General features: G+C 45.7%; 4 protein-coding genes across 4 annotated transcripts; 3 read left to right on the plus strand and 1 right to left on the minus strand.

Annotated features, from left to right (window-relative positions):
• Window positions 1-20,777: 20,777 nt before the first annotated feature.
• Window positions 20,778-32,937, minus strand: LOC144102300 (endothelin-converting enzyme 1-like). Its single transcript, XM_077635604.1, has 7 exons — window positions 32,652-32,937; window positions 32,120-32,301; window positions 30,578-30,771; window positions 25,843-26,167; window positions 23,508-23,894; window positions 21,528-22,236; window positions 20,778-21,158 (listed from the first exon to the last, which is right to left on the minus strand). The coding sequence occupies exons 1-7, from the start codon at window positions 32,874-32,876 to the stop codon at window positions 20,778-20,780; spliced, it is 2,403 nt and encodes an 800-aa protein (XP_077491730.1). The 5' UTR covers window positions 32,877-32,937.
• A 2,461-nt stretch (window positions 32,938-35,398) lies between these two features.
• LOC144102302 (uncharacterized) lies at window positions 35,399-88,232 on the plus strand. The gene is made up of 15 exons (XM_077635605.1): window positions 35,399-35,519; window positions 40,626-40,689; window positions 44,771-44,839; window positions 48,954-49,084; window positions 51,466-51,529; window positions 54,476-54,603; window positions 59,300-59,433; window positions 60,955-61,124; window positions 64,145-64,494; window positions 68,785-68,936; window positions 74,843-74,903; window positions 79,303-79,398; window positions 81,121-81,242; window positions 85,029-85,098; window positions 88,198-88,232. Exons 2-15 carry the CDS (start codon window positions 40,634-40,636, stop codon window positions 88,230-88,232), a joined length of 1,638 nt encoding a protein of 545 aa, XP_077491731.1. The 5' UTR covers window positions 35,399-35,519; window positions 40,626-40,633.
• A 316-nt stretch (window positions 88,233-88,548) lies between these two features.
• On the plus strand, window positions 88,549-97,670 carry LOC144101321 (uncharacterized). The gene is made up of 5 exons (XM_077634423.1): window positions 88,549-88,858; window positions 91,402-91,507; window positions 92,558-92,604; window positions 93,791-93,934; window positions 96,376-97,670. The coding sequence occupies exons 1-5, from the start codon at window positions 88,780-88,782 to the stop codon at window positions 96,498-96,500; spliced, it is 501 nt and encodes a 166-aa protein (XP_077490549.1). The 5' UTR covers window positions 88,549-88,779; the 3' UTR covers window positions 96,501-97,670.
• An 8,469-nt stretch (window positions 97,671-106,139) lies between these two features.
• On the plus strand, window positions 106,140-115,377 carry LOC144101323 (uncharacterized). The gene is made up of 5 exons (XM_077634425.1): window positions 106,140-106,339; window positions 107,794-107,871; window positions 109,041-109,090; window positions 109,158-109,321; window positions 115,289-115,377. Exons 1-4 carry the CDS (start codon window positions 106,221-106,223, stop codon window positions 109,316-109,318), a joined length of 408 nt encoding a protein of 135 aa, XP_077490551.1. The 5' UTR covers window positions 106,140-106,220; the 3' UTR covers window positions 109,319-109,321; window positions 115,289-115,377.
• The last annotated feature ends 13,135 nt before the right edge of the window (window positions 115,378-128,512 follow it).

A 128,512-nucleotide genomic window follows, 5' to 3' on the forward strand; every position in this document is an offset into this window, starting at 1 on the left:
GTTTGACAGCTTTCTCAGAGACATGGCAGTTGGTGTAAAATCTGTTTTGGTCCAGGAATCAAACCCATCAGCACTGCCTATCTTGGGCAGTCACTGTACCCAACTAAGCTAAAAATAAATTATGGTCGATTTGTGTAGTTAGGCCAAGTGCAAGTTAGGTGTGTCAGCAGTTCGGTTTCCACTTCTGTTCCGGTGTTCAGATCCAGTGTTCACGGATGGCAGTTGTTCGGATAGAGATAATGGGTTAATGTCCATACATGCGTAATCGGTCATTCCCTCAGATCAATAGGACTCTTCCTACCGCTCGTGGCGCAGAGGTGCAGCGGTGAAGTTAAGATGCGCCAGTGCTCATCTATGCCAGGCGCTGCCATAGGTGGGACCTGGGTTGCTTGGGTTTGGGTTGCGACCCGGTTTTCTCTTCCCGAGCAACCTGCACGATTAAATGAGCTGCCGCCTGACACGTTGAGCAGGTGTGTATATATTTATATGTTCATCAGGTGGGCAGGTGAGCAGCCTGGCACAAAGTCGGCTTAAGACAAACAGACAACGCCTAAATGCGAGGAATGCCTACTATTAGTGCTATCGCACTAAAAAGCTGTCAGCAGATGGCGGGACGAGGCCAAATTGCCGAATATCTTGAAGTGGAACGGTGTTAGCCCAATTAGAATAGAAAAGTCCCGCAGAGTGGAGTAAATTTATGCGTCAGAAAGTACTAAGTGCTAACCAGAATCCACAGCAGCTCGGCCGTATGGCTCCAAAGTATGCTATAAAGGTTTCTGAAAATTTTCGCAGTTGCAGAAAAATTAGTCCTGTTCCTGAGACTCAACACGGGACGACGGCTTGTCCAATAGTAGTGTCACTTGGGTGGCTTTCGTGGATGCTAATGGCTTCGGTGCCTTGGGTGGAGGAAAAAAAACATACTGTTACTGTATAAATTGAAGCCTTGCAAAACAAGCTGAATGGTATGTTCGAATTCTCCTGGTGCCATAGTCGCCCATGATGCCTGCCCCGGCCACTGCAGAAAATCACGAGTTGGTTCAGTAGTTAAGGCGCTCGTCTACTGGTCCGGAGCACCCGTGTTCAAACCTGACCGCGGCGGCCGCGCTTCGATGGAGGCGAAACGCTAAGGTGCCCGTGTGCTGTGAGATGTCAGTGCGCGTTAACAGATAAAAATAATAATAATTGGTTTTTGGAGAAAGGAAATGGTGCAGTATCTGTCTCATGTATCGTTGGACACCTGAACCGCGCCTTAAGGGAAGGGATAAAGAAGGGAGTGAAACAAGAAAGGAAGAGAGAGGTGCCGTAGTGGAGGGCCCCGGAATTATAATTTCAACCACCTGGGAATTTTCAACGTGCACTGGCATCGCACAGCACATGGGCGCCTTAGCGTTTCGCCTCCATCGAAGCGCGGCCGCCGCGGTCGGGTTCGAACCTGGGAACTCCGGATCAGTAGTCGAGCGCCCTAACCACTGAGCCACCGCGGCGGGTATTAAAAGATCCCCAGGTGGGTCGAAATTATTCCGGAGCCCTCCACTACGGCACCTCTTCCTTTCTTATTTCAGTTCCTCCTTTATCCCTTTCCTTACGGCGCGGTGCGGGTGTCAGCCAAGATATGCGAGACAGTTACTGCGTCATTTCCTTTCCTCAAAAACTAATTTTGATTTTACCTTTTTGATACTTCAGCAAGTTGGTGCATTTTAAACTTGAAAAACGCTGTGCAAACGAACGAGGACACAAAATTAATACGCAATGAGACAACACTGCAACATTGGGCACTTTTCGTCTGCGCACTTTTTTCCTTCCGCGCCAATTTTCGCTACAGTTTTCTGCATACAACTCGTGTAAACATCTTCCGAGCTGTACAAGACTGCACAGCTTAACTACTGAATAACCCGCCGCGGTGGCTCAGTGGTTAGGGCGCTCTACTACTGATCCGGAGTTCCCGGGTTCGAACCCGACCGCGGCGGCTGCGTCTTTATGGAGGAAAAACGCTAAGGCGCCCGTGTGCTGTGCGATGTCAGTGCACGTCAAAGATCCCCAGCTGGTCGAAATTATTCCGGAGCCCTCCACTACGGCACCTCTTTGTTCCTTTCTTCTTTCACTCCCTCCTTTACCCATTCCCTTACGGCGCGGTTCAGGTGTCCAACGATATATGAGACAGATACTGCGCCATTTCCTTTCCCCAAAAACCAATTATTATTATTATTAACTACTGAAAACACTGCACGGAGATCTTCAATGGCCGCACATATCAAAGAGAACATTACCATTTCAACGTTCGGGGATGAACTTCATTGATCGAGATTACGACAGCGAAAAAAAGCACCCCAATTATGCCGTTTCAGTAAAAATACAGTGGCCAAAAATAAGTCTCAGGCCGCTTTGCTAAAAGCCGTAGCCGTTTTCGCTTCTACACAGCGCTCATTTGAGCGGACCTGGTGGGCTCTCACTTTCAGTTGTTTGTTTTTTGTTTTAATTCGCAGTGGCCGACGTTGCCTGACGACATTAAGGATAAAGTGGTGAGGAGTGTTTGTTTTCCCTTTGCAGAGACATTTCTTTGTCAACATATCTTGTCAAATTCATTTACATACACAGCTGCGTTATTATTTCGTATCATCTGGCTAATACTGAAGCCTTCTATCTAGGACTTTGTAGATATAGCCATAGAATTCACTTAGGTTAAAATAATGCGGCCACAGAAAGGCTAGGTGAAAGCGGGCGCAAATGCGAGTGCTGACAGTGCTTTATTGCTTGGCTTTGAATAGTTGCTATGAGTCGCCACATACGGGGTGGTTTTTTTCCCTCTGCAGATTTTTGTTCTTTAAAACTGTCAGAGATATATACGTTGGTGTCGTCATTTGAAACTGATTGTGCAGAAAGTCGAACATTATGTACTTCATATCGATCAATAATTAGACAATTGGTTAACTTGAGTTATCTAATAAACTTTCTATTCTTTAGTTTAGGGGCAAATTTATGTTGCGGAATTTATTGTCACCCACATCCAAGGTTAGCCCTGTTTTGAAGCGAAAAGCTTCACTACGCTAGGTAAAGCAGTCGTCGCGTAGTCCGGAGAGTGACCTTTAACGACCTTCAGCCCAACCACGTTAACCGTGTATGACCAACTGTGGTACAGTTGTGGTGTCGAACCCTTGACCCCTGGCCTTGACCAGAGACCTTTAGTTGACCTTTGACATTGTGTGACCTTTGGGTTGAACTTTGACCTTAAGAATATTCGACGGGGTGATGTGAAGACGCATGATGACGCATTATAGCCGCGTGGCCGTGTGGGCGTATACAGAACGGCTGTCGCGAGCGTGTAGCAGAGATATCATGGGCGAGCCTCAGAGGCTTAGCAAGCGTCCCTGCTTTTCGCTGAATTCCAGGGTTAGCTAAATCAAGCCACTGCCAATTTTTTTTTATATTATCGTAACCGGCAGTGTGATTCGAAATTTCGAACGTCAAAAATACGCATTTGAAAGCTTGTTGAAGTTTGAAGCTTATTTTCCTTAGAACACAAAGAGGGAGCTGAGATAAAAGGCCATTCGGCCTGACAAGGTTCCGGCACCCATAACAAGAACAGCGGTCCACAAAAGCTGCAGACATTTTTGATGGGGATGATCAGATTATTCACCGAAAAGCAAGGACAAGCACTGCAACATACACATTGAGAACACAACACACGCAAAAGTATAAAGAAGTGACGACAACATTTATTGGAAACAATTAGCATGTATTGTAGTTGAAGCTCTAAACAAATATTGTGTAATCAGCTAGCGTCCAGAAATGTAACTTCACAGATGTAAAACAAGGTAAAACAGCAATACTGAATAAATGTACGCTAAAGGACGACAAAACGTTAAGAAGTGGTCGTGGTAGATGAGTGTCAGTATCAATCAAATACCTCTTAATTTTTTTTATTAAAACCATTCACAGAGAGGCTATATTAAGTTTCAAAACCGAATACATTCAGAGTGACTGGTACCTGCTACTTCTAACTCTGTTTACCGTAGTTTATGAGAATTCTTGGAACTGGCTTCTTCGTTTTGCGGAAGAGGCATCTCAGTGTCGGGGTGTCTTTGAGGCTGTCATATAATTGATTTTTTTTTTGTATTTACTGCAATATGCGAAGGTTGTAAATCTACTTGGCTTTTAGCAAACTGTTTTCTGAAAAGCGGTAGGGTTAGCAGTGTTCCATAATATCCTTCAACTGAGTGCCATTTCTTTTCAAGGAAGTGATGTTATTAAGCCACTTGTTGCGGTACCCTAGACTAGAATGCAGTAGGAAAGCTTTGAATAGAAATGAGCTTAATACTTAACAAGTTTTAACGGTGCAATATTATACAGGCATCCAACAGTTTCACATAATCTGTAGGTAGCTTGAAGACATTAACTTTCCATGAGCGGTTGTTGAACAAGACGCCAAAAAAAATTCAATTACTAACCCAACTTATTCTTGTATTTTCATACCATAGACTGACAGATTCAGATAAAGATGCATTAATGGGTCTGAAGATAATGTAGTTTGTTTTCGTCAAGTTTTGAACTGCAGTTATTTTGAAGCCGCGTGTAGTTTCCTTAGATACGAGTTTACACTTGTTTGTAACCCCAACATGAACCAGGCACTAAAGAAAATATTTGTGTCATCCACATACATAATATAATATTGAGATTATAAGTGGAGAAATCTGTTGAGTTGGTGTTCCCGCATTCTTTAAATATAAAATGCCGTCGCTGCGCGGGCTATTGTCGCCGAAATGCATTTAACTTGTTCTACATCATCAAATGCACCAACTTCGACTGTATTTGATGCATACGAAGTGCGAAAGACGCCTCTTTATAAATATGCAATTCTGAAGAGCCAGCTCAAAGAGCTTAATTTAAAATGCGCATTTTTGACGTTTGATATTGCGAAACACACTGCCCGTTAAGAAAATTTAAAAACACAGCTCACCTTCGATGTTTACGGCTACAATTTCACAATATAATTTTGCCCCCTAAAGTAAAAAACAAAAATAGTTATTAGTTACATTAAGTTCATTCGTCCTGTGATTATTGACACATAAGAAGTACATAATGTGCACTTTGTTGTGCAATCCAGCACATGCAGCAGATCGCGCCGACGCATCTCTCACGGTGTCTACAATAAAAATAAGTGTTAAAAAAGTCACCCTGTATATTCAAACTGTTGACATTAAGCAGTCGGCCGCAGCGGGGTGTATAGTGGTTTGAGCATCCACCTCGCATGCAGTAGGTGCAGGGTTCGATCCCCAGTGCCGCTGGGTACCCACCAGTGATATAATTCCCCTGCCTGGTGATCGGCTTCTTTAGGGTGAAATGTTTGGGAAATGGGTCGTTGACCTCACCTTGAGTAAAAGAATCAACCTTGAGCCATGGCGCTCTTTGGCCACAGATGCCCTTGCACCATAAAAATTATTCGTCATCATCATCAAGCAATCTCTTCCATAAGGTCACTAAAAAATTCCAAAATTTTTGCTCTCCTTGGAGCAAAAAAGTGAAATCAATAGCTAGGCAGACATCTTGTCCAACCTAACTGCACTTCAAGGCCCACGTTTATATGAATATGAGTGGCAGCGAATAAATAGCGCCAGCTTATCTACCCACGTGTTTCCTACGGCTCGGAGTTGGCCACGTATTAACCGAACATAATCCGAAATCGCTTAGGACGTTCTCGTACAACTACATCTATAAAAATCAGGCAGCTTGGTGTAACTGTTGTTTTCCGAGTGTAACTAGGTTGCGGCGACAGTCGCCTTATAATACAACTGGGCACACTGAATTCTATGCCTTGCAGCATGCTCTGTTAAATCACGTATCCATGCAATGGAACGCTTTCCCCGCCCCATATAAATGGCACAGGTGTGGTTTTTTAAAAAATCCGTGAATGTTTATAACATCAAAAGTGCTTTTGCCAAAGCACGTCTCAGAGTTCTCATAATCATACTTCGGTTTCTGACGCTAGGGGCAAATAATGGTTTGTGTGGCGCGGCATGCGTCGGAAAATTCTTGCTCTACTCGATTCCATGGAAGTTATCTACTTTCTGCACATGAATGGCTTTATTCGGAGAAATAGCATCGCGTCGTATTGTGCCGTCACCAAAAACTCCCTCCTTCGCTAGCTTCCTGAAGAGACGGCTGCGCAGGTACCCGCGAGCCACAAGAACTTGTGGGCGCTATCGAAACCATTGCAGGTCCGCTTGAGCCTAAAAGCAGGAAGAGTTAAAAGAAGAAAGGGGTGCAGTTGAGTTCCCACACACACTAAACAAATTCTCACCCTTAAGGGTGCAAATCAGCTGTCCCCAGACGAACACCGTTTTGGATGCTAAAAAGAGTGCAAAGATCAGCACCCTTCAGGAAGGTTGCAAAGCATGAAAGTTTCGATGGCGCGCATCAATCCAAGGATTTCGCTTCATGGGTGAATCAATGTGGAGCACCCTTCCAACATGCATTCGTAGAGGTGTTATGGAAAAATAGAACCCTTTATTGAGGGTGCAACCATTGCATCCTCTAAAGTATCACTAAATGCACCCTTCATTAAGGGTGCTGATCTCTCCACCCTTTTTTAGCACCGAACAATTGGAAAAGGGTGTTCGTCTGGGGACAGCTGATTTTCACCCTAAAGGGTGAGAAATTGTTTAGTGTGCACACTCTTCTTTTCTCCAATGGCGGGGAAAAGTCTCGGTGACTTTTTTTTTATTAGGTCCATTAGGGAGTCGCCGCGAGATTCTATTTGTTGACGTATATTACTGGAGTGCGAGGAGGCGCTTTAGATGCCAGCGCTTGAAAGGAATTCGGCCATGTTATTGAAGGAAGAATGTTCTATTCGTTAAACAATTTGCTCAAGATTACCAGATCATTTTCTTCACAAAAAAACTCAGTGAATAGACACTGAGCATAACCAGGGTCACTTTTGGTGTAGCGTATTTGTGATAAGCTCAGCCGTTTTCCGGCAGTGATATGTCTTTACCCTCTTAAACCGTGAACTATCAATGTATGCAAAACATTTCTTTTCGGGCGTGCGCAACCATTTTCACTTTGTTAAAACTGACTAGCCTTGGAGCCTATGTGAATGTTATATGTGAATGTACCTGAAGAAGCACAGTGTATTGTGCTTCTTCAGGTAACGTTCACCTAAAGGAACTTTTCCTGAACCATCAACTATGGAATCTTTTTTCTAGTATATACAGCAATTATAGTTGTTTGAGAAGTTGCCTCCAGAGGTACATTGTTCACAGGCCTTGCCTAGTTCTCTAAGTGGGCACAGAAAGTACTGTACTTTATGAAATAAAAATTATGCGGGCGATTGTAAACCGCATCTTGTTTCTCTGCGCATATTTATTTAATTCAGTCTCCGCGAAGTATTTGCTTTATTTCTTAGGAGTCGCAATGACCGCAATTTTTTTAATAATTGTTGACACTCGGGTTAGCCGCTCCTTGTGTGCTGACATTAGTTTTATTCACAGGACGGCATGAAGGATGCGATCTTCAGCTGTGCTCGACAGTCACTACAGGTAAAAGCTTGAGCTGTGACGCTGAATGTTCTGTTCACCCATAAAATAAAATGTTGCCAAAAAGGTTTCTCAGTACCTCTCTTTTTTTTCCTGAAACCGGAACCCACAGCTCAATTCACGCAACATTTTGGGTTTCTGGAACCTAGAACATATGAATGAAACAGACGATCCAAAAATATGAGCTTAAATATGCCAGACGCATTAACTAGCGCAAAAAAGGACATACAGTAAGTATGCAGCAGGAAACGCTAGACTTACAACTGATTGTTGCTACGCAATCGGAATATTTATACACTCATTTGCTTGTTCTTGGTCTTGTGTCTAGTATATAAATATTCCCATCTCGTATTAACAATTCGTTGCAAGTCTAACGTATGTCCTGTCACATCTCTACTGTCCGTTTCTTTTGCATAGTTGATAGGCATCTTTAGCACACCGTGTACCGTATTACCGTTACCGTAGTACCGGGAGTCCACGCGCAGTCACTGTGCACGCGCTGATTGGTCCCGATGCGGCAGGCGCGCGCGCAGCTACCCGGTACTTGGCGCCATCTGGCGTCGTTAAGGCGATTTGCGCATGCGCGTTGGCTGCACGCGGACTCCCGGTACTCCGGTAACGGTTACACGGTACACGGTATGCTATAGGTGTCTAATAGTCCTGGATCCAGCGGCCAACTCGCCAATTAAGAGACTTACTCACAAAATGCATATCCCTTAAATAAGGAAATCACGCACCTCGAAGAAAATTTGATGTCTTTAGCATTACATCAGCATTCACTTTTTTCTTAAACCCGCGAATTATATATCATTCACTGATGATTCTTCACTTCATATCAAGTGATCTGAGACGTAACTTATTACGAGCAAGTGAAATAGTTCAAATATTTCAGACGCCCGGGGAAGTTACGTACGCTGAACCACATGTGTAAGTAAAGCATGCCTTACGAGCGTTCCTTCTCCTGTCCCTGCCTTAGGCACCGCAGCAGAGAGGCCTTATGCAAAAACTTTTCGTTGACATGGCTAAGTTACTGCGCATCATTGAATGTACCTAAACATCTGTGGCACCTTTTTCCTCGAGCGGGTGGACGTTGGCATTAAAGGGAAATGAACAAATACCTGCGCATCCCTGAATTACTCCATCTCGTCAACTGAAAACTCTGTCACTGGAACCAAAAAAAAAAAAAGATTAGAGACCAAGCTACCCTAGATAACATGTTATGAGACTGTCCGGGGAATCCCCCTCCTTCGGATCTCACGGCTTCTCCCTCACTCAAAGCATAGGAAGATGTGGTGCTCAGCTCGGACCCGACCAGGCAAGTCAAGTCTACCGAGCGAGCCGAAAAAGTCGCCACCAGCCGTCAACCCACCCATTCCATTCTTTTTGCCGATGAATAAATGTTTTTCACACACTCACTTAGGTGAAGTTATCCTCAGAAATTAACTCTGCTCAATCAGCAAAACAACTAATTACTCTGTAGTCGTAAAAAGCTCTTAGTTGAGCAGTACACCCCATGATGTTCTATATGTCCTTATTAATATTGTCGCGAATCTGTGTACTGTTTGTTTATTCATGCCTGAAAGCTGCCGGCACGCTGCTTTATCACTTTGTTCGGGATGCAAGACGCGTCCAGAGTTATCTAGATTGACCGCATCCAGGCGGAGCTGATTCTACTTTGTTCCAGAATGTTCTGGTAACTTTGCACGCCGTATCTAGAAAGTTCGCTATCAGCTTTAAATTGAGAACGGCCGAGAGCGGCATTCTGTTCGACGACCGCCGGGCATGTTTGTTGCCACGCCGCCGCCGAGTCATTCAGTTCTTTGTGGGCGCAGGTCAGCCTAATACAGTTTCGTTTGAATACCCTTTTCGTTCTCTTCCTGTACGCCAGACTGCCGCCGCTACTACGCGACATCTGGCGGAGGTGAGGGGTTCGTCCATGTACCGGACACCTCCTGCAAGCCGTGACGTCAGACCTCTGCGCTTCGCTCAAACGAGGCTTACGAACAAATTCCACACTGCACCTGAGCGAAACCGAATTAGTCGTAAAAAATGAACATAAATTTCTAGGCTTAACAGAAAACTCATTTTCCTGCCTCACATAAACGCGTTGAAAAAGAAAGTCTCTCGATCCCTGAACATACTCAAAGTGCTGTCGCGAAAGCATTGTGTGTGTGTGTGTGTGGGGGGGGGGGCGATAGCACACGCCTCTTACAAATTTACCGCTCTGTAGTACTCTCTACCCTGGATTACGGATGTATAGTGTATGGGTTAGCGAAACCATCGTACCTTAAGCGACTGGACCCGGTTCATAATTTAAGTTTGTGTCTTTCCACTGGTGCCCCTATTGAAAATGTGTACAGGTTTGAATAGGTCGACAAATAGGGTTATGGCACATTTCGCTTAACATTATAGGATTAAGCTTGTAAAGCAATTCAGCCTTTGAGAGACTCCTTAGTGGAGGGCTCCGAATAACTTCGATTACCCGTGGTTAATTACCGTGCACTTTCATCACACAGTGCATGCAAGTCGTGGGTTCGAACCCGCCCGCTACGGTAGCACTTCGATGGAGGAAAAATGTGAAAGGTCCGTGTATTGTGCATTGTTAGGGCTCGTTGAGAACCACAGGTAGTCGAAGTTATCCGGAGTCCTCCACCACGGCGTCCCTCATAAACTGAGCTGCTTTGGGACGTCCATCCTATAAAGCCAAACCAAATGTACCATAATCCTATTTGCTGACCCATACAAACCTGTATACATATTTCAGTTCGTTAGTTTCTATATAAAGGCTGTTTATGGGTGACAAGCAAATCACTAATGTAAATGTACCATTTAAAAACTGCATTAACTTAGTTCATCGTAACATAAGATAGAAATGGCATCCTGTATGCGCATACAGGATGTCGCCCATAAACAGCCTTTATATAGAAACTAACGAACCATCACTTACAGACAGAAGAACAGAGCTCACGTGTGCATACATTCGAAATACCTGTTCACTGCCTAAACACATCTGTCACCAAATATTCATGAAGTGCCCATCTAGAACCCTATTTAACAACAAACCGCATACTACTAGGCCACTGCTCTTGCGTCTTGAAGAAATGCGCCAAAAACTCGGTGCACCTGACACTTTACCTGGCATTGCTCGAAGACGAGATCCACTGCCGCCACGGTATAATTTATCTGAAATATGTGATTTCACTCTTGCACAGTTCCTTAAAAAGCAAACTCCACAACAACATACGATGCAAAAACTTCTCGCACTCGAGAAAAAAATGCATTGCTTTCAAAGATTCTTATACAGATGGCTCAAACACAGATATTTACGTTGCAAGTGCAGTGGTGCAAAAGAATTGCTGTCAGATAGTAAGGCTTCTACAGTGTGCATCAATCTTCACTGCCGAATGTTACGCCGTCTGTGTAGCCATTGAACAAATAGTAAACGAGAACTTCACAAACAGTGTTATATACACATACTCTACAAGTTTACTTACATCTCTCCACTGTAGAAATGCAATCACTCCTATACTTGGCGATATCTTACACAACATAGTAAGAGCCACAGCTCAATGACAAAACATAAAACTTCGGAATGAAAGGCAATGAGAGAGCAGACTTCTGCGCTGCTCAAGCTCATGACAAGCAAATCACTAATGTAAATGTACCGTTTAAAGACTGCATTAACTTAGTTCATCGTAACATAAGATAGAAATGGCAGCCCGCGTGGATCAAAGAAGTAAATAACAAACTGCACATTGTAAAACCAGTTTTAGGTGAGTGGATGTCCTGCGCCTACCAGGAAAGTTTCAAGGAAGTGAATATCTGCCGTCTTCGTATAGGACACACACACCTCACACAAAATTTCGTACTGACAAAACACGATATTCCTGTCAGCGAGGGATGCGGAGTTGAAGTTAAAAAGAACCACATTTTATTCTCTTGTGCGAAACTGAAAAAAAACAAGGAAAAAGTACTTTATTCAATTTTATGACGAATACATTCATTTTCATCCTACACTGCTTTTGGGTCATAATGCAATTGTTGATATATCGTGCGTTTTTAACTTTTTTAGAGAGACGGGATTTCTCAAGAGACTCTAAATTTTTTACCCATTGGTCTGTTCGAATTTTAATACACCTCGGCCACTTTCTCACCCCTGAGAAGAAGGCTGAGGTCTCTAATCGGTTCGTTGGAAACCTCGAGATCCTTGCCCAGCCAAAGATAGCTGCTGAGGTTGCCCAACCCTCTTTAAAGCTTTTACTAGCAGCCATTTCTAAAATTTCCTTATCTGTTCACTAGGTAGTACTAACGTTTGAGGCCGTCTACACCAAGGATGATTTGTCACATTTTTATAAAATTCAGCAAAAAAACTTTCCCTATACCTTGTGCTTGGCGCATGATCGCCTTATGGTGAATTCCAATCGCAGGCCCTGAGAGGTCTGCACGCTCTGTGACAGAGCGCCTGAATCCGGCGCAGAGCGCGCGACCTGAAATTGCGATTGGAGTACACTTGCTCTGGCCAGAGCATGTAGGGCGCCGCTATCGCCGCTGAATAAGAACGTCACGCAAACTTCCGGTCGGATCCGCCGATTTCGGCGGAGCAGTCGCGACTGCTCCACGGAGCAATCTCGGCTCGCCAACCGCTCTCTGTCTACGATTGGAAGACTCGATCCGTGGCTCAGATCTGCGTTTGGTATACAGTTGCTCCGAAAAGAGCAGAAATCGTTGCTCCCGATGTGCTCCAACTCTGCGATTGGAAGTCACCATTAGCTGCCTAGGCGCCATAAAACACAACACACATTTGGTAGAGCGACTGCTCCGGTGAAGGGTTGGTCCCGGGTTCGAACTCCAGAGCAGGAGAATTTTTTCTTCGACTACGAAGGTTCGAAGTTCACCCAGGACGAATTTCTCTTTTCCTGCGAAGTTTCTGAGAAAGCTGCATAGCTTTCTTTTGTACCCGCATGACAGCGCTCGGGAGGATGCCAGTGAGTAATTGCTCCATTGTGGTTATTACTATCGCCCAGTGTTTCTCGAGTGACGTTTAAGTCTGCTATTTTTATACCATTTTCTTAAACGACTTGAACTTAATCAGATGGAGCAGCGCTTAGCCTTTCTAGCAACTCCTCCAGGTGTGATTAACGGTGAATTCTTACCTCATTTGGCTTCCTTGTTTATGATGGATCCAGCTGAGAAGCCTGTTGCCGGCTGCGTTGTTTTTTCAGGGACCAAAAACGTTTTTCAGTTCCTTTTGACAACACCTGGGGAAAACCGCAGCAGGCTTTCCAGAGTAAACTAGAGCGTACGCATTGCGCCAGTGTTGTCGCAGTCATCCCATATACGTTCCACATTTCTGTGCTGCTTTCTATCAGCAGTTGTTAATCGTGCACAATACACTGCCTATTGTGTCCACACACTCTTCATATTTCAGCACAGTTTCATTGGTATTTCGCTTCGTGAACGTCAAAATAGGAGGTGCATGAATTAAGTACAAGGACCCCGACGCTTTTCAATTACTTTGTAACTTTGAAATCCTTCAGAAGTCATTTATACGCCTCTTTTTTTAATTACTATAAATTAAATTTTAGAATTACAAAAAAAAAATTAGTATTTTTCACGTTAGGTTCTTAGTATTTTTCGAGAAGAGTTTTTTTATCAGGAAAAGCTCTTACTCCTGTTTAGTATTGTCAACGCTTGTGTGGATCAATGAATCTAAGGCGTGCTGCCTAGCCGGTTGGTTGATGTCTGTAAACTTTTTATCGTTTTTAATCACAAGTTGAACGCGCTATTCAAATCCGTCAAAATATTCAGGTTTCGTTCACGCTTCGGGGTAAAATTGAGTAAAAAATTTTCAGTAGTAAAAATAAGATCAAAATTAGACTGGGGGAATAAATTTTTCATCCGGCGCGACTCGCCTTAAAAATAAAAGAAATTGATTTATTTACAGTGGGGTTGAAACAAATATATTGCAGACAAGTGAGAAGAATGATCATACGTGATAATATTTGATAAAAAGTGCAAACTTTTGTAAGCAACTTGCTAGGAGACTAGCAAGCCGTCGACATACAACTTCTAAAAGCACTGTTAATAACTAGTTGCAATAATGCTTAGTTTATAATAACAAACTATTGAAAGCGGCATATATATCAGCGACAAACAGAAAACGAAAAAATGCAGAAAATTTATTAATTAAACAGTAAGTTGAAATGCGATATTTAAGAATAAGATACGAAGTGACACACCCTGTAAAGAAAAATACAAGACCACATAATGAGGAACACATATTATGACAAAGCAATATAAGCAGTGTAGAGAAAGTGAACATGTGATCGTCTCATTGCAGAAATAGCACGCAAAAAAAAAGGTACTAAAGCACTCAGAAAACGTAATCAAAGAGAATAAGAGCGGATAAAGCTTTTCGAAAAAGGGCATAGCCATTGACGGATGCGATTTCACCAGGGAGGTGGTTCCAGTCTCTGCATGATCGCGGTAAGGTGGACAAAAAGAACGTGTTCGTGTTACACAGAATGTATCCAACCTTACTTTTGTGGTCACACTGGCAATGAGCGATATGCGGGGTCTAAAATGAGCTGACTTCTTAGAATTAAATGATGGTAGACTTTCTTTCAGATACATAAATGAAAGAAAATTTTGCGCAGAGACAAACAAGGAAATGACAAACTGTTTTTCATCGTTGTTACACTAGTTGCGCCAACATAGAATGAAACAGGACGCTTTATCGGGGACAAGCTCAAGTGAATGACAAAAGTTAACTCGGCACTAAAAATTATGTTCGCATTCCCACACAGCAGAGGGCAGATAACGTCCAACCTGACTTTTCTACGGCTTGCTTGCTTGCTTGGCACTAGCTTCCGGACTTGGCCCGCGTATCTCATCTCGTGACTTCGTTGTGTACAGCATCGCCTTTTTGCAGCATTAGTTTCAAGTTGCAGGACACTTCTCGTGCTCCTGCTAACATAGAGAAAGAAATTTCATAAAAGAGCGGACAATAGGAAAAAACTAGCCCCAGGAAATGCGTCATGGCTTAGTTTATCCGCCCTCCGTTTAGTGGCGCCACCAGCGTAGGCGCACACGCGGGCAGCCGAGGGGAGAGCGAAGCCTAAGGGCGGTCTTCTGCGTGAGTGAGCGTGCGTCGTCTTCCGTTAGTGCGGGCCACGTAGGTAGACTGTGTAGGAGTGGAAACTCCGCTGTTTGCAGCGACCAGAAAAGGTCACAAGCCCACGGCGCCACTATCATGCTGGCGGCGCCTGGCGGCCTGGAAAGAAACTACTGAAATACAACGTCACGGCGTGCCCGCTGAAGCAAACACCCGTGTCGTCTGCTTGTCGTCTGCTTTGAGCGCGCGTCGGAGCCGCCTGCCCTGACGCTGCATTTTTTTTCCCTGCGGCTTCTACGAGGTGCCGCATGGCGCCGCCACTGCATGCGACATCGTTGGCGCATACAATTGTGACTTTATCTGGTCACCTGCGCTCGCTCGCGCTGACGGGAGTTTCACCTCCTATATAGTCTTGCTCCGTGGTGCGGGAAGACTGCGTGTTTTAAGGCGAAAGCCTTTATAGGCCCAAGACTCGCCAGCAGGGATGTTGGCAGAAGAGTGTCACACTGTAGCTGTCAATCAAACGTGGTTGAGGGGTCCCCCGAGATTTCGAGATCTGAGAACTACTGCGTCGGGCCGTATATTACCTCTCCCCCTATCCTCTCTTCCTGTCCCCTCACCTCTTTCATTTCTCCATTCTGCCTGCTATCCTTTATTTCCGCTGGCCCAGCTCAGGTGGTTCAGTATCGATGGCAGACGCCGGGGCTGGCAAAAATCTTATCCTTCCTTTTTATTACTATTTTAATAAACCACTACACACACACTACTGCGTCGTTTCCTCAAAACATGCTTTCGCACTCCTCCACGTAAGCAGACAAGTGTTCTCACAGTTTGTACCTAAATTGTGACTAGTTAATTGATACATCGTTAGTTAATTGATAATTGATACTTGGTTGATTATTAATTTGTAATTAGTTAACTACTAATACTAGTGGTTGGTGTAGTATGTCCTAACTGGGAACCCAGTATACGATAATGCACTGCGCTGGCGCAAAGCGACAGCAGACGTACACTGCACCTGCGCTTGTGCCTACTGCGCATGCGTGTGACGTCATTGAGTGGCGCCACCATCGTTCAAGAGGAGCGCTCCCCAGGCAATCTTGCCAGACGCCTCCTGAACGCCGATTTGGTAGGATGCCGTCTAAACGCCTCTCCTGTGTCTGCAGCAACCAAGCGTGCGCGCGCTAACGAACGTCAGCGAAAGTGTCGTGAAGCGTACAGTTTGGTAGTCTTAAATCAACATCAGCGACACAAGCACCAAAACCGCGCTAAAGGCTTTCGCCTCACCGCACTTTAGGTCAACAAAGTGCCCCTTAATGAATTGAAACTCCGGCGGTTTCTGATAACGGTAAGAAATGTTTTCCCGCCAAACTACGCTGCATTTCCAAATCCACTTTATTTAATAATAATAATTGGTTTTTGGGGAAAGGAAATGGCGCAGTATCTGTCTCTTATATCGTTGGACACCTGAACCGCGCCGTAAGGGAAGGGATAAAGGAGGGAGTGAGAGAAGAAAGGAAGAAGAGGTGCCGTAGTGGAGGGCTCCGGAATAATTTCGACCACCTGGGGATCTTTAACGTGCACTGACATCGCACAGCACACGGGCGCCATAGCGTTTTTCCTCCATAAAAACGCAGCCGCCGCGGCCGGGTTTCCAACCTACAAGTTGGGGGTCCTACAAGCAGTTTATGCTGGCCGCGCCAGCCAGTGTCTTTAATTGCACATTACGTGAATAATAATAATAATAATAATAATAATAATAATAATAATAATAATAATAATAATTGTTTTTTTGTGGGGGAAAGGAAATGGCGCAGTATCTGTCTCATATATCGTTGGACACCCGAACCGCGCCGTAAGGGAAAGGATAAAGGAGGGAGTACAAGAAGAAAGGAAGAAAGAGGTGCCGTAGTGGAGGGCTCCGGGATAATTTCGACCAATTTGGGGCCTCTAAAGTGCACTGACATCGCACAGCACACGGGCGCCTTAGCATTCTTCCTCCATAAAAACTCCGCCGCCGCGGTCGGGTTCGAACCCGGGAACTCCGGATCAGTAGTCGAGCGCCCTAACCATTTCGTGAAGAGGCGTTCACGCTTTCAGAACTGCAGGCTGTTTTGGAGCGGTTCATGGCACTCCTGCGGTTTCTGCAGGTTCCAAGGTAAGTTTTTTTTTTCCCAAACTGCGCTGCTTTTAAAGCACTTAAGCTCAGCGTGCCGGCCGGTGTCGCGAACTGCGCAGTTAGCTACGCGGCCAACCGGCAGCTGTGATGAAGCGGTTTCGCATTGACTCTTTAAAATTGACGCGACAATTTTTGAAGCGAAAAGCTTCACTACGCCAGGTAAAGCAGTCGTCGCGTAGTTATTGCGCAGTTTGGGTACAACGTTGACTAGAATGACACCTGCTCGTAATACACATTTTTCAGCTGACGGTGCCCGGAGGGAGCGACCACTGGTGTCGTCACGCCGTAACAATGGACGTGCAGGAAGGTCGGAACAAGCTTAGTAATGTGCAAAATGGCGACGCTGCTGTATCAGTTTTTGTTTATATGGAACACTATAAATGTTCACGTCACAAGTGGTGCCTTTCCTGGAATGCCGCTGTTTGACAAATGCTGTGGAGGAGCTGCGTTGATGGCCAGCCAAGAGCACTCGAAATCTTTTCATTTTTCTAGACCGAAAATAAAGTGTTGGTGTTCATCCTGGAAGCCGATTGTTCTTTTTAAGTATTGCAAAGAATAACTTCACTAATGAACCTTTAATATCTGCCAAGTAGCTGCACTTTACCAGAACCTGCAGGAAACGTGGGCGCCTTGGCATTTGTATGTTGTATTCGAACAGCGACCAAAATCAATGACTGAAAACACAGGCGAAATGTGACCACCGACGATGACTTCGAACTAGCATCTTTATAGCAGGTGCACGCATTTACTCTCGCCAAAGCAAGTGGTAGGATTTTGGCGTAGTTAAGCCTAGTAGACGTGCGAAAGGATGTGTTCAACCTGGTTGTCTCATGGTTTTGCTTTGGTGGGTGGTCAGCACGCCTGGCGACACATTAGTTTCATAGTAGTATTAGTTGCAGACAACTATGTTCAACGCACGGTGCGAGAGTGTGTTGCAGTTTAACACAAATCGTGACCAGCTGATGACCCGCCGCGGTGGCTCAGTGGTTAGGGCGCTCGGCTACTGATCCGGAGTTCCCCGGTTCGAACCCGACCGCGGCGGCTGCGTATTTATGGAGGGAAAACGCTAAGGCGCCCGTGTGCTGTGCGATGTCAGTGCACGTTAAAAATCCCCAGGTGGTCGAAATTATTCCGGAGCCCTCCACTATGGCACCTCATTCTTCCTTTCTTCTTTCAGTCCCTCCTTTATCCCTTCCGTTACGGCGCGGTTCAGATGTCCAACGATATATGAGACAGATACTGCGCCATTTCCTTTCCTCAAAAACCAATTATTAATTATTATGGGACCAGACAACTATGTGCAACGCACGGTGCGAGAGTGTGTTGCAGTGACCAGCTCCAACGATAGCATTGTGCTCTCGTGCAGTGGCCAGCGAAGCTGATCTGTTCGCATGGTTGCGGGTCCGAATCCCGGTCGCAGGCCAAGCTTCACACAAACTTGGTGAATCGGCCTCGCTTCGTGAAGTACTACTTTCGCACAAAAAGGCAAAATTAGGAATCAGTCCTTTTAAAGACGCGAAATCCAGGAAATATCGGTGAACAAGTCATTTGTGCAATATTTCAAGATTAATTTACGACATACTGTCGATCCCAATTAAAGGCGGCGTTACAGGAGTGTGCTGGAAGAGGTGAGTAATTTAAGGAACTTTATATGTGGCTCTTACTTTGTAGTCAATGCGAAAATATGGGGCACACAATACAAATGCTAATTTACAATCATGATCAACAATGCATGAAAGAATGAAATGCTTTCTCGACAAGTGCTAGAAATTTTGCGAAAGTTGGCTGCGTGGTAACACATGCATGGTTTAGAGCATTCCATTCGGTACAGTCTGCGAAAAATAAGAATGCCAAAATGGGTTAATGCAGGAGAATCCCTTTAGCTTATTTAAGCACACATGACTCGTTTCTTATGTGCGTTTCCTATTTATAATTTAGGCTTCGATGAGTTGTGAATTAGTAGGTGCACAGATTTTAAACGTTGCTGCTTTGCTCGACTGGCCAACTTGTGAAGGCGTGCGTGGTGTAAAATTTTCGTTGGTGGGTGAGGGGGATTGTATCGGTAATAAAGAAAACATGCCACCTTTCTTTGGATCATTTCGATCATGTATGTCGTGTGGGGAGGTAAGGTCGATGGAATAAATGTAACGTAGGCAAGGCCTTTTATCTCAAGAGTCGACTATCACAGAACTCTTTTTAAAAAGAACAACTTCTGCATTGCTGTGTTGGTTACTTTCTGCACTTGCACTCCCCGGGTCAGGTCAGAGGATATAAATACTGCCAGATATTGGCGTTTAGCAACACTACGTATGGGGAACTTGCTTGAAGTTTGCGGTGCCGATTGCAGCGCCATAACACACTGCCTATCGAGAAGAGCAAGCACTTTTGGGTAGTGGTTTTATTAAAAATAATAATAAAAAGGAAGGAAAGGATTTTTGCTGGGCCCGGCATCTGCCATCGATACTGAAGCACCTGAGCTGGGGCAGCGGAAATAAAGGATAGCAGGCAGAATGGAGAAATGAAATTAAAGAGGTGAGGGGACAGGAAGAGAGGATAGGGGGAGAAGTAATATGTACAAGCTATCTACACAATAAGAAATGTGTCCAGGTATGAGTAAGAATGCAAACATAAGAAAATGCATAAGAAAATGAGAGCAATACAGCAAGCAGGAGATCAAGCAGCAGGCAAACAAGCAGTGCATGTAGCAAACTGAAAAATAAACCTGACATGAAACACTGAATAGAAATGGCCATGTACTCTTAGTACTTTTCCGCGCTACCTTCAGGCGCTTATTGGCGTGAGCCTCCGCGCTCTGTCGAAGGCGCACGGGCCGTGCGTCAGCTATCTGGGCTACGCCGAGAGAAGCTAGGCAATGAATTCTGTCAGCCAAACGCGGGTATATAATCGCGCAGAATGTGTTCTCGTGTTTGCAGCGGCCCAAGCGGCTGTCAAAAGAACTTTTGAGTCACCGAATGGAACAACTGCAGTGCCACCTTGGCAGCGCAGGTTCCTCATTGCGCTGTTATTGAGCGTGTATAAAATTTCTAAATCCTTTATTCTTTCTAACACACAATGAAGCCGTTTCTTCTGGATTGATTAGTATCTGCCAGTTATCACATCAATGCGCTACTTTCTTCAGAGCATTACTGAGTATAACATGATCGTTAATGTCATTGACCTTGTGGTAAAGCACACAGACAACTGCAATTAACCGGATTTTAACGTCGACTTCATTTGCTATGTCATTTATAAATAGCAAAATGAGGAGCCGAGCTAATTAATACAGCGCATGAAGCACAGCGGAAAGAACTTGAACTACAGCGGAAGTACAGTCACCAAGCTGGACAAACCACCTATCCAACTGGCGATCAATCCATTTCCGAGTGTGCGAGTAAGCTAAAAGAGCAGTTTTGCGTGTGGAACCCAATCGAATGCTTTTGATAGGTCAAGAAAGATCATTTCAATTTGGGAGTGGTTGTTAAGAGCATGTGCAACGTCTTGGGTAATTTCAGCTTGAAAGTGGAAAATCCGCGGTGAAAGCCATGTTGGTTTCCCTGGATGTATGGTTAGGTTCAAGAAATCAGTAATCAAATTTAAGAGTATATTATGATCAAGCATTTTAAAAAAATTACAAGTCAAGGATATCGGTCGGTAATTTGCCAAGGAAGAAGTGCCGGCAGATTTAAGAACCGGGTTGATTTTAGCTAATTTCCACTCATCCGGGAGTCCGCTGTCGTGTAATGATCGCGTAATGTGCATTTGTCTGTACAGTTTACTGAATGAATGCTGTTATCTATTCACTGAAAGCTTAATTTCCACCCCTGCTGCGGTCTCGTACTATATACAGGTGGTCGTATGTATAGATAAATAAATATACAAGCCCTAATGGTAAAACATGCACGCCCTCTATCAACGCTGTTCCCGCCAAAGAGAAATTCCCCGCGCTTTTCGTGTTTCACGTCCGGAAGAAGGTGCACCTCCCGCCGCCTTTCGCGGGTCGGCTCGGGGGACAGGAGAATGCCCGTCTGAAGGCATCCGAGTTTCTCAGGACCGTAGCGCAGGTGTCGCCCAGGCCGCACACGCTCCGGCAGAGGGACACAAAGAAGAGCATGTCCGGGGTGAACTTGGCGTGCGCGCCTCGGCTCGGCACTGTGTAGCTGCCCTCGGCCGGTCCGCGGTGGGCCCGGTAGGCCTCGTACGTGATCTGGGAGGCCGCGATGTACATGAGGGCGTCGCCCCAGCTTCCTGTGCAGGTGGTCATGTTGTAGAGCACCCTTCGCGCTGCCCTGGGCATCCAGCTCCTGACCTTCCTCTGCCTGTCCAGGAACGAGCCCCTCTGCAGTGTCGGTGCAAAAAGCCAAAGGAAAACAATTGGTCTGGCTGTATCTCCAAGTAGAAGGAAGAACGTCTGAGTATAGTTCCAGTTGCTAAATATCGCGTGCAACCTCAAACACATCGTAAAAGCCACCGGTACAAGGCACGTCATTATCATCAGCCTGCATTCGTCCCTTGTCGGACGAAAGCCTCGGCCATTGATCCCCCTTTTTTGGAATCCGATGTACAAATCTAAAGAACCATCGGCTGTCGTCCCTTCGCATTAGCTACATACCCTGCCATGCCCACTTCCTGTTCTAGGTTTCTTTAGCTTTTTTTGTCTTAACATCAAAAGGCAGCCCTCGAGCACCAAGTCCGCTCAGCGTCTTACCGTGGCGTCCAAGCCTCTGACCAGCTGCCTGGCGATGGCCGCACCGATGCCGGCGTAGTTGATCGACGCGGGCGCATCGGCGTAGAACATGGGCGCACCTGCCGCCGCCAGGTGCACGTACACCGAGTTCCACCAGTAGTCGTACTGCACCAGGAACGGGTACTGGTCGTGGCGGTGCAGCATTGAATCGTCCCGGGGCCATCCGGGAAAGCGGAGCTTGTGGATCTTGGCGCTTTCTATCCAGAAGCTTAACGGCGAGGCGACGCTCCGCGGGAAGCTACTCATGTAGTCCTTGAACACAGTACGCGCTATGAATGTCCCAGACCCCGCGGGACCAAACAGAGACCGCCAGGGCTCGAACTTGGTTTGTCGCACGATGGCCGCGGCCTCTTCGCGCGCTTCCTGCCCCAGCCAGGGCGAAGCTGAAGGGGACAGGAGCAGGCGCTCGGTGGTGTTGCGCACGTCCTCGAAGATGGCCTCGACGGCGTCGACGACCTGTCGCTCCTGAGGTCCCGCGGAGGAGGCACGCTCGAGGAACAACGCGCGCTGGAAGCGGGTCTCGGCGAGGACGTAGCAGCTTCTGGGCTTGAACTCGTCCACGGCGTCCTCGTTACCGAAGATGACCAGCGCCGCCTGGTGCGAGTTGGCGAACGAGTAGCCTTCGATGAACTGCCATGCGACCAGCTCCAGGATTTCGTCGTTGGAGAACCTGGTGAGTCGAAGAGGCAGGCTTGTTTTTCGCAAGGTGTGTAATTCGTCGTCAGCACCATCATCATAAACCTAAATACATCCACTGCAGGGCAAAAGTCTTTACCACTGACCAGCTGCCGCCACATAGTCCCTGTAAGGTCCTTAGCCTCCTACCTTTGTCTTATCAGCTTCCTTCTACTTTTGCATTCCCTTAGAATGGAGTTCGATACCGTGAGGTACTGTTTGCTATCTTCTTTTTGCACTGTATACCCTTCCCAAGTCCATTTCTTCTTCATTGCAGAAAAGATTAAAGTTGCAACTATCATCCTGATTTATCTCGATTGATCGTGGTGTGGACCAGACTTATCTCGATTGATCGTGCCCCCCCCCCCCCCAAGTGCTTCAATATCTTTCCAGATTGTTGTAGTTTTAGGTTCCTTACTTCGTTCCTTGCCAGCTTTGAATTGTGCGCGGCCAAGAACTGCACGCATTCTGTTCGACGACCGCCGAGCACGCTTGATGCTTTCGACGACCGCCGAGTCATTAAACTCTGTGTGGGTGCAGGTGCGGCGAATAAAGTTTCCTTTGGAAGCCTTTGCGCTGTCTTGTTGCTCGCCGGACACCCATCATCAGTACATTAATATACCTTGTCCAATGAACACGCACTTGAAAAGAAATTTCCAGGCAAGACAAAGTGAAAAATATAATACAACTATAAACAGCATGCAGTTTGCTGAGAAGACCGTCTTTACATGCAAATCAAATATAAAAAATAACGTCCTACAAATAGGAATGAACTCTAGATAACAAACAATGTCGCACTGTCTTATATAGCAATACGCGGTTGAACAAGATATCTTTACGCCCATTACCCAGAAGAGGGTTAACTTATAACACGGGAGGTTAAAACGGTATACGTCAGAACAGAAACGCTATTGAGAGTGTAATGTGGCTGAAGAATTGAAAAATGCTTTTTCCCGCCACTTTTGTCGGTGCTTTTCCACCGGTAGCACAGACGGAGAGCGACTCATCGTCGCATCGTCATCACCAGGCCGCCGCGGTGGCTGAGCGGTTACGGCGTTCGGCTGCTGAGCCGAAGGACGCGGGTTCGATCCCGGAAGCGGCGGTCGAATTGCGATGGAGGCGAAATTCTGGAGGCCCGTGCACTGTGCGATGTCAAAGCACGTTAAGGAACCCTGAGTGGTCGAAATTCCCGGAACCCTTCACTACGGCGTCCCTCAAAGCCTGAGTCGCTTTGGGACGTTAAACAACCATAAACATCGCCATCACCTCTGGAAGAGCCTGTTGGTGGCGTCAGCGACGATCTTGTCGACGACGAGGAGCTTGTCGCTCGGCAGCACGCGGTGTGGACTGAGGTGCTCGTTGAGGTAGGCAAGCCAGCGTTCGCTGCTCACGTTGGGAGTCAGCCGGCCCAGGTCGGCAAACCTCAGCTGCATGACGACGCGGTTGGAAGTCGCGATGGCCTTCGAGATGACACTGCTCCATGCCTCCTCGTTGGCTACAAGGTTCTGCAGCTGGGAAACCGGCGTGTCCCCGGCTTCGTACAGCCGGTACATGGCCTGCACGAACTTCAACCGCTTGCCGTGGGACTTTGAGTAGTTGACCCAGCGGGCCCGGCGGAGGCTCTCCTCGCTGTAGGCTAAGAAGAGGCTGTACCTGTGATCGCAACAAAAAGGGTCGAGAGCGCTTATCGGTTGGGCCGAAAAACGTTTCTCGGATTCATGCACACGCAGTCGACTCGGGCCTCGGAATCGGGTCGGGTCGAGTCGGCTTGACAGCCGGAGGTGGCTTGACTTTCGAACCACCTCTGCAAATTACACTTAATCTGCTGTCATGCCAGAGAGTTTGATTGTATGCAGGGAAGCGGAGCCGGTTTTCCTCCTCACTTCTTGCATGCGACTCGAGTGCTTACTGGCTGCTATCGAGTCGACGTGAACGCCTACTCGTCGAGCCGCGGAGACCTTGTCCAGCCCGACCACTGACTCAGCAACCTCCTTTCGGGTTCATTCGAACGTAGCTGACCGGAAAAGTATATTTCGAAGTATACTTGGCTCTGAGAGTGACAGGCGATATGTTGCATATCACTAGGAAACATTATCTACCGAAATCGTAGTCTGTGTTCTTAGCATGGCTTAGACGACAACAAAGAGCAGCTGCAGCTTTTGTAAAGATTGATTTTTAAGTTTATTCTATCTATATTCTTATTTTGGGCCCTTCTTCAAGGTGCTTTTTTGTTCGCAATCCAAAAGTAAAAAAAAGCAGCTGGACAATATTTTTGGTCTTTACATTTGAGTGAAAATCCCGTTATTCAACAAAGATTTCTATAAATAATTTTCCGGGTTAATTTCTTCAAAAAATTAAGTGATTATTCGAGCACGTTCTTGCTAGGAACAGAAAAGTGTCTATTTCCGCCTTCCGGATCTCCCCGATGGTTTCCGTAGTGACCAACCTCCGGTTACGCCTTCCGACTCTATCGCTACACCATCCTCCATCCAGGGTAACTGTCCTCTGGCTGGGTCCCGGGACAACCATCCTCCGCTTGTGCATTTAAGCTCCCGCCTTGTCTCTCTCCTTCCCCAGCAAACATCCTCTGTTTTGGGATACCCTCCTCCTTCCACAGTAACCAGCTTCCGGAAAATTCCGATAGTAACCATCCACCTGTTACGCCGACAACTACGACATACCACTGCTACTACTACTACGACCACGACGCGAAACCCAGGAGCGCACGCTTAAAAACGCTAGCTTTAAAAGTGCAAACCAAGAATTTAAACTGACAAATTTATCTCAAAAGGTAAGGAGTCATTGGAAGGAAAAATATCGAGGCCAACAAAGTAAAGAACGCTGGGCGGGCATTTTTTATGGCAGGTGTAGGTCCAGATTGTTATCACTGGCCATTTTTGGTTTCCGAATGCAATATCTGTGCCCTGTTATTTCTTATGTGGCCGTGGTGCGATGTCTCGCCAGAACGCCCTGGTGTATAACGGATAGTGTGTTGCGACAAAAAAAAACCAGTTGTAGTCGGTGCCCCTCTCATCCTGGTCATTCCTGAATTCCTTTGTACCATGTTCTTCCGCGCCTCTTCAACTTCGATCATGAGCCAACTGGCCCGCCAAAGAATACCAACTCAGAACTCCGCTCTAGACAAGTCAACAACATGCACTGGTTAGTAGCTTCCGCGCTGTGCCTTCAGTTTTGTAAACTGAAAACCCACATTTTATTTAAGGGATGTTCTAACTTTGGAATGGATTTGAATGGAATGTGCATCACGGCTTGAAATTCATTGACTTGAAATTCAAGTAATGTGTACTTTAATTTATTCTTATTTATATTTCTCACTTTAACTTGAGGCACCACAGCCGAATTTGAACCTTTGACAACGCACGAATACCTCCAGCCATATGTGCCCACAGATCGAAAGATGTGCCCTCCTCAAACACAGGCCTTATCGAGTTCGTTAACGGGGGCAAAGACATCATCATGAAGAGGAAACCAAGCGGTACTGCTTCTTCAGCTGCATTGCATTACAGGTCTGTGTAAACATGCGGTGTAGTTCAAGACAGGTCTCATGCGAAGCACTTCCAACGTATCTCGGGCAGCTTACAGAACATTTAGATCGGGTAGTAGTATACGGCCCAGCTCTATAGCGAACGTGTTCCGCAGGGGGTCAACAACAGCGGAGCAGGCACTGCGTGCGAGGTTGAAGACGTGCCTGGTGTCCCCCGGCAGGCGGCTGAGGCTGATTTCAAACCAGAAGTGGACGCCCCAGTTGATGAGCAGGTCCAGGATGACGTAGAGGGCGTGCCTCGAGGCGTGTGTCCTGCGGGGCCAATGAAGTCCGCGCTGACGAAGGAACGACAGCACTTCTCTGAGACGCTCGACCGTGTTGGTCTCCTGGGACAGACACGCCTCGTATAACGCCGACGCGGCTGCGGACAGAACGGGACGAAACGAATGACAAGTAAGGATCATCAGCGAGATGCAAGTTGCCAGGACACAGATAAAGCGCACATACACGATGTTGCACAACAGAACTGTAGGCGGTAGATCAACTCACTGTCTCTGCTGTACAAGGGTGTACTGGGCCGTGTTAGCGCTGTTCTTGAGTTGGAATTCTCAGCATTTCCTCCTGGTGTTTCCATGTTTTTCTGTTGAGAGTGGCACATTGCGGATCTGGGCAGCGTTGTTTGTGTTCTGTTCCCTGTAAGCCCCCGACACGGGGGGCTCGTGATGGCAAGGCTGCTTCAGATTTTTTGAGCCCCGTGTCCTTCAGTTTCCAGTGTTATGTTAAACGCTTATTTCTGACTAGGAGGCACAAGTGACGAATTTCCGACATGGTTATTGTCAGGCCAATTTCCCTTTAATCTTAAAACCCCCAGACCGCCATATCGGATGGTTTCTTGAAAAGCGACAAGCGCTGCCTTTCCAGGACGCATTAGCTACTGATGGCTCATATATCGCCGTCACAGCAGACACGGAGTCTCTTCGGAGACAGAGCTTTAATACATGCGCGAGTTCTTCCATTCCACATACGGGAGAACTGCTATCGGGTTCCGGTCACGTACAGTGCAGGAAAAAAACCGCTCCCATTTAGCTGCAGCTGGCCCTCTCCTGTGCAGGCTGTAGTCATGCACCTGCATACCCACTCGTTTCTCTTGTCCTCTCCCGACTGTCATCATTTGCCGTCCTCGGCGTCCCATTAGCCACGTATGTAAAAGGAGTATTATTTATTTATACATTTATTTATTTATTCCTCATAGGTCCCGTTAGAGGATATTAAGCGAGGGGTAGGCGTCTAAAACGGCGTTGAAAGTCTCGGGAGATGTCTCGAGCCTTCCGAGGGATGTGAATGCATATGAGAATGCGAGAGAAAGGTCTCGAGAGATGTGAATGCATAGGTATTGTGCCAGGTTTAGAGAACAATAGTAAGAGAGCTAGGTTGCAGTTGTGTATTTACGACGACAGTTTAAAGAAAGAAATGAAGTTTTATTAACGTTCACTTTCATAAACTGGGCACCACAGCATTTCACAACCCTTATATTTGGAGATTTTGAGGATGTTGTTCTGCTGGGTGGCAATGTCAGACTAGTTAGCTATGGACCGGTACATTACGCAATCATCTGCGAAAACCCCGATGTTAGATACAGTGTTAAGGGGCAGATCGTTAATGCAGGTTATGAAAAGAAAGGGTCCTATGGTCTCTTGAGGGACACCTGGCAGGACATGGGAAAAGATAGATTAGTAGGAGTTGGTAACGGCGAACTGGAGACGACTGATTAAGAACTCGCTCCTCCAGTTGAAAAAGAATTCAGGGGGCTACTTTGTTGAACTGAAGTGCGGTGAGGCGAAAGCTTTTAGCGCGGTGTTGCTGCTTGTGTCGCCGATGTGTGGTTAAGATGTTGATTAAGGACTACGCAAATATTAATTAACCAATTAACAATTCCTAAGTCCTAATTAAATAATTAACTGCGTATAGTCAGTGCATCAGTGCACTAAATATATATATATATATATATATATATATATATATATATATATATATATATATATATATATATATATATATATATATATATATATATATATATATATATATATACATGGGTCTAAGTTGACGCATGACAGCTTGAGTAGTAGACGACGATGAGCAATGTTGTCCAAAGCATTCTCGAAATCTATAAACAGGACATCAATGGGTGCATTAAGTTCAAGATTTGAGTGAATGTTGTGCAAGAAAAAGAGCAAGATCAGTTTCAGAGGAATGGCCTTGAGGGAAGCCTTGCTCATCGGAATGAAAAACATTGACCGAAGATAAGAAAATAGCTATCTGGAAATAAAAACATGCTACATGATTGTGGAACAAACACTTAATTGTGATACGGAATGATAGTTACCTTTTTTGAAGACAAGACCCATCTTTCAACCTCCTAATCTGCTGTGATGGACCCGGTGGTTAGCGACTGCTTAAGTGACAAAGTAATGCTGCAGACATGTTTAATGTTTTGTTTTGTTTTTTTCCAATTTAGCATTTATACCACCTGCTCCCGTTCAGGATAGTTTCTTTAGCTTATCAATGACGTTAAAAACTCTAATTTCATCGAAAGTAATAGCGTTCATTCGAGAATGTCTATACGGTGGCGGTGACGGGAGTGTCTGACTGAAAATAGAGTAAAAAAAAATTGGCGGTGGTTTAGCTCTGGTTAAACCTGGAGTGACGCGATAGCTACAGATGGCCGGGTGGAACTTGCTCAGTTGAATTGCAAAGTCAGACTTTCGCCGCTCCGTTTCGCTGGGCGTTCCTTCTACATCTTCGTCCCACTTGACACGGCGCATGCGCACAGCTTCGGCAGCAGCAGCTGCTCCGCACCACGTGGCTGGTCACGTGACCGACCACGTGACGAACCACGTGATCAGCCACGGCGCCGCGCCGCCGGCAGTTGCTCCGCACCACGTGACCAACCACCTGACAGCGTGGCGGCGGCGCCACCACGCTGAAGGCTCGAAATGTTAGCGTAACGTAGCTATCGCTACAAAATCAGCGGGGCGCTTTGCTGACAAAGTGCGGTGAGGCGAAAGCCTTTAGCGCGGTGTTGCTGCTTGTGTCACTCATGTGCAGTTAAGATGTGAATTAAGTACACAACTGTTTGTGAATCTTAGATGCTGGAGACACTGGAGGGCGTTTGGGAGGCAGGTACGTCTGATTCGACGCCTTTCTGCAAACACTCTCCAGCGTCGTAGACAAGAACTACGAATGCGTTGGCAGGAAGTAGATAGTCGTTAGCACGCTCGACTGCGCAACGGAAGGGTGGTGGTTCGAATCCCATCGTGCACAAAGGTTTTTTTTTGTTATCGAGTTGCTGGATGTAAACGCCGGACGGACGGACGGTCGGGACTGGAAAATCGCTTTCAGGTACAGGGTAGCCATCGCTCCGGATTAGGAAAATACGGTTTGAAGATGATGGTTTGTTTTCCAGAATCTTTTTGGGTTGCTGCATAGAAGGCAGTCTCACTGTACAAGTTATCCTTAGTGCACCGTAGTGCCGTATTGTACTCACTAGCAGTGTAAAATAAGGATTATACGCGGAGCCGGTGTTTGAGTGTTTAAGAGAACGGAAATCTTTTTTTTCTTATTGTTCAGCCGTTTTAGTGTTGTGTTGAACCACGGCGACTGTGCATGCTCTGTTAGTGTTATAGCAGAGATGTATTTTTCAGTTATACATTGCATTTCATTTTTAAAAAGTTGCCACTTACTATACACGGGGCGTACGTTACAGCAGTAGCGAAATTATCACAAAGTATCTGCAGACACAACAGTTCTGGACAAAAACATTTTTGAGCGGGAAACCGTTTATGAACGCAATTTTTTTTCGTATAATGTACGGTTTCACTATAACAATAACCGCAAATCACCCGACGTTAGTCTTGAATTTTTTTTATCTAATAACGTTTTTGCTATCATTAAAAAGCGTTCTCCATTGGTTTTCTACGGCAGTCTTAACTGTTCGATGCGATCGATGGGAACACTTTAAAAGGAAGATATTGCTACATATCAAAACAATGGACCATTACCTTCAACATTTCCGTAATAATGTCTTACAATTTTCCAATTTTCAAAATTTTTCTCCCGGAATGCTTGACATGAGTTTGGCTGTCATACTTACGTAGTCACCTTTGTCGTAAAATGTCAGTGCTTTCTTAGTTCTGCTGCTTTTGAGTATACTGCAGTGCAGGGAGCCACATATTGCAGCATGATCACTGGGGCAAGGGTGAAAAGTATGCAAAAATATGCAAAAGTATGTATTCAAAAGGAAAAAATGGGCAGCGGCTTAATTTAGCTAAGCCTGGAATTCAGCGAAAAGCAAGCACGCTTGCTGAGCGTCAGAAGCTCGTCCATGGTAGCTCCGCTACACGCTCGCGACAGCCGTTCTCTATATGCCCACACGACCACGTAGCTATGACGTGGTATCGCATGGTCTTAGGACACCCCCATCGGATGTCATCACGTGGCTTCACATCATCCCATTGGAAGTTCTTACGGTCAAATGTCAACCCAAAAGTCACCCAATGTCAAAGGTCAGAGGTCTACTCAAGGTCAGAGGTCAAAGGTCAACTAAAGGTCAGGGTTCAAGGGTTCGACAGCATAGCTGTGCCACAAATGGCCATACACGGCTAAAGTGGTTGGGCTGAAGGTCGTTCAAGGTCATTCTCCGGCCTACTCGACGACAGCTTTACATGGCGTAGGGAAGCTTTTCGCTTCAATATATATATATATATATATATATATATATATATATATATATATATATATATATATATATACACAAACTGCAAACACTCACGAGCGGGCTTCCGCTGTCGGGCGAGGAAGGCAGCGCCGCGCTCGTAATAGCCCGCCAACGTGTCGACGTACGCGTCCGACCCGAGGTGGCTTATCCATCGCACCTTCTTGCACACGTAGGCAGCCGGATCCACGCACGGGTTCACAGCCGGGTCCAGGCTCCGGGACAGCAGCTCCAAATGCTCTTGGCACCCCCTGTAGAGAGCGGCATGATTTGGCCACTGAGCACGCTCTCGAAACCCCATCCCACACCTGAAGTTAACAACAGGTGAAATGGCGATAACTACACAGCACTTCGTCCTCGCCACGGTCGCTGTTTGGCGGACTAATGGTTGTGGAACTCTATAAGCCTAACCCTTGCTTGCGGCAGTTCTGTCCTTCCTAGCTCAGACTAGTAATAGCCGTAGTGAATAGTTGCAAAAGAATAGCAGTACACCAGTTCCAGTCAACTCTGTTTCAGCCGCCTTTGTCTAGTACACTTGAAGCCTTCCGGAGCTTAAAAGGGGCGAGGACGACCTTTCCCATCTTCCTGTAGAGGTTCGACAGCAAACGATGAGAATAGCACCCAGTATTCGAGGGCCCAGAGCAAGACTTGGGCCTGTATAATTTTTGGAGAGATTTCAGCAGCTTCTCAAACCTAACGTCTTGCCTAAATTCGGGCGGCTACACATTTTTCTTTTGTGTCCAAATGATTTTGCTATGGTCACGGTTGTATTGGGAGTTTTGTAGCGATAGCTACATTACGGTAGCATTTCGAGCCTTCAGCGTGGCGGCACCGCCACGCTGTCACGTGGTTGGTCACGTGGTGCGGAACAGCTGCCGGCAGCGCAGCGCCGTGGCTGATCACGTGGTTGGTCACGTGACCGAGTCTCACACGGCCAGCTGTAGCTATCGCGTCACTGCAGGTTTAACCAAAGCTAAACAACCGCCATTTTTTGGTTTCAGTGCACTTGCCGCAATTTTTTCATAATATGCTCTATATGTGTCAGGTGATGTTTTCTGTATCACATACCTCTTCGTTAATAAGAAGTTGTTTTTGCTCTCAGAGCGCTCAGTCTCCACTCATTTTATCGACCATCTCCCCTTCCATTCCGTGTCTCCTCATTCTCCTTGTTCATTCCTTACCCATGCGTCGCCGGCTCTCGGCTGCTGCTTATCCGAAAGACGCGGGTTCGATCCCGGCCGCGGCGGTCGCATTTTGATGGAGGCGAAATTCTAGAGACCCGTGAACTGTGCGGTGTCAGTGCACGTTAAAGAACCCTGGGTGGTCGAAATTTCCGGAGCACATCACTGCGGCGTCCCCATAGCCTGAGTCGCTTTAGTAGGTTGAATCCCCTGAACACAAAAATATCTTCCCCCACATGTACAGTGCCGGCCGCCGGGGAATTTCTGCTTAGCTAGCCTCCCTGATAATAAATTCTCTCTGAATTCGCGGTCAGAGTGTCCGCTTATCTGTCGCCTGAGACAATTGGACCCAGATGTTTGTTAGCGCCACATACACGACATGGCCGCACTTTCATATACTAGACACAACGGTTCTCACCTGGAGGTACAGCCGTCGTCCTGGTGGGCGGCCTGGCCGCGTATTCTGCGCACAAAAGCCGACCGGAAGACAAATGCAGCGAACACGAGGAGAGCGATCAGCGCCAACCCCAGGGGCACCGCGGCGCGTCTGCGGATGTTCAGAGACGAGCGGCGCTGGCGCTCCTCTTGAGCGTGCAACGCCTGCAGTGGACGGGAAGCGGCAGAAAGAAAGAGGGCAGTAGCACTTCCAGAACTGTAAGGTTCCTTATCGCAGTCTACAGCTGTTTTAGCCGCCTATTTCGCAAAAAGAATGGCACGCAAGAGCTCCGCGTCCTCGTTTGCACTAAAGGTCCGTAGGATCGTTCCACTCAAGGACAACGAATGAAGGAATCTACAATCAAACCAAAGCGCCCACGCTCTTTATGAGACCCAGAAGGAGCCTTATTGGCTCGACCTCTCTTGGGAAACACGCAAAGGCAACTGCAGTCAGTGGGCGGCAGTCCCGAGCAGGCGTCGATATAACTGTAGACACGCAGGTGTGCAGCGCTTACCAGGTTCTTCATTTGCTCGAGCGTAGAGCTGCCGATGGAGTCGGTGCGATTGCGGGCGTGACCGGTGTTGGCGTCCTCGGTGCTGCTCGGACTGCGGTCACCCCCGAGGCTGAGACCCTGCAGGTCCTGTTGGCCCCAGTGCAGCCGCTGCTTCCGCCACGGGAGCTCCTTCCACGCAGTCCCCTCCTCACTACGACAGTCCTGCTCAGAACTGCGATGAGCCATCGCCGCTTGCTTAAGGTCACCGACAATGCGCAGTTGCTGTTAGCCTCAAGAGGGAACCGAACGGCAACGGCAAGCTGCTGCTTCTACTTCTTTCGCATGCGCATGCACTAAGAGGCCACGTGCTCAGCGCTCAAGCACGCACACAATGGCGCGTTAAAATAGGTTATGACGAAAGGAAAGGCAGAGTAACTCTTGTGATATCGGCGGGAGACCCGAACGGAAGCCGCGGCTTAGAAGTGTAGCGAACAAAGAGGCTTATTACGCAAATCAGGAGCTCGTCGGCTCGTTTGGCGGCGGCCAATGTCACACTTGATCGGGATGTGAAGTAAAAATTAACTGTGGTTTAGCTTTGGTTAAACCGAGGGCGAAGCGGTAGCTTCACGATGGTTTAGCCTGCAGTTTTGTTATGCTATGCTTTGGTCGTTCATTTGGTCTTTCACTTCATTCACTTCACTTGGCTAAACCATGAACCAATGCTAAACCATCGTTAATTTTTGGTTGACCTTGAAGTGACCTTGACGACCGTGATGCCCTTGACTTGACCTTGAAATGCCCTTGACCTTTGACATTTGCAATGGCTTGACCATTGGTCTGACTATTGACCGTTCACTGGTTCTCCAAACTTATAAACTGAAGGCATGACCTTGGCTGAGCCTTGAAGGTCATGGGAAGCACGCGCTGATCTCAGCCCATTACCGCTAGTAGTGAAGCTACCGCTTCAAAAGAAAACAATTCTACAACAGCGGGATCCGAACCCGCGGTGGCGTGAACGGTTCAGCTTCGCTGCATTAGACCACTAGGACGCCACCGCATCCTGTCACCCCACGCGTTACACTGCCAGTCTTTGGTGTCTTTGTTGGCCTACACCAACAGATGGCGTGTGCCCACTGCGGGTATCGGCCGGTCGCTGTTGTCGCTGAGCTCTGTAGACATGACGCATGCCCAAACGGAGGGAGAGGTCGGAGTTTGGTGGTAAACAACAAGGTGATTATGATGACAAAAGAGACATGAGGCGTAAATGTATTACGGTGAAATCATAGAAAACTAGCGCGCTATATTTAAAGAAAAATAAACATAAACCAACTTTGAAACGCGAGCAAATCAAGAAGCATTACGGAAAAGTGATACTTGTGGAAGAATTTTTAATACACCTAACAAGGGAACCGTCTGCAATAATGTAGTCGTGAAAGTAAAAACACACCCTACTTAACGCAAATCCGTTGGCTGTTTCACCGAACGAAAGAAATGGAAGTGACTGAGGAAGCCCTATTCCCGAGAGCCCTAAACAAAGTCTTTCTCCGAAGTGCGAACTACCCGCAAGAGAGGAGAAAATGTTCTATTGATTCAACTCCCCAGCAGGAGTCACAAAGGTTTGTCGTTGTGAAGCCACATCTGCATAAATGCAAATTTAGAAGCTTGATTATGTACCGCAAAAGCGCGGCTGACACCTCTCACAGCATTAATTTACATAATCAGACATACCAAGGATGCGTTAGGTGTTCGGAATCCCCGGTATTGAGCAGGGGACCACAGAAGCAGGCTGAGATATGTTGGGACCGCTGGAAACGGGAAATCTCCGACAGAATGAAGTGAGGGACGGGATATATTATGGAGTCATTGAGATCCGACCTTCGCAAGAAATCAGCCACCTCATTTAAGTACAGACACCAGCATGACTAGGTTCATTCATAACTGCCCACTGTGAAATAAAGCGTCCAACATCCTCGGTTCACTTCTTTTCGTCAAGTGCTCTTTGCGTAGTTCTGTCAGCATGCAAAATGCACGAATTACGCAAGCCCACTTACGCGCAGGATACCCTGTCTGCAAGCCTGTAAACCAGTACGTTCGGCAATCGATAATCGATCATAATATCGGCGTTGTGTTTAAAAATGCGAGAAACAAAACTCTCACAATACATTCGAATACATTAGGTGAAGCTTGTGGTACCTAAGAAGCAAAATTTTCAAATTAATACCTTCATTACCTCGCCAGTTATTGCGCCGTAATGACAAATTGCAACAAATTGCGGTGACGAGGGCTAATCACGAAGCGGTCTGCTCCGCGCTGATACAGGCAGCGACCTCTCGTGCCGCCCTGAGCTCTCATCGCTGAACCGACCGCTCTCCGCTCGCGGACACTACCACGTCAGTTATTGTACCGAAAAGCCAAAGCAGCACGTGATACTGAGAAGAGTACACTGAAAAACAGAAGACGTTGAAGATAACTAAATGTTGTACATTCTCTTTCAAGTTTTTGCTTTTATTGATCGTCTGTTTAGCAGCTCTCTAAGCAGAAATATACGCGACTTCAAAACCGAAACGGGAAATGATAACCAAACTTGAAAATTAAGAGGTTTTTATTGTCTTTAAATAAAGTAAAATAGCTGAGTTTAAGCAGTATAATGAATAATGCTAATGTAACTTTCACTGAATTCACAGATGAGTTTGAACGAGCCGTTTAAATCACGAACAGTTCAAAATTTCGAGCCGTTAGTACTCGCCGCCTTGACGGCCGAGCAAGCAGCTGCCACATAACGACGTTGCAAGCTTTGCAAGCTTTCCAGGTTACCGTGCGGTAAGAACAGCAAGATTTGTATCGCCTGTCTCTGCAGAACCACATTGCCAAGGTTTCCGGCGGTACAAGGTGAGATGTACGAACATTTTTAATCTTGTCCGAGGAAACGATTGGAGTTCGCGCACCACCGTGAACTCTGTAGAATCGCGCTGCTCGCTCCATTGTGACGGAAGGAACCCATGTGTTCCTGCAATATAGAAAGGCAGCGTTTTCTTATGCATTCGCTATTCACACCAATGCAACATTTTTTTCAGTTCTTGCTTCTACTATACTGCATGGTGAGTCGATGAGAGAAGAGTGCATTAATGAGCCTCGCGCCCAAAACTCTGACCGTTCACGCCTAAATTTTGCGGACGGGTAGCGCCTGATCCCCTGAGTTTCGTTTAATAACGCGTTTAGGCGCGATAGTCGCGTAACTTTTACATAAGTAATCGAAGTAAGGTGTCGTCTGCACCGACGCAATTTCAAAAAGGCGAACGGTGTAAGCAAAGGTGTAGTGGCGTCACCTCTCCCAAGCAGTGCCGGACCATGGTTCAGGGTTTACCCAGCTTGCGGGAGATGTCGCCACTATTGCTTTGGAGTTCGTTTTCCTGTTTGCACCTAATTGCAACTATGCATTTGAATCCAAATCGCCAATTGAAACGCGGGTTTTCGTTCCCGTAGCAAGAAAGCATGCGACAGATCACCGATTGGAATTCACCATGCCGTGGAATTGAGGCAGCGTACTTCGATTCCTCTTGCGGAACATTTAAGGGGAGTCCCACTGTCCGGTTTATGCTCAAATATCACTTGTGCGTGAAATTCGAGCGCGGCCAAGATTGGGCTAGAGACATCTCTGAGCGGTGCAACAGGTCGTGCGTTGGCGCCTTGTTTTGACTGAAAGGGGACTACACACGTGCTTCGTAATTTTTCAGCAGACTCGATCGGACGCTGAGAACTCATTTAAAAAGCGTAGCAGCAACATGCAAACGTGTGCAAAATAACTGAAACATATAACCGGCCCAAATAAACTTGCTTTGGAAAATATTGAGCAGCTCGAGTTTGCACGTGGCACTGAAGACAGCTCAATAGAATTTTTATTGTTATTAACAATCTATTCTATGCGTCTTCATGTTATTGCTTTGTTGTTCGGCAGCAGAAGACGTTTCAAAGCTGGACATGTATTTATTTCGCCTGCTACTCGATTTAAATGGACTCTGCAGTGTGATCACCTGCCAGGCCAGAGGTAGGCCAGAGGGCTCTTGGACTGTGGATCCCTCTCGGGAAAATTTTTATCTATGTCGTAAAATAAAGTTTATCCTCCTCCTCCCCCACACTGCGTCCCCTCCCCGGCTAACCTTAGCTGGCGTTATTCTCCCCTGTTCACTCGTAGCCTTGGCTGTGCTCCTCGCCCTCCTTTTTTATGCATAGAGTTTCTTACTATTAACTAGAGGGAAAGCTGGCGCCCGCCTATGGGAGTTTGCATGGAGCTTCCTCGAGACCACCTGTACCACCATGGGCGCTCTAAGCATCATGGGGCGGAGAGCTACCGACTGCAGAACCACAACTTTTGGCCAAAAGATAATGAAAAAACAAACGTTTGATAATCAATAATGTCCTATCATTCAATATCATGTCTATAAATCGTACCAAACGAGCAGAAAAGCATGTAAATGCAAATTTTGCTCAAAATAAGCAATGGCTTGCTCTCCTATTGGCCAAGCATTGCAGACCACAAAAGCCAATATTTCAGCTTAACAGGCGCACTTTAAAAAAGAAATATGTTTTGAAAAAAATGTTGTCACTTCAACATTTTAAAGGGCTTTTCCACAGCATTTCGGAAAACAAACTTTTTTTTAGTCGTGTGCTGTTGCGTTTTCGCGACTATGGCTTTTGCACACTATTTTTACGCCGAAGTCGTCTGCACGCGGAGCGCCCCGTGGATACGGAGCGGGACATCTCTGTAACGCCACTCTGTGTTCCTGAAAAAAAAAAAAAACCTACTGTCCCGCACCAAGTAGCTACCCGCCGCGGTGGCTCAGTGGTTAGGGCGCTCGGCTACTGATCCGGAGTTCCCGGGATCGAACCCGACCCCGGCGGCTGCGTTTTTATGGAGGAAAAACGCTAAGGCCCGTGTGCTGTGCGATGTCAGTGCATGTTAAAGAACCCCAGGTAGTCGAAATTATTCCGGAGCCCTCCACTACGGCACCTCCTTCGTTTCATCTTTCACTCCCTCCCTTATCCCTTCCCTTACGGCGCGGTTTAGGTGTCCAACGATATATGAGACAGATACTGCGCCATTTCCTTTCCCCAAAACCAATTATTATTATTCACACCAAGTATAGCTCATCGCCCCATGATGCTTTGCGCGCCCATAGAGGTTCAGGTTCAGCGCCGCCAGCTTTCCCTCTAGTTAATGGTAAGAAACTCTATTGTGTTATGTCGCAGAAACTGTGCGCAACTTGTGATGCGTAATGGGTGAGCTGCATTTCCGTAGTCAACGGAAAGAATCTTGAGAAAATCGTCTGCAGGATACCTCCGGTACCAGTTTTTTCTTCGCTTTTTTTGCCTGATGCATTGTAGTCTCCGTGCATGCCTGCATCGTTTAATCACTGATTTATTTGTGCTGTGACATCGCTAATTGTACATCATCGTAAGATCAGAGCATGCTGCCTATGTGCGTAAACTGTCGATCCCGTAAGGTAAGCGTGTTCAGTCGTAGTTATATGCTGGCGTCGGCTGGCTGTTCATTGCATGCGCCGCAGTTGGTTTCACTTGCTCTTGAACTAGTTTAGCTCATCGGTCATTATATATCCGTGCTTTTTTTTTGCTGCACTGCGAAGTGCTCAAGGCTTTGCAGTAGAGCAAACGATATATGTATTTTCCTCGCAGTGTGTAAAGGCTGTCAGTGGGCTAGCAAACGACCCATGCATGGCACTGTGGTCACAGCGCGTCACGACACATCCCACTGCATACTCGCAGATAGCCTCGTACCCTTTTCATGGTTTATGCGAAAGCGCTATTTGCCTCATGTTAAGGAAAACCCGTCACCGGAGTTTGACAAAATGTACACAGGTAGTGGTAACTCTCACGTGACCTCATTCGAAAAAAATTCACTGCCATTTTACCCTTCGCGTGGCTCAGTGGTTAAGGCGCTCGTCTACAGAGCCGGAGTATGCGGGTTCTAATCCGACCGCGGCGGCCGCGTTTTGATGGAGGTGAAACGCTGTGCTGTGCGATGGGAATGCACCTTAACGTAGTAGTAGTAAGTGGTTTTATTGAAATAATGATAAAAAGGAAGGAAAAGTTTTTTGCTAGCCCCGGCATCTGCCACCAATACTGAAGCACCTGAGCTGGGGCAGCGGAAATGAAGGATAGCAGGCAGAATGGAAAAATGAAATGAAAGAGGTGAGGGGACAGGAAGAGAGGATAGGGGGAAAGGTAATATGTACAAACTATTTACACAATAAGAAATGTGTCCAGGTTGCGCGCGTGATTAGTTCATGATGAAGCAATGGATACTCTCCACGCTAGTGTCGGGTCACTGGCGATAAGGTGGAGTACGATCAGCGATTTTCCAGCGCAAATAGTGGAATAAGCGATACTAACACAGCGACTGTTCGATAAGCAAGTGAACCGGGGAGAAAGTTGTAACCGGAATTAGTAGCAGTGCATAGCCAATTGATTGATTGAAAACATTTATACTGACCGTGGAAGGTACTGATCCCGCAGTTACAGCTGGAGGCAGTTGCCGCAGTCAAAGCGAATGAAATAGCCGCGAGTCTATAACTTGCTGGAAGTGCAAAACGCATTAATAAAACACGAGCTGGAGAATACGCTAACAAAAATACACCAGAATGGGAGTAAATGGCTTGTCCTCTAGCGCACACCCAACAGGAGGTTTTATTTACTCCATATAAATGGAGTGTTGATTTACTCCCTTATAAAGGAGGTATTTAGGACTACAAGGGAATTTTTACTACCCACAGAATTGGAGTCCAAAAATAGCGTCCTGTTTATTTATCTTCATTCAGGCTCATTCTTACAGCAGTGCCAGTGGCAGAAACGGACAATAGCTGCAGGGTCCGCCAGCAACCCAACTTTGGAAACTGCACTGCCCTAATGTGGCACCGCGTAGTGCGTTCTTTTCGCCGTCTGCAAGCCCAGCGGCGCCGTAGGCGAGGGCGGCAGGAGTCGTCTGCTTTTGCTGTACGAGCTTGCTTGTTTGGCTACTTTCGTAGATAAAGGGATATGTCATTATAATAAATAGTTAAAAAACTGAAAAGGAGTCGCGGAGTAGTTTTCACGGTCATGCATCACGCTGTACTTGACTAAATACCACAGCAGAGCAAGTTTAAAATGAAAACACCAATGCAGGTACTTTGGTATGGCAGTGTTTGCCTTCATAATCTCTTCTTTAAGGCTTGGCATTTCAATATGACTGAGGGAAAATGTAGCCTCAGCAGCTCAGTCAAGAGCTCAGCGTTGAAACTAAGTTCTTTCAGAGTTCCATGTTATGCAACGCACTATAATCTGTTGCAACACACTGCGAGAATCACACTGAAAAAAGCTGAGAATTGGGCCTAAGACGGAGCTCTAACGGGGTGACGACACTAACAAAGGAAGGTCACGTATGGTAGAACGCTGTAAGCTTCGCAAAAGAAGTTCAATTGTGCAGCTTACTGCAGCGGAAAACGGCGACAAGCCGATATCTTGTACCGCGACAGGCGCCAGTGAAGGAGCAGGAGTGAGCAGAGATCCAGCGACGACGGTAACCAGGGGGTCGTCACTCACCGCCATTATCAGACGACTGACCACAAGCAGACGAGACGCTAGGTGACGCGGCGGATGGCGCAAAATAGTGTTTTTTTACTCCTTTGGGGACTTGGGGCGCATTGAAACCAAGAAACTCCATTTTAAAAATGTGAGTTATAAGGAAAAGAACCCTCCTCTATATCCCATTATTTGGTGCAGGGAGTGAAATAGGCCATTTCGAACATTTTACTCCATATTGATGGAGTAAATGTTTTCGCATAAGGAGTATAAAGGGTGGCGCCAACCATTTAAACTCCCATTTCGGTTGATTCTTGTTTACGGTGTAAAAAAGCTCTCGTGCGAGATGCCGTATATGAGCAGAGCTGTACTCCCCCCGCGCACTGGCCGCTCATGCTAATCGCGCTGTGTGCATCGTTCTAGGAGCGGCCATGTACTACACCCACCAGATCCTGCACCGGCGCAAGGGCAAGTTTGGCCTGCTCTGGTGAGTCACGTGCTTGGACAAGTCGGTGCGGGGCATTTGTGCAGGCTGGAGGCACGAAACAGAGTTAGGTGGTTATATTAAACGCCGACTGAAACAACTTTTTTTTAACGCGATATATCGTGATATACAGCGCTATAGCGTTAAACCCAATGCGCACGAACCTTTTTCTTGGACGTCCTGCAGATATCCTTAACGTCCACAGGACGTCCAAGGAAGTTTCAGTGCCCATTGGGAAATGCCCCATTGTCTAGAAAATCCGGTGTTGGCGTTGTGAGGGAAAAATTAAGAGCATTACACGGCAGATGGTGCCCAGAGAGTAACCTAGGACGCAGGTGAGCCACCACGGTCACGTGACCTTGCGGCGTCATCACTACCTGCCCACTGGATAGTGAGCGCACTGTTGTTGTTAGCCTATCAAAAGATGGCACATACCCACACTGGGGGATCGGCCAAGAATCGGGTGGCTATTCACCTGAACGCAGTTAATAAAAAGGAAAAGCACGTGGAAGCGCAACACCGGTAAATTCTTCCTCATGAACAGAAAAGGGATGAGAGTTTTGATTTCAAATTTATAAGAATAATAATAAAGAGAGGGATTAAATAATAATGATTAGGTCGAAATGTAATAATTGATAGAAAAGAAAAGGTTGGAACACTTAGCAAGGCAGTCGGTGAGATTCTATCAGGAAATTTAGAACAGCGGTACAATAGATCTGTGGCTGAACCCAAATGTGGTGGCGCCAAATGATAGCAAGAGCGGGCTGCTCAAACTAAGGCCAAGATGCTGCAAGGGCTCCTCCAGCAACCTTTTTCTCAGAGAGTTGAATCGGCGACAATACAGCCAAAAATGTTCTATAGATTCAGGCTCACGGCAAAATGCACAAAGGGGAGAGAGCGCACTGCCCACCGTGGTAGCTGGCAGTCAAGTTAATGATTGGTTACTCGCGAAGAGCAACCTGGGCCGATCAAGGTCCACCGCTGGGAGCACCTGCCATCACAGGGCAGTGGCGCATCGCTGACCCACTGCGCCGAGAGGGGTATGATGACTCCCGGGTGTATATGAATGTAAAGTAGTAAATGACCGTCTACATATATTGACACTAACCCATTAGTTATCGCGTCATATCTGATCTGTTCGCGCCGCAGATAGAAGTTGATGAAGACGACGATGTGCCATGCACAGCGCGAGAGTGTGTTGCAGTTTAACACGAGGCGTGATTAGCTGCGGCGCTAGCAAGTGCTCTCGTGCAGCGGCCAGCGAAGCTGATCTGTTCGCTCTGTCGCGCGTTCGAATCCCAGTTGCGTCAATGTTTATGTACATATTCAACGTCAAGGCTTCAGTGATGGCCTGGCTTTTGCAGCTTTGATCGGGAAGATCATTCGCTCTAAAAAGCAGTCCAGAGAGCGATATTGTTTCAGTATTGTTTGAAAATGAAAATTGCTTTTGGGGCAACACCCGTCGCGGTGGCTCAGTGGTTAGGGCGCTCGGCCACTGATCCGGAGTTCCCGGGTTCGAACCCGACCGTGGCGGCTGCGTTTTTATGGAGGTAAGACGCCCGTGTGCTGTGCGATGTCAGTGCACGTTAAAGATCCCCAGGTGGTCGAAATTATTCCGGAGCCCTCCACTACGCACCTCTTCCTTCACTTCCTCCTTTATCCCTTCCCTTACGGCGCGGTTCAGGTGTCCAACGATATATGAGACATATACTGCGTCATTTCCTTTCCCCAAAAAACCAATTATTATAAAGCACGCGATGGGCGCGAGACAGATCGGCTACTGATCGCGGGCTTCTGCGTCCATATATGAGATGCTTCTCCAGTGCCGTTTTTTCTTTTTTTTAGCCAACATGTTCTTTCTGGGCGGTGTCGCGGGGGCTGCGAATTTTTCAATTTCTGTGGTGAGTTTTAGACGCCTCCTCGTTCGCTTTGCGGCCACAGTTGTTCGTTGTATCTGAGGCGAATATTGACTAGCACCGCAATGGTTCGTAGTAAGCGAGCGTTCGTTATATCTGTGGTCGTTATAAGCGGGCTTGGACCGCAAAGGACGCAAACCCCAATGGACATTAACACTCCCATGGACGTCTTGCGGACGTTCAGGACGACATGCAAGGGACTTCCAGTGCCCAATGGGAAACTTGTTTAGCTGTTGTATTTTGCAAAATACTGCACGAAGATCTCCCCAACCTTGGTCACTATCGCTGTCCACCCTACTTCTCGCTATATCCTCTCTCTGTCCCTTTCATTTCCACCGAACGCAGCTCCGAGGCTTGGGATCCCAATTGTCACTGAAACTCCCTTGGACGTCCTGCTGACGTCCAATGAAGTTTCAGTGGCCATTGGGATATTAGAAAATTGCCGTCGTCAGCTACATTCTTTCCTTCCTTTTTGTATTTTTAATAAACCACTACTATGGTGCTGGAAGAGAGTGGCGGAGTGACTGCCCTTCACAATAAAATGCAACTGAAAACAAAATGCATATAAACAAATATAGGTTCGAACCCGACTGCGGCGGCTGCATTTTTATGGAGGAAATACGCTAAGGCGCCCGGGTGCTCTGTGATGTCAGTGCAGGTTAAAATCCCCAGGTGGTCAAAATTATTCCGGAGCCCTCCGCTACAGCACCTCTTCCTTTCTTCTTTCACTCCCTCCTTTATCCCTTCCCTTATGGCGCGGTTCAGTTGTCTGCCGATATGCGAGACAGATACTGTGCCATTTCCTTTCCCCCAAAACTAATTATTACTATTATTATTATTAATGTATAAACAAATGTGCTTGCTGAGGCACCAAGAAGCGGGGAGGATCCGGTTTAGACTTTCGAATTGATCCCTTCTGCTGTACTTGCAAAACCCTCCATCCATGCAATCAAAAAACGCGTGGATGCCATGGTGGAAATAGACGACTTCATTTACCACTCTCTCCCCCGGCACTGCTCAAAGTCACGTGACATGAACGTGCAGCGCGCGGACAGCTTTGGGGCCGCGGCATAGCGGGAAGCCGGCGCGCATGCGCAGAGAGCAGTGCGGAGGGGTGAGATGAAGTGATGAAAACCTTTGTCAAGTACGTAGATCTAGTAGCTTTGTTCAGCTAAAACTAACCGGACCACAGAGGTTCTTAATATAACTAATATTTAGAAACTCTATGAACTTTACGAGTGGCAGTTATTGCCAGCGTAAACGTCCGGTTAAACTTCCGGCAACCTTCGGAGCACACAATCTTGCATGCGTTGCACTTGAATCGGAAACTACAAGCGTAAATGTGAGTCGGTTCTTTTAAGATAACTGTCGCTGGCTGTTGGCAAATTGGTTTGCGCCATTGGCCAAGCCAGTCAGCTATGGCTGCATGTATGTGTCTTTTGAGAGGCATGGAAGGTACGCCATTTTGTCCCCTTTAATCACCACCACTTGTCTCCGACCGCAGGCCATCCGTTGCACTTCGCTTAATTTATTCGAGTTGCGTGCGCCATCCTGGGAGAGTGAGTGCACTACGTTGCCGAAGCGCTCAGGTGAAAGTCTGCGACTGCGGGGGAAGTGGATGTGGTACACCTCAAACTCTGTATACGGCATGTTTGTGCGAGTTTATGATACGTATTGTGCATCTCTGGCAACATGAAAACGACTGAATGCGTACGCATTAACACGACTGCATCATGTATTACTGCCCGCGCTCCATCGGCAAACAGGCGCACTAGCGTCCCATATCTTTTCGATGCTCAGTGAAAGACTATACTGATTTCAAGTGCTGGAAGCATGATTTATGTAGTCAATCACTTTTGATGTGAGCCATTGCTAGTAATATATTATTGGGAGCGTCGTACTGTGCCAGCAAGCTGAATTTGCTGTGCTGGTTGAAGCAGTTGACAATGCTTCCGTTTTATCTGCTGTACTATTGGTTCCATGCTTATTTCAGTGGTGGTGCTTTTGGAAGCACTTTTGGCACGAAACATGGAGGAGGAGCATATATGCACACGAGATATAGAGATTACACTCTCTGATCAGTGAAGTGCTCATGTAGAGTGGGAAAGCAAGGGTGATGCATCTTTTTGGTTGGCCCCTGATCTATCATATTATTGCCTCCCTCGCAGGTTGGCCGCCACCTCACCGAAATCTCTTCGGCACGTTCGGCTCCTTACTGTGCCCCTGGCTAAGCTGAGGTGAGCTGCCACATGCTGCATCATCATCACCATTGTTCAGTGCATGAAAGACACCTCTCTTCCTGACCTCCATTTAGCCCATTCCTGTGCCAGCTGTGGCCACCTTAATTATCCCCATAAACTTCCTATTTCTATCCACCCACCTGACCCTCTGCCACAACCTGCTTATTTCCTTGAAGTCCATTCATTGCACTAGAAGGGACCATCACTTACCGGCTGTTCACATTACAGATATGTCCTGCTCATGCCTATTTCTCTTTCTTGATTTTGACCCACTTTGCTCATTTCCTGTGCCTTAACATTGTATCTGTTGTTATCCATGCCACATCATTGAAGACATGTATTGTTCCTGATGAGCAAATATGAACCAACTGGCTCAGTAGCAAGTGTTATACCTAGCTGACAGCTAGTTTTTTGGCTATCACTTTATCATTTGAGGCTATAGTGTGTCCCTGACCGCACATGACTTCACGAAAGCAGTGATGTGAAATGAGGAGGAAATGCATGGACACCAATATTTACTAAGTGAGAGGTCAGGGAGCTTGAAATGAGCTGCAGTCAGTGGTGTGGAACCTTTCTGCACAAACAAGGTTTCTGCGACATGACATGAAGACCGTAAAAGAGAAAAAATGAGGGTCAGAAATAGCCCTCTCAAAGTTATCAGCAAAGCCTCCTGAATTAAGGGTTCTATCATGTGCCACATGTACTTCTTTAGAGCAACCATGTGTAGGCGCTCGTGAAGCAGTGTAGCATCTGCCAAGAGCACCTTGGCTTATCGGGTGTCCTTCTGTGGAGAGTACTCTTTCTTCATCATTTTCACGAGGCCCTTTCAAGCCAGAACTTAGCACACTGTTACTTCTGCAGCCTCCGTAATGTAGCCTTCAGTTCCTGTTGCACAACCTGGATTTCTCCGAAGTACAGGCGATGGGATCTGTTGATTGTTGAGTGGTATAGTCAGGCACTTGCAGCACCTGTGAAGCTGCCAAGATCATCGGGGATATATGCAACACCTACAACAGCCCCCAAATATTTTGAAAAAGCTTTGGGGGTGACCTAACTAATCACCCACTGGAAAAGACTCAAAGGCAGACACCACAGAGTGGGGACTCTGGACCAACCCTGCATACCTACAGGGTGAAACACGTCATAATGCAATCCAACGCGAGGGCACAAGCAAACCGGGCCATCCAAAGAGCACCGTCTCCATCTAAAGCTTATCCTGTTGCCCTCGTCTGTGAATAGTCCACTTTGTTTGTTGCAAAATCTGTATGCGCACTACATTTCATGCATGGGAAGGATTTCCAGCAGCCAGTAAGCAGTCGGGCATGAGTCCACATCCTCTTCAGCAGAGCTCCTTATGGAAAGAAGTTAATCCCTTCATCCTGTGCATCAAGAAAGGCAGGAATATCTGCTAGAAAGAAAAGGTAGGGAAATGAATGGGAGTTTATTTTTGCAACCTAAATGCTGCAGCAAAGAAATGCACTTTTTTTAAATAACAAAACATGTTTCCAGCAACTGTGTATTGTTTCCACCTGAACGTAATGGCATGTGAGTTAAGTATAGTGTGGGCCGGCAATCCTTGTGAACATTGAGTACGCAAAAAAGAAAAACATCGATAAGGGACAAAAAAAAGGAACGTGCATACACACACGACTGGCTCTCATCAATTAAGCCTGCTCAATTGCAGAGTTTATGTTTTACGCATCTAAAGTACCACTGCACAACCTGTTTTCTCACCACACATCACATCCTCTTTGACTCTTGTACAAAACTATTGGTCATTATTTGTAAGCTTGGTTTTTTTAGAGTATTATAAAAACGGAGGTTGACAATCACTGTATTCACCCGTTTTTAAAGAATGTAATGATGTGGCATAAATGGTTTGCTAGATTTGGATGACAGGCACAGCAGATGCAATTAGCATGAAATCTCAAGTTTCCATCTTACAGAATTTTATGAAGTCATCGCTGTGCAGCTTGAATGCTAAAACACGAAAGTTAGGACACTTTCATAGCAGATAAAATGCTTGAAACCATGGACTCAAGGGAACAAAGAGCCCTTATCAACAGAGATTAAAGAATCAGCCATATATCTGAAGACCCTAGTAGCATGTAGTGTTCCTTCTAAGTCTCTCAAATGCCGTCTCTAATATAATTTATAGTAGGTCACTCAACATAACAAGTTTTTTGCACCGCAAAGACAAGTCGACAAGTGCTCATCCTGTCATCTTATCTATGTGTTACCTTTTTTCTGCAAAAAACCTGTTGTGGTGACAACTAGCCTGACAACAACAGTTTCTGTAGATCACTCAAGATTGGCACATCTTATCTATGTGATCCCTTCCTTTTGTAAAGTACAGCTTTTTATTTGGTTTAGTAAAAGGTGATGTCAAAAAAGGGCTAGAAGTTCTGAAAAGCTGCTTCAATAGGCACTCACCAAGTTTTTAAAATCAACACATTTGAACTGAGCAACCGAATCTTCAACACAGGAGAGTAACATATGTCGTGGAGCTTCTGAAAAAGCAAAGGTGGTTGGTGTGATGTGTTTGGATTAAATCTAAAACTTTTTCCGAGCTTTTTACATGAAATGGCTGTCAGCGCAAACACCATTTTGCCATGCGTCTGCTTATCCTGTATGATCACAATAAATGGTTACCTCTGTTGATGCATTTTGTTGATGAGTCTGTGGAAACGCACACAAAGCAAGTTGCCCGCTAACTTTGCACCACTGTGTTTTGAACTCAACTTGAGAAAATATAAATTGTGAATTCGAGCTGACCACTTGAAATTTCATGTTCACAAAGCAGGGGGATCTACACCCCAGGTGAAAATATCAAGTGCAATTCCAAATGGTCCCACTTGCTTCAAGTGGTTTCTGCAAATGGTCCCCCTTGCTTTAAAGTGGTACCACTAGACTGCAAGTGGCTACGATTCATATGAACATTTGCATATTTAGCAAACAAGGCAAGACTAAAACGATTCTTACAATAAGAGCTATCAGCAGCTTAGCCTACTGAATTGCATTCATCATTTTCTCAGTCACTGCAGTCGAAATTATATGAAATAACTGCGCTCAAGGGGCAAGGGCCACTGGCCCTAGTATGAGAGTGTCATAAGTGGGGTATATATATGGGCGCAGTAGTGTGTTCAGTCGATGTATACATGAACCAATTTCACTAATGTTCAACCATAGTATAAGTATTTCTTGTGCGTAATGTATGCTTGTATGTTTGTGTGTTGATTTCCGTGACGGTGCACGCAATACCCCTGTGAAAATGTAGGTACCAGGATGAGCATTGCCCTGCACTCCTCTCATATCAGTTTTTCTTTTGCACCGTAAAAATGCAGGAGAATGGTGAGTTGGACGAGTTTGATGTAGTTCATTTTGACAGTAAATTCAGCGCGGAGGGACGAAGGACACAACAAGGGGACAAAACATGCGCTGTCTCGCAACTAAGTTTTATTAAGAAGGAACGCGAATTTATACATGCAGAAAAACGGCATAAGTGCGATAGGCACGTAGTACAAAGATAGCGTAGAGGCCCTCTACGCTAGAGATAGCGTAGAGGGCAGTGTTTTTGGTTTTTTAACTTTGGAGGTGATAGTGCCCTCTACGCTATCTTTGTACTACGGGCCTATCCCACCTATGTGATTTTTCTGTATGTATATATTTGCGTTTCTTCTTAATAAAGCTTAGTTGTGAGACAGAGCTTGTTTTGTCCCCTTTCTTTGTCCTTCGTCCCTCCGCGCTGAATTTACTGCCAAAATGGACCTTAAAAATGATTTGGAACCGAAAACCGAGTTGGAACAAACTGAAATATCTAAGTGTTTCTAACTGAAATTTCTAATGTTTTCTTTTTTTAACCTGGTTGTTCCAAATGGTTCCCTTTGTCAAGTGATCCCACCTCACGTGGTCCAATAACCCACTTCAAGTGGGACCACTTGCGAAATTTGCACCTGGGACTGCTCCCCAGTAATTACATTTTTTTCAGTCATAAATACAGTGGACTTATGTAATGAGCGCAACTGGCCTGCCTGAGGTTGTCTTTCAGCTATGGTAGAGAGAGACAGTGTTGTGAGCGGCAGTGCCTGCCGGCACTGTTTCTGCATTGCAGTGAGGAGCTGCAGCGTGAGCTGGCCCATGGGTTGACGGGGCGCCAGTCACTGCGCTTCTCCTTGCGCCTGTCGTGCAAGCTCCTCTGCGGACTCTGGGTTCTCTACCTCAAGAAGGCAGGGGCTGTCAGAGGTGAGATGCCCACTTGACTGTGACTGCTTCCCTTGGGGGTAGGTACTGAGGTGGCTCGGTGGTTGGCGTGCTCGGCCACTGAGCCAAACGACCCGGGTTTTATACCACTTGTGGTGGCTACATTGCAAAACGCAAGAAGGTGCCTGTGTGCTGTGCAGTGGCAGTTCTCTTTAAAGATCCCCAGGGGGTCAGAATTATTCCAGAACTCTCCACTATGTCACCTCTTTCTCCCTTCTTTCACTCCCTTCCCTCCTGGTACAGTTCGGGTGTCAGCTAGGCAGGTACTCTGCCCTTTCCTTTGCTCAAAAGCAGTTTGTTTTTCTTGGGGGATAGTTTTATTGGGCTAGTAATAAGGGCAAGCGTGGTATGTCACTGTGTATTCGGGTGGACTTTCTTAAGGAAATAATGTTGCGAACATGAAATGTAACGACAAAGGCCTTTTGAAGAAAACTAGTGGCCACAAATTTCATGGTGGTATTTTTCACCGTCCTTTAACTTCAAGTTTGGTCTCTCTAAGAGCAGATTGTGACAAGGCATTGAAAAGAAGTGAATTTTTGCTGAGCTGAAATAATGACATTTTTTCGTTGTGTACTTTAGTCATGATATGAATTGTGCTGTTTTTCTTAAAATATTTGCATGACGTGTTTTGAGACTGCTTTGTGTGTGTGGTTTACTTTCTGTGAACACATTTAATTTGTTTTGGTGCAATATTATTACCTTTGTCAAGGTTCAGTTTCTGGCCTGGTGTTTTCTTTGTGTAGGATGATACATGCAGCACATCAGAAAACACGCAGCCACATGGATTGTGTAACAAGTGGTAAATAATTTATAATCGAATTTTTTCTTTCATGTTGTTTTGATTTCAACAGCCAAATGATGGCTGTGACGTAGAGTATGAGCTAAGGTTACGTGAAGCATACAAAAACTGCAGTATTGTCACTGCTTTCTTCTTTTTAATTCATGCGAACTGTTATGCAAGCCTGTCCGATGAGTTGCAAGGACAAAAAATGAGCAGGCAGTGATTATATTGCAGTTTACGCATGCCAATCTCATATCATCTGTGACAATCATAGCCATCATTTGGCTTTTGAAATTGACACCCAAACAACACGAAAAAAAAAATTCAATTAGAAATTATTCAGCTGACATACGTGACTTCCACGTTGTGTGTCATGTATATACATTTGTCTAATGCACCAATCAAAAGAAAAAAACAAGCATCCAAAAATTTGATGTTTCTTCTGCTTTAAAATCTTCTTAAAAGCTATGGTGGAAGGTATGGAAATGCACAGTCTGTGTTGCAATGTACAGTTTCATGGCTTAAACGCTGAATTTGGAAAGGACATCCAAGTCAAAATTATAGCAATATTCATTTTAGGTACTGAACCTCGTCAACTTGTGCGAAGCATATGTATTAGTCATAGTGTGTCCAGTCATCATCATCGTCGTCATCATCAGATGAGGTACTACATTTACTGCAAGACAGATGCCTTGCCCATTGTCTCCAGTTAACCCTGTCTTGCTCTCTAGGTGTTGCATATATGATGATGTCTCTTTGTGTCATATGAACATTAGTCCTTTGTAGTATGCCCACTCGATACTTATGATTGGATGATTAGCGTTCAGATGACCACTTTATGCCCACTGCTTATGCCTTGCTTCAGCATTCTAGGACACTGCGCAACTAACAGATGCTTTTTTTCAGAGACACTAATTTTGGACTCCATCTAATTTATGTTCGTAGTAAAAGACAATTGGCTCATAGTGGCTGTGTTTATGTCTGTGATGCAGCAAAAGATTCGTTTTTTGCCGAGAAGAGAGGACTTAAAAAAAGCACATTTTTTTTCCTTCGATCTGATCGATACCCATGACACGAAGACTGAAAAAGACTCTGTGATTTCCTAGAAGTGAATCGTTGTGTAGCTTAGCCTCACGGATTTGCAAACAAAAAATTGTCTTGACATCACTGCAGTTTATCTGCCAAAACAGTCAGTGGTGGTGACATCTGCATTTCATTTTGTGGCCTTTTCTAGCTTGTAGCAGCTCTGTTTTCAGTGAACATAGCCACTTTTGTATGAGAACGCAGCAATCTATTGAAACAAGTGAACTTTAGCATATCCCTTTAAAGAACTCGGTTGCGCTCCTCTCTTGCCTCAGTGCAATCTATTATGTTTTTTCGATTCCTAAGAACATCCTCAGAATATTCTTTGCTTTATTAGCAGTGTGAGAAAAATGGCAGCTGGTAGCCGTGGTCCATGCTTGTGGCAGTCTTTTGCTACAAAGAAAAAAAAGAAAGGGGGGCACAGTTATGTTGCACACAAGCAGCGCCTGCCATGGGCAGTCTTCTCAGTGCTCACTGTCTTCTCGTGTCTCGGTTTCAGTTGCAGCCAACAACTGCCTGCAGGTGCTCAAAGACAGGAAGCGGCTCAAAGTGGAAGACATCAAGTGAGCTGGGCTTCCTTAATTGCCTCAGCCATTGTCAGCTAGGCAGCTGGGCTCTGGTTATGGCTCACTGCAAACAGATTGCATTATAAAACAGTGTGAAGAAACGAGGACAGAACCCAATGGGCACTGTAACTCTCTTGGACGTCCCATGGACGTCCCAGACATCCACAGGACATCCAAGGGAGTTTCAGTGCCCATTGGGAAGATCAGAAATATACGCCACCACTGGCACCAACTCTCAGCTGACATTTTAATATGGAAATACATATTTGTATCTCTTTCCACCCCAAACCAAACAGAAACGTTACCTGCGGATCACCTATAGGCATGTCATACTTTTTGAAACACATCCTGCAGCTATGCAAATTTATGCCTGTTGAGTGAAAGTGAGGGTTTGCTCATGCAAACCTTGATTTTTCGAGATAGAGACTGCCTTCGAGGCCTTATTATTAACGAGGTTTTTAAGAATTGTCGCGTTTTTTAAAGGAGGTTGTCGAGCTTGCCCAGAAAAAGTTGCCACCCTCTCAGATGGTTAGTTATGCTTGTTCTTTTGGGTCCTCCCATGTTCGTACTGCTATTCATATCAGCTTTCGAGGTGTCGGTTATCCTTTTTTTCATGCACTCAAGCCTTGAGAAGCTGTTTAAAATGAGCACATTGTGTCTTTTCAAAGTTTCCACGCTTCCAAAACAAGCTGGTGAAAACACACACCGACTGGAGCCCTGCCAGAGCTGTCAAGACTCCCAGAGGTGGTCATCTTAAAAACAATTATTCTACAGTCATTTCGGTCTCCTGGCTTGAGATGGTTTTGTGTTTGGTCTTTCAAATGTCGGCACATTTTATTTGTTTTCAGACATATCACACCTTGTATAGGGGAATTTAGCGGCGTTCAGCTGTCGTCCGCAGATGTGAAAGCAGTGCCTGAAGGAATAAAGGGAATCTGGCCAGCTTGGCCAGCTTTCTGTTCTTCTGAGCAGGTTGCATTTCACTCTAGAGCCGAGTTAGCTGGAGCCAAGTCTAGCGTTGTGATGAATTTGGCGTTGCAGACCTGTTTAGACCATGTGTACTGTGCTCCTTACACTTGATATGACGTGAATTGGTTATGCTTCAAGCTGCGCCTTGGTTTCAGTGCAGCTTTTTGAGGTATGGGATGGGAACGAAATGAAATCTAAGGTGTGACGAAATCTCGTCTGGTCGAGTAGTAAGTAACTCATTTCAACAGAAAAAAAGGCAGACGCCGACCAAAGGTTTTTGTCAGAACAGAGTGAACAAGGCTTCCGTATGGAAGCCGAAACGTCTGTTTTCACAAAAACCTTTGGTCGGCGTCTGCCTTTTTTTCTGTTGAAATGAGTTATGGGATGGGACCATAGTCCCAACGAAAGCTTGTGCTTGACGAGGTCTTCTTATGAGCTTTAGAACACTCACAGCAACGCAAAGCACCATTCACGCATGCTATTTATTTTACAATTTTATTTACAAATACTGCTGTCTCAGCGTGAGACTTAGGAGGAGTGATTTGCAGAAGAAATAGTAAAACAAGCTTTAAACGTCACATGATTAGTCGGCTCTTTTAGAAACTGTTCAGAGGGTAGTGTATGAAACAATTCATCCAAGTTGTTACGTATTTCAGCACTATATGTGGAAGAAATGCCAGTTTCGAACAATTGAGAGGTGATCTTAAGGAAGTAATGCTAATTGGGTAGAGCACTGTATGGTACCTGGTAAAAGGCTGTCCTTGCTATTCCTTGGGTAAAGCGGACTCACTTTGAACGCTCATCAAGCAAGAGGGCCAGGGCCACATTTTAAGCCTCCTGCTCTCATTGACAGATGTTGTGCTCTGGGTGGGAACACTGGAATTTCACGTGAAGTTGCACTGCCAATTTTTTTTTTTTTTGCTCAACAGAGCTTTGACAAGGGCACACTCAACTTAAGTGTTTAATTATGTAACCACAGTAAAACTTCGTTTATGCAGACTTCAAGGGAGTGGGAAAAACATCCAAATTATCTAAATGTCGAATAATCGAAAGATCTCCCCCTCCAATTAAAAAAGAACTGCCAAAAACAGTTCCAGTGAAAGAAATTTATTTAGTGAAAACCTTGGTGGTCGTCATCTTTTAAAATTAAAATCTTGTGAAACCCATTTTTCGCAGTTCTGTCATATGCCTTGATTCGTGCACATTATCAAGAGTGCAGGAAGCACAACTGCATGCTCCATAATGGTAAAGATTCTCCGCGGCTTCTCTCAGTGTACAATATGGCAGGACTGGACCTCTCTTGCATATGGCATCACGCTTGAGGAGGCTTCGCCGCACAAATGACGAACAGTTTGTGATGAGCACGGAGTTTCCACGCACTGCAGAACGAAGACGGAAGTGAGGGGAGGGTGCATCAGCACCACAGCAGTAGGACGCCTTCGAAAAACAAAAAAACATTATCAAGCCAATCATTTTTCTAAATGTGCAGCAATAGGCTCGGCTGGCTGGCTGGCTGGCTGATCGCACGGCTGGTAGCCGCCTTCGCCGCTGGCTGGTGGTGAAGCTCCAAAAACGAAACTATGTGCAGCCGGACTCAGCCTATCAACAATGCCCTGCCGACCGTCAGCACAGCTGCAGCGGCAGCCGCGTTGACAATGAGGGGCACGGGAAACAATGTAATATGTTTAGACAATTGCTTGCCGTGCCTGTCATACCTTGGCACACCACCACTTCGGGAGCCTATCTGAATTAACCGATACCAGCACCTAGACACCCGAGTGAACAAGCTTCCGATGCCATAGACTTACATGGGCGTTTAGCTAGACTCCGGTGGCAGTCTGAATTATCCGAATTTTCGTATTAATGAGGTTTTATTGTACTGTCACTAGCTACTGTTCGTGTTAACTACTTCTTAATCAGTGCTGACTGCTAGCTGTGTGATAGTGTGTAATAAAACTTGGACTCTGCTTGCAGCCTGCCCATCTCCAAGCGGTCAAAGAAGGGAGTGACTAAGGCCCCTCCAGTCGTGCGGGATGACTTTGGCAAGGTGCCACACGCCTGGACCACCACACCCGAGAGTGTCATTGTGGGCCAGCTACCAGGTGGGTGCTGACAGCCACACTCGCATCGCTTGTGTGGCACCACTGACTGTCATGAGTTGCAGGGTGTTTAGTGCCTGTGAAGCTACATCATGAAGTTGCACCACTTAGGTGTATGCATGCATATTTCTGTTATCCAGGTATGAGCACAATCCAGGTTCATTATCTTGGCCGTGGTGGCCCGATTTCGACGGAGGCAGAATGCTAAAACACTCGTTGTGCGGTGGAAGACACACAACAGAATCTCAGGAGTTGGAAATCATCTGGATCCCTCCACTACAGTGTCTTTCATAGCCCATGTGGAGCTGTAGGACATTGATCTCCACACTCCACATACCAATTTTTGTCACAGCGAGATTCTCACCAAAGTAGTTTGAGTTGTATTGGAAGCTCTTACTTCAAGCATAATGATCTAAGCAGTGCCTTGAAAAGCATGTCTGGAAGCCACAGCATAAAACCATCGATTGCACCTATAATGCATCAGCTGAATATATGATGTACCAGCTAAATGAATGGCGTGGTGTACTGTAGCTTTTGCAGCAGATGGTACGCACTGAACCGTTGGGATATTCTTGTGCCTAGGATATTCCACGTGTTGGAAGCTATATAATAGCGCGTGCATTAGATGTTCATTGGATGGCAGTTTTCTCCAGGACATAAATGATTTTGCTGCGATGTCTAAAAAAGGACTGTGGTTTACAGGGGTGGTTGGTCAGAATGCTGTGACACTTGTACATGGCTGTCTGCACCTTGTCCGTTTCGCTCTTGCACATTCATTCTCACATTGAGAGGAGGAAATAAATACCCCAAGGGTAGTTGAGGTATCAAGCAAAATAGGGTGACCTAGAAGACAGCAGGTGTTGGGTGTGCTGTTGTCACCTGTGCACACTTGTCGCATGCACTCCCACACACCCTTGGAACATGTGAGGGTAGTGGTCTCCGTCTCGGAGGAGATGCCCTCAATTCTGCATAACAAGTTCAGCCAAAAACCAGCTACTTAGTGCATGACGAAGGGAGGGGTCATTTGGGGCCCAGCTTTCGCCTGTCATAATCCAGAGAATGGGTCGGAGCCAAAGGTTCACTAACAAAAAACATTATATAAAAAAGAGACAGTGCAGAGGAATTCCTAATCACTCGTAACAGCACATGCAAAGTGATTCCAAAACAGTGCAGGACATGCATACTACATGCATACTACAGAGAGGCTACAATACAAACACCAAAAGTTCAATAATACATGAGAGACACACAAAACAGAACAAAATTTGTTTATCTGGCACAGCGACAGTCGGACGACCAGAGGAGCACGATGGGCCGTCCCACCAACTGGGATGCACTCCCGCAGAGGTCCGTCGCTGGGCAAGTGGTGTCGACCTGGGAGTTGTGCAGGCATGCTTCTCTGAAGCTTGACCTACGACACCAGCTAACTGATGGCACTGAACATACTTCACATATAAGGCGTGCTGCATCTGTTTGTTTCTTTGCGCCAAGGAAGGCATGCACATACACACAGTATCAACCGTACAATTCCTCTCACCATCCTTCCGGGCGAGCATCGCCATTAGTCAGGCGAGGAGAGATGCTTCTAGAAAACTTGAGTAGTTTCTTTCTGACCCAGCTCCACCATGCATGAGCGAAGTGGAGAGGAAATTACTCAGCATACTCGAGGTCACGCGCTCTCCTTTGGTAACTGGGGTATGTTTCTCAATGGTTCTCGAACCGTCTACAGCGCGCACGGGCAAGATTCCTTCGCGCTGGCTGTGCCGCACTGGCTTTTCAAATGTGTACCAATTTCTGTGGCAGCTGTCTAAAGGTCCAGTAGTTAGAATGTCTTCCAAGTATCTCGCACTTGCACAACACTTGCGTTTGTGACAAACCCTTGTCTGAAGTTGTCACCATGAAGGCAGAAATGAAAATGGACTCTGTGACTGTATCTCCAACTTTATGTTTGAGGAAAAAAACAACTATTGGCAGTGATTGCTACATAAGGCTTCTCTCTCCTTTATTTGCTTCACGCAGGGGTTGGGAGATAGTTTCGATCAGTTCAAGTAAGTGCAATACTGTGGGAGGGTTCGTTTTTATGAGCTTTTGGCTCGACCGCTTCATACAATTTCTGTTGTTCAAAAAAAAAGGATCATTGGCTCTGTGCGGCTGGGTTTATGTCTGTTTAGCAACACAGCATACATATCTGTTGCTCACAGAATTGGATTAAAAAAATAGGGCACATTCTTTCCTCTCCACTATAACTAGTAATGTTGAGACCTAAAAGAACTCCATGATTACTGCATGGAAAAATTGCCAGAGGCACTTAAGGAGCTTGTGCAAAAGCATTGCAATTCTATTCCAATTTCATTCTGATTGTATAAAAGGTATGTTTAAATTCTATTTCTGTTCTATTCTATTCTTTCGTAGTTGGTGAGCAGTTGTAAGTACTAGTGTGGACTACTAGTGGTTAACATTTCATATTTTCCCACGTTTGATGATGTCCAATCGTTTTGAACATTCACTAGTTTTGTAGCGCAGTCTTCTTTTTTGAACGGCGTCATGGTTTCATGTCGGTGAGTCATCTAATACTTTCGCATTAATAGTGCAAAACTTGTCCTATAAATGCCATTGATATAAAAGCACCTTAAAACAGAAAGTGGCACCTGTCTTTTATTGAAAGGCAACAGGAGGTTCTGACGATTGAATTCAAGACAGCAGTAGCAGCCCTTGCCGTTTTACAGAGATGCAGAATGTGAGGTTTAAAGTTTTAAGCCAGGCCCGTGTGAACAAGTCCACATAGGCCTCTGTTTGTGCCATGCCTACTTCAACCCTGAGCTGCCTCCATGCAGAACCGTTTGGAACCCCTGATCTGTTTCTGGCTGTAAGCACTCTGATTAGCTACCTAACTTAAATTCAACACAATTGAGGTGCTCAGGTTCAAAGTGCTTACCTGCTGTTTGCCTTTGTAGTATTATATTCGAACCACTCTTCAGCTGGAACCTGGAAGTTTGTATTTGGAGCCAGGGAATGCCAGCTAAACTCCCATTTCAAGAGCTTAACATCGAGGCTACAAGTGATTAATATTAAAGGAAATATGAATATGCAAGCTGTGAATGCAGAAATGATTTTTAGTAGGGTTGTGTGAATATTCGAATGTTTCAAATATCGAAGATAATTATGCAGTATTCAATTCGAGCTTTAAAACCAATATAAGTAATATTCTTAAGCTTCGAATATTTGCGAAGTATTTCGAAGTTCGAGAATTCAGGAAAACATCCTGCTGGAAAAAGCAGTCAACGGCCTTATGCACACTCTGACACTTGCGACTCATAGCTTCCTCTGGCAATAGTATGAGCACGCAATCACGTATACATGGTGCAGTCATAAGACCATATGTCACACGAATGAGGTAGGAGAAATTGCGGCATCAGATGTAACATGTCTGAAATTTCGGCCTCGGTTGTAGTGCACTGAATTCTGTGAGATGCATGACTTGGGCCACGCTGGCCTGGAGTACGAGTTATGTTTGAAATTTCGGTGTTCAAAAAATCTATCTGCAACTTTTACATTTAACACCAGCAGCTTATGTAATACGTCTCATCTCATGGTAAGGGCTTGAGACTATGATGCTTAGTGCACTTTGACTTGCTGCTGATTGAACATTGTGTGATGCAAGTTTGAATGCATTTTTTTCTTTTGTATTTTTAATTTTAGTTGCCTTACTGAATTGTGCAAACCCCATCATTCAGCATATACTATTTAGCCCTAATGAATTGCCTTTTTTTTTACTACTACATTTCCAGTTACAAACTATTCGCTTCGTATTCACTTCGAACTCAAAACTCATCATTTGCACGTGCCTAATTTTTATTTGTGCTGTATGTATTAGCTGAAGTCTTTCTGTGCTGGTGATGATCAGATGTGACCTCTCATCAGCAGAAGGGGATTCTACTTTTCTGGGGTCCGTGTTCGTACCGACTGAAAGGCAGTGCCAGTTTTGCTAGAAGGGTTTGCAGCTCAGTCCAAGCCAGATAAATGGAGTATTTAGTACGCGTAGAGGCAAGATGTGTCCACTGCGAGAATGAGGGTGATGTGATATGTTTAGTCGAGCTAGTTGGTGCAGCATTCTAAACAAACAAAAACAATTTACAAGCAGGAAGAAGACAAAGAAATGCTCAGTGTGCCATGTGAAAAAGAGTTGTATCTGGATGCACTTGGCTGAATTTTTTAGGTGTGCGCACTTTTTTCCTGGACAACTGCTTATGTTCTGCATTTTATTTATTAACATCTGACTTGCAAATCAATGCTTATGGTGTCTGTTTCTTCCTTTGCCCTCTGTCTGTTTACGACTTTTATCTTTTTGTTTGAAAAATGAAGATGATTGATGTGCAGTATGAAGAACAGTAAGGCAGGGCAGTTTGCAATGAGATGCATGACACTCATGTACTGGGATGCTTTTGAAACTGTGAAAAAGAGGGGACAAATAAGGAATTAAAACAGGGCAGGGACCATTCCTGTTTCGTGTGTTTCAAGCACACTTTGATTCCTTTTTCGTCCCATCTTTCTCACACGCTGTGTTAAAAAGATCCAAAAACACGAGCCAACTCTCACAGACCAGTATTCGGATTGTGTGCCTGGGTTCATCGAGTGTTCCATATCACAGCAGTCTGCACCACTTGTCCAGCAATTGTCGGTGTGTGTTCCCTCGTCGCAGCAGATGGCGAGGAGGGCCAGGCAGCAGCCACCGCCCACGTGGTGGACCGCAGCACCATCACACTCCCCGAGGAAGCTTCACTGCACCGGACTCACCTGGGCGAGGAGGAGAGGGACGCCCTCGCCCTCCAAGAGGCATGTGCTATGGGTGCATTTTAGGAGCCGCTGATTAGTTCAGCAGTCATCACAGTTGACCTTAATTAACAGGAGGCCCATTTGTGATGTGCAAATCATCGAAAAGCTCTGTGTAGACATTCCGTGCCCTCTGCTGATGGTGACTTCGCGAAAGAAGAGAATTCTGAGAATAGCGGGGACAACTATTGGTAATATGCAGGAAGGATTATTCCCAGAATTCTGATTGCCTCCTTCCACATATGCAAGAACAAGAGAGGGAAATGAAATAGACATCGTAGCATATGTCCATCATGCAGGATGTTGAGGTGATTTGACCATAGGATGACGAGGTCTAAAGTTAGCCTAGATTCGAAGATGCAATAGAGGAAATTTGTGAGGAAGAAACGCTTTGGTGAGAATATGAAAAGAGGGAAAGTAGAGGAGCTTGGAATCTCGGTCAAGAAGAGATATGGTGCTTTAACCAACGAGGGCGACCTTAGTGTCACGCAGGTATTGCGTAACCAGGGTTTTAAGATGTATGCAGAAGCATATGTAACAGTACTGAAAAATACCTACAGTGGCTGCACAGTGACTGCAGTTCTCAGCAGGTAGAGGGATAAATTTCCAATCGGGAACGGTGTCGGGCAGGGAGATACAATCTCTCTGCTACTGTTCAACACATGTCTACAGGAGGCTTTCAGAGGGTTGGATTGCGAGAGAAGAATCAGTGGACAAAACCATAGTAACCTCACATTTCATTGCTCTGCTAAGTAACTCGGGAGACGAATTGCAGCACACGATTGAGGAACTAATCGCTCGAGGTTGACTGGCAGGGGCTAGCTGCTATTACCGGAGATCAGTGTGAGAGGAATTTGTGCTGCAGTGGGCCTAGCCAGGCTGATGCAGGTGCCCACATACAGCTTTTTGACCTTATCTAGAGAGCAGATATTGTCTACTTGCAGAATTTGATAGATTTCACCTCTTGTTTATTTGCCTGAGAGATATTGTTGTCATATACTTGCACATACTTGGACTGTCTGCTGCTGCATGGTGGAAGTGCACAGCATGGCCCAGGAGTAGTGCCTCATGCGGCTGTGAACATCTTAACATGTGACGTGTTAACTACGAACATGACTAGAAGCTCTGCTATGTATTGTCTGGTGAATGACATCTGTGAAGTCCTTGTGCGGCTTGGCAGGTGCAGCATCTGTGACACGCTGAATATCCCATTTGAAAGAGAGCATTCGGAACTGGCACTAACAGAAGTGGAACCAATTGGAATCCATTTGGTTTCTGCTGGTACCGCTTTGGTTCCAGTGGTTCCAGATGTGTTTTGGCCAGTCCGAGTGGAATCGAGCATCATCCTCTTAGCGATCATCACAGTGAACACTGGTGGTCCTTTGTGGTGTGGGCGTATCCAAATCACAGAGAAGGTGGTTGATGGATGTGCTTGCCCACTTGTATGGAATCATAGTGTGTTGTTGTGGTACCTCCAAAATAAGCTGACCAGCCAGCACCGGTGTCTCACCCCTCGCCACACAGGCCGAAGAAGAAGGTGACTTCCTGGAGGAGTTGGACAGGCTGTTGGAACTGAAGGCTAACCGGGAAGCACCGCTGGTGTCTCCTCCTCCAGTGCAGGAAGAGGCCCCTGCGGCCATTGTGGGAGAGCCCATCTCTCCCATTGCCAAGGCCGACGGCCTGCCCCCTGCCAGGTAAGTGGGCACCGAGTTGCCAGCTCACAGGCCTCGTCACCTTTCTCTCGCCCAACAACGAGAGTGAGGCAGTGGGGAAGGCTTCTTGGTTTTGCTGCTGCTTTTGCTGCCGCTGCCTTCACCCTTTGGTGCATCTTGAGCTTTCCATCATTGCTTTGTGCTGCTTTGAGCATTGCAGTTGTCAGTACTCCTCGCAGGTAGCTTTCCATTGGTTCCACTGATCACATTTGCCTCTGCTTCACATCCGCATGGGGACATTGCCAGATCTGAATTTGAACACTGTTGTGTCGCCCTCCCTATTTAGCCTCAGCTGTGGCCACACTGCTCAGCACATGCAATAATCTCATCTAGTGGCAGCTTAAGTACTGCCATATTACAAATGGAAAAATTTTAATTTCCAGCTGCATTTATACGGAACCTTCAACAAATTTGTGCTAGTACTGTATTTACTCGCGCATAACCCACCCCTGCATGTAACCGGCACCCCTAACTTTGAACTCCATGAAAAAAAAAAAAACCTCGTTTATAAGCCGCACGTTTACCTGAAAAAAAAAAATGAGTACTAGAAAGATACAACCACACACTCAGTGATCATTTCATTTTCAGAACATTTATTCAAACGACCACCACCACGTCACTGGTTGTCCGATTCTCAATCATCGCTGCTCTCACTGCTGTCATCCGAGGCTCATCGCCACTCTTAAAGACGTAGACATCCTCGGAACCATCCCAGCTGTTACTGATGGCACATTTTTTAAAGGCTTTATGCGCCAAGTCAGCCGATATCGCTTTCCACACATCCACGATCCACTGGCATAGCAATGGAATATTGGGCCTTCGCACTCGTCCTGTTGGTGTGAGGGCATAAAGGCCGTTGGCCATCCACTGGCATACAGCCGCTTCGCATGTGCCTTGAATGGCTTGTTCAGGCACACGCCGAGCGGCTGTAGCATGGACATCATGCCGCCAGGTATTGTAGCGAAAGCTACGTTGGCCACGAACTCTCAGTTTCGCGGTGCTCGCAGTCCCACCGTGGTCGCACCACGTGACCAACCATGTGACTGGTCATGTGGCCAACCGGCTAACCAAGCTATGTCTTAGCTTTTGCTACGTATATCCTGGCATAGCCGAGCTAAGCCACTGCCAATTTTTGTAACGAGGTCAGTGCCGGTCTCGGTGAGGTGAGCCTTCACCGCATCAGTGCAGTGGGCTCGGAAGGAATCCAGTACGAGCATCCAGTACAGGCAGCAGCTCTGTTGCCTATTTGTTCGGCAGTGGCTATAATCTTTAGCTTCTTTTTCGCTGTGAAACAATGCTGCCGAATTGCACTCATGATGCCAAACCAAAGCTTGCAAACAGTGCAAACTGGGGTGTAGTGAGCGAAACAGCACCTAACACTATGCTCAACAACGCTGGCTGAAGAAAACGGGGCCAGTGGCGTGGGTGAATATGAATGTGGATTTGGCTATGCCATTCGTTGGCCCCTCATCAGTTTGACAAGCGTTGATGACAATGGGGATGGCGGACTACACGGGGGAGGCCGCCGCGCATTGCCGTGAGGCCGCCCCCTCCCCCCCTAAAGAAAAAAATTCGCAGATAACCCTCACCGAACTTTTTAAATGCGTTTTTTCAAATATTGGTGCGGGTTAAACGCGGGTAAATATGGTACCTTGTGTCATCAAACATTTAAATGATCTTCCTCAACAAAGAGCTTCCACAACTGACTGCCAATGATTTCATTAGAACCTGCAGATACATTTCATATAGAACTGAATTCACGTGTCCATCGTTCATGTTTTCTGTGCTGGTTAATTTTGTTTATTGCCATTGCTTCTTTTTGTGCATTATTTGGAGACATCCTAAGGTAGTATTATATACCGTATTTATTTGTGTAATGAACGCACTTGCATAGTTAATACGCTGTCTGCTTTGACGGTCAGAAGTTGATGGTCAGAAAGTGCACTTTACTTTTTACTCGAGTAATAAGCACACCCTATTGCACAGTCTGCTGATGAAGTTAGTGAGTGGTAGCAGATGCCCTTTTTTAACATCGAAGCTAGTCCACTGTCTGTCAAATGGCAGGATTTGAATACTTTTCCTTATGGGATGAATGCATTTATCTAAATAACTAAATAAATAATTAATTAAATGAGTGTGTTCAGCTGGAACATCTGCTTTCAGCTTGAAAGTGCCATTTCCAGCTGCTAACTCTAACCAGAATTCCTTTGCTTCTAGCTGGAAAAGTTACTTTCCAGCTAGAAATAGCTGCTCTATTCCTATATGGGAATGTAATTATCTATAAGTACCATATATTGCCACATGTAACTCGACCTTTTTTGAAAAAAAATGGCTGTCTGAAATTGAGGGGTTGACCTATACAGACTAACTATTTGCGGGGTCTAAGGCAGCTTCGCCCAAGCTGCATGTGTACACACCATGTGCCGGTGCCTGTTTATGGCAAGATGTAAGAAGCCATATGAGAAAAGAAAAAAGAAACTGGAGGGTGTTCGAGCTTGGCTTTAAAGTGCTTGCATTGTGTAGAGTACAGGCCACCAAGCGTTCATGCTGCGTAAGAGACCTCAAAAGCAAGCGGGAAATTAACAACACTTTTTTTTTTAATTAGCTGTGGTTTACACTTCGGTTAACCCTGGTGAGAAGCGAAAGCTTCCTTGCATGGCTACGTTCACAAACGCCTCACACACTGCCATATGGATTGTCTGTAAAGCGTCGATGAAATGTTCGATGTCCAATGGGGCAGTTGCCACCTGCCACGGTGGCCAGGTTGTGATGACGTCAGTAGGCCGCATGACCTGCCACGTGACACCTGTCACATGACCGCACTAACGCTGCCCTCTTGAAAACCTAGCGTAGTGAAGCTTTCGCTTCAAAATTACCACTTTCGTACCTCGTGGCGATCCTCGGTGCCGGGCTTTCGCGCATGACCTGGCAAAAATTGCAGCTAGAGAGTAAGCACCCCTCTCCTTGTGACCCTTTCTTCCCCGTTTGACTGTTATGTTCAGGGCTCGAAGCAGCACTCCACCTCTGGCGCTCCGGCCACCACCCAGCCCCTCTCTGGATGTGGTGGAGGCAGGTCCGGTTGCAGCCGAGGCCAGTGTGGCAGCAGCCGAGGCCGGCGTGGCAGCAGCCGAGGCCAGTGTGGCAGCAGCCGAGGCCGGCGTGGCAGCAGCCGAGGCCGGCGTGGCAGCAGCCGAGGCCAGCGTGGCAGCAGCCGCTCCTGAGGTGCCGGCTGATGTGCCCATGGAAGAAGAAGCACCTGTTGCTGAACCCACTGCTGAAGAACAAGCTGCAGCCGCTATGCCACCACCACAACAGCCGTCACCACCAAGCCCCGCTGCACCCCCCCAACCAGGTTTGTTGCTATATCTCGGGTACCTATATATCCCAGGCGAAAATTTCAACTGGGACTATTTGGTTCCAGTTAAAGTGGTTTAAGGAACAATTTTGCACTTCATTGGTCCAGTTACAACTGGTTCCAGTTGAACTGGAAGCTTGTTCCTTAAACCAGTTGGCAACTAGTTCCAGTTGAGCTGGAAATTCGTTGTTGAAACCGGTCACTGGTTGCTCTTCAGGAAGCACGTCGTGTACGTACAGGCAGTGTAGTTCGCCAAAGCCAGAGTGCAATGCTGCACTTGAAAATTCATGAATGATGTGCCCAGATTTTAATGGGCTACGCTGCCTGTGTGTTCACAAAGCTTGTCCCTAAACGTTCAAGTGATGAAAGCACAGTAGTAAAAAGATCTGTCTAAAATTTACATTTATTTGCTCCATAATGCCTTTGAACTTTTGCACATGCAAGACGCCTCTGAGCTTTTATTGAGTCCTGAATCTTCTCAATCAGTGTTGCAGTCAGGTCCTGCATTGTTGGGGAGATGTCAATCTGATGCAACATCCCCCAGTGGGACAAGGCTGCATGCTGCAACAAAATAGCGAAATATCACACACTTGATAATGTATACTCATTAAAGTAGGCTTACCTGTAATGACCAGCTTTCTCTGAGGCAATAGGTCAAGGTTGCTGCAAAACGGAACATAATAGTTCATTTTTATAGGTGACAAGAGAATAGCGCACAGCAACCACTACAAACAAGCCCAGTAATTTACTTTACCAACGCAAGTCTATAAGCCGTCAAGGGATGCTCTTGTGGCACTAAAAAGCAGTTGTGCTGAGTGGAGTTTGCTTCCACACGCACTTTGGCACACCATCCAAATGCGTGTCCACTTTTCGGTTGTAGATCTCAGTTGCATACATCACCACCCTTTGTTTTAATGAGCAGCAATCGAGTTTGACAAAACAGCCAAACGAGTGCGTGAGCATAAAAATATAACTTGCCGCTAAATGCGCTAAAATTTTTACATTACGAATGCAAAAAGTAGCATAAAGTTCACTTCAATGAGCGAGCTGAGTACGCACCTGGAGAGGCACGATTCCAGCCGGTGAAAACTACTTGTAGTCCTAATTCGTACTGCTGGGTCTACTTTGCCGAGTAGTAAAAAAAAAAACTGTCTTCTTTCAGCCCCATCAAAGAAATAACTGCTGAAAAATCTTGCCAAGAATAGTAAGCGAAAAGTTAATTCCATGTCGAGGATCTTCAAGCACAACGTTTCCATGGAACGCGATGAGAAGTCGCACACGCCGTCCTCGCAACCATTGCCGCCATGGCTACCCTAGCTCATGTGGAGCTTGCGAAACTGACGCTTATTGACTGACTGATGTTTCTGAGAGGAAGAAGGAAAAGGAAAGAGCACGGGCCTGCCTACTGGCTCAAGCCGAGCCGCGTTCGCTGCCGCGTGCTGAAAGTTGGAGGGGTAAAGGATAGGAGAGCAAAGAGTGAAAGAAAAGACTCGCCGTGCTAATAGTCCCCGGGCCGATCCATGCCAGAGTGCTTCAAGCCAAGTACTCCGCCATATTTCAATAATAAGTTTAATATCTAGGTCCAAAGACCCGCTGCAGATATTAAATCGAGTATCAGGTATTAGTATACTTATTATGCTTATTACGCATATATATATTACGCTTATATGTTATTATACGCTTATTATGTATCGTCCCCTTTTTATACTTAGTACTCTGCTTGCTGTGGCTCAAAAAAGTTAATAATTTTTAAATTGTAACATATTACGTTTATCCCAGCTGTAACCGCCGTGCACAGTTTGCGCTATTATTGATAAAATACGTTACGAACTCCAACGCGATGGCGGCATAGAGAATGACACCGCACTATCTGCACCGCCGGTCCGTGCACGGCAGTCACGGCATTGATGGTGTGTCACGGTAGTTGCAGTCAGAAAAGTTCGTTTTGGTGGTTGGACAAGTATAAATAAATAAATATAATGTTACCCTGCCCGAAACACCTGTCACAACGGGCTAGAGTGCGGGCTTAATAAAAAGAAAAAAAATAGCTGTAATAATAACGCGGGCACACGATATGTTCGTGCTGCAGCACAACCCATGCAAACACGCAATGCAGAGTTGGAAGTTGCGTTATTCGCCAGGAGAGCATCTACGGGCATTTTCGCATGCAGCGCACACAGTGCGATTGTATTGATGGTGGCCGATAAGCAAGCTAATTTCACAGTGCGTGATGCGGGGGGGTCGACTTACATTCGAGTTGACTTACAATCATGTAAATACGGTAAGTGAAATTCAGCTGTAATTGTAAGCTTCCACATAGATCATTCCTTTGAAAAACTGTGAAAATTAAATGGGCCATATGACTAGCATTTTAAAGCCTATCACACAATAGCTTCCAGTGCATTCTTGCAGGTAAAAAAACTTGCGCCTTTTTCTTGCTTTCTGTTGAGGTGGGTTTAGCTCATGCCAGAGAAAGCTCCTCATGTGCTTTAATTGCTCTGCTCTTCTTGTGGCAACGCCCCTAGGTGTTCATGTTCTTGTCGTAGAATGACGTGTGTTGTTGTGCAGGTGAATTGTATTTTGCAGACACAAAGTTCGTTTTTGGGAAAAACTTAACATACAGTCCCCAGAATGCATTCGTTCATTAATGCTAATAGCAAAAGGATACTCGTGAACTGTAGTGCACACTTTCTTTTCTTCTGTCTTTTTTCAGACTGCTCGGGAAGCAAATCACAGTGAGTGACATTTTAAAAATTAATGTGAACAATGAATGTGAATGAAAATGAACGAACTCATTGGGAGTAGATACGGAATGAGAACAAACTTGTAAGAGCCGCAGAGATCAGTTCAGCTAATCAGAAGTTGACATTAACCAAAGTGATTGATCTATAAGCAGGAATGGGCCAACATAAATAAATATGTGCCAGTAGAGGAGGTGCTGAACTAATAACATTTATTCTGCATTGAGAAAACCATGAAAGGAGACACATACACTAGATTAAGCTTGGAGGACCCCTTTTATAGTGGCTCAGTGGCTGGTGTTTCCAAGTTCAGGGGCTCGATCCCCACTGTGGTGGTCATATTTTGATGGAGGCGAAACACGAAAGGTGCTCCTGTACTGTGCAGTTGTGCCGCCACGGAAGCTCAGTGGTTATGGTGCTCGGCAGCTTATCCAAAAGACACGGGTTCGATCCCAGCCATTGTGGTTGAATTTCGATGGAGGCAAAATGTTAGAAGCCCATGTTCTGTACGATGTCAGCACATGTTAAAGAACCCCAGGTGGTCAAAATTTGTGGAGCCCTCCACTACAGTGTCCCTCATATAGCCTGAAAAGCGTTAAGCCCCCATAAACAAAAAAACTGAAAAATGGTTGTTGAGGAAAGGAACTGGCACAGTAATTGTTTCACATATCTTGATGGACAACCATGCTATAAGGAAAGAGAGGGATGGCGGGAGCAAAAGAACAATGGAAGAAAAAGTTGCTGTATTGGAGGGCCTCCACTACATCTCCATTTCGCCTCCATTGAAACGCTGCCACCACGGTCAGGTTCAAACCCGGGTACTTCAGCTCAGTAGCCAAGTGCTCTAACCACTGAGCCACCGCAGCAGGTCCCCATAAACTAACTAAGCTGTATTGTGCAATATCGGCGCACGTCAAAGAGCCCAGGTGGTTCGAAATCAGTATTCCCTAAGACTCCACTAAGTCGTCCCTCATACCCCAAGTGTCGATTTGGGACGTTAAACCTCGCAATTTACAACTTACGCTTGGAGAAACAATTTGTTTTTAATATTGGCTTGTAACAGGTGGGTGGATCAGATTAAAAAGTTTGTAGGGACACGGTGGCTGCAGCTGGCAAAGGACAGGGTTAATTGGAGAGACATGGGAAAGGACTTTGCCCTGCAGTGGGTGTAGTCAGGCTGATGATGATGATGATAAAGCAGGATGAAGCAAGAAGATCCGACGCACGCAGGCTGAACTCCCAGCAGAGCTAAAATCAAATTGTAAACCAGCAAAGGTTCGGCGCATGCAGAATTGCAAAAAATAAAAAGCAAGAAAACCACATGTTCACAAGGTACATCTGTCTATGAAGCTAAGTTTTCTTTCACAAACTGATGACAATGGCTGACTGGTGCAGAAATCACTGGCTTTTAAGATATGATAGAATGGGGCATTCTGTTGATGCAGGACAACTTCAACTTGTTCACAGTGTCCCTTCTATAAGTAGCTGATGCCAAATTTGTCTGAATTGTGTCCACATTTGGCATTTCCTGGCATGGTTTCTCCAGAGAGAAGGCGGAGAAGGCGCCGGGTGTCCAGGTCACCACCAATTGTGCCCGTCCGCAGGCGTCGCCACATCATCATCGACGAGGAGCCACAGCTCAACGTGGAGGAGATGCGGCAGAACATGATCGAAAACGAAGCCCAGCCTCGCATTCAGGTATACGCACCTCCTTGACAGCCTAGCCCAGTCGAGAAAGACCATTTGGTACCGGCCAGGGTGCAGTGCGGACCTAATGAGATCTGATTGGTTTCAATTGGTTTTTAGTTGCTTCCAGTAGTGTTTCTGCCATTTCCACAACAGTTTATCATTCTCAATTGTATGCAGAGCTCCCATTTCTTGTGCCGGGCACTTCGGATCCAAGCTTGAATATCAAGACTTGCTTTTTCACTGTGCATTTAAATTACTTGGGGACTGTCACTGTGTACCTAGCACCATCTTTGTCATTTTATCCTACTCAGACTGAAGAGTGCGTGTAGTTTTTCCTCCATGCAAAAAATGAAGACTGGTGGATACTACCTCTGGAGGGTTGATATCGATTGGTTGTGGAAGCCTGGCTCTTCTGAACGAATAATAATGCCATTTCACTCAATTAGCATTGTGGCGTTTCATTACCTACCAGTGTTTTCAATTTTACATGACAGCAAAAAAGAGCTCTGACCAGCAGGCAGGATGACTTAGAAGTCAGAATGCAGTTGCATATAAGTCTTGGGAGCCGTTGTAAACACCCAAACATATGCCGCATATGACCTTTCGGACGAGTTGTGCTTAAAGTGCTGTCAAGTGTGTTGACAAATGTCAGTCACTGTTTTTCTGCTTCGTTTTGTAGACTAAACCTGTAAGTGTCATTACGATGATGAATGCAGTTTCAACTATCGATCTCAGCTCGTATTACTGGCAGAAAGCTGTGGATGTCATGGAGTGTAAAGACCACACTCTTTATACGTGATGATGTCTTATCAGTTTAAACTTATATGCTGTTTGCCTGAATGGTCTGGCCGCTTTTGAGTGGATTATAAACTCGCCTTCAGGGCTTCAAGTAGATCATCTGTTCGTGCTTCGTCGACATCGTTGTGGTCTTCTTGCCTCCTTTTCTATTTACCTCTAGACCACTTTTTATTGTTCCTGGTACTTTTCATCAAGTGTGGCTCAAGTTAATTCTGCACTGTGTCAGTTTTTCCGCTGCAAGCCCGCCATTCTTAGATATGTCGCTGACACCTCTGATGTGCACAACTGGGTCCTGGCGAAGTCTGGGCTGTCAAGGGCCTCCCTGTTCACCAGCCATCAAAGGATATCTCGAGCTTTGTGGCCTTTGCTGATATATTGTTGCCATGTCGTTGAATATTCCATCAATATAGACCATCCACTGACAGAATGGTTCAAGAAATACATTCCTTTCACCTCAGAGGGTTGAAAAACCCTCCACCCAAGAGAAAGTCCTTTCGTTGCTCATCATGTTGATGACCATGCCAAAGTGATAACCCATTTTGATGAATGGGCCCCCACTTAAGATTGCGCCAACACCAGAGGACTCTGGATCGGTGATGTTTTAGCCCAACAGCAGGGCCATGAATTTTCATTGCTTATAATTCCACGTGGCTTCCCCCTGCCACTGAGCAAAATTACTCCTTCACTGCATGATTGTTTGGCGCTCATGTGAGCTGTTGTCTAAATTCACCCTTATCTGTTTGGCTGGCATTTCGCATTCAGTAACTGACCAGCATGCCCTTTTCTGTTTATTTCAGCTAAAATACCCCATGAGACGACTTAGTCATGGGCCTTTGTGCCTTTAAGAGTATTCATTCAGTCACATATTCAGGTCCAGGCATCTACCACGACACAGACTGCTTGTGTTGTCACCCTGTGGAGCTGCCTAGCTGACTCGAGTGAGACCGGCGACGGACCATGCTTCTTTGCCACTTCAACTTTAATCAACATCACGACGAACAGTGCTGAGACGGCTCACTACGATCATCCATTGAAAGTCTCGACTCCCCTCTGACTTTGTGCTCAACAATTGCACCCAGAATCACCATAATGTCCACTCCGACAGGCCTGAGTAGCTAGCTGTCTGTGGGACCCCAGTAGCTATGTTCAGCAGCGCAGAATTAGATCCTTATTTGCCTACTGCTGGCCATCATGGTGTGTCACCCACATACGGTCAGTTACGTCATCATTTCTGTTAGTCCGGTTTGTACTGCACTGTGCGCCACTACATTGCTTCCTGCAACAAGTGTCAGCGTAGGAAAAAGACATCTGATTTGACTGCTGGTCCCTTTTAGCTAGGCTATTGGCATTACCCCCGATAGCTTTTGGCGTGTTGGCCTCGACCTCCATTTGTATTTTTATGACATTACATTCAGGGAATAACTGGGTTGCCATTGTGAGTGATCATGTGACTACTTTTCTTCTATAGGGGACACAATCTTGGCCAGAGGGCGCTGTGGATGCCAGCTAACAGCGCCCTCTCCGAGCGACTCCTCGTAATTGGTCATGCAGGGCGACGAGCTTCGCCACTGATTTGTGTGCGTCTGCCTCGTCCGCACGTGAACGAAACTAGTTTTGCGCACGCACGCTCGTTCTTTCTGGCTCACGCTTCGGCGCCGCTGTGAGAGGAGCTCGCTTTCTCTCCGCTTGTGCATGGACCTGTTGTGAAAGAAGAGCACGCCCGCTCAAGGGTTGTTCTCATGCTTGGACACTGCTGCGAAAATTTTGCATGTGTTCTCGTGCTTTAGAAAGGGAACAGCTCATGTGCGTGGCATCAAGCAAATAGTCCAAAAGGGCACTCTTTTCGTCACGCCCTAGTTTTGTGCCCAGAGTTCATAACCACGTGGTGTACGAAGTGAAAGCTGAAATTAAAGCCTACCTTCGAATGAAACTGTGCCACAAATGCGTTTCGGGTTTATTTTTTCTTTGTCAGCTTGATCTGCTTGCTTCCGCTATGCGTGCTGGTGGCGTTTCTGCTACCTTTTTCTTTTCCCTTTTCGTGGTGTTTCAATGGCTTTGGCGCTAGGCTGCTCACCCCACTGTCTCAGGTCAAATTACACTGCGTTTAGATTTGTGCGAAATACGAAAGCGCATTTCGCGATGTCGGTGTGCATTACTGAATCCCATTCTGTTGAGATTTGAGAATTTTAGCATGAGCATGCGCCTGATATTACCAATATGGTAATGCATTGCCGTTCTTACCGGTGTCACGCTTGCCTAGTTGCTTCTGCCGTATGGTCGTATTTACAGCAGATGGCGTATTTACCATACAGATATCTAGAAATAATAACTTAAACCGGGGCCCTTCAAAAACAGCTTTGTGCGCAATGTACGTACAGACTTGGGACGTTAAACTCACAAACCACAGGCACAACTCAGTTCTGATGTGCATCGATGGGGCGCGTAACACTATTGCACGGTCGCCAGAGGTCTACAGTGCGTGGTCTGTAATCTGCAGAGCTGCACTATTACCGCATGTGTATGACAGAGACGCAAGGTTAGTTCACATGGGGAATCGTGTCGGCCGAGTAAGTGCACATATATTAAGAGCCCGCCAGCACTCTCTCCTCTTGCCACAGGTGATGGATCATTAGTACTATTTTTATAACAAATACTGCAGTGCTTGATACTGCACCGATACTTTGCATTGAATGATTCCTGCCACCGGGTAATTTCTGTTGACAGCACACACGGCAGTAAGCAAATGCGTCATTTCAGGGAAGCCCACAAGTCAACCAACATGCTTCCCCGCCTTTAGGCAACCATGGTGCCACGTGCCACTTCGATCACCGTGTAAAAAGCTGCACACCAATGGACATAATCGGCACACTGTGCAGTTGTCAGGCTGTGCTCACATCCGCCGGGCCCGCGAGGAGACAGGCGCGAGCAGCACGCAGAGAGAGAAAGCGCGCGCAGCATGCTAACATGGCCAGTCAGAGCACCACGGTGCCGTCCCGCCCGATCGACACTTCAAAATTCCGCCGCTACGGGAGGAGCACGGTGCTGTCGTCGCATGGCAAACTTTAGGTTTGGGCCCCTATAACAGGTTACCTTTAACCACCATGCTCCACAACAATTGTTCACACGACAGAGATTTTTTTTTTTTGTCAGGCGTCATCCATGACATTCTCTGCTCATGTCCCTCCTGGCATAAACTGACCAGAGCCTATCATCCCCAGACCAATGGCCTTATACCGATCACCTCAACCGAACATTGACTGATATGCCATCTGTGTACATCTCAGTCGACCACAGTGCTGCTTTTTACACTCACATTCAGTTCTTCTAACCACGACTTTGTCAGGTTTTTGCAATTTTATATACCCAATGTTGCCTTTGGACACATTGCTAGCATCCAAACTACAGAGTACACATGGTATAACATCGCACAAGCTAATCTGAACTGATGAACCAACTTGTCCGTGCCCGCATAGCCACTTCGCAAACCTATTAGAAGTAGGTTTATGACTGCTGGCATTTGAGGGCTACCTTCCTCAGTGCCCACTCATTCTACTCTATTTGGCACTTCAGACTCTGAAAATCTTCTCATTCACTGGCCCTTACCAAGTGCTCCGTCAGGTGACCACTTGGCCTACGAAATGGCGCCCTTCGGTTGTTCAAGGTCATCCACTGCCCGCGGCCACCGATCTCATTGTTCGGCTTAGGCCATACCACACAGCAGATCCACTCCTAGCATAGCATCAGAAAGATGCTTTTACAGCCATAGGATTACATCAAGCTGATAAGTTTTGAAAGCAGGAAGATCAAGAGCGGTTCCCATGCTGCAATGTGGAGAACGAAAAAACTTTATTTGAGGGCCTTAGCAGTCTGGCAGGCTCCGCCTCCCAGTCAGGGAAGACTGATTGGGTTAAATTCTCTTTTGGCCAGTTCCAATTGGTCTTTCGTGACTGGGCTGCGTCTTGCACGTATGTAATACTCTCCCCTTTTATATGCATCTTCGTGGATCATTACTTCTACTAAGCAGTTTTTTCTTGTTATATTTTAGTGAAATATCTTCATACAGTACAGAACGAGCTACACAGTGGAGCAGGACATTAGGATATAATAAAACGGGGGGTGACACATTAGGTCACTGCACCAGGTACCACTTGCTCTAGTAACACCAGTAGTGGGACAATTAATTCTGGATAGCTGTTGCTTTCGCTTTGTTCATAAAAATGCATTTATGTCTGTGGTGGAGGAAGTGGAAAAAAGAACTTTATCCGAGACTAGTGTTAGGGCCCCATCAAAAAATTGGCAAAGGTCAAACTCTGTTAAACCTAGTTAGTAGTGCGTTAGCTCTGCGGTTATGATTGGTTTTGGTTTTAACTGCAATTAAATAATTGACGCTAATTTGTTCTGGTCGCTAACTAGCACAATGCAATCACTTGACCTAAGCTTTCCAACTATATATGACTGGATACTATATCGCAAAGTTTGGTTCTAACTGAAATGAACTAATTAGTGCTAATTAATAATGGTTGCTAACTAGCACAGCACATTTGCACTCAACCTAGCTTTCCAATGGTATGTGACTAGATGTGGTGCAAAGCTTGGTTTTAATTGCAATTAATGCTAATTTTGCCCATTAATTATTTGACATAACTGCATAATTAACCAATGGTCTAAACTCAGTTGATCATGTGACACATACTATGCTCAGTCACATAGCTAGACAGTTGCGCAATCGACCAAGTCCTGCTTTGACTTTGGCTGATCTTGAAGGTCAAAGTACCGGCATGAGGCGTTTTCTGAAGTTGTACCCCGATGAGTAGACACCCTAAAAGAAGCACTTACTCCACTAAGGCTGGTCATAATAAATGTTTTATCTGGTCAATCGGTCCAGAAGGAAGAGGGGAGGGTAAGGGAAGGTAATGGCAGCGTTACATGGATCCAGGGATGTGCTCTGAATGGGCACTGATCTTCAGACAGTTGGGACAGTCAGAGCAGTCTCATGCCACTCTAGTGATCTTTGCAGTGGAATGAGTGTGCTTGTTCCACATTGAGTGGTATGGGTGCTGTGGAGGGAAGACATGCAGTGCATCCGGCCCTGATGTTGTGGTACCTTTCCTTTCTAGGACATGGTGATGCTGCCCAATGGCCAGGGCGTGGAGGAGCTGTTCCGGCAGCCTTGTCGCCGTATGTATACTGCGCCCAATACTTGCATCACGTTGATTTTCAGTTGCCGTGGATACCACATTGACACGTGCATGAGCTAAATCTGGCTTCATTTCAGTGCAGTGCCATAATAGAGAGCTTTAAAATAGCATATGAGCTCTTATGTATGCTATACACAAGCATTTAGTGAGAAGTTAAAGGGAAAATCGCATAAGCACTTTAGTTTATCGTATACCAACCTGAACGCAATGACAGCGCATGCCGCAGTGGCACCATTTGGTGTTAAAATGTGAAAATATTTTGTGACACATTTTTTGCATTTGGCCAAGGTTATCCAAGTCGTATCGGGTAGATAGCCAGTTCCATGGCCAGTTAAGTCGAGTCGGGGCCCAATTTCTTATAGGTAACTGAACCGAGCAAGGTTTTTGATAACGTCATGCTGAGTTCTTTCGGGCCCTTCTGCCTAGCGCTGAAATGACTACATTTGGCAAGGCCTCCTTGGCGTAAAAATTCAAATCAAGGCAATCCACAGTCGGCGGTGGCTTGTTAGGGTCAAGAACTGTGGAATCGTTACACAGAATCGAAAATTGGGCTAGTTTATCCCTCATTCTTTATGCTGTTGGCAAATGGAGGCAAAGCAAATATCCCATGTACCATTTAAGGGCAATGAATATGCCCTTAAATGGGGTCTCCTCATCAAGTAGTATGTATCAAATGGCTCTCGGCTAGCATTATTTGTGCAAAAATCTTTCACACTGCAAACGCGCAAATGAGGACAGAGTATGAGCCTAGTGGAAGGGACCATTTCAAACTGGCTAGAACACAGTGTGACATATTTGTAAGCCAATTGAAACCAGTCAGGTTAAAGTTAGCATCTGTTGCATTTGTTGCTGTTGTTTTGTTTTGTTTTTTAACTCGAAGAGTTCTTCCTAGCCATTTCATGGCTGTGCTTTCTATACCAGAGAATTTGGCACAGTGATTTTAGATTTTAGACGGGACTCAAACCCATGACCCTTGGGTTGTGAGCTACTGACTAGGGTATGCAAGGCATGCTTGTATGGCTTGGGAACAAGCAGGGGTTTATATGTGTCATGTGGTTTTTCATATAAAGTAGTATCTATTCAACACTACCTCAAATAATATGGTTTTAGTGACTTTTGGCTTCTTTTGCATGTGTATTAAGTGGAGATGTGGCAATTAAGTCTATTTTCATTATTTATTCACGAAATGTAACCCCATTTGGCAGAGATATGCAACTTTGTATGCCGAGTTGGCAGCTACTTTTTATTTTAAGGTAGCTAGTATAGTTGTGGAGATATAAAAAATAACACCGTCATAAGGTCAGCCCTGGGGCATTGATATAATAAAAATTAAATAAAAAGCCTTTTTTTAATGTCAGTATGCTTACAAATCTCTGTTCTGTGCAATAAAGCTGTCAGTTTTTCTACTAGATGTCCAGTACTCATGTAAATAAAAGTTAAGCCCCAGCATGCATACTTGAGAACATTTCTTACAAAATGACTTTATAAAATTATTACACTTATACGTAGAAAAATGAAGTTTTATTGCTCTTTTGAATGTCTCAAATTCATGCGCAAAAAAATTTACCAATAAATATGACACTCCCTAGTGCCAAATTTGAGTGCAGCTTGATTTTGCTGTATATTGAGGCTAGGCATGTGCGAATAGTGGTTTTTTTGGTTCTAATCAAATAGCAATTTTCTTCGGATAATTTTGAATTCAATATTTCAAATACTTTTGGAACACAGAAAAGGCTAAATGGCACAATAATCATTTCTGAAATCATGTATTTTTCAAGCACACGAGGTCATTACATTTAAAAAAAAGGGAATGTATTGAAGCTTTGTCACACATTTTGAATGTGTGTTGAGGTTCTGTAAAAATGGCCATCAGTAGTTGGCACCTCCAAGCTACACGTGGTTCCAAAGTATCTGCGGGGTCTGAGACCTGTATGTCAGGCCTCCAACGCTTTGCCATTTTGGTCATTGATTGCTTTACAGATTCATGCATATGGCATATGGCAAGGTGAATGTCCGGTTTTGGCTATTCTGTGAACTTTTAATAAGCCAATAAGCTCTGTGACTTGGTGGTTGTAGTTCAGGCTTGCTTCATGATGGTGAAGGCATTACCTGCGAATATCCTCGAAACATCCGCCGGGGGATATCTGGGATGGATATCTGTCTGGGGGCTAAATAATTATATTTGTACCTCCGTCAGAGGTCCGTGCTAGAGCCAATGGACATTGGCAGATCTCCCACAGATATCCAATGAAGGACATACTTCGGAGATCTGATGAATGTACGCTGGTTGATTGGGACATATATGTCAGCCCAACAGCAGACCCCATTCTAGCAGGTGACGGTGCAGCTCGGGTAGATTGGGCATTTTTTAATTACCTGGCGTGATGTCATTTTGACGCCACATTCGAGTCCATATGGCATTGTGACCTCGGTCAATTATGGCTCAATAGAACTTGCTAAGCCGCCATATTATGGTGACGACAGAAGTCTCTGATTGGCTGCTTAAGATGACGTTTCTGTAGAGTTGAGGGAGACGTGCACTAGGAAACCGAAATTTATTTTTTTGGCTATTCAGTCAAATACTTATGCCGTTCAAAATTTTCGGAAAACATTTCACTACCCTTTTAAGAGTACAATGTGAAGCATTACTGCTTTGTCACACAAGGGCTCTAGACTATCGCACTGAACAAACACTCCTTCAGTGGTGCAGAGCGGCACGGTACAACCCTTGTCTGATTGTAGTGTCCTCTTTCACGTTTGCTACTTCACGCGAGAACCCATTGCAGCGTGCCTGTCCGTTTGCTTCAAGGAGGGACGCTAAAGCCACAAATAAAGCGTCGTCATTTGGAGCGGGGCCATGAGGCACGTGACCTGCATATTCTGAGTAGTGTGTGCCCATTCCCGTGGTAAATGACATGGAGTCTACAATCAGCTCCCATAGTTGCCCATGTATGTGCTGGTTGACGGTGCAACTGGCAATTCATGGACTAGCAATTTTTTGATAAATCTTACTCTGATTTGAACATAATCAGCCATGCACCTGTGCAGCAATTAAGGGGTCCACAATCTTTGCGCAAAAATTTGTCCAACTAGAGCAAGACAGTGCGTCATTTTTCACAAATTCTGTTTACCGTATTCATTATGCAAGAGATGGGGCAACCTGTTTGCAACCCCTCTCACCTGCCCCCACCATACCCTCTTCATTCACTTTCCATCTTACAGTTCAGCTTTCCTCTCTTCCGCTGCTGCCTTTTCACCTTCTCTTCGTATTCGCCCTATTTTTTTCAGCCTTTGCCATGCTCTTTGCCTTGCTGTAGCTTTGCTGGTTACTCTAAGAGCTGCGCTGTAAAAGCAGAATCATTCTACTGTTATTTGTTAATCGTTATGAAATGCCAGAGAAATGAGTACCTAATTGCAATCACAGAAAAAGTGAGAGCTGAGAAAATCAACCTTAAGGTTTATTCTCTTCTTTGCCTCATTCATCGTCTCATGTGCTTTTTACTCAGAGACATGCACCCATGCTACCAGTGGAAGTGCTCACCTTCCAGTCTCTCCTCTTCATGGTGACACTAAGATGGCAGTTCTCTGTCGTCGGACCACCTTAAGCGTGATTCACTCACAATTCCATACGAACACTCATAAAAAACATCACTTTAAAAATTTTTTGTCACAAGATAGGTGACCTGAGAGTTACGATAAAAAATTGAGAAATAGAAAATTTTGACCAAATTGGACAATCTAATTGTTCCATCTCCTCTTAACCAGTCCCTCATCTCCAATTACCCCTCTCTTCTAAAGCACCCTAAGGACAGTTTTTTTCAGGTGCAAGGGATACGGAGTAGTTGTGGGATCCGGAGACCACACAAATGAAACTAGAGGCATAGCTGGCAGGTGCCAAAAATTGACATTTTTGATCTTCTGTTACATCTTTTTGTAGTTTCAGTGGTCCTGAAGTGCTGACATACTTGGGACATGTGTTCCAGTACGTAGGCAAGCATCGAAAGCACGCATCAAATCATGCCGACGACACAGCATAAAGCACTTCCCACTGCAAGAGTAACAAGCAGGGCAAGGTGACCTTCATTAATAGCCACGGCACTGGCACAGACAGAGAATGAGAACAGAATGCGGGCACAAAACGCTAACCTTGACACTGCACTTCTGTGTTGCTGTTCTTTTCTCGATCTCTCCCTGTGGCCCCTTGCACTAGCGCCGCAGCACTTCCCATGCCTTCGTCGTATCCAAACAAGGCAGCATGCACCGTTGAGAGGAGTGGCATTGTTACTCAGCAGAGTCTATGTGAATGCCGAGACCGGCTGGGATCAGCTGGGCTTTCTGTACCAAGAGTTGCTGCATGCTCCTTGGTGGGTTCTGCCCAGGACTGATTTCGGTGCAGCTGCTGCGGCTATGGCAACGAATCAGGACACTGCCAGAGCCAACAGGCCGTCAGCGTGCTGTGGCTATAGAGGAACCAGGTAGGTGGGAAACCTTCTCACAAGGCACAGCTTCTCTCTCTCTTACTTGTGCTGCTGAGCTCTGTGCCTTGGGCTCAGCAGCAGGAACAAAGGCTCTGGCTGCCTCGTTAAGGGGGAATTTTTCATTGGAGAAGTGTGGAATAAGTTGCCTCTTGCCGGTACTGGCCCAGCTTTGAAGGCTGATATGTGGAGGCCAACCAGAAGTCTTGAAATTAAGTAGAGGACGCTACAGCATGCAATGGAAACAAAAATCCTGAGTGTAGCATTAAAAGACGAGAGAGCAGAGTGGGTCAGGGAACAAATGCTTGTTAATGACATCCCAGTCAAAGTAACCGAGGATGACAACCTTAATGTGGAAGCATTAAATGATAATCTCGCAGATATTACTATAATGGAGTGTGCAGTAGAAGTTGGCGGGAAGATAGTTAGGCAGGATACTGACAAGTTCTCTCCGGAGATGAAAGACCTGATTAAGAAACGTCAAAGCATGAAAGCGTCCAACTCTGCAGGTAGAATATAATTGGCATAGCTGTCAAAGTTAATAAGCGCATGATAACCAACATATAAAAGTATAATATGGATAGAATTGAGCATGCTCTAAAGAAAAGAGGTAGCGTTAAAAGCACTCAAGAGGAAACTAGGCATAGACACTGCGACTTATACACTGAAAAATACTGTAGTTAGTTGGCTGGCAGTGCTTATGTCACCTGTATTGTTTTAATGGAAAAGCATTATATGGTTCATTGGCAATGAAACCCAGCATCATTGTTGACCAGCAGCAGTGGTCCCAGAAATCCCAGATGATGTCACTGTGGTATCAAAGAAAAAAATTTCTGTAGAGACACTTTAGACTGCTTACGTGTGAGAATGTGAAAGCTTTATATGTCCACGTCCTATGTGTTCGATCATGCTATGTTGCAGAATGTCTATTAGGTATGACTATGCATACTTTGTACAAACGCTTAACACCTTGCATTACTGTACTTATAAAATGCTGAGTCATGCTACATTGGAAGAGGTCTCTGCCCTGTAGTGGGTTTAGTCAGGCTGATGATGATGATGATGCTACTTTACAGAATGACTGAGTCATTACTATGACTATGAGCCATGACTGTCCATACTTTCTACAGCAATGTGAAGTGCTGAGTCATGCTGTATTGCAAGATGAATATGAGTCTTGACTTCCATAGGTCATAGTATGTTACATATCGTCATTCATGACTACACGTTTGTTTGCATGCGTTGTGACATCGTACACCAGCGTTCCGACATTTTCCGAATTTTGTGTCATGGATGGTGGACACTTTAGTGCTAATGGGACATATACTTTCGCATTAAAATAAAATTTTTTCTGAAAGGGTGAGGAATTGACCCAGGACTTTCAGATTGCGAGGTGATGCACGCAATCCCCATAGGCCATAATACCACATTGCTCCTTGGCGAACGAAGGTGAACCTAGTGTATGCGTTGTCTTATGAGTGTATGCTAATGAGTAAGTTTGTCATTAGAAAGAAAGAGGAAAACTTTTTTCAATAAAAAACGAGAAGGTAATAAATAGTGCTTTCTCATTCAAGGCATGTAAGAAGTCTGTCTGAAGAGCCCTCCGTAATTTTTCTTTTTCTGTACACAAATTTCCCTCTAATGCCTGCTGGTAGGCTGAGTAATTAAATAATAAATAAATAAATGCAGTCTTGGAACTGAGACCACTTTGGCGCTTTTCAGAACCTGAACCGGTTCCCGAAGTGGCACCAGTCCCTGAACCCGCACCAGTACCTGAACCTGCACCAGTACCTGAAGTGGCACGTGAAGAGCAGGTCATGCCAGAGGCCGGCATGGAGGCACAGGTCAGTGCATTTTACCTCAAACTGGGGTACACTCTCAGGCTGCAGTATATGCCAAGAGTTTCCTTCTCAGCATGCAATGGGTAGTGGTGTGTAAAGTTTCCACTGATTTATTTATTTATTGATACTGCAGTCCAAGATGGTGGTCCGAGCAGGAAGGCCAGTACAAAATGCTTCAGTAAGAACAGAAAAAAAAATGACGATTACGATAGCCGGTAATGCTAAATTTGAGCGCAGCTCTTCACATGCCACCTGCTGCCGCTTGTATGTGGGTTGCGCCACTAGCCACCCTCCGGGATCTTCCCGTGGCAGCCACCTTCCAGTTGTCTATTCCTCCACTCTCGTCATGTCAGCTGGCATTTCGCTCTTCTACCATGAAAGGTGGCCTGTTACGCCGGCAAATACGACACGGAATCCACAAGCAGGCACCTCAGAGCTGCAGCCTAATAATAAGAGAACAACTTGGAGCAGTATCCAGTGTGGACTAGTTAATGCTGTGTTCACAAACAACTTCTCAATGTTTCCTTTTTAAAGTATAGCGGCACCAAAGATGGTCACAAGAAATTACCATCCAGCGTGAAGAACAGGAACTGCACACTCAGCATTGCACACAGGTGGGCAGTACCTGGGCTGAGTGTTGGTTGTTTGTTAGCGCTAATTGCTGTGTGCTTTGAGAGGGAAGGCTGTAGAAAAGATTTACCTCCTCATCCGTTTCACAGCACCTCATTCTACTCCCTACAGCAGCCATATTTCATAACACAAATGCCCACAATGCAATCACTAATTCATAAGGTTGGTATTTAATTCTTACAGGGCAGGCTTTTGCCAAGAACAGTGCCAATTCGACAAGAGGAACATGTAGACATTACTTTCGTCATGGCCATCCCAGTTGATGGTAAAAATGTAAACGGTGGCATTGAGCATTTGGATAGTTGCGCAGATCTCACTGTTGATACTACAGTTGAATCCCGGCACAACGAATACCACTTCAACGAAATTTTTGCCACAACGAAGTATTTTTCATTCCCTGCGAAATCCCAATAGGAGTTAATGTATTAAAACTCTCTCAAAAACGAATTACTTTGTGAGCCCGCACTCGCTTCTACGAATTTTTCGCGAGCCTTCGATCTCTTACAGCACCCAAATTTTGAAGAAAGGCGGGCCACTGACCGGTGAAGGCTCACAAAAGTGCAAAACCGCGCGGCTTCAAGGGGAACAGGAGCCTACCTGTCAAGTACGTGGCAAACAGCCGGTCGTGAATGACCCGCCATTTTTGCTGACTTGGTGGTGGCACTTCGCGACATGAGCAGACAAAATCGAAATGTTTGTTTGCTCTTGGACAATTGTTCAGCGCACCGCATTGACGATGTCAAGCTGTCAAGTGTGGAGCTGAAGTTCTTCTCGCCGAACTGTACCTCAGTCGTTCAACCCCTGGACCAAGGCATCATCCAGAGCATGAAGTCTTCCTTCCAGGAGAGGTTGATCCAGAGGCTTCTCTTGAACACCGACACTAGTAGGGAGATGAAAGTCGATCTTTTCATGGTTTTAGAAATGATGGCTGCAGCATGGAGAGCAACACGGTGCAGCGTGATCCGCAACTGCTTCAAGCGCGCTGGGTTTGTCGACAGCAAGGCGACCAGCACGACTGCAGCCGCGGAAAGTGTACCATCGTCATGGACTCCGGGGATTGACGTTGCTTGGAAATCACTCCAGGAAGCTGGAAACGTTCCTGCTGACATAGCGCTGGACAATTGTCTCGATGCTGATGCCGACGTGATTGCCCATGAGGAACGAAGCGATGAAGACATCATCAAAAGTGTTCACGAGCCGGAAGAGCCGTCTGATCCTGAAGACGACTCCGCTCAAGATTTACCTGCCCCGGAAGCCTCATCACAGGTACTGGATGCCTTCGACGTTATTAGAAAATTCCTTGGCACACACGATGACGACGTTGCGACATCGCTGTTAACAGAGTGCGAGAGTCGCGTGATGCCGCTGCTGCCAGCGAAACACAAGCAGGCTAAGCTCACAGATTTCTGGCAATAAAACTATGTTTTGCTGGAGTTATTGTCTTGCAATTTTGGTTAATTTCTCGACAGCAAAATTTCGCGACAACGAAATTTCTCGCGCGTCCTGTCGATTTCGTTGTAGCAGGATTCAACTGTATCTTGATAATCTCTACAGAGCACAGTCTAAGAGTGGTCACCAGTGCAAGCGTGAGCAAACTGGGTAAAACTAGTGAAGGAGCACAAGCAGAGCAGAAGGCGTAATGCCGACCTGTCTCTGTCTTGACCCCTGTCTAAAGTCTCTCGCTGAATGACCTGGGTCATGAGGATCCAGTGCTTTTCGTCCTAACAAGCACTGCTTCCAAATGTGTCCGAAACTCTATATGGGGGGTTCTCTCATGGGGTATTTTTTCCGGTTCCACCCATTTGCAGCAGCAACGTAAGTGTGACCTGTCTCTAGTGGAAGTGTTGAGGCACTGGGCAACTCTACCTTTCGTAACCTTGTGAGTAAATTCGAGGATGAAGTTGGCTTTCTAAACTGGTCCGAAATGTCATGAATGACGTCCTTCATCACGCTGTCTTCGTGGACGTGAATTAAAAATCATCAAGATATCAGAGCTCTTGACCAGACCAAGTGGCTACAATGTCTATAAGCACTGTTCCCACCTAGTCAAGTACAGATTGCAGAACAGCAGTGCAAATGGGCATAATGATGGAGATCCAGTATCTTTTGCCTGCAAATTAATATGCGTGTAGGAGGTGGCTGAATCCTGCTAACAACATCCATTAGATGTTCACCATGTTCACTTTCCGAGGTGCACCTGTTTCGAGGTTTCTATTTATTTTCGTTCATTTATCAATTTATACCACAGCACCAGGCTTTGCATTACAGTGTTTGCGAACAACTGCTAACAATAAACAGTGCAGCACAATTGCACGCAGCAACCAGTATTGGTCAGCATGTACAAAATGAAACATGAATATTGCAAAGAACGAGCAAAACTTTCATTACACAATATGAATACAACCTCTGAGGACAAGCTGTTTCATACAGTTATAGTCTGCAGAAAACACAACATTTTGAGTGCATCTACAATGACACAGTTACGGACTCTCTGCCCCTGAAATGTTCTCTACATTGCCAAAAAAATGTGTTGCAGAGTGTAGTGAACTGCAGATCTCTGCAGTTCACTATACTTTGCAACAGCCTGTCTTGGCAATGTAGGGAACATTTTGGGGGCAGGGTGTCTGTAACTATGTAATACCGCCAAATAGTTTGGCTGCTGCACAACGGTGCACCTGGCCGCCTAGCACGTTGTTCTCCATGCGGTAACTTCAGTGTGTCACTGCAGCAGCTGGCGCCATCTGTGAGAGCCTTTTGTAACTAGATGTGTCTAGCAAATTTGTTGTAATCAAGATAACGTTTTTATTTATTTTTTTTCAGATTGAAAGTTGCCAGTTGTATTAGACACACACACCTAAAATAATAAGTATTGACACTATGCTATGTTTTCAGAGAAACCAAGTAACTGCAAACGGGAACTATACTGCACTGTGCAATGAGGAGGACCATGTTTTGGTTCCATAGCTTCTGCTGCATTGCCAGAAGAAGCTATCGTGGAGTATAGGTATGCTGCAGGCATACCTATACTATGGTCATTTGAAGAAAGCATGTGTATGCATGATTTGTGTGTAGTTTTGTGTAGCTTGGCTGAGACATTGGTGAGGTTGCGCCGCAACTGTTGCATGTATAAGTGTTCACTTGTCCATGGCATCCCTGTAGGAGCCAGCCGAAGAGGGTAGCAGCCTGGAGGTGGCCAGAAGGCCCTCACTGCTACAGGAGGACACCACAGGTGAGAGGGGCTGCACTGCTGGCTGATAGTTTTTCGCTGGTCCTTGATTAATGAAGTCTTATTCACCTTAGTTGTGGAGGTAGATTAATGGACAACTTGTAGAGGGTGCAGCGGTCTCATTTGTGCAGTGTTTTCCTTTTTTATTTTCGTTTGGTTAAGAGAACTGGCGGCATTAGCAGCTTCCCCGCTAAAAATCTTTCACCGAGGATGGGGTGGCTTTCCCCTCGCAGCCCCTTTTAAATCTGCCCCCTGGGTACTGCTGCAGCCTACTTCGTTCAACGTACCAGAAGGGGACAGTGCAAAGATGGCAAGATGAAGAGAGATGATGCAAGCACAGTGCCATCTCTCTTTGCCGACCCGTCCTCACTCTGTGCTCCTTTTCAATAAATCTGCCCCTGCTTATTTGTTGCACCAGTTTACATCGTAGTGGCCGGGAGCGCCACGGGTTCTGCAATATCACTGCTTGCAAGTGCAAGTGCTGCTGCTTATTATATATGCTTGCAAACACTTTTGAGCTCCCATGGCAGTTGCCAAGATTGGGTTCAGTATCTCTGAAATCGGTGGCCCTCACCATGGCTGCCTAAAAATGCGCGGACCTTGGAGAAACCCATGTTGTCACTCCGACACATGTGCCGCAGTGTACACCTTGGCACACTCCACTGCATTTTTGGTCAAGCTATTTGTGTAGCTTTAGCAGGCAACTCTGAGTGTTTGATGGAAGGACAGCGAAAAAAGAAAGACGAGACACTTGAGGCACGCAGGACAAGCATTTTGAAGTTGCCACTACAGAAAAGGGAAGAAAAATTAGTATTCCTGTTTCTGAAATGTCAAGTTCAAAACCTTATGACTCAATGTCTCTGATAGGCAAGATGATAATTTGACCCTTATTGAATTCTTTTGTTAAGAGAAACCAATGGCACAAATGTGACTTTATTAATAAAAATTCTTTTTAAGACTTTCTTCCAAACATTTTCCAAAGGTTCTCCTCTCTAGCTTTCCTGGCTATTTATGTTGAATTTTATTCCTGTGCACCACTGTGTATATATCTAAAAATAAACTCTAAACTTTCCACCTCATAAGCCAAATGCAGCAATTTCCACTCACAAACTTTCTTTTATGACATCACAAACATGACCCATGTATTGACGCTCAGTTCGCATTTGTTGACTGGAAAAATTGCCTATTTTCAGCAACCTTAGACATTGCATGAATCATTTCATCGCTTAAAGGAGTATAGGCACCTTATTTTGGTTGCATGTTTTCTTCTCTGCAGTGATGCAGAGAAGAAAATACATGAATACCACATGAATCACCATGTGGTATTTGCCTACAGCTGCTAAGTAATTTACAAACAAATTTTTCATGTCATGTTGTTTTGGTTTCAGTTCCAACAGTTGAACGATGGCTGTGACGTCAGAGAGGCATAGGTCACGTGTGGCATGGAAAAAACTGATATAATCACTGCTTCATCATTTTAATTCACTGCAGTGCTGAAGCCAACCGTCCTCAAGAGCCGGAATGACAACGAATGTAGAAGCACTAATTATATTGCACTTTTTCATGCCTCATTTGACCTATAACCTCTCTTTAACATCACAGCCATTGCTCGGCCGTTGAAACCAAAACCTAAACAGCATGAGAAAGAAATTCGATTATAAATTATTTACCGGTCATAGGAAAATACCACATGGTAATCCGTATATAATAATTCGTTATGCCTCTTTACAAACAAGAAAACACGCTCCCAAAAGTTAGGTGTCTATACTCCTTTAAAGTTTAAATTTAGGCAGACGGCATGCATGCAAGTGTGTTGTCAATAATATTTATGATGTCATCTTGCATTACATTAACCACTTCCTTTGACTGTGCAGCCGAGTTCCTGTTTAGATTTCTATTTGCTGTTTTTAAGAACCGTCTTGTCTACTCATCACTTATTATCATTCATCATCAGCCGGACTACGCTCACTGCAGGGCAAATTCCTCTCCCATGTCTCTCCAATTAACCCTGTCCTTTGCCAGCTGCGCCCACCCTGTGCCTGCAAACTTCTTAATCAAATCCGCCCACCTAACTTTCTGCCATTTCCTACTACGCTTGCCTTCTCTTAGAATCCAATCTGAGTTCCCGGGTTTGAACCCGACCGCGGCAGCTGCGTTTTTATGGAGGAAAAACGCTAAGGCGCCCGTGTGCCGTGCGATTTCAGTGCACGTTCCCCCAGTGGTCCCCCAAGATCCCCAAGTGCACGAAATTATTCCGGAGACCTCCACTACGGCACCTCTTCTTCCTTTATTCTTTCACTCCCTCCTTTATCCCTTTCCTTACGGTGTGGTTCAGGTGTCCAATGATATATGAGACAGATACTGCGCCATTTCCTTTCCCCAAATACCAATTATTATTATTAATTATTATTATTACACTTAATGACTTCGCATTACATTCCCTGCCCAAGACCATTTCTTCTGCTCGATTTCAACTAGGATGCCATTGACCTGCATTGGTTCCCTGACCCACCCTGCCCTTTTCTTGTCCCTTAACGTTGCACCTTTCATTTTCCTTTCCATGGTTCATATTGCAATGCAGAGAGAGTAACTTAAGAAATGCAACACTGTTGCCGACTCAAAGTGCTGAGCGAACCCAGCATTGCCTAGCTTAAATATAAGATTACAATAAACCCTCATTAACTTTCATTGCTAAATGTAGAGAAAATTTCATAGTTTAATAGCACATCGACAAAAGTCAAGGACTGAAATTTTCACTGTGCTGATCGTAGATTGTTAGATATAAGCCTTCTGACTGTGGCCTTATTTTGCGAGGCCGGCTCCTTATCAAGCTTTACCACTGGTGTGGGCCTCATTGCATGCCACACCTTCTGTTCAGGCTGCATGTTGTTTTGAAATCATGTTCACACTTTTCTACCGTCAGCTGGGAGCATCTAGTGTGTGCATACCACTGGAAACATTGCTGCATCATCTCTGTTGAGATGGTAGGGCGCTGGTTGGTTTCCCACATGACATCTAAAACAGTGCAATGTGCTTGCACTGTATGCTGTTGCTGCTGTGGAAGTGGTTTTGCAAAGCCTTCAATCTGTCCCTTGTGTGCAGGCAGCGAGGGGCAGCTGATGGCCAGGACATCGTGAGTGCTCTGCCATTTGTTTATTTGCTTGTTTGATTGATTCATTCATGCAATACGTCTAGCACCCACACAGGGGTACTATGTTGGCATGACCATGTCACCATGCAAAACAAAAAACATTAGATTACATCATAAAGGAGAAGGTGCAGTGTGGCAAACTCACGACACCCATCTTATTTGCAAAAGAACGAGAGAAAAGAAAAAAAATCAATGCAGAGAAAGGAACTAAATTGACAGACTCCGAAAAAACTAAGAAGCACAATTCTAAATATAGTGTTTAGAAATACAGAAACATTGGAAATTGGCAAGAAATGGAGCAGTAAAGCCTGGAAAGACTGGGATTGTAACAACAGTTGTTATGCAAACATGCCATTAGACTGAAATTCCCTTGGACGTTCTGCAGATGTCCTAAATGTCCACAGGACATCCATGGGACTTTTATTTCCCATAAGGAGACAGAAAAGCATAGTGCAGGGAGGAGTAGTGATGACAATTGTACAGGGGTAGGTGTACCTCTGCAGAGCTTTGTGTATTGTTGATCTGGTTGCTCCATGCCTTTGCTTGCTGGCAGTATGACCCCACTGGTGATGGGGACACTGGAAGAAGAGGAGCCAGACATCGCCAGAAGAGGTGAGTGGCTCCATTTGCTATGCAGTGTGTCAGATGCTTGTGCAACGGTGCTGGGAGGACATCTGTTGATACCCGTACTGTCATTGTCAATTCAATCATGTAAACTAATCAAAAAAGGAAATTATCCGGCATCTATGAGCTACCGTATTTACACAATTGTAAGTCGACTTGAATGTTAGTCAACCCCCCCACATCACTTTTCTGAAGAAAAAAACTTGCAGAGGCCGTTTACACTTGGCCTTTAACAATAGAACGTGATAGCACTATCCTGCAGTCTCCGCTTATCACCAGCTGCTATTGGCTGCCACGTGCAGGAGCACCTGTGGGTACATTCCAAAACGAAAATGTATTAGTCACTGGGCTACTCGTCCACACTTGTGCCATCGTCCTCGCTAGCACTGCCATCGTGATCGCTACTGCGGTCCCACACCTCGTCGTTCTAACATCGTCTTGCAGTGAACCCACACTTCGCAAACAGCCACATCACGACATCGCATAGAACAGCTGCAAATTTTGCCTCGCTGCAGCTGCCACACCTGTATCACCCGTTACGTACGTCGAACTTGTGGTCCAGCACACAGTTCATTTCTTCGGCATAAAGAATGACAGCCATCTTGAATGTAGCTGTGAACGAGTGCTGGTCACTTGCTGGACCCGGAGCACAAATGACGAATGACGACGCACTACCTTAAAGACTTGTGAAACGCGGCCAACAGCAATGAAATGTGTCAGAGCCAAAAGAAAACTACGCGCCAGTGGCATCGGCTCTTCTGTTGGCTACTGACACTCCCCAGCGCCACTTCGGTTCCGAGTGGGGGTGCCGCCGCGATTGGAACAGCAGCCCTTCTATCAACTATCGACACTCCCTTGAGCACTGAGTGCGTGGTTGAAAATAAAAAGAAAGAGTAGAAAGCAAATGCGTTAATGGGCCGCCACTGCTTATCAGCAGATGCAATCTGCGGCCATGTGTGGGGAGTGGGCTGGTGCAGGTTTGCTGCTTATCAACAGCCACCATCGGCCGCCTCACGCAAGGTGGGGATGCCGGTTCTGCACGTTGACATAGCAGCTGCTCAAGGCCAGCACCAAGAGCAATGCGACGGAGCCGCACAGCAAAAATGCATCCACGCTGTAGCATGCCTGATATCTCGTTTGTCTCATTTTTATTTATGGTGCCATGCTTTGGTTTCAATTTTAAGTCGACCCCCCCACATCGGATTTTCAAAATTTGAAAAATAGGTCAACTTACAATCGTGTAAATGTGGCACAAGATTGAGAGGAGCGAGCTAGCAAAGAAGCACGGAGGAAGCCTGGGAGCAGGGCCCTTATTCCGAGTTTGTGTCATAATCGAAACAGTCATTTTCGGCCTCACCTGATTGGTCGAAACAATGGAAGCAGATGTCAGTTCGGTTGCTACTGTGAATGGCGGCAGGATGTGAGTGCATTGCAGTTGCTGCAGTGAAATGTGCATTGGCATTATTGCTCTTTGCTGAGAAATAGAACGCGGCTGAATAAAAATTCAGCCACGCTTTTTAGTTGCACATCAGATGCGAGAGTAAAGAAGTAAACAAAATCTGCTTCATTCACTCAGTGTATTCAGTAAATAAAAACAATATTTCGCATACTCTTTTGTGCACTAAAAAGGCCAGAGGTGTGCTTAAAAAAAATAAAATACGCAACAGCGCATGGCTTTGAGATGACAGATGGTAGCCGCTGCAGCCACCGATTGTCGATGGGGATTAAAAGATAGGTACGTTGTTTTCACAACATGATATTTTATATTTATTTTGAGGAAAAAAGGAGTGGAGAGGAAGTTTTGTGGTATGCACTTACTCGCTGCATGATGCGCACTCACTGCTGTGCTAAACTATCAAGACACCGTGACGACTTGCCACCTGCAACATTCTCTTGGGAGACTTCGCAGATGAAGTTGTCGGAGGCTAGCCATGGTGCAAAGCGCACGCATGCCTGTTGACTCCTGAACACTACCTTGCCAGTTAACTTACGCGCTCAGTGCACAGCCACAGCACCACGGCTATAGAAAACCTGAGGAATGCCAAAAAGCCATCTGGCTTGTCAAACACAGCGATGTAGTGGCGCGTCGATGGCTGCTGACCATCCGTGCACATGATGAGTGGAGTCACACTGCCAGGCATTGCACATTATCATGACGCTTTAGCAGCTAACAGAGTTCTAGAACAGCGAATGTACGTTTGCACACAGTAAACACAAGCATTTTGCAGGGCATTATGTTTTACGTTGCATTATTCAGTGTACCCAAATGCAGATGCAATGATAACTCCAGTGGTAGTGGCGCCATCTGGTTTGGATGAAGTGAACAACTTCTTCAAAACCAGTGCTCTTTAGGCTTAGAAGTTACCGAATCATCCAACGAAATAAAAAACAGGTCAAATTATTGTCCATCAAATTTGTTATAGGCATGATAAGATGAAGTTCTTGCCTGCTGAAGTGCTTAGCTGCTTCTGCTTTGAGCAGTACACCAGCAATGTCCCTGGGCCTGCTACTGAGATGTCGTCATTGTGCAGGGACCATGGGGGCGGAACAGCTGATGCCGGTGCTAGAAGAACAGCTACCACTTCCTGAGGAGCCACAGCCAGAGTTGCCCATGTTAAAGGAGGAAATCGAAGAAGCGTAAGTGGTCGGCTAATAACAAGCAGGCAAAACAGAGTCTGAGCCTGTTCTCTTCTCTGAAGTGGAGTGCTTATGTTTGACATGTTCCTTTCTGTCTGCACCGTTATGTATTATTACGTCGAAACAAAAGTGAACTTTCTTGAGTGTGCACAGCACTAGGAAATTCAGTTCATTTGGCTGATGTCATATTATATACAGATCAGGGGTGGATTTATGGCACACTGTTGGAGGAGCCAGTTGGGAGGGAGGCATTGCCCCTTACACAGCCGTTACATTACACAGCTGTGCCAAATGCCAGTTTGTCTACTTCATCTAGGGGTGCAGTCTGGTCCATTCAGTCTACTTTCTTAAATAACCCACAGGTTACTCCATTAAATAACTTACAGTTGATAAATGTGCATAAGTGTACAGATACAGTACCTGGCTGTTTCCTTTGTACTGAATTAGCAGAGCCGGAGGAACTGAACTGAGCATACCCTTTATTGTTGTTGTTGCAGAAAGAGAATATGAAAAGGTAAGTGCACGGGCTTGTGCACTTTCCTTTTCACTGGCTTCAGCTGAGCCACATTCACTGCCAAGTGCAAACAGGGGAGAGTTGAGTTGTGAGAGGAAAGATTCAGACAAGAGACGTAACTATGCTTTAGCAAATGCCCCCTGTGGCAAGGAGCCCTCGCCACATTCGCCAAGAGCCAAACATCCCAGCCCCTAAGGAGCAGCAAGCCGTCCTACTCCCGCCTATGCTACATTCCAGCAAATAAACAACCCAGTGGGCTTTGGAACTCCCGTGGACATTGTGCGGACGTCCATGGGAGTTTTAATGTTTATTGGGAATTATATATGCAGGTCATGGCACAAGGATGCTGGACGCCTATGTTAGCTAAGGGCAATGTCCTCTACAAACATGATGCCATACAGTTGGTGTTTTTAATTACATATGAGTAGAACTATCCTGCATTGGGGAAGCTCCCTTCATGTGTGTCGGCTGCACAGGCAGGTGAAGCACTCAATTGCACGTGTGTTGAGGCAGTGCTGTGCTCTCTCTCCCTCCAGTGTGCCCCCTGTGAGCCCCCTGGTGCCAGCTGAGCCCCCAGAAGAAGGTGATTCTTTCCCTGCTGTCTGGGAGGGGAAAATGCAAGGGTGCCCCTGACCTTAAGGAGCTTCTGTGATGTTCTTTGTGTACCGTGTTCTCATGCGGATGTAAAGCAGGCACTCAGCCGCATCCTCTTCCCTTCATTCATCATACTCACAGAACCGTTCTGTGTCTTCGCGACGAGGCTGACCAGTGCCTCAGTATAAGTGTTGTAAACCCAGTTGCAACATCTGGTCTGTGGAACTGAGTTCAGCGAAGACTAAAGCGGAAATTTGGGCAAATTGGTTCATGTTCATTGTAGAGAAAAATGTAACGGGGCATACTAAGAGCCATAGACAGGCACTCTGCTAATCAGTACTTGAGCTCTCTTCTCTGAACGTTGGCTAAGCACCCTGAGCCCCCCCCCTCCCATGTTCACTTTGTGTTATCAAGAAACCCATCCACTTGTTCTCTCTCTACCAATTTATCATCTTATGAAGGCAAGAAATTTTTCAGCTTTGACCAATAGAATGAAATGTTAAAAGCCTGGACTTAGTTACTGCTTTTATTAGTTAGCGGAGCATTCTATGGGTGTATGGGTTGTTGTTGCCAACTGATAGTGTTAAGGCTCTCGTTGTGCATAAAATCCAGTGGCAATGGCATTGTGAGCAAAAATCCCCAGAGAAGCAGCCTAGGTGGGCCACCTGTGTCACATGACCATGTGGCATCATCACAACCCGCTCACCGGATTGCGAGCAAACTGACCACCATGGCAGGGGCCAAATAAATTGATGATTTTTTGTGAGTTGTTGCATGGGAAGAGCAACTTGGGTGGCAAAAGCCTCACTGGTGGCAGCACCTGCCACCGCAGGGCAGTGGATCATCACCACGGCACCACTGTGCCAGAAGGGGTACGAGGGCTCCCAGGGCGCGCGCTATGGATGTAAAGTCGAGAGTGACCATTTCTGCATGAATGGGCAATAACTCATTAATGCTATCATGTTATACCCTTACTGCGGAGCTCAAGTGTTTCCCTTCAATTTTTGTTCAATTTTATTCCACTTCAAATAAATACCAACCCAGTCAAAGAGCAACGTCAGACTCGTTTGCACTATAGCATCGGCCTTGATGGCTGGCTGAAGGATGCTCCCAGGGATTCACTAATCCCCATTCCTTATTTTTCAGTTCATTCAAAACCAATGTGACTGTTTCAGCCGCACAGCAAGGAAGGCTCCTGGTAGTGTGGCTGCGACTGCAGCAGCTGTGTGATGAACACGGAATGTGCACCCTGGTACAGCTGGTCACACCGGAGGTCTTCAACCGGCGGGCAGTGGCCTCATGCTTTGGCTCGCTGCTGCGTATGTCTCTCAATTCTCCCTACTCTCCTTGCCTCTTCTCTCCCGGAAGAGTCAACGTTTGAACCGCTGTGCCAATTCTCATAAAACTTCCAAGGATGGTTTAGCTTCTTGTCATTAGCCTATATTCTAAATTTTATTACTATGGCACGAGCAGAAGAAAACTTGTAGCTGTCATTTAGAGCAATTAGGTGAGTCATGCTAGGAAAAATTTCATTTCAAAAGTAATGAAGATATCTAAATGTTTGTGATTAGATAGATACCTTCTAGGTGGTTTAGAGTGCAGGATGAGGCCAGTCACATGTTTTTGCATCTCATTTCTGTGGAAACCTATTCAACATAAAACAAAGTTTTTTTAGAGAGTGCAGCTCTTAGACAGCCGTCCATGGATTGAGCCACATTGGCGTCGAAGGTGTAACAAAGTGCGAGGGGAGTGCTAAGAGGCGCTTTCTCCGCGACCTTGGCGAAACAGCGTGCATGGACAGAAGTTCGAGAAGGTTCGAGCCCTCTCAAGAATAGAAGGGGAGGGAGGCACCGCTTAATGCATGCTGTGATGCAGCCTCCCTCTCTCAGCGCTGACACCTGCATGTAGAAGTTTTGGAGTTGCCTGTTTAAGAGCGTGTGAGCATGTTGCATGATGTTATGCGGTTTTTGGTCAGGCTTCATCGAAGGAAGTAGACAGACCCCAGATCTTTTCTGATACCGTCAGTTTTATCACTCACATGGACGGGCTTTCACTCAATTGGGCAAGTAGGGCTTTTGCCTTAATAGTCTCAGCCAGTTCTTTGAAAAATGAGCAACGCAGCCTTGGATATGCTTCATCTGTCGCTGCTGTTAAACGAGTTGGTCGAGCAGAGGCTCAGCGCCACTGAAGCAGCAGCTAAGTGCCACTGGCGTGGTAATTCTGCCGGTCGCGCCGCCAATGCAGACCATCGCTACCGACAAGAAGACGCTGCCATTCGCGCCACCGAAGCACAAGCTAGGCATCGCCGAAAGGGACGTGCCATTTGTGGCACCCAAGCAGACAGAGCTGGGCTCAAATTCCCCATTTGGAAGTATTGTAATAGTCCTTAGACTTTTTTTGTTGTCGTTATACGTCAGACACCTGATAAATTTTTGTGTTAGAAAAGATTTATGAATCTGAAAAGTACCTCTTCTTGTTCCCGACAAAATTTCAGCCTAGAAACCACCTTGAAAGCAACTTTCCACAAACCAGTTTGGAAATAATAGTTTTCCTAACAGTTCTGTTTTCCCAAAAAGTGAAGACTGATGGAAAATAGGCTCAAAGATTTCAGTACATGCTATTTAATTTTACGGCCAAAAATAATTAATCAAGGTGTTCGGCTGCATAGGTTGGCACCTCTTCCAACATGACACTGCTGTGTGGCAATTGCCTGAAGTTTTCTCTTTTTATCAGCTGAGGTGTCGAGTACCCTTGTTTGCGCTCATAAAATGGTATCCTTGGCTTCTCTTTTGTTTGGAAAGATAAAACAAATAACAAAAGTCGAACCAAGGGAAAATTAGGTCTGGCTTAGCAAGTCTCTGAGTGGTGCAAAAACAGTGTTGAAAGGTGACATGCTGTTTTTCCGGCAATCAAAGCTTCTGTCTTGGTTTATCAGCCAGTCTGCAGTTGTTAGGCCAAAATTATGCCTTTCTTTTTTAGTCTTTCATTAGTGGTGTTGGCTTTAGTTTTTCATTAGGCTGTTTCTAGTGCACTATAATCTCATTAAGGTTAAGGTGTATTTGGTTTCTGCAATTCCTTTGACAGAGGAGCAAGCGAAGCTTGCCAGGCGAGAGCTGCCGCTCGGCTTTACTTAGCTAGGTTAGCTTCACCACTTGACAACGATGTGGCGAGGAAAAGGCCACCCTCAAAGAAACCATACATACGTGTTAGCGCTGCAAACTGGTGCCCATGGCTGCACAGCCAACCCGTCTACACAGACGAAACGTGAGCGAAGAGTGTCTTTAGGGGAAGTACCACTTGCAGGGGCACAGCTTGCTGTCCGTTATCTCAGGTACCTGTGAAATTGCAGTTCAGTATATTGCGCGACTTTCCTATACTTTCTCTCAGGATTTTTAAAGTGATAATGTGTGTGTTTAATATAAGCAATAATTCGACACTTCTGAATTCGACATATCCGCAGACTCAACTGTACCTGTACTTCATTTTTATAACTTTTCCAGCTTATAAAAGCTCTGTTTTCGCTTAAACTAGTCATTGTCAGAGTATGGCAATCTGTCAACCCAAACCAACGTTGTCCTCGTTGGTCCCTTTAAAGTGGCCCACTATGTGTGCCATGTTCTGATAAGTGCACCCTTGATGTCAAGGCCAGTGCTGCTGGTTGTTTCTGTGAAATTCTTGCTAACAGTGGGTGTTTGGTGGTGTCGGGCAGGGAGGTGTGACCGGCGGGTGTTGCTTTGACAGCCTGTGGTACCCTTTGCAGGGCTGCACAAGCGTGGCATGGTGCATCTGAACCAGGAAGAGCCGTATGGCCCCGTCACCATCGAGATGCGCCAGGAAGAAGAGGGAACCCCGCCCATGCCCATGCCCATGCAGAGCAGCCCATAATCTCTTTCCTAGACATGACACAGTCCTTTCGAGGGTTCCTGCTTAACCAATGTGCAGCGCCAGTTAAAAAAAGACCAAATGCAGTTGGTCAACGCACAAGTACCATTGGGCACCAATTGGCACCAGTGGTTTCAACTGTGTTTTGGACAGTTACAATTGATGATTATGGATTGGCAAAAATGCAATTCGAAGCTAGTTGGAACCAGTGGGATTCCAATAATTCCAGTTACATTTTGTTCAGTTCCAGTTGCTGTTCTTTGACCAGCCAAAGTGCACTTGGAACAGATAGGAAACCAATCGAAAGCCGTCACATTCCAGTTGGTTATGTTTTTGCTAGTTCGAAATGGCCTTTATTGACTGGGCAGTTGCCTACATGGGTGTGTAAAAAGCGGCTTCAAGCGCAGGTAGAACAGGCTGAGCTTCTGCCATTTGTTTTCACCTGAACGCAGTGAGTGTGACAGTTTGTTGTTTTGTTTTCCTATCCTATTTTTGCAGTCTCAGGGACATTACAAAACACCAATTTGCAGGAACACTGAAATCAGTCCTTTCTTTTATAACTACTGGTTTTTACCTTTTTTTTTCCACCTGACATTCTGACACAGCCTCCAAAGAGTGCGACAGTTGCTGTTTCCAAGTTTTTGTTTTGTTCTTATTTCATGTTATGCAGGCCATGTCTAAGTCACTTTTACAGTGTCACCTATATGTGCAGAAATGTCCTTTGCCTTTGACTGGCTCTCTTTAAATGCTTTGACCTCAACTCACTAAACATCTGCGTCCACGCATGCTCCCTTCACACTGCTCCTTTCTTGAAAACTGTGATAACATGTTTGCCGAAGTTCTTCGCTAAGTTTGTCCCTCAAAATGTTTTTTTGGCTACACATTTGGAGGTGTATATGTAGGCAAACCTGCACATTCTACTTGGAGCTGTGATGAGACCTTGCGTGCATGCCACTGTTCTTGTTTCTAACTGTCTATTCTGTTTTTATTTCATGTTACGCAGGCTATGCCTAAGCCATTTTTACAGATTTGTACGGGACCCACCGGCTGTAGCTATGAGAGGGGAAGTTTTTGACAATCTTTTTGCAGTAATTTTCATACCTTTCATTATCAAACACAGTGCCAAGCTTTATTCAGGCATGTACCATCGAGGGCAAACGTTGCAGAACCCCCCCCCCCCCCCCTCCAACACTTCTGGTGTCAAGATCGGCGCAGTGGTCCCTTTTCGATACCAGAAATGCTTTGTCAGGTGACACCCCTACGCAGAGTGGCATGGACCTGAAGTTGGAGGGGGGTCTGTTACTTTTGCCCCCGATGATACAGTCGTGGACATGCAAACCTGGAGTGATGGAGCAACAACCAAAGGTTACTGCAGCTCCATGCAACCATGAGAACACAAACGAGATAAACACTGGCACGAGTGTGTGCTTCCATCTTGTGTGCAGTGGAATGACCCCTCCAGTGATGACGTTCGTTCAGGCATATTTGTGAAGCAGGGAAACAGAAATGTAGCGTAATAATTTATTTTGTGATGATAGAAAGCACATGAAGACATATCACACAAACAACCTATGACAAAGGCGCACTTGCCTGCACTCTTGTTTTCTTTTTCTCTCATTATTGGTCCAAATTCTTGTAGCTGCATGGTGCCATTGGTTGGTAGCTTTTGCTCATCAGTCTGGCGTTGCAGGTTAATCTATCCATGAATGAACACATAAAGCATGAGCTGATCCCACACAGTATTTGAAACAAGCTTGAACTGCACACTAGAAACGATAACTAAAATGCAGCAACTTTTGGCTAATAATGAATTGATAGTGGCATGCTTGGCTTTTTTCGAATGCTGTGTGAGGATCACTTATTCCACACTGACCACTCGCAATAACTGCGGCGCTATTTTTTCCAGTAGCCAAACACTCTGCACCTTTTTACATGTGCATCTGTATATTCCCATTTTAGCTACAACTCTTGACGCATGACATGCCCCTTTGACACCATAAAAGCCAGTGTCTTCGACAAGTGGTATTGTTGCGCTACCAGGTTTTATTAAACTTGTCAACACAGAGCACTACCTCTCTGTGGGCTGTCAGAAGAGCATTTGAAGTTAACATGGGACGGCTTCTATGCCACACATGAGTATGCTAGGTATAAAATGGCAGTTTATGCCATTTTTCTTATTTATTTATATATTTATTCGCATGTTTGTCATTCATGTTTTTGTGGACAGGACCCATTTTATGGGCCCCCTGTGATATGTGGAGTGTACTTGACACTTTGTTTGGAGCTATGGCTCTTTTGTGTAGTTGCAATAAACGTATATCTACATGTTTATTTCATTTGAGGGCTTGTTTATGAAAACTGCATATCTTTTTGCAAGCAAATATGAGCAGCGATTATGTCATGTTCAAAATTCATTTTTCTTTCACGTGCTCAAAGTTCCTCGTGATAGATTTCATGCGTCTGTTTTGCATTTAATGACACTGAACACTATAGTCTGATCTCTTGATCGTTAAACATAGTGATTGATGTGAATAAGTTCATTGTGAAATCACTCGAGCTGTGTAGTAGAAGCACTGGGCACTAGGATTTCTGTAATCGCTGTTTTGTGTGATTGGGCAACAGCCTAATGCATTATCATATTCATCATCATCAGCCTGACTATGCCCACTGCAGGGCATAGGCCTATCCCATGTCTCTCCACTTAACCCTGTCCTATGCCAGCTGCGCCCAGCATATACTCACAAATTTCTTGATCTCAGATGGTGGAACCAGCGAAACTGCCGTAGGACAAGAACAAGAAGGCACACACACAACACCGCTGGACTTGCAACTCCAGCAGTGTTGTGTTTGTGCCTCCTTGTTCTTGTCCTGCGACAGAATTTTTGCTGGTTCCACCATCTGTGCATTATGAACCAACTAGCCCAGCAATTTACTCTATTCTTCTGCTTACTTCTGCTGCCCCCTACTACACTTACCTCCTCTTGGAATCCACTCCGTTACCCTTAAGGACCAGCAGTTATCTTGCCTTCGCATTTCCCCATTTCTTCCTCTCGATTGCGACTAGGATGTCACCTTGATTGAAAGCTAGTCTAACACGTATCTAAAGAGAAAAGTGCACATGGAATGAGGCACAAGTCAGAAAGAATGAGGGTAGCTACGAAACTTCCTTGTCAAGCATTTGTGAAATCCACAGTAGAGAGAAGGCAGAAAGGTGGGATCGTTGACAACACAAAAGTGAACAAGGCTTGCTAGGCAACATTTTGAACAGCAGACTTGTCTTCGCCATGCCCTGACAAAGGCAGGTTCTGTTGTCGAAATGTCGTCATGACTGCTGGCCTTGCTTGATGCAGAACTTGCAAGGCAAGCTGCAAATATAAAGCCTGGACAATGCAGCTTTGTCCTGCAGTCATCCATTGGATGCCATTGTATAGGGTCATCCTTCCCTGATGAATATTCATAACTGATTGAACTTGTTTATGGAACATAATTCTCAACTGTGAATAGTTCCACAAGCCAGTTCGACCAGTTATGATTTTCACCCCTTGGGACATCTGATATATCGTAAAATTCCGAACAAGTACCCCCACCCATGCAAGGGCCCCCCCCCCTAACTTCACTGTTAATTTCACATTTCCGTGCCATTCAGGGATTTTTCACCACATTTGGATCTTCAACGTGCACTGACATCGCACAGCACACGGCACCTTTTGAATTTTGCCTCAATCAAAACAGAATGTCTTTTTCCCTTCAAAAGATTCCCTTCCAGCCAATGGCCTTGGCCAATTGTTATGACCCTGCTGGTGAGAGGGAGCTCAGGACTATCCCCTTTCATCTGCCACTCCCTGCATATTGTACGCCACTCTAGTAGGGTCATGAGAATCGGCCGACGCTGTTGGCTGGAAGGGGCCGCTTTGACTGGGAAAGCCATTTAGTTCTTGAGTTGTATCCGCGGTGGGTGGTTAAAAAGTGACTATGACCATTAAAACGAGTCGCTCTCGGCATGCGGCGGAGGAGAGCGGAGGTGGAGGGATTGATGGCGAGGAGGAGCGAGATCGTGTGCTGACGAATGCAAGGCACTGCTGCTGACAAAACGCTTGTCTGCAAGCAGCAGCTCTCTCCCTCAGTATGTGAGGGAGAATGAAAATTAGTTCTTTGGGAAAGGAAACGGCGCAATATCTGTCTCATGTATGGGCCAACACCTGAACCGTGCTGTAAGGAATGGGATAAAGGAGGGATCGAGTGAAAGAAGAAAGAGGTACGTGCTGTGCCATATATATAGTGGAGGGCTCCGGAATAATTTCAATCACCGTGATTTCGATTTAACGTGCACTGACATCGCATAGCACACGGGCGACCATCGAAACGCAGCCGCCGTTGTCAGTTCGAACCCGGGAACTCCAGATCAGTAGCCAAGCGGCCTAATGTCGAATGGGCCGGCCCACCGCGGTGGGTTTAGTATGTGAGGGTAAAATTGCTTTTAACGCGACAGCGTTAAAGAGCTTGTGTCGCAGAATAGCCGGTGTTGTTGGCCGTGAGAGAAAAATTTCTCCTCCTCGCAACGTACGCCACTGCAGAAGAACTGAGGATTGGGCGAGTTGGTGGTGATCCATCTTATTAAAAACCAGCGCTAAAAACACAGACAGGGGACGAGACGAGAGACACGGAAGGCGCTTCCATGTCCCTCGTCTCGTCCTCTAGATGTCTGTGTTTTTTAGCGCTGGTTTTTAATACGCCACTGCCCCAGCAGATAGCGCACGACGGCAGCACAAGGACTTCACCCTACAGTGGAAAGCAACGGGGCTGATTTATCCAAGGTATTGGGGTTTAAGGACAGTGAAGGGAAAGTAGCTAGATTTTAAGCGAGTAGAAGTAACCAAGCAAAGGTTATATGATTGGTGGCTAAGATCAAGACGAGTAAAATTTCACGAGTCATGGCTAGGTGGCTTGAGCCACCGCCCGATTTAAAGGGTTCAGCCGTATCCGTCCATCCAGGAAAGGAAGGGACGCCTGTCACATATTTCATCTGCATTCTGCCTTTTCTGACGAATTAAATGTTTTCCAATCCAATGCCACATATTTCGGTGAACAACCCGGATCCGCCGTGGTGGATCAGTGGTTATAGGGTGCTCGTGGCTACTGATCCGGAGTTCCCGGGTTCGAACCCGACCACGGCGGCTGCGTTTTTTATGGAAGAAAAACGCTAAGGCGCCCGTGTGCTGTGCGATGTCAGTACACGTAGGTTAAAGATCCCCAGGTGGTCGAAATTATTCCATAGCCCTCCACTACGGGCACCTCTTTCTTTCTTTGTTCTTTCACTCCCTCCATTATCCCTTCCCTTACGGCGTGGTTCAGGTGCCCAACGATATATAACACAGATACTGCGCCATTTCCTTTTCCCGCCAAAAACCAATTATTATTATGGTCAGCCCGGACCGGGCAATGAAATGAAAATTGGTTTTAAGGAAAGGAAGTGAGGTCTATCTCACATATATCTCTGTGGACACCCGAACAGGGCCGTAAGGAAAATGAAATTAAAATTGATTTTAAAGAAAGCAAGTGACGCGTCTGGCATATCTCGTTCGGGTGCAGTGGGGCGGTGCGGTGCGGGCGCGCAGGAATCGCGTGGTGAGCGGTGAACAACGCAGCGCACATCCAAAGCGCGTTCACCACGAAGCTTGCGGCTTGCAGCCCGTTCGGCGCGGAAGCTATGCTGGTGTTCGTGGCATCGGATTTGTCGAGAACTATGTGCCGACGAACTACGACTGCAACTTGAGTACCGCGCGTTTTTTGGGGAAAGGAAATGACGCAGTATCTGCCTCACATATCGGCGGACACCTGAACTAGAACATTCTAGTACACTCTACCTGAACCGCGCCGCAATTGGGAAGGGATAAAAGAGGGAGTGAAAGAAGAAAGGAAGAAAGCCGGCACCCTAGCCACATGTTCTTTTGGCTTTCGTCGCGTGAGGACTCAGGCTCGCGCTTTTCAGCGTCCGTCCAGTATTCATTCGTATCTGTCGACGGTGGCGCCTTCGAACAGCGCATCAGGAGAGGCCATGCCAGCACTTCCCAGTGGCGAGAGGAGCTGCTTCACTGTTTTACAGCCTAGAAGTCCCCGGCTTCCACAAACCCTCGGCGAGAACCCATCAACGACGCACTGTGGTAGTTGTTGGCCTTGCAAAACATGGCACATACCCACATTGGGGGATTGGCTTATTAGAATCGCTGCTGTAGTTCATCGCCAATTTGGTAGGCGGGCGAGGCAGGGGCATCGAACGTTCTACAGGAGCCATGCTGTCGCCGCCGTGGACGCCGCCAGTGAGTGCTGTGTTAGTCCAAGCTACACGGGTCTGCAACGCGTATGCCCGGTCGACAATCGGTCGTCCAGGCCTTCGCTGGACAGCGAGGCTTCCCACTGTTGCGGTGTGGGGTTCTGAAGCTGCAGCCTCTCCTCAGTACTACAGCGAATCGGTGGCGTATCGATGCATATCCCATCGAAGGGCGACATGGACGCAACCTGCTGCAGCTGTAGCCTGCATCTTAATTGGACTCCCTGCGTCCGCAGGACAGCTGCGGACTTGAGGATGCTGGATGCCATATAGAACAACGTGGGAGTTCATTCCTCCTCAGCTTTTATGGTAAGTAACGCAGTGCCACTTTGCCTGCAGCCAATTTCACGTACTTTAGAACATGGAACGCTTCCGAGAGCTTTACATTGGTGCTTGCACGTGTTGTGCGCAATTTTTTTTTCTTTAACATCCAAAGCATTAGTTTCCACCGGCTTCCCGGGTTGAATGTTTTGTGTCTCGAGACCTACGACACGTATACCTACTGCTGATGGTTAAGTTGGTTAAGTGCATGGTGTTCCGCGGCTGAGCGCAAGGTAGCGGGATTGATCGAGCCGCTGGCGCGGCGGTCACATTTTGATGGAGAGAAAAATAATTATCGATTACACCCGTGGTGATTTAGATAAATCAGTGCAAGGAATTGACCACGCGGCCTTTTCCACTTTGCTTCGAATATCTTCCACGCATGACTGGGTGACGGTTGCTTTCTTTTGGGTATATATGGTAAGAGCCAGTGGTTATGGTGTGAGAAGCCTGTTGTTAGCGTCTTGTTGTGCAGCATTCGATCATCATCTTTTCGACACATCGGCCGGCACGTTAAATTCTCTTTGCCGCCCGCGCAGCGTTCGGAGTAAGGCGCTCCGCCTGGACTGCGCTTTCGCAACGCGACTAATTTTGCCACGTACCATATGTTGCTGCTGGCGCCTTTGTCAGAACATCTGGGGCTGCTACTGCACATGACGCAGCGCATGCAGTCATTTCGTGGTGTACTTATGAGCAGCGTTTCGAAGCGTCTGGCGGTTCTTGTTGCGTATACGCATGCTCCCCAAGTCACGGCGAAGATGGCGTGATGTGCTGCTACTTCAGTGGTTTATCGCGTTAGGCCTTTCTTGGCACGCAGCCCCTGAGAGCTGGGCGATGTGTCCAGGGCCATGCTGCACGGTGTGTTAGCGGTGGTCGGAGCAAGCTCTCGCACTGCTTCCACCCTATAGTATTGTCTCAGACCCAGCGGCCGACGCCCAGCGGCGCTCAGTGGAAGACACGCGCTCGAGCGTTCGTGTTAAGCGTGCTGAAGGTGGTATGCGCAGCTTATTCGCGGCAGCATGTATTAGCTTATTGAGAAGAGCGGCGCGTTCGACGAAAGGCGCGTTTCTGTCGAACTCCGCACGGTGCGTGACGCAGAACGCAGGCTGACCTCTTGCCTACATGCAACGGTCGGCGGCAACGCCAAGCACATGCGTGTTCCAACAATGCCTGTTCCTACGCTCATATCTGCGTTAAAAGCAGCAAGCTCCACTTAGCGGTAGTTTTGTAGAGGTCGCCCAGAAAGTTGACCGCGGCCACGTTTAGGCCTGCCGGAGAGGCTCGAGATGGCTGTGGAGCGGCAGCGTCCAGCCCTGGCCAAGGTCCCGAGCGTTCTCCCCAGCGCATGCTGGGAAAAACTTCGGCCTCTTCGACATTACGCTAGTGCCGGCCGCGTGGGTCGCTACAGTTTTATTGCGTCGTTCACGTCAAAGGTGCCGCTGCTGCGACTCTTTGGTAAGCGCCTGATGACGATCGAAGTGATGCACGGGGCTACATACAGCTGTTCTAGGAGGTTGTAACGTACCGGACTGTGCTGACAACGATGAAATGCGGCCGCGTGCGGGGCCATCCCGAGCGCGTGAGTTGAAGAACGTATACGTGGTGTGGTCTGGTGCGTTGGTGTCGTGGCAGAAGATGTGCTGTGCTGTGCTGGTCAGCGTCTCCCTTCGAGCGCTGCGTCTGAAAGCCAGGTCCGGCCGGATAGCAAGGTTTACGGACTTCTTGAGACTACGGGGGAGGAGGGGGCTCATTTTTGAAGGGAAAGCTTCATTACGCTACCTCATAACGATTTCGCAGTTTTGTCCAAGTGAGCTAGCTAGAGGTCAAACGTACCCCTTGGGGCGCGGTTCGGGTGTACCGATATACGTGAGACCGATTACACCATTTATTTTCCTCAAAACCGCTTCGGGTGTCCACTGATATATGCGAGACAGTTACTGCGCATTTCCTTCAAAACCAATTTTAAAAACCAATCCAATATTCTTCGAAAGCAAATGAAAGGCGCATAACAATGGCCCGATCCGATGGACACCTCAGTCGCGCTTTAGGCGGTGGTAACAGATGTGCGCTACAGAAACGCGGCACTGAAGCTATATACCGGCGGCGTTCTTTGTGTTCATTGGCATTAGTGTTAACAGCGCTATAGACTCCGCGGTGATAAATGAAGGTTTATAACTGGCTCCCTGGGGCAGTGGACGCCTCAGTCGCGCTTTGAGGTACGTGGCGGTGTGGAGAGAGATGTGGGCTGCATGCATCAGCGCTGACAACGTTGTGGCAGCAAATAAGCCACAGCGTTCATTGGGTGACCAACCTTTGGCGATCAACCATTAATTTAACCACCACTTGGCAGGGTGGGCATGTTGCTTATCCAGTGTGCGGAACGCACTCAACGTTAGAGGCCAAGCCGTGTCTACTTGTCCAATACACCACATTTTTTGCCCTCTAACCAGGTTCAGCCGTAGTTGAGCTGCACCCAATTTGTTTTCAAGCTAAAAGGTTTTACTGCGCTAACTGTCGTTGCGTAGGCTGGAGAATGACTTTGAACGACCTTCGGCCCAACCACGTTAGCCGTGTATGATATGTGGTACAGTTATGGTGTTGAACTCTTGACCTTGAGTTGACCTTTGACATTGAGTGACGTTTGGGTTCCCCTTAGGAATTAAGGTCCAATGAGGGGATATGAATCCACGTGATGACATTCGAAGGGGATGTCGTAAGAGCATGTGATACCACGTCATAGCCACGTGTTTGCGAGTGTAGCAAAGCTGCCATGGACGAGCCTCAGACGCTTAGCAAGCGGGCTTGCTTTTCGTTTAATTCCAGGGTTAACCAAGTTAAGCCATTGCCAATTTTTTGCTACCCTTTTAAGGAGGCACTTCTTGTAGCTAGGTATGGTGCAAGGCGAGGCCAGGGAGCTCGGAGCTGTGACAGGCACCACACCAGGTCGCCAATGACTTACAAAGCCAGTGACAGCCCCGTTTCCTGCAGGAACTTCAGTTGGTGCCAGGTATGCACTGCCCACGCCTTTCGGGTGAGGACTATCCACAGGCCTCTTCAAGCCGGCATGCCAGCTGATGCTCGCCCGCCGCGAGCTGTCCACCTGCGGCTTATGGCAATGCAACCAGCGCTCCAGCATTGACGCAACGAACCCTACATGCTCCGGCCCCCAGAGTAGGATGTTTTCTTTGTCCTTGTAAGTTGTCCTCTAGTTCTCTTGACACTTTGTTGATGCTCTTGATATCGGATTCTCTTTGTGCAAATATGCATGTGGCGAGTGCGTAAATGCAACCTGTCTCTGCCCGGGGCTTCTGAACAGACCAGGGCCCAAAGCTTCATCACATTGAGTACTGTTGTTCGGCCTGGAGATGTCATTTTATTTCCCGACGATTGCATAGGCCTCGTGCATAGGGATGGAGCTCCTAAATCTGTATCTGATGTGAGGCGTATATGCTTGGAAGTTGTACAAGATAGATATACTGGCAGCCAAAAATGTGGACTTTTGAAATAACTGTGTGGCACCTCAAATTTGCAGCTCAACACGGTGTAGTTGTCGCCACACTAAATGGTTGAAAGTAAACATCGAGGCACGTTAGAAGCAGCAGTCTTTGACTCGTGCCTATTTCACACAGTTGATCCTGAGGTATCACATGCGTCTCCCGGTCACGAAGATGTGTGCTATGCTTGTGGCTTAAAGAAACATTTGGGCATTGCAGAGTTAATTACAGCAAAAGCTGTAATAGCTTTGTACAAGCTGTTTAGTAGAACCAGTTTACGGAGTACAATGGCTGCCGTGTATCGTATTTAGTGTAGCGCATTTTTTTATTCACAGTTGAAACTCTCCGTTTGTTGAGAAACAAAATGTGTATAACTGCCTAGATTTGTAGGTGGACACCACAACCACTTCACAGCATGATTGAGGTCTTCACTGATCCAGTGAGCCAGTTAATTATGCGCCCTTCCTTTCCTGTAAACTGACTGAGGGTTTTGATTGCGAACAATAAAACACTGAGAACTAGACTAAATTGCTTCGTGGAAGCGGGCTGTGGAGTCTGTGAAGTGTTCCAGAAACGCGATCTCTCTGAAGGCCGCTAGCTGAAGTTGACTGAGTATGCACGTGAGCGTATAGATAAAAAAATGGGCCTGTGAGGCACCAACCGGGAAGTCGCCAGTGAAGCGTAAAAAAGGACCAGCCACTAGAGACCACTCGACCGCCAATGCCAATTGGCTTTCGCTGATTAATGCAGTATAGGCCACTAAGCTTAGATCTAAATATTTTTTTGCAGACTCCCTTTAAAGAGACTGCAGCTAAGGCTTACTAAAATGCGCCTTCTCTAAATGGAATTGCTGTTGTACTAGCCACTGAACCATGCGCACGCAGAACGCAAAAATAGAGTGTGAACTTAATATCGCATTATATTCAAAGAGCACACATGTTGTCATGTCATGCAAAATGCATGACGCATCTATTATAGCCGTTGGTGTCATTTCTTTCTCTTATATAGTCTCTGTGTCTTTTAGTCTTTTACACATTGTCTGCGTCTCTTATATGGTTTCTGTTTCTCTTAATTATATTATTTGGAGTCTATCTTATTGCATTTTTTAAACTCGTAAGGGTGTCTGTCCCCTTATGATCTGACTCCCCTACAGAGCAGCCCTTGACACTGCAATCCTGGCCAGAGCTGACACTCGGGAGTCTCATATGGGCGTCTGGAATGTTAGCGTCATGTAAGTATATAGGTGCAGCTGCCATGATAAACCGTCACCACTGCAACCTACTGCCGGGTGAGAATTGTTGCCGAGCCAGCCAGAGCTGACTCCAACACTGGCCATACCACTTTTGAGAGCCTGCCTGACTCATCGTTTAGGTGTAACTAGTATCCACATTTCATAACCATCTTTTGTTTGGAACTTAATGGCCTAAGTTAACCTACCGCTGTGCTGCTAACCCTACTACTACAATTAATACAGGTAGAGCTCTGCTGCTAATGCTACCACTAATTACTGTACTATATACAACTACTGTTGCGGAACCAAACGCTATTGTAGGCACCTTTTGCAGTAGCAGCCTCATGCGCAATGTGCTCCTGGCTGCCATATGCCGGTAAATATAGTTACGATTGGCATTTTGCATCGTAACCAGCCCTTTCTGATTCACTCAAGTGGGGTCATGCCCCCCGTGATTCCCGAACTTCGCCCAATAAGAAAGGAGGTGCTGGCAGTGGCGTCGCTAAAGTCAATTCCTAGGCACACAAAAACTATGTAAGATACAGATATAATTGTTGTATTATACCGGCTCTTACAAGATTCTGAGCGCACTACTGGTTTGCTTGATCATTTTTTAACAGCGAAAGTTCTAATACCTTTACTTTAGCTATGTAGCCCTGCATTCTTCTGTAGGATCCACAGCATCAGCCGCGAAGCCTTTAATTGCTGAATAAAATTACTTGAACCTAAATATTTTATTTCATTTATTTAATTAGAAGCCTACCTGCCAACCGTAGCGGCTGGCGTCCACCTGCCACGATTGGAAGAAAATGACTGTAAGCGTGGTTATAATAAACATGCAGTTCTTTACTGTACCTCTGAGACGGCAAATCTTTCTTCGATTCCTCCCACGGTGAAAAGGATCTAAAAAGAAAAAAAAAACTCACCATCCCATTTTATGTTGTACTCACTGAGAGAACGGAGAACCCAATTATTTCTGATGATTTGCTAGCATCCGTCATGTTTATTGACTTAGACTGAAATTTGGGCTAATTTGGTGGTCGCAACACCGCAAAACCTAACAGATAGAGCAAGAAGTCGTAACGACTCAGTGCTGCGTCGTGTTTTGCGCTGTCGCAGCAATGTTAAAAAAGTTTTCACATGACTCGCACATTGTGTGTCCAATGCAGGTGCCTGCCTCTGTCTCCCATCAGGCTCATGTACTCCTTGCCATTAGCAGGTACGTGAATCACTCGGGTCCATTTTAAAGGGCGTTAGCAGATTGTCGACTTTCATTTACTTTGCAGCGTCATTCAAGTTGGTGCACACAGAGCCCGAACTCGAGGATCGAGCAGCGGCCTGCTTACGTCGGCTGTGTCTGAAACATTATCATCACGTGGGCGCCAGCGACAGCCGAGACCCACTTCATCCCTGCCACAGCAGGGATGGGGAAAGAGAGAGGCTGTAACAGGTGAGCAGGTCTGCTGCTTCTTTCTTTCTAGTTTCTTCCATCCCCTTTTCAAGTCTAGGCTAACTAAGGACATCACCAACCTATGCTCACTACATCGCACTTTGCCGAGAACACCCACACCCTGCACGATACCAGGGTGAGCACACAGTATAAAGTAAATTTCATCTTTATAAGTCTCCCCATTTAGGCTCTTCGACGTCCACTTCCTGTTCTCTCATTTGTGAAAGGAGGTATTTAGTATCTATATATTATTCCTCTGCGAACTCTACTAATACCCCGCCCATCAGTACAGTGTACTGTGTTTACACTTAAAGGGACCCAGAAAGCAGGTCTCAATAAAGGTGCGATATGTATGGGACGTTAAAAGACGATGGTTCATAATTATCCCCTAGCAAGAATAATTTTAATGCGTTTTGTGGAAGCTGAGTTATATGCAGACAAAATTTGAACGTCCGCGTCTTCGCGCCTTTCCCTCTGCTCTCGCACGTCAAAACCGCGGAGCTTCTCCGCCGGCCCCTCCCCTACCTCCGCCGGCTGTGGTGCGTGCAGAGTGGCCGCGGCCATGGTAGCGCGTGACATCTGAAAGAATTTGATGCTGTGAACCAATAACCCCCCGGCTGCTGACGTCATTTGCAAGGCGTGACGTCGTCTGCCAGGTTTTCGTGCAAAAGCCCGGCACTGCGCGTCGCCACGAGGTGCGAAAGCGGGAATTTTTAAAAATTTATTGTAAATTTTCCGCTCGCTTTCGAGGTATCATATGCGGCATGTACGCTCGGTGGCCTGTACTCTACATAGTGCAAGCATTTTAAAGCCAAGCTCAAACACCCCTTTCTGTGGCCCTTCAACACATTGCTGAAACCACGTCTTCATAGAAACTTTCGACTATCTGCTCGTCATCGGATGGATGTGGGCTCGATGGCCTGTACCACTTTGGATTTGTACCTCTTATTAAGCATAATTACGATAACTTCCACCCTCTCATTAATGCTGTAGAATATTCCTTAATATGTTTTCAGCTATACGCTAGCCTATTGACCAGGAATCTCATACCCAGTTCTCATCTGTCCGCTGAACGATAGCATAGCATGTGTTCACACTTTAAGGCTATATATGCTTCATCTGCCCTCTTACCTAACTAAAACCTATGACAGCTCATTTAATACCCACTAGTTCCCTGAACACATTAGTCTGGAATATATGGTTCTGTATTGAGGTTCTGTCACTTCCTTGGCAATTAAAGAAGCCTCATCTGTGTGCGGAACAGGCTAAATTTATTATTGGCCAACATTACATAATGATCTGAGCCAGTATAATGTGCAGTATTCTGTGTATCTTATTTTATTTTTTCACGCTATTTTTATAATCTACTGCGGCTCCATGTTCCTTCTTAATAGGCTAAACTCCAGAGATGTTGCGACAGGGGTTGTTTCAGCCAGTTGCAAAGATAGAAAAAAAAGAGGTACATTCATGTTTAAATCTTCATTTCATTACCGACCTTTATGGCAGGTGAAGAGGTATGCACCCATTAAGGGAGTATGGAGTCGATAAAAGACATGAAAAATCAAGAGATCGCCCTGGTCGTCATGCGGGCTTAGGAAGTGGGCCAGTTAGAGGCTGTTCATGATATTTTCTGAATGCAACCTTTATGGAGACGAAGAAAGAACACACTGGAAACGTACTGTTCTCACAACTGGTTTTGTTGGAAAGAAAGTGGATACTTAAATGTGCTGTGAATCTGGTGTTGGTTATAAGATTCCCTTCCTGTACGGACTGGCATACATAGAGACTTGTCGATGTTTGAACATTCTTCTTGAACAGCATAGTGTAATGACGACACCTCTCCCGGGATACTCTGCCGCGAATGCAGAAACTGCGGGCCTATTCTTCAGAAAACGATGTTCTAGTTTCAACAATAGCACACGGGAGGTTTTTTTTTTTAGTTTAGACACGTGTAAATTGTCTCAGCAAGCCATATCACTCTTGCTGTCAAAGAAAGAAATATGCTATCTTTGAAGAGTCTTTTTTGTTTTCTTTTTTAGGCAAGAATTGGTAACTTGTGGTTTTTTCTGTTGCCGTTGTTGTGTATTGTATGTAAATATCTGTTTTCTTTTCAATAGAAACCAGTTGCGAGAACTGCACATGTTCTGTGTATTTTTTCTTCGTCTTCTTAAAGTTAGCGCCAACAAAACATCTTGAACTACCTGTTGCTGCCAGCTGCAAATGGATGAATAAACAGCCGCTAACGGAGGCATTTCTTCGCATAACCAAGGCCTGCTGTGCCCGGTAGCACTGGGCAAGCTCACCGAACAAATGAAGCCAGCGTCAACATCTTGAAAAGCTGTCGTCACCTAGACGGCCGCTACGGCAAGGGACGTTGTCTCGGCAAAAGGATGTGGGCGCTGGGCTATTTCCGAGGTGAGTCAAGATATGTACTGCTTTAAGAAGAAACCTGATCAATGCTGTTTATTATCATTGTCATTTGTTTTGTGGTTGCAAGTGTACTTATGCCAAGACTGGAAGACTGGCAGGTTTTGGCAATCGACAGAATAGAAATCGGTCGATAGTTGGACATCTCGTTTTTATCGCCACTCTTGAAAAGTACAATTATTCTGAAGATATGCATTAATTTGGGAAAGCAACCTGTTGATAACACCAGATTATATATATAACACAGTAGGGCACGGTAACATTCAGCACATATTTAACTGGAAGAATTTATATGCCATAAATATCGCGTGATTTGCTATTTTTTAACGAGTTTAATATATTACATACCTCGCGTTCATCTGTCGGATATGTCACGTGCTGCTGGGTTGCTTGATCATTTTTAACAGCGAAACTTCTAATACCTTTACGTTAGCTATGTAGCCCTGCGTTCTTCTGTAGAATTCACAGCATCAGCCGCAAAACCTTTAATTGCTGAATAAATTTATTTGAACCTAAATAATTTTATTTCATTTATTTAATTAGAAGCCCACCTGCCAACCGTGGTGGCTGGCATCCACCTGCCACAATTGGAAGAAAATGACAGTAAGCGTGGTTCTAATAAACTTGCAGTTCTTTACTGTACCTCAGAGATGGCAAATCTTTCTTCGATTCCTACCACAGTGAAAAGGATCTAAAAAGAAAGAAAACTCACCATCCCCTTTTAATGCGGACTCACTGGGAGTACGGAGAACCCAATTATTTCTGATGATTTGCTAGCATTTGTCATGTTTATTGACTTAGACTGAAATTTGGTCTAATTTGGTTGTCGCAACACCGCAAAACCTAACGGATAGAGAGAGCAAGAAATCGTAACGACTCAGCGCTGCGTCGTGTTTTGCGCTGTCGCAGCAATGTTAAAAATGTTTCCGCATGGCTCGCACATCATGTGTCCAATGCAGGTGCCTGCCTCTGTCTCCCATCAGGCTCGTGTACTCCTCGCCATTAGCAGGTACGTGAATCACTTGGGTCCATTACAAAGGGCGTTAGGAGATTGTCGACTTGTATTTACTTTGCAGCGTCATTCAGGTTGGTGCATGGAGAGCCCGAACTCAAGTATCGAGCAGCGGCCTGCTTGCGTCGGCTGTGTCTGAAACGTTATCATCACGTGGGCGCCAGCGACAGCCGAGACCCACTTCGTCCCTGCCACAGCAGGGATAAGGAAGGAGAGAGGCTGTCACAGGTGAGCAGGTCTGCTGCTTCTTTCTTTCTAGTTTCTTCCATCCCCTTTTCAAGTCTAGGCTAACTTGGGACATCAGCAACCTATACTCACTACACCGCACTTTGCCAAGCACATCCACACCCTGCACAATACCAGGGTGAGCACACAGTATAAAGTGAAATTCATCTTTATAAGTCTCCCCATTTGGGCTCTTCCACGTCCACACCCTGTTCTCTCATTTGTGGAAAGGAGGTATTTAGTATCTATATATTGTTTCTCTGCGAACTCTACTAATACCCCCCGCCCATCAGTACAGTGTACTGTGTTTACACTTAAAGTGACCCAAAAAGCGGGTCTCAGTTAAGGCGCGATATGTCTGGCATGTTAAAAGGCGACGGTTCATAATTATCCCCCAGTAAGAAATATTTTAATGTGTTTTGTGGAAGCTGAGTTATACGGTATTGAGACAAAATTTGAATTTCCGCGTCTTCGCGGCTTTCCCTCTGCTCTCGCACGTCAAGACCGCGGCGCTTCTCTGCCAGCCCCTCCCCTACCTCCACCGGCTGCGGCGCGCGCGGAGTGGCCGCAGCCGTGGTAGCGCATGACGTCTGAAAGAATGTGATGCTGTAAACCAATGATAACCCCCGGCTGCTGACGTTATTTGCAAGACGTGACGTCGTCTGCCAGGTTTTCATGCGAAAACCCGGCACTGCACATCGCCGCGAGGTGCGAAAGTGGGAATTTTTAAAAATGTATTGTAAAGTTTCCGCTCGCTTTTGAGGTATCATATGCGGCATGTACGCTCGGTGGCCTGTACTCTACATAGTGGAAGCATTTTAAAGCCAAGCTCAACCACCCCTTTCTGCGGCCCTTCAACACATTGCCGATACCACGTCTTCATAGACACTTTAGACTATCTGCTCGTCATCGGATGGATGCGGGCCCGATGGCCTGTACCACTTTTGATTTGTACCTCTTATTAAGCATAATTATGATAACTTCCACCCTCTCATTAATGCTATAGAATATTCCTTAATATGTTTTCAGCTCTACGCTAGCCTATTGACCAGGAATCTCATACCCAGTTCTCATCTGTCCGCTGAATGATAGCATAGCGTGTGTTCACACTTTAAGGCTATATATGCTTCATCTGCGCTCTTACCTAACTAAAACCTATGACAGCTCATAGTTCACCCACTAGTTCCCTGAACACATTAGTCTGGAATATATGGTTCTGTATTAGGTTCTGTCACTTGCTTGGCAATTAAAGAAGCCTCACCTGTGTGCGGAACAGGCTAAATTTATTATTGGCCAACATTACATAATGATCTGAGCCATATAATGTGCAGTTTTCAGTGTATCTCATTTTATTTTTTCATGCTATTTTTTTAATCTACTGCGGCCCCATGTTCCCTCTTAATAGGCTAAACTCCAGAGATGTTGGGACAGGGCGTTGTTTCAGCCAGTTGCAAAGATAGAAAAAAAGAAGGTGCATTCAAGTTTAAATCTTCATTTCAGTGCCGACCCTTATGGCAGGTGAAGAGGTATGCACCTATTCAGGGAGTATGGAGTCGATAAAAGACTGGTAAAAAATCAAGAGATCGCCCTGGTCGTCATGCGGGCTTTTTATTTCAAAGTTTATGCCTGTTATCCAACAGCATAGAAAGGTGGGCCAGTTAGAGGCTGTTCATGATATTTTGTGGATGCAACCTTTATGGAGACGAAGAAAGAACACACTGGAAACATACTTTTCTCACAACTGGTTTGTTGGAAAGAAAGTGGATACTTAAATGCGCTGTGAATCTGGTGTCGGTTATAAGATTCCCTTCCTGTACGGACTGGCATACATAGAATTGGAGCAAACTTTATTTGTTAGCATAGTGTAATGACGACACCTCTTCCGGGATACTCTGCCGCGAATGCAGAAACTGCCGGCCTAGTCTTCAGAAAAAGATGTTCTAGTTTCAACAACAGCACACAAGAGAGGTTTTTTTTTTCATTTCCATACGTGTAAATTGTCTCAGCAAGCCATATCACTCTTGCTGTCAAAGAAAGAAATATGCTATCTTTGACGAGTCTTTTTTGTTTTCTTTTTTAGGTGTGAATTGGTAACTTGTGGTTTTTTCTGTTGCCGTTGTTGTGTATTGTATGTAAATTTCTGTTTTCTTTTCAATAGAAACCAGTTGTGAGAACTGCGCATGTTCTGTGTATTTTTTCTTCGTCTTCTTAAAGTTAGCGCCAACAAAACATCATGAACTACCTGTTGCTGCCAGCTGCAAATGGATTAACAAACAGCCGCTAACGGAGGCATTTCTTCACAGAGCCAGGGCCTGCTGCGCCCGGTAGCACTGGGCAAGCTCACCAGCTGTTTTCACCTAGACGGCCGCTACGACACGGCCCGTTGTCTCGGCAAAAGAATGTGGGCGGTGGGCTATTTCCGAGGTGAGTCAAGATATGTGTACTGCTTTAAGAAGAGACGAGATCAATGCTGTTTATTATCATTGTCATTTGTTTTGTGGTTGTAAGTGTACTAATGCCAAGACTGGAAGACTGGCAGGTTTTTCCTGAACCTTCAATCAGATTTCACTGCCTGATTTATCTTCACTACCAAAACGATAGCAGTAACTGGCTAAGCATAAAACAATGAGTTCTTCTCCAAAAGCTGACGTATGCTGGAGTATATTAATGCCATAGCTTTAAAAAGCCCGTGTTGCAGAATTCTAGCGTCGTCTGTTCTCTGTATCATTGACTGTGAGCGAAAAATTCACGGAAAATTGCCAGAGAAGCAAGCCTCCTAGGCCATGTCATCACAACCTGCCCACCGGATCGTGAGCAGGTTGTCCACCGTGTCAGGCGGCAGAATGATTTTGTTGCGAGAGGTTGCTCGGGAAGAGCAACATTGGTTGCAAAACCCCAATTGGTGGCAGCACCTGCCATTGCAGAGCAGTGGCACATCGCTACTGCTGCGCACCACTGCGCAGGGAGTGGTATGAGGACTCCCAAGGATCTATGAATATAAAGTCGAGAATGACCGATTCTGCATATGTGGACATTAACCTATTACCGCTGTCGCGTTATGCCCTGAAGGCAGAACTTGCTAGTTTCCCCTCCAGTTTTTACTAATACAGAGAGAGCTGCACGAGCCTCAAAGCCGGTGTCCCACTGAAGCCTAATAGGGAGGGCTGCACCCGTTACTTTTTGTTAATGGCTGTTAGTGGCTGCAGTCCACACAGGTCCATCTCGACAGGCATAGCTATAGGGTGCGAGGGGATGGCCTTGTCCGTATACTGGGACCTTCGACGACTTACTTGGCTACAGCGTGCAGTTTAACAGCTTTCACTGAATGCCCCAAGTCACTGGGTTTAGCACTGCTGAATTTTCATTACCATCACAATCATTCGTGCCTGCAATGCTTTTACAAGAATTTTGTTGAAAGAAATGGGAGGGATAGGCCTTTCGGGAGAGGAGTCAGTGGAGACAGCTCAGGAGAAGCAGTGGCTCCCCTTCTCCACAAATACAGGCAGACATTGTTTGAATACCGCAGATGGAACATGAAGCGGTATTTATCCGAAAACTAGCAAACTTTTTGATCTGAATGGTGGCCTGCATAAAATGGTCAATGCTGTTCCTTTCCTCAAACTAATTTTCATTTTTATAGCCTCTGGCAGGGTTCAAGCTTATGGCGGCGCGTAGAAATCTGCTTCCTTTCTCGATGGCATAGACCACTGGGACACCGCTGCAGCCTCTCGCTCTGCGTCTTCTAACTCGTAGCCTCTGGCACAATGTGGTTTAAAGCAGAAGCATTAAGGCTCTCATTACCCAGAAAATTCGGCATGGGTGCTGTGGGCTAAAAAGCTGGCGACCCATCCCCCTCCTTGGGCCATCATTTAGGTCGCATGACCTTTCGACGTCATCACAATCTGCCCACCGGATTGTGAGCAAACTGCTCGTCTTGACAGGTGGCAGTTAAATTAAAGTTTGATCTTGAGAGGTTGCTGTTTCAAGCACATCCTCTACCTGTGGCGATGTCTGCTTCTATCCTCTACAGTCTCGGTGTCCTCCTTGAACGCCAATGCTGGGCTCAATCACCCAACGCTGCAAGCTTCTACTGTCTACACAGTTTTCGTCACGTCGGTGGATTCGACCTCGACACTGCATCCCCAGCATTTCCAAGCCACACAAAGGTAACGTGCCGGAGCTGTACGCATTAATGCGATGGCGTTACCTCCCGTTCGACGTGAAACCAGGTGTCTGTGGGGTGATAATCCCCGTTGGTCGGGAGGGTCGCGACGTCACAACCACATGACCTTGTGCGGGTAATGATCACATAGTACAACAGTGATGACGTCACTACACAATTCTTCATTGACCTACTGGGTCGTGACGTCATTCAGCCACCATTACACAGTGGCGCTCAAGAAATGAAAGCAACTGCACCAAAAAGAAAAATTGTCTAGCCGGAACTGGACCAATGCCCCTTAGGTCGAGCCGAGCGTGCTACCTCTCGACCACCGAGGAAAGGTTACTTTGACTTGTGTAATGCGAGGCCTTGCATGTATTGCAAAAAAAAAGCAAAACAGTAAAATAGCAATAATGAACAATGTATGCGTCGCGGAGTGATACGCATAGAGTAAGTCTCCACTATGCTCTCTTGAAATAGCATGCGCTTATTAGTTCATCGTTACGTCTCGAAGTCATATATTGATGTTTCAAAGCCACTGTTTTTTATGGATGCCTGAAACGAGCTCCTGAATGTATTTGCAGGGGACGCCATACTGTTCGTAGCACCCCGAAACTTTGCAGAAACTGCACCGTTCCTTCCTTTTTATTGCTTCTCTGTAGCCGCCATCATGTCATCATGGCACTCGGCGGATATCGCTGTTCGGAAATGTAGTCAATAAGAGTGGGAAAAATAAAAACACCCGGCCTATCTTTTTCCAACGTTCTCATCACCTCTATCAAGCTACCCTGGAATGCATCCCTAAATCTTTCCTCGGCATCCATTCTTGACACTGGAATGTGCCACTTGCTATCTTCTAAAGCAACACTGAGAACAATGAAGCTGGCCTGTATGGTTACACTACCGCCTCCTATAGTGACAGACACTTATACTTTCACAAAAATATTGGCTTTTATAGGCTAGAAAAGGTAACAAAATAAAATGCAGGTGTCACCACCACCCCCTATTTTCGCAAGTAAACTGGGTGTGTCAATGCAGGTGTTTGTAGATATATTATGCACTAGGCTACTTCGCAGTTCACTTCAAATAAGTGACCACGAAGTCCTCTTTGGTACAGTTGCCACAAGTTCAAGTCGAGTTTCGGGAAAACTTTTAAAAATAATTTTCTCAGTAATAAATGCATCTTTCGGTTTCGGTTTGACAAATACGAACATATCGAGGAAGAGCATAGAATTTTTCTTTTACTGTCAAAAAAAAAATTTGGATGGAGTTGTTTCCAGTGTTCCTTTAATGCATCTCGTCAGCTGGGGCACCACAAAATACACGCGCTTTCGAGAAGTTTGCTAACAAAGCAACCTCTCCAGTGCACATAACTCATCGAAATAGCCAAATTTAATTGGGCCACAGCACCAAGGTTGTAACTACATTTTTTAAATTCTATAAACTGATATGGATATTACTTATGGTGGCCTATACACCTCTAAATAATTAAGGAGCCTAACTGCAACAGTTAAAAATGACCTGTTCATTATTAGTTAACCATCCTGCTAGTTAGCACGTATTGGCTGTATTCTGATGTACTACATTGCTGACGATGCTACGCCTAAGATAGTGCTGTTCGAATTCAAAAAGCCTATTTTTAAAAATTGTTTAAAATCTTGCGATCGTGTTTAGCCAACAGAGGCATGAGTGGTGATGGAAAACAAACCCGTAACCCTCGATACTTATACAGTAAATCTAATGGGGTGGCCATATGGGAGTTGAAGAGGTTGGGAGAACTGCCTGGTAATCGCAGGCAGGTGCAGGACAGGGTTAAGGAGGTCGGTCAATGGGAGAGACCTTTGTCCTGCAGTGGATGTATTAGGGACGTGCGTGCACGGCGCACCAACTGGAGCGCCCCCTCAACTTTCATACATTGCACACCGTGGTTTGAAACCCTGTCTTTGAACTAGCACCTGCTCATGCGATGGCAGCGTTCCGGACGACCACGGAAACAGCAACTCCCCGTGGCAGAGCTCAGGCATGGTTTCCCAAGAGGACAACGCCATGCTTGGAACATATACAGGGTGTTTCGTTTCACCACGCATCATCCTGTACGGCAAAAGGGAATGGTCCAACGTTCGTGTTTTCGAAATGAGTATGGCGTTGAGTTCAGTTCGAGGGATAACAATGCTATCAAGAAGTTGCCACAGTGAGAAGTAGAGTTTTTATATCTTATGCCTAAGAAAAATTCGTATAGCTTATGAATCGGTATGATTTTGAATCACTTAAGCAGTTCTTCGGTATGTGCGAGGTAGTCAACGTTTGCTATGTAACGTACTGCTTTTTTTTGCAGCATGTATATCTTGTGCAGGTTAGTTTGGGTAGCAGTGCCCCAGACAAAGAAAAAGTAGTTTACAACATGAATAATGGGTTGTATATTATTCATTTAATTGGTAGGGGTAGATAGGAGTGAAATTTCAAGAGCATTCCGACGCACTTTGATAAATTGGTTAAAGTCGAGCTAATGTGACGGTCCCGGCTCATGTTCTTGTTAAAAAAAATTCCTAGTGTTTTTACTGTGTCTACCACGCCTATAATAGAGTTGTCTATTTTTAGTCTAAGGTCTGATGTAACAACGCTCTGCTGGTAATGAAAAAGGACCGCTTTTGTTTTCTTACTATTTATTATCAAGAAATTTGCTGCACTCTTTGATTTCAACATTTCTAGTAAACTGTTTATGTTTGAAATGAGAATTGGAATGTTATTTCCTCTAAACAAGAGACTCGTTTCGTCTGCGTAGAGAAGGTATTTTGGAAGGTTGCTGATATCTGTGCCGTTTATGTATAAAAGAAACAATAGCTGTCCTGGTCCTAAAATACTGCCCTGTGGAACTCCAGTGGTTATAGGTTGAAGGATTGAAACGTGCTGCTGCTCTATTGTTACACATTGATATCGATGCTGTAGATAAGACTTGAGTAGTCACGATGCACTGCCACGGATTCCGTGTCTTTCTAGCTTGTTGAGTAGTGTTTGATGGTTGAGGTTATCAAAAGCCTTCGAGAAATCCACAAAAACACCTATACACATTTCCCTGTTTTCAAGTGCCTCAAGGATTATCTCTTTTTGCATTAGTAAGGCTGTTTCAGTGGACCTGTTTTGGTGGAAACAGTGTTGTGATGGATTAATGAGGTTGAGCTTATTGCAGAAGTTCATGACTCTTAATGAGGTTGAGCTTATTGCAGAAGTTCATGACTCTTTTATGAATATCTCTTTCTAGGCCCTTAAAAAAAATCGACAGAATAGAAATCTGTCGATAGTTGGACATCTTGTTTTTATCGCCACTCTTGAAAAGAACAATTACTCTGGAGATCTGCATTAATTTTGAAAGCAACCTGTTGACAAAGCCAGATTATATATATACGTCAGTAGGGGGGCAATAACATTCAGCACATATTTGACTGGAAGAATTTATATGCCATCAATATCGTGTGATTTGCTATTTTTCAAAGAGTTGAATATATTACATACCTCGGGTTCATCTGTCGGATCAAAATAAATGCTGCAGTTATTCCTAGGAATTGTACAGCTCAGAGATTGAGGGTTTTGAGAACTGCTGACAACATCTTTAAATAATTTGTTAAACTCTTTGAGTTCTGTGCCCTGTATGCGGCGGCCCTGAAAAGCAATATCTTTGATAACTGGCGATGATGGGGTTCTGTTTAGCAACTTGTTGAGTTTTTTTCATACATCTGCACTGTCTTTAAAGGATTCCCGTTGGAACTGATGTTGCAGGAAACGCCGCATTTCATTTCTCAGGAAGGAATTCAGCTTATTTCTATATTGCTTAAATATTGTGAGCCTTCCAGGGATCTTCTTCTTTCACTTGTATATACCATCATCATCCCACGGCTCTGCCTGTGGCACGCGCCTCGGGTCAGCCATTAGAATAAACACCCGGCATGGCCGTCGTGCCGTCTCTGCCTAGCCTTCTTCCACAAAGGTCCTGCCGCCTCGGCTTGGTCTTCCTTCAAAATATTTTTAAATCTAAAAGTGACCTCGTTTTGGCAAACTTTTTATATAATCGCCTTCATTTTTATTCGTCTTAAACATTCACAGCTGATCCAGGGCTTTTGGTTGCTATGATGCGGCTTTAAAATAATTTCTCTAAATTGTTCACAGTAAATTCGCTCAAAAATGAATATGAGTGTTTCATATGCCTCAACTGCAGTGTCACAATAGTATACACTATTCCAGTTTTCATTCACGAGACTCGAGTAGAAAGATTCCAAGGTTACAGGGGTGATGTCCTGGATGATTAATGTCGTCAAACGACATGCGGCATGCGTTCTATTATCTTCGCATTCAACAAAAAGGTATACCGTAAAGTGGTCGCTTATGTCATTACATACAACACCAGATATTGCTTTTTTTGCATCAATGTCAGTGACAAAAACGTCTATCAAAGTCTCTGTGCACATTGTAACACGTGTTGCAGTTTTAGTAAAGATAGCATGACCATTTGCTTCTACTGTCAAAAGAAAGGTCTCCTGAACAGTGCAAGATTTTAGCACATCATTGTTGAAATCGCCCGCGAGTAATAATTCGAAATGATTTACATTCACGTCGTTGAATAGTAGTAATTCAATGTGGGAAATGAATTTATGGAAATGACCGTTTGGTGGTCAGTAGATCATGCAGTAGATGTATTTTCTCAATTTCAAGCATAGGCATTCAATATCTTTAGTCAACAGAGTCAGTTCAGGAATTATTTCACATTCTAGATTATTTTTAATGAGTATTCCAATGGCCTCACCTTGTTTATTAGGTCTATTTAGGAAGAAACTTTTATATTTGTCATGCCTCTAAACCTCTGTATCCGATGAATACCACGTTTCTGTCAACATTATTACATCGAAATCAAAAACAAATTCATTTAGAAGAATAGAAAGCTCATCTTCATGCCTTGCTGATCTAATATTCAGATGAAAAGAACTGAAGCCGATTTTTCTCGATGTATATTAAATGTGGTGTTTATGTCGTACGGAGGCCCGGCCATTTTACAGACGAGATGCAAAATATAAACAAGTGAAGACACTTCAACCATTTTTTCCACGTCCTGAGCATTGCGAAGGTACAGAATCGATGACGACTCTTCCTTCCTGGCAAGAACCCTACCATTGCTTGTCCAGACAAATTTCCATCCTTTTGCTTTATTTTGTTCAATAGCCATGCCAAGTACTCGTTTTAGTGCTGGACAAAGGTGCTCGTTGATGAACAGGGGCGAGCTTGTGAAGAGACGATGCTGGCAAGCCGACACTAATCTAGAGTTTGCACTGTCTACCCAGAGTCATTGCAAAAGAAAATCATAACCCAATCGCATCTACGTGCAGTGCGGCCGTGCCAGCTTTCCAGATGGTGTACATAGCCCCACGTATACAGACGCCCACACACTTATCCGTTCACTCTAAACACGAATAAGCCAATATATGAGAGTAAAAAGGAGTAAGCTATCCTGTAGCACACTCTTTTTAGGCTCAGTGCATGCTGCTCAATTTCTGGAATCCATTTAGATCACCAAGTGGAAAGAAAAATGATAGGTGTAACGTTAAGAGACCAGAAGCGGGCAGAGTGGGTGAGGGAACAAACGCGGGTTAATGACATCCTGGTAGAAATCAAGAGGAATAAATGAGCTTGGACAGGGCGTGTAATGTGAAGGCAAGATAACCGCTGGTCCTTAAGGGTAACAGAGTGGGTTCCAAGTGAAGGCAAGCGTAGCAGGCGGTGGCAGAAGGTTAGGCGGGCGGATGAGATTAAGAAGTTCGCAGGCATAGGGTGGGCACACCTGGCAAAGGACAAGTTTGTTTGGAGAGGCCTTTGCCCTGCAGTGGGCTTACTCAGGCTGATGATGATGATGAAATACATGGAATGCTTATACTCTTGGCAATGGAAGTATTCATGTCCAGTTTTCTTAGACAAAAAAATTTTAAGGTTGAAATATTGTAGGTGTTGTTATCAAAATATTGAAGATAGTGGTCTATAAATCCGATGAGTACCAACACCTTTCTTTTAGAATGTTCCTGTAACTCTAATCGAGCAGTTAAGAATGCTATAGTAAACCAATGGGGAACGCTTTTGATGGCAGCAAAAACGTTAACAGCAACAGAATTCAAGCCTGCCAATGGGAGATCTGTGGATATATTGATTGTTATAGTGAAATCTTACAATGTACAAAAAATGCATTCATAAACTGGTTCCCATTCAAAAATGCTTTTATCCAGAATTGTTGAATACGTCCCACTGCAAAGCGCAATAACCTAATGCAGTTAGTTAACGGAGGGAGTAGGCTTTCAGACGCGGTGTAACTAGTATTCACATTGCATAACCATATTTTGTTTGGAACTTAATGGCCTAAGTTAAGCTACCACTGTGCTGCTAACTCTACTACTACAATTAATACAGGTATAGGTCTGCTGCTAATGCTACCACTAATTACTGTACTATATACAACTACTGTTTTGGAACCAAACGCTATTGTAGGCACCTTCTGCAGTAGCAGCTGCATGTGCAATGTCCTCCTGGCTGCCATATGCCGGTAAATATAGTTACGATTGGCGTTTTGCATCGTAACCAGCCCTTCGTGATTCACTCAAGTTGGGTCACACCACCGTGATTTCCCGGGCTTGGCGCAATGAAGGAAGGAGTTGCTGGCAGTCGCGTCGCTAAAGTCAATCCCGAGGCACAAAAAAACTATGTAAGATACAGATATAATTGTTGTATTACACCGGCTCCTACAAGATTCTGAGTGCACTGCTGGGTCGCTTGATCATTTTTAACAGTGAAAGTTCTTATACCTTTACTTTAGCTATGTACCCCGTCGTTCTTCTGTATAATCCACAGCATCAGCTGCGAAACCTTTAATTGCTGAATAAATTTATTTGAACCTAAATAATTTTATTTCATTTATTTAATTAGAAACCCACCTGCCAACCGTGGTGGCTGGCATCCACCTGCCACGATTGGAAGAAAATGACTGTAAGCGTGGTTCTAATAAACTTGCAGTTCTTTACTGGACCTCAGAGACGGCAAATCTTTCTTCGATTCGTCCCACAGTGAAACGGATCTAAATAGAAAATAAAACTCACCATCCCATTTTACTGCGGACTCACTGAGAGAATGGAGTACCCAATTATTTCTGATGATTTGCTAGCATTCGTCATGTTTATTGACCTCAACTGAAATTTGGGCCAATTTGGTTGTCGCAACACTGCAAAACCTAACGGATAGAGAGAGCAAGAACTCGTAATGACTCAGCGTTGCGTTGTGTTTTGTGCTATCACAGCAATGTTAAAAAAGTTTCCACATGACTCGCACATCGTGTGTCCAATGCAGGTGCCTGCCTCTGTCTCCCATCAGGCTCATGTACTCCTCGCCATTAGCATGTATGTGAACAACTCGGGTCCATTACAAAAGGCGTTAGCAGATTGTCGACTTGTATTTACTTTGCAGTGGCACTCGGGATGGTGCACGGAGAGCCCGAACTCGAGTATCGAGCAGCGGCCTGCTTACGCCGGCTGTGTCTGAAACATTATCATCACGTGGGCGCCAGCGACAGCCGAGACCCACTTCGTCCCTGCCACAGCAGGGATGGGGAAGGAGAGAGGCTGTCACAGGTTAGCAGGTCTGCTGCTTCTTTCTTTCTAGTTTCTTCCATCCCCTTATCAAGTCTTGGTTAACTTGGGACGGCAGCAACCTATGCTCACTACATCGCACTTTGCCTAGCACATCCACACCCTGCACAATACCAGGGTGAGCACACAGTATAAAGTAAATTTCATCTTTATAAGTCTCCCCATTTGGGCTCTTCCACGTCCACTTCCTGTTCTCTCATTTGTAGAATGAGGTATTTAGTATCCATATCTTATTTCTCTGCGAACTCTACTAATACCCCCCGCCCATCAGTACAGTGTACTGTGTTTACACTTAAAGGGACCCAGAAAGTAGGTCTCAATAAAGGTGTGACATGTCTGGGACGTTAAAAGACGACGGTTCATAATTATCCCCTAGAAAGAATAATTTTAATGCGTTTTGTGGAAGCTGAGTTATATGCAGACAAAATTTGAACTTCCGCGTCTTCGCGCCTTTCCCTCTGCTCTCGCACGTCAAGACCGTGGTGCTTCTCCGCCGGCCCCACTCACTCGGCCCCTCCCCTACCTCCGCCAGCTGCGGCGCTCGCAGAGTGGCCGCGGCCGTGGTACCGCATGACGTCTGAAAGAATTTGATGCTGTGAACCAATGATAACCCCCGGCTGCTGACGTCATTTGCAAGGCGTGACGTCGTCTACCAGGTTTTCGTGCAAAAGCCTGGCACTGCGCGTCACCACGAGGTGCGAAAGCGGGAATTTTTAAAAATTTATTGTAAATTTTCCGCTCGCTTTTGAGGTATCATACGCGGCATGGACACTTGGTGGCCTGTACACTACATAGTGCAAGCATTTTAAAGCCAAGCTCAAACACCCCCTTTCTGTGGCCCTTTAACACATTGCCGATACCACGTCTTCATAGAAACTTTCGACTATCTGCTCGTCATCGGCTGGATGTGGGCCTGATGGCCTATACCACTTTTGATTTGTACCTCTTATTAAGCATAATTATGATAACTTCCACCCTCTCGTTAATGCTATAGAATATTCCTTAATATGTTTTCAGCTATACACTAGCCTATTGACCAGAAATCTCATACCCAGTTCTCATCTGTCCGCTGAATGATAGCATAGCATGTGTTCACACTTTAAGGCTATATATGCTTCATCTGCCCTCTTACCTAACTAAAACCTATGACAGCTCATTTAATACCCACTAGTTCCCTGAACACATTAGCCTGGAATATATGGTTCTGTATTGAGGTTCTGTTACTTGCTTGGCAATTAAAGAAGCCTCACCTGTGTGCGGAACAGGCTAAATTTATTATTGGCCAACATTACATAATGATCTGAGCCATATAATGTGCAGTTTTCTGTGTATCTCATTTTATTTTTTCACGCTATTTTTATAATCTACTGCGGCTCCATGTTCCTTCTTAATAGGCTGAACTCCAGAGATGTTGGGACAGGGCGTTGTTTCAGCCAGTTGCAAAGATAGAAAAAAAAGAGGTACATTCATGTTTAAATCTTCATATCAGTGCCGACCTTTATGGCAGGTGAAGAGGTATGCACCTATTCAGGTAGTATGGAGTCGATAAAAGACTGGTAAAAAATCAAGAGATCGCCCTGGTCGTCATGCGGGCTTTTTATTTCAAAGTTTATTCCTGTTATCCAACAGCATAGAAAGGTGGGCCATTTAGAGGCTGTTCATGATATTTTGTGGACGCAACCTTTATGGAGACGAAGAAGGAACACACTGGAAACCTACTGTTCTCACAACTGGTTTTGTTGGAAAGAAAGTGGATACTTAAATGCGCTGTGAATCTGGTGTTGGTTATAAGATTCCCTTCCTGTACGGACTCGCATACATAGAGACTGGCCGATGTTTTGATTGAATTGGAGCAAACTTTGTTAGCATGGTGTAACAACGACACCTCTTCCGGGATACTCTGCCGCGAATGCAGAAACTGCCGGCCTATTCTTCAGAAAACGATGTTCTAGTTTCAACAACAGCACACACGAGAGGTTTGTTTTTCATTTCCACACGTGTAAATTGTCTCAGCAAGCCATATCACTCTTGCTGTCAAAGAAAGAAATATGCTATCTTTGAAGAGTCTTTTTTTTTGTTTTTTTTAGGTGTGAATTGGTAACTTGTGGTTTTTCTGTTGCCGTTGTTGTGTATTGTATGTAAATATCTGTTTTCTTTTCAATAGAAACCAGTTGTGAGAACTGCGCATGTTCTGTGTATTTTTTCTTCGTCTTCTTAAAGTTAGCGCCAACAAAACATCATGAACTACCTGTTGCTGCCAGCTGCAAATGGATTAACAAACAGCCGCTAACGGAGGCATTTCTTCGCAGAGCCAGGGCCTGCTGCGCCCGGTAGCACTGGGCAAGCTCACCAGCTGTTTTCACCTAGACGGCCGCTACGGCACGGCCCGTTGTCTCGGCAAAAGAATGTGGGCGGTGGGCTATTTCCGAGGTGAGTCAAGATATGTGTACTGCTTTAAGAAGAGACGAGATCAATGCTGTTTATTATCATTGTCATTTGTTTTGTGGTTGTAAGTGTACTAATGCCAAGACTGGAAGACTGGCAGGTTTTTCCTGAACCTTCAATCAGATTTCACTGCCTGATTTATCTTCACTACCAAAACGATAGCAGTAACTGGCTAAGCATAAAACATTGAGTTCTTCTCCAAAAGCTGACGTATGCTGGAGTATATTAATGCCATAGCTTTAAAAAGCCCGTGTTGCAGAATTCTAGCGTCGTCTGTTCTCTGTGTCGTTGACTGTGAGCGAAAAATTCCCGGAAAATTGCCAGAGAAACAAGCCTCCTAGGCCATGTCATCACAACCTGCCCACCGGATCATGAGCAGGTTGTCCACCGTGTCAGGCGGCAGAATGATTTTGTTGCGAGAGGTTGCGCGGAAGAGCAACCTTGGTTGCAAAAGTCCAATTGGTGGCAGCACCTGCCATTGCAGAGCAGTGGCGCATCGCTTAACTGCTGCGCACCACTGCGCAGGGAGTGGTATGAGGACTCCCAAAGATCTATGAATATAAAGTCGAGAATGACCGATCCTGCATATGTGGGCATTAACCTATTACCGCTATCGCGTTATGCCCTGAAGGCGGAACTTACTAGTTCCACCTCCAGTTTTTACTAATACAGAGAGAGCTGCACGAGCTTCAAAGCCGGTGTCCCACTGAAGCCTAATAGGGAGGGCTGCACCCGTTACTTTTTGTTAATGGCTGTTAGTGGGTGCGGTCACACAGGTCCACCTCGACAGGCATAGCTATGGGGTGCGAGGGGATGGCCTTGTCCGTATACTTGGACCTTCGACGACTTACTTGGCTACAGCGTGCAATTTAACAGCTTTCACTGAATGCCCCAAGTCACTGGGTTTAGCACTGCTGAATTTTCATTACCATCACAATCATTCGTGCCTGCAATGCTTTTACAAGAATTTTGTTGAAAGAAATGGGAGGGATAGGCCTTTCGGGAGAGGAGTCAGTGGAGACAGCTCAGGAGAAGCAGTGGCTCCCCTTCTCCACAAATACAGGCAGACATTGTTTGAATACCGCAGATGGAACATGAAGCGGTATTTATCCGAAAACTAGCAAACTTTTTGATCTGAATGGTGGCCTGCATAAAATGGTCAATGCTGTTCCTTTCCTCAAACTAATTTTCATTTTTATAGCCTCTGGCAGGGTTCAAGCTTATGGCGGCGCGTAGAAATCTGCTTCCTT

The sequence above is a fragment of the Amblyomma americanum genome, chromosome 8 (genome assembly GCF_052857255.1).
Source record: "Amblyomma americanum isolate KBUSLIRL-KWMA chromosome 8, ASM5285725v1, whole genome shotgun sequence".
Taxonomy (NCBI): Eukaryota; Metazoa; Arthropoda; class Arachnida; order Ixodida; family Ixodidae; genus Amblyomma; species Amblyomma americanum.

Coding starts and splice junctions, on each gene's coding strand:
- LOC144102300 (XM_077635604.1), bottom strand. CDS start 32,876: ATGGCTCATCGCAGTTCTGAGCAGGACTGTCGTAGTGAGGAGGGGACT. Junction 30,772..32,119: donor GACGACGGCTGTACCTCCAG/GTGAGAACCGTT, acceptor CGCTCTCTACAG/GGGGTGCCAAGAGCATTTGG. Junction 23,895..25,842: donor CTACCCGATCTAAATGTTCT/GTAAGCTGCCCG, acceptor TTGCGATCACAG/GTACAGCCTCTTCTTAGCCT.
- LOC144101323 (XM_077634425.1), top strand. CDS start 106,221: ATGCTCGCCCGCCGCGAGCTGTCCACCTGCGGCTTATGGCAATGCAAC. Junction 106,340..107,793: donor AGGATGTTTTCTTTGTCCTT/GTAAGTTGTCCT, acceptor ACTCCCCTACAG/AGCAGCCCTTGACACTGCAA. Junction 107,872..109,040: donor GTCTGGAATGTTAGCGTCAT/GTAAGTATATAG, acceptor TGTCCAATGCAG/GTGCCTGCCTCTGTCTCCCA.
- LOC144101321 (XM_077634423.1), top strand. CDS start 88,780: ATGCCTTTGCTTGCTGGCAGTATGACCCCACTGGTGATGGGGACACTG. Junction 91,508..92,557: donor AAGGAGGAAATCGAAGAAGC/GTAAGTGGTCGG, acceptor CTCTCCCTCCAG/TGTGCCCCCTGTGAGCCCCC. Junction 92,605..93,790: donor AGCTGAGCCCCCAGAAGAAG/GTGATTCTTTCC, acceptor TGACTGTTTCAG/CCGCACAGCAAGGAAGGCTC.
- LOC144102302 (XM_077635605.1), top strand. CDS start 40,634: ATGTACTACACCCACCAGATCCTGCACCGGCGCAAGGGCAAGTTTGGC. Junction 59,434..60,954: donor ACGCCCTCGCCCTCCAAGAG/GCATGTGCTATG, acceptor CTCGCCACACAG/GCCGAAGAAGAAGGTGACTT. Junction 79,399..81,120: donor TGTGGCTATAGAGGAACCAG/GTAGGTGGGAAA, acceptor GGCGCTTTTCAG/AACCTGAACCGGTTCCCGAA.